This window comes from Trichomycterus rosablanca, chromosome 13, assembly GCF_030014385.1.
Source record: "Trichomycterus rosablanca isolate fTriRos1 chromosome 13, fTriRos1.hap1, whole genome shotgun sequence".
In the NCBI taxonomy this organism is placed as follows: Eukaryota; Metazoa; Chordata; class Actinopteri; order Siluriformes; family Trichomycteridae; genus Trichomycterus; species Trichomycterus rosablanca.
In genome coordinates, this window is record NC_086000.1 from 2,469,711 (window position 1) to 2,613,889 (window position 144,179).

General features: G+C 41.8%; 5 protein-coding genes across 11 annotated transcripts in view; 1 reads left to right on the forward strand and 4 right to left on the reverse strand.

The window, feature by feature from the left end:
• Positions 1–1,159: 1,159 nt before the first annotated feature.
• On the reverse strand, positions 1,160–31,386 carry ugp2b (UDP-glucose pyrophosphorylase 2b). Of its 3 annotated transcripts, none has more exons than XM_063007145.1 (10): positions 31,260–31,386; positions 19,139–19,266; positions 15,573–15,680; positions 12,091–12,276; positions 8,843–8,976; positions 6,268–6,565; positions 5,404–5,601; positions 3,983–4,225; positions 3,501–3,605; positions 1,160–1,665 (listed from the first exon to the last, which is right to left on the reverse strand). In XM_063007145.1, the coding sequence occupies exons 2-10, from the start codon at positions 19,235–19,237 to the stop codon at positions 1,558–1,560; spliced, it is 1,479 nt and encodes a 492-aa protein (XP_062863215.1). In that variant the 5' UTR covers positions 19,238–19,266; positions 31,260–31,386; the 3' UTR covers positions 1,160–1,557. The 3 variants fall into 3 exon arrangements, with proteins under 3 accessions (XP_062863215.1, XP_062863214.1, XP_062863213.1); XM_063007144.1 differs by lacking the exon at positions 31,260–31,386 and adding an exon at positions 29,586–29,937; XM_063007143.1 differs by lacking the exon at positions 31,260–31,386 and adding an exon at positions 26,780–26,818.
• A 3,613-nt stretch (positions 31,387–34,999) lies between these two features.
• Positions 35,000–44,083, reverse strand: mdh1ab (malate dehydrogenase 1Ab, NAD (soluble)). Its single transcript, XM_063007326.1, has 9 exons — positions 44,000–44,083; positions 42,134–42,232; positions 41,584–41,680; positions 41,280–41,455; positions 40,700–40,822; positions 39,677–39,853; positions 39,473–39,586; positions 36,769–36,858; positions 35,000–35,718 (listed from the first exon to the last, which is right to left on the reverse strand). The coding sequence occupies exons 1-9, from the start codon at positions 44,000–44,002 to the stop codon at positions 35,596–35,598; spliced, it is 1,002 nt and encodes a 333-aa protein (XP_062863396.1). The 5' UTR covers positions 44,003–44,083; the 3' UTR covers positions 35,000–35,595.
• Positions 44,084–45,779: 1,696 nt separating this feature from the next.
• On the forward strand, positions 45,780–91,909 carry wdpcp (WD repeat containing planar cell polarity effector). 3 transcript variants are annotated; one of them, XR_010014268.1, is made up of 20 exons: positions 45,780–46,019; positions 55,271–55,347; positions 55,519–55,563; positions 56,758–56,808; positions 59,437–59,507; positions 62,566–62,625; positions 63,266–63,380; positions 65,265–65,404; positions 69,711–69,905; positions 73,854–74,441; positions 74,811–74,892; positions 77,413–77,601; positions 77,759–77,882; positions 78,920–78,983; positions 82,907–83,027; positions 84,405–84,498; positions 85,661–85,749; positions 89,202–89,224; positions 91,602–91,709; positions 91,807–91,909. XR_010014268.1 is itself a non-coding variant. In XM_063007333.1 (19 exons), the coding sequence occupies exons 2-19, from the start codon at positions 55,287–55,289 to the stop codon at positions 91,650–91,652; spliced, it is 2,163 nt and encodes a 720-aa protein (XP_062863403.1). In that variant the 5' UTR covers positions 45,780–46,019; positions 55,271–55,286; the 3' UTR covers positions 91,653–91,909. The 3 variants fall into 3 exon arrangements, 2 of the variants coding, with proteins under 2 accessions (XP_062863403.1, XP_062863404.1); XM_063007333.1 differs by having other exon boundaries at positions 91,602–91,909; XM_063007334.1 differs by lacking the exons at positions 78,920–78,983; positions 82,907–83,027; positions 84,405–84,498; ... (2 more) ...; positions 91,602–91,709; positions 91,807–91,909 and adding an exon at positions 78,306–78,481.
• Positions 91,910–102,182: 10,273 nt separating this feature from the next.
• Positions 102,183–108,271, reverse strand: otx1 (orthodenticle homeobox 1). Of its 2 annotated transcripts, none has more exons than XM_063007421.1 (3): positions 108,175–108,271; positions 105,647–105,798; positions 102,183–102,917 (listed from the first exon to the last, which is right to left on the reverse strand). In XM_063007421.1, the coding sequence occupies exons 1-3, from the start codon at positions 108,269–108,271 to the stop codon at positions 102,183–102,185; spliced, it is 984 nt and encodes a 327-aa protein (XP_062863491.1). The 2 variants fall into 2 exon arrangements, with proteins under 2 accessions (XP_062863491.1, XP_062863490.1); XM_063007420.1 differs by having other exon boundaries at positions 105,647–105,812; positions 108,159–108,271.
• A 6,259-nt stretch (positions 108,272–114,530) lies between these two features.
• ehbp1 (EH domain binding protein 1) overlaps positions 114,531–144,179 on the reverse strand; it is a 129,821-nt gene continuing 100,172 nt past the window's right edge. For both annotated transcript variants that reach the window (XM_063006795.1, XM_063006794.1), the window contains 4 exons: positions 128,574–128,673; positions 127,336–127,409; positions 115,905–116,019; positions 114,531–115,644 (listed from right to left, as the gene is read on the reverse strand). In XM_063006795.1, coding sequence (XP_062862865.1) covers positions 115,554–115,644; positions 115,905–116,019; positions 127,336–127,409; positions 128,574–128,673 — 380 coding nt within the window. In that variant the 3' untranslated portion in view covers positions 114,531–115,553. The remainder of the gene's footprint in view (positions 115,645–115,904; positions 116,020–127,335; positions 127,410–128,573; positions 128,674–144,179) is intronic.

Genomic DNA, 144,179 nt, shown 5'->3' on the forward strand with positions numbered 1-144,179 from the left:
TCTCGTCTTCTTTTTGGAAGCAGCCTTTGCCAATTAGTCCATAAGAATCATTTCATTAACATCTGCACACGCTGATCAAACCTGATCCTGGATCAGCACTGAAGCCCTTTACAACCGTAGCCAAGGCCGGAGGAAACCTCTCTGACGTGAAGCTCATGTCCGTGTATTCTTGTTCGTCTGTGGATCTCTCCCTGTTCTCTCTGTAGTGAGAAACTATTTAAGGGCTTTTCTTTTCCCGTCCTTTGTTCTTGTTTTGTCTCGTTTGTTAGTTTTTTGTGTGCATGGTGCTCGTCTTTGACAGCATCGTTTTTCTTCTGAGAATCTCTAATCTGTGCTTTACACCGGGAGCCGACGAGGTTTCTGATCTGATGAGTTTTATACCAAGTTTAAACAATAAAACGTGAAAACATAATTGTTATTTATTTTGCTTTGTTTGTACTTATTAAAAGCATCATCGAAACCAGTCAAACCTTGGTGCGAGTGGTACACTAGCTTGCTTTTGGATATTCATTTAATTTCATCTTTTATTGACGAAATCTTAGGTGTGTTTTAGCAGAGCCGAATAGAGGTGGGTTACATAAAAAAAATGAAAACAGGTGTGTTTTATTAGAGCCGAATTGAGGTGGGCTATTTAGCTCTGTTTTATCAGAGCTGAATAGAGGTGGGTTACATATAAAAACTGAAAACACGTGTTTCATCAGTGCCAAATTGAGGTGTGTTTTATCAGAACCGAAAAGAGGTGGGTTACATAAAAAAAACTAAAAACAGGTGTTTCATCAGTGCCAAATTGAGGTGGGCTACGTAAAAAACCTGAACACAGGTGTGATTTATTAGAGCCAAATAGAGGTGGGTTGCATAAAAACTGAAAACAGGTGTGTTTTATCAGTGCCGAATTGAGGTGGGTTACATAAAAAACTCAAAACAGGTGTGTTTTAACAGAGCAGAATTGAGGTGGGTTACATAAAAAAAAAACCTGAACACAGGTGTTTTATTAGAACTAAATAGAGGTGGGCTATAGATCCTTTATGTGCAGCTGTGGTTTAATCAAGCTTGACATATATTTCTTATTGTAAGATGTGTGTGTGTGTTGAGTGTGTGTGTTGAGTGTGTGTGTTGTGTGTGTGTGTGTGTGTGAGACAACACACAGAGACGGGTCCTGGATTGTTCCATATTGCACTTTATTTAGTCCCGAAGTGGCTTCTAGAACCCAACAGTCGGAACCGTTTAACCGCGGCAGCAAACTTATTGCTTTTCTCCTTCACGTTTTACACCAGTCAGTCGATACTTGGGCAGCCGGCAGCGATCACTGTAATCACACTTCAACAGAAAATACTGAACTCTGGGAGTAAAAAAAAAAAAGGAAACTGCGGTGTAACTGTACCTGTTCCGATACTGACCGAGAAAATGGGAAGAAAAAAACTGACAAACGACGAATAAAAGGCAGAATGACGAGGCGGGAATAATAAAGAGTCTGTATGAGGCGATGGTCGTGGTCTCTCGGTGAGTCCGTGAGGCAGACGGACATCATAGCCACTCGTCTGATCTCGTCTCCGGGTATCAGTGGTCCAGGATCCGCAGGTTTCCCGAGACGATTTTATTCTCCAGCATGGAGCCGGCTGGGATGTCGATCCGGTCCCCGTGGTTGGCTATGATGATCACCGTTCCCTGCGGGACGAAGGTTGGAAGACGGCTGGTGAATAATTCAGTCCAGCGGGACACTAACATTCATTATTCAGCGCTGCACGAGGTCTGATCGGCTTCCAGACCGAACAGCTTATAAAGATTTCATAAGGGGTGACGGTGTGTTGGTGAGGGGGGTCTGTTAGCACAGACACAAGGGCGGAGGAACCGGAACCTTGCTCGCCAGCGTCTGTATATCCGGCTCCTATAGAAGTGAGACGTAATGCGAAACGTGTCGCCCCAGATGAACAGGAAGGATGCGCTCTGTGGGATGTGCGTCCGCTTGGTCTGTGTTTTCAGTTTCTATGTTATTAAAGTTCAGGGCTCCAGCAAAGACTAATGATCTTCTAAATTAGGATCCAAAACCCATTTGTACAGATTCTACAGACTAATTTTCGGCTGGATAAAAGTGGACAGAGGGTTCGATTCCCAGTTGGAACAGCTAAGGTCCTTTCTGTGTGGAGTTTGCATGTTCTCCCCGTGTATGTGTGGGTTTCCTCCGGGAGCTCCGGTTTCCTCCCACAGTACAAAGACGTGCAAGTGACGTGAACTCACTCGCTTTCTTATCCGCTTACCCAATTAGGGTCGCGGGGGGTGTGGTGCTGGAACCTATCCCAGCTTTTCAATGGGCGCAAGGTACACAGTAACTCCCTGGACGGGGCGCCAGTCCATCGCAGGGCAGACACACACACACACACACCCATTCACCTATAGGGCAATTCAGTGTTTTTGGACTGTGGGAGGAAACCCACGCAGACACGAGGAGAACATGCAAACTCCGCACAGAAAGGACCCGGACCGCCCCACCTGGGGATCGAACCCAGGACCTTCTTGCTGTGAGGCGACAGTGATACCCACTGAGCCACCGTGCCGCCCCCTTAGTTCAAAATTGAACTTGAACTGATCTGATGAATCATGGGTAATCTGTAACTACCTGTCCTGTCATGAATCTGTAATGGTTTCATATTCCTCTGAAGTTCAGGGAATCGAGGAACATGTGGCGCCGTCGCGCTCTGTCGAATCTAATTGTGCGTTCGAGCCAGATGGACGAACAGACTCTGCCCAGACTAGACTAGAGTTCGATATTTTTGCCTTGTCCTGTTTTATTAGAGCCGAATTGAGGTGGGCTATTTAGCTCTTGTGTTTTATCAGAGATGAATAGAGGTGGGTTACATAAAAAAAACTGAAAACACGTGTTTCATCAGTGCCAAATTGAGGTGGGTTACAGAACAACTGAAAACAAGTGTGTTATATTGGAGCCAAATAGAGGTGGGTTACATAAAAAACTGAAACACGTGTTTTATCAAAACTGAAAAGAGGTGGGTTACATAAAAAACTGAAAACAGGTGTGATTTATTAGAGCCAAATAGAGGTGGGTTACATAAAAAACAAACGCGTGTTTTATCAAATCTGAAAAGAGGTGGGTTACATAAAAAACCTTAACTCAGGTGTGATTTATTAGAGCCAAATAGAGGTGGGTTACAGAACAACTGAAAACAAGTGTGTTATATTAGAGCCAAATTGAGGTGGGTTACATAAAAAACTGAAACACGTGTTTTATCAGAACTGAAAAAAGGTGGGTTACATAAAAAACCTGAACACAGGTGTGATTTATTAGAGCCAAATAGAGGTGGGTTACATAAAAAAAAAAACTGAAAACAGGTGTGTTTTATTAGAGCCAGATTGAGGTGGGTTACATGAAAAACTGAAAACAGGTGTGATTTATCAGAGCCAAATAGACTAGACGGACGAACAGACTCTGCCCAGACTAGACCAGAGTTCGATATTCTTGCCTTGTCCTCATATTTCTCTGTTCTTACCTTCAGTGAGACGTTCTTCCCGAACGTCACGTCCCCGGAGACGGTCAGGTGATCCAGCTCCAGCATGTCTGGAATGCTCTCGAAGCGCATCAGATACTCCTGAACCTGCAGAACGTACAGAAGGATTGTGATTTGGCCGTAGGAGGATCACAATACACACCGACCAGGTATAACATTATGACCACTGACAGGTGAAGTGAACAGCACTGATTATCTCTTCATCACGGCACCTGTTGGGGGGGGGGGGGGGGCACCTGTTAGTGTAGCTCAGACTGCTGAAGAAGTTCATGCTGGTTCTGATAGAAAGGTGTCAGAATACACGGCGCATCACAGTTGCAGGGCTGTTTTGACACAATATTAGGAAGGTGGTCATAATGTTATGCCTCATCGGTGTATATTGTATTGTTTTACACACGTGTTCTGTGTTGCACCCCGCCGTTTCGTTTCAGTATGTACCTGTACAGAGCTGAAGTGAGCGTTACCTTGGTAAACGAGCTGCCCAGTTTGACGTGGGGCGTGGTGGGGAACTCCCTCTTCTCGCTCATGGTGAGGGATCCGGCCTCCAGGCTGTACAGGTTGGACATGACCAGCAGGAGGTCGGAGGTGGTTTTGACGGGCAGGAAGCGGCTCCGCGGCACGTTGATGCCCAGGGCGTTGTCGAAGCACTTGATGGCAGCGCCCACCGCCGTCTCCAGCTGGATCACGTTCAGCCCACCGTTCAGAGTCTGGAGAGGAAAAGAACCCATTTGTACAGATTTTACAGTCCATTTTTAGGCCGGATAAAAGTGGACAGAGGGCGACAAGGTGGCTGGGTGGGTAGTACTAATAATAATAATAATACATTTTATTTATATAGCGCTTTTCAAGATACTCAAAGACGCTTTACATAAGACAAATAATCAAAACAAATACATACACCATACAAATCATAGTACAAAATCAAAATAGTACATCAACATCAAGAATAATTAAGATAAAAACAAAGACAGCAGCATAAGACAGTTCATTAAAAATTAGCTAAATTATGAAAGAGAACAACAAATATAGAACAATTTCTTAAAATTAGACAGAAGCAGGACAGATTCACATGCAATCAGGAAACTGAAAACTACAAGTTTTAGGATCTAGGACTTCACATTTCTGTCGTGATCTAAGTATAAAAACTATTAAAAAGAATAGTAAAAATAAAAGCATTTATTTCGTGTAGTACTGTCGCCCCACAGCAAGAAGGTTAACTTCCTATTTTGAGGATACAAGGGCGGAGGAACCTGAACCTTGCTCGCCAGCGTCTGTATAAAAGTCCTATAAAAGTGAGACGTAATACAATCGTGTCGCCCCAGATTAACTAAAAGGGTGCGGTCTATGGGATGTACGTCCGCTTGGTCTGTGTTTTTAGTTTGTTATTATGGTCCAGGATCCACAACCCATTTGTACAGATTTTACAGACCATTTTTAAGCTGAATAACAGTGGACAGAGGGCGGCACAGTCCAACTCCCACGTGGAACGGCTAAGGTCCTTTCTGTGTGGAGTTTGCATGTTCCCCCCGTGTCTGTGTGGGTTTCCTCCAGACGCTCCGGTTTCCTTTCCACAGTACGAAGACGTGCAAGTGAGGTGAACTCACTCGCTTTTTTGGCCATGATGGTTTTTGACACCTGATGAATCATGGGTAACCAGTAACTACCTGCCCTGTCGTTAATGGAACCAAAGTGAGTAAAACATGACGTTAAAATCCTAATAAATAAATAAGATCATTACTGTCTGAATCAGTTCATTATTCAGGATAAAGGTCTGGTTCAGGAATTCCAGCGGCTGGAACACGACTAAACACCCACTTTATAAGGTCCTGGGTTCGAATTTCTTTCTTTCACTTTCGTTGAATGAACTGACTTGAGTTTTTCTGACCTTGGGATTGACGATGATCTCCATGTCCATGGCGTTCTGCTCCTGCAGCCTCTTGATGGCGGCCAGCGAGATCCACAGGTTGTTGGTGTTGAAGATCTTGAACTTGGAGACGGATTTGAACTCGTCCACGTGGGCCTTGGGCACCTGGGCGATCTCCAGTAGCCTCAGCTTGCCCTCGTACTGAATGAGCGTGCCTCCCTGCAGGACGTGGAGGGGAACAGAGACGTGTAGTCACTTAACATTAGGTGTCTGTGATGCACAGTTTAATGTTCTATGTTAACACAAATAAATAAATAAACCGGTTTGGGCAGAACAAGCCACGTCTTGTGATCAGTAAAGCTGAGCTGTCCTAAGATCTAATAATGACAATCACCTTTAGGGCTCTATCTAATTCAAACACGCCGTGTAATGTTTGTATTTAGTGTCTTAACATCACGTTTTATGGTTAATCTGCGCTATGAGGCGTCCTAGCAGTCCTACGGCAATTTAGTCAGTAAAAACACGACTCGGGTAACTGAGTCTGTAAAACTAACCAATTCTGTGGACACAGCTAGTGTTTGGAAGCTATTGTGCAGTCGTGGACCACTTCTTTTTACCTGCCAGAAGTGGAGTCTCTCAGGGTGATCATGACTGAATACAATTGATGGTGATGGTGGGGCTTGAACCAGCAAGCTGATGATTACTAGTCCAGGACCGCTGAGCTACCACTGCCACATGCACTTCTGTGAGCTCTCCACCCCTCGTTTACAGCAGTGAGCATGAACCCTGTTGACCTCCCACCCTCAGGCACAGCCAGTCGTGCCTGTCAGACACCCAGCCTCCAAAATAGAAAAGTATACACCGTGTGAGTGTGTGTGTGTTTACCTTGACGTCGGCCCGGGTCTTGTCGGTCACCTCCATGATGAACTCGCAGCGTTTGCCGTTGGGCTGGCTCACCAGGTGGTTGAGGATGTGCAGGTCCACGGTGGCGCCCAGGTTGTCGATGTTGGAGACGAAGATGTACTCCTTCCCCTCGGCGATCAGCCGCTCCAGCAGGCCCGAGTTGAAGAAGCTGGCGTAGATGTCCCCGTGCCCGGGCGGGTACCAGCCCTCGGCGCCCTCTCCCACCATGCTCACGTCCTTCGACACGGGCAGCAGGGACTCCTTATTGATCCTCGGATACCTGCAGAGGGACGCAGAGGCACAAAAAAATCACGGAACTGAAGCCGTCACTGCACTCTAGCGTCCTGCCATCTTGTAAAGGATAAACACAGCAGCGCAAGGGAGTCTGGGAAATGTAGTCAGTATTACATTGCAGTGGCTGTTAGCACTGCAGAATTTCTAAAACATGTAAGTTGAACACAAATATATTTTAGCTCGCTTGCCAGTTAACGACTAATTAATGGTTGAATAATGGCGTCTAAACAATCTAAACAGAGCGCCAATCCATCACAGGCCTTCAGCCATCCCCTCTTCCTCAGACGTAGCCAATCAGACACCCGGCCTGCCGATAGCATCGCTGAGATTCGATATAATTTTATAAACTATAACTACTTGTCTAGGGTGTGGTCTTTAATTATTCAGAAATGAAAGTTGTGCTGTTTTGTTTTAGTTCGTTTTGCTTAGTGCTGCATGCAGTAAAATAATGCGTTTAGCATTAGCACAACATTTGGGACACACATATGTAATGCTCAGGAATCTGAAGGCTCTGGTCTGTTGACATCTGTGCTAACCAGTTGGAAATGAATTAAAATGTCATCCTTAACCAACAGCGTTAAACAAACAATGGCTCAGTTATTGGTTAACTGGTTGATCATTAACACCCCTGTTTTATACATTTTTACTGGTCTGTAGTCAAATACCGGTGTGTGTTTAGGGATGAGGTCGGGATAATCCGCTAACACACCAGCGCAGAGATTCTGAGCTCGCGGGTTCGAATCTCGGCTCTGCTACCGGTCGACTGGGCGCCCTCTAACATTCTTACAAACAGCTCGATCACAATCACACCATGCCCCGTGTGTCCCGCCCCGTCAGATAGACAGACAGATAGATTATATACAGATAGAGAGATTGATAGACAGACAGAAGGACAGACAGACAAATTATATACAAATAGACAGATAGCCAGACAGACATATAGACAGACAGATAGATATTCAGACAGCTAGATTATATACATAGAGATTGATAGACAGACAGAAAGACAGACAGATCATATACAAATAGACAGATAGATAGACAGACAAATATACAGACAGACAGGTAGATATATAGACAGAGATTGATAGACAGACAGAAAGACAGACAGATCATATACAAATAGACAGATAGATAGACAGACAAATATACAGACAGACAGGTAGATATATAGACAGAGATTGATAGACAGACAGAAAGACAGACAGATCATATACAAATACAGATAGATAGACAGACAAATATACAGACAGACAGATAGATATATAGACAGAGATTGATAGACAGACAGAAAGACAGGCAGATAGATTATATACAAATAGACAGATAGACATATACAGACAGATAGATATACAGACAGACAGATAGATTATATACAGAGATTGATAGACAGACAGACAGACAGATTATATACAAATAAACAGAAAGACAGATAGATATACAGACAGACAGATTATATACAGATAGAGAGATTGATAGACAGACAGAAGGACAGACAGACAGACTATATACAAATAGACAGACATACAGACAGATATACAGACAGACAGATAGATTATATACAGATAGAGAGATTGATAGACAGACAGAACGACAGACAGACAGACAGATTATATACAAATAGACAGATAGACAGACAGACAGATTATATACAGACAGAGAGATACAGGCACAAACAGGCACAATTGGCAGTGCCTGCAGGAGACAAAACTAGCCTCCAGTCTACTGGGTGGGAAAGACTGGACTAGAGGTTGGGATTATCAAAGCTGTGCAAAAGAAAAGTGGACAGAAAGTGGAGGAGCGCAGAGATAAAGGCGTGGCTCTCCGTACGTGAAGTGTGGGTGAATAAGGAGGGATCGGTGGACTGCGCACACGTCGGATATACACCCCAGCAGCGGACTGGCTATGCTAAATTGGGATAAAAAGGGGGTAAAATGCATTAGTAAAAGGATGAGGTTGGGGGTGCAAGAGGAAACTGCAGGTAAAAAAAGGTTAAAGCCCCTGTGATAGAGCAGAACACACTATACATTACAATATCACACTGTGTGATTTAGTGGGCGCAGCATTTCGTCAGGGACTGGACGCGTGGTCTCGGCTCACTGTGGACTTTCATTCATCTCATTTTCATACCCACTTAACTTTCACTCAAAGGCGCAGGAGTGTTTGATGTCAAACAGGATCTAACACACTTAGCACTAGGATCAGCGAGCTTTAGGACCTTCCTGGGGGAGCACCGAGGGTGTGTGTGTGTGTGTGTGTGTACCTGCTCTGGTTGAAGGTGTGGATCTGGACGCGGTGGTGTGTGTACTTCTGCAGGATCTTCTTGGTGTCCTCGTCTGTGTTGAAGGAGTTCATCAGGACCAGCGGGACGTCTGTGTTGTAGGTCTTGTTCAGGTGCTAGTGGAGGTCAGACACAGGAATCAGGTTAAAGTGAGCGTGGTGACCCTGTGGTGCACTCTCCTATAATGGTGCCAGTCCTGATGGCTAGTTTTTAATGAGAATGAATGTTCATGTGTGTTCATGTAATTACGATGGCGTCTATGGAGGGTGTATATTCGCCAGGCGCCTACACAGCATTGATAACCCCGCCCCTTAGTCCGGTCTTTTCCCACACAGCAGACTGAAAGCCAATTGTGTCTGCCAGTGTCCCACCAGGCAGCGCCCAGCCGGCCGGTAGCAGAGCCAAGATTCGAACCCGGGAGCTCAGAATCTCAGCTCTGGTTTCTTACAAACAGCTCTATCACGATCACACCATGCCCCGTGTGTCCCGCCCCGTCAGATAGACAGACAGATAGATTATATACAGGTAGAGAGATTGATAGACATAGAGATATACAGACAGACAGATTATATACAGAGAGATTGATAGACAGAAAGACAGACAGATTATATACAAATAGACAGATAGACAGACAGACAGACAGATAGATTATATACAGAGAGATTGATACAGACAGAAAGACAGACAGATTATATACAAATAGACAGACAGACAGATAGATATACAGACAAATTGATATACAGACAAATAGATTATATACAGATAGAGAGATTGATATACAGACAGACAAATAGATTATATACAAATAGGCAGATACATAGATAGATAGATAGACAGACAGACAGACAGATAGATTATATACAGATAGAGAGATTGATACACAGACAGACAAATAGATTATATACAAATAGGCAGATACATAGATAGACAGACAGACAGACAGATTATATATAAATAGACAGAGATAGATTATATACAGATAGATAGATAGACAGACAGACTGACAGATAGATTATATATAAATAGACAGACAGATAGAATATATACAGATAGATAGACAGACAAACAGATAGATAGACATACGAATAGACAGACAGATTATATATAAATATACAGATAGACAGAAAGGTTATATACAGATGGATAGACAGGCAGACAGACAGATAGATTATATACAGATAGATAGATAGACAAACAGATAAATAGACATACAAATAGACAGACAGATTATAGATTATAGATAGATAGATAGATAGATAGATAGATAGATAGATAGATAGACAGACAGATCATATACAGATAGACAGATAGATAGACAAACAGATAGATAGACATACAAATAGACAGACAGATTATATATAAGTAGATAGATAGACAGACAGACAGACAGACAGACAGATTATATATAAATAGACAGATAGATAGATAGACAGACAGATCATATACAGATAGACAGATAGATAAACAGACAGAAAGACATATAGGTAGATTACAGTAGGGCCTGAACCAGCAACCTTCTGATTACTAGTCTTTTCCCTTGACTGCTGAGCTACCACTGTTCTAATCACCTCCGAGTGTTTCAGACCCGACTTCTACTACAGGACTTTTTTTCCACGTCTCACCTCACACACAGCCTGCTCTGTTACACACACTGCCCCTCTGTCCCGTACACGCCCCTCTGTCCCGTACACGCCCCTCTCTGTTACTCTCCCTCAGTCCTAGAGAGAAACCGCGCGAATACCTGGAGCCGACGAGCTGCTGTTGAGCTCTGGGTGAACAGTTTAAAACACACGTGTGCTGAATGCTTCAGTGTTCCAGAGTCCTCCATGTTTCTCCTTCCAGAATGAAAGAGTTTATTAAGCTCCGAGTCTCGGTGTGTAGAGATCTCGGATATAAAGCGGATTTCTTTGGCATATGAATAAGGTGGAAAGTGGAAGGTTTCATACATTTAGTCCATCAGTCTATAAAGACTGTATAGTCAAAACTATCTGGACACCTTTTTAGTATTATAAACTAAATGATCTTTTATTTAGACCCGTTTTTGAGTGTTAACAGTTTGGGAAAGGCCCTATATTGTTCCAGCCTGAACACGGCCCTGTAAACAAAGCACAGGCCTGAACAGTGCCCTGACTCCACTGTACACCTTCTGGGATGAATCGCAAGCCAGATCGTTCTTCCATCCAAACACCCTAAGGGTGCGTTCACATGAGAAGCGCTCTGCACTTCTGTGTGAATATGAGCTGAATCTGCATTTGTGTGGAATGAGCGTCACGTGTATCTGTGTTTATCTGGATTTTCCTCCCTGTTTCACTTCCTAACTTGTGTTACAGCTCGAGCTTCTGAGAAACTGTGAGAACCAGAATCAGCTTCTCCGAGTCGTTAAAATAAAGCTTAACGTGGTTTAATGTAGTGATTAGACGGTAAGAGTCGACGTTTCTCTTTCCAGAATGAAAGAGTTTATTAAGTTAAGAGTCTCAGTGTGTTGAGATCTCGGATATAATGTGGACTTAAATTCTTCCTAAAATGACGACTTTGGGGCATTCCTTAAAAAAAATAAAAAAATAAAAAACTCAATTTCTGTGACATAAATAAGGTGGAAAGTGTCTGGAAGGTTAATACATTTAGTTTACACTGAATCTGCATTAGTGTGGAATGAGAGTCACGTGTATCTGTGTTTATCTGGATTTTCCTGCTGTTTCACTTCCTAACTTGTGTTACAGCTCGAGCTTCTGAGAAACTGTGAGAACCAGATTCTGCGAGTCGTTAAAATAAAGCTTAACGTGAAAAGGAGACAGGAGCACTAAACTTCTCTTCATTATTACTGCTCATAAGTTCCTCCACTGATGAAATTCCTCACTCGCTCGTGGTTTTAGTACAATAAGTCACGTTAAGAGTCGTTCGTTCGGCCTGAGTCGCTTTTACCGGCTCATATCAAACAGTTCGTCTCATTAGAGGAGCTTTGAAAAGGTCGGCGGCAAACCGGGTTCAATCAGGTGAACTTTAAGTGCCCCGGCAAGTGAAAAATGTGAATGTGCCCTTGTGGCATGTGGCAATCTCCTAGAAAGGCCTCCCACAGATGTGCATGAGAGCACATAAGGAGTCAAATCCGAGGTTTTGAAATAGGATGTCAGTGTGTGTGTGTGTGTGTGTGTGTAGAAGTCCTAAAGTACTGATCACTATTCATGTTTTTCCTTTAATTTGTCACCCAGGCTGCTTCGTGCGGCCCCTACCTCGATCTGCTGAACCGTCAGGTCCAGGAAGGTGTTCTCGTTGCGGACGCTGATGAGACTTTTCGGACCCTTGCAGCCCATGCTGGTACCCAGACCTCCGTTCAGCTTCACCACCACCAGCTTGTTCAGGCAGTCCGCTACGCTCTCGGGCAAACCCTTCTCCTTGATTCTGTCGTACGGCTGGATCTGAAAGAAAAACACACACACACACACACACACACACGTTCTGAATGAGGCCTTTTTAAGGGTGGGTAATTACCATGTCCCAGATACAAAAAAAACAGTCCACCGTTGTTTCGAGAGTGAAATTTGAGAAGCGAGTCTCAGCTTTTGCCAGGTTTGTAAGTGAGATTTAACTTGCTGGAATAGATTTGGGAGACAAATACAGAGGAACTTCGATTTAATGGACTAAAAGGGGGGAGCACTGGTCTGTAACATGCGATTGTCCAAAACAGCAAGGGGTTTTTTCCAGGGGGAGGGAAATTTACAAAAACGCAGCACTAAGGTCCACAAAAGTGCTAAACATAAGAGGAGTGTTTGTTTTTGCTGTGATTGTATAGTGGGGACTCTGAAGCACTGCTGGTGGCTACTGGAGCAGCACTGGTACAGAACTAAGCACTAGAACTTGCAAAACGAAGCTTAAAACACTGTAAAAAAGGCGAGAACGAAGCGAGCCTCCTGACAAAATAAAGCCTATTGCTTGTGTAAACAGAGAGACGTGCGCCGCCTAGTGGGCGACTACTGAACTACTGGTCTTGGTTTGCTTCTCGGGAGAATTTTGAATAACCAAAGCGGACGTTCGGTCGTCCAGATCTTGTCCGTTAAATCCGAAGTACGTTAAATGGAGGTCCGTTTTATGGAGGGGTCAGAGCGCAGGGTCAGCCACTGTACGGCGCCCTTGGAGCAGAGAGGGTTAGGGGCCTTGCTCAAGGGCCCAACAGTGGCAGCACGGCAGAGCCAGAATTCTAACTCTCAACCTTTCGATTGATAGCCCAAAGCTCTACCCACTAGGCTACCACTGTCCAGTGTATTGCTTGCATTAGATGCAACAGACATCCAAACAAGTCCTCACAGGATCTTAATATGACAGTCCCATTATTAATAATAATTAGTAATTAGTAAATAATTATAAGATTATTATTATTATAGTATTGGAATGTGTTAACCAGTTTCCCCTTTTCTCTCTCACGCGCCTCTAGTTTCTGTTTCTGAGAAAGCTCTGGGCCCTGTGGTACATCAACGTGTTTTCCAGATTCGTCAAGCCTGAGTCAGAGTGGACGTAGGACACACGGCGTCCCACAAGACCGGGTGGAGGGCCGCTCTGGCGAATACTCTCACTCTGATGTCATGAAAATAAACAGCCAGCAGGAACGGATGGACGAGTCCAACACACAGAGAGATGAAGTAAAGAACCAGGGACGGACGCATGACAAAACAGGGAGTCGGAGGCTTTGGGTGAAGACCGGTCACTTATGGGAACGTAACGTCAGACCGTCTCAGGTCTCAGCATCAGTGTAACATAAACAGTGTGGGTGTAGGAATGAAGGGATTCGCCCTCTGTCTGACCGCTACGTACATATCTGGCAACCTACCAAGCACTGCGGAGAAACGGCCCCCACTGAGTGAACACACACACACACACAAACACACCCTGCACCAAATGCTGCAGGAAAAACTGCTAACACATCTGGATATAATGAGATGTGTAATTAACACACACACACACACACTCAGGAACCCTTGATATATCCTGGTGTCCATATGGACAGTGTTTCCCCAAAATATCCCATCATCCGTTTGGTCTTTAAGCCTGTCGCTGGCTGTCCTCGTCCTCCTTTACCTTCAACTCTTCCAGGAATCGTTTTTCTTTCTCATAATGTGTCCAAAATGAGAGAGCTAAGAGAGCTTCAGTTTGTTCACGTGGGCTTGGTCAAGGATCCAAAGATTCGATCAAGGATCCGACGGTAGGTGCGCCAGTAAAAATAAATACATGATATATCGAGTTACAGTACATACCACAGAAATGCTTACGATTCTCCAGTGATACTTAATAAGTGGCCTTCAAGTACGTCTGAACAAATGGTAAACGATATCCAAGAATTGTGTTTGCGTATTTAACCATTAACGTCTAAAGCAGGATCTGAACACACAGACTGAGTAAACGGAGCTGCATTTCCTCGCCCTTGTTTATTACCTCGACTTGTCACATCTAACAGCCGTCCCTCCGCTTCATAGCTCTGATCGTCTACACGCGGACGCTGAGAGCAAACTGTTTTGCGGAATACTGGTCCAGAAAGAAGCCTCGCAGTTTCCCGTTCCCTCCTTCGGTGGAGATTTATGGCAATTTTAAGCAACCTGAGCCGCTCAGGTGGCGCAGCGGTAAAAACACACGCTGGAACCAGAGCTGGATCTCAAATACATCGTATCGAATCTTGCCGGCTGAGGCTGAGCGGCCACATGAACAACGATTGGCCGGTTGTTCAGATGGGCGGGACTAAGCCGGATATGGGTCTCTCTCTGTCAGACTGGTGCAGTTACGACCTCTGCTGGCTGATTAGAGGCGCCTACACGGAGATGAGGAAGGCGTGCTCTTAGGGTGTGTCTCTCCGTACACAACGCTAGGTGGCACAACACTCGTCAATGTGTGGGTGATAAGATGCATGCGGCATGCTGCCCACGTGTCGGAGGGGGAGGCAATTGGACGCGCTAAAAGGGAGGAAAAGCAACCTGCATCTTTGCGACCCTGACAAAGACGCAGAAAACATGAAGAAAAAAAAGGCTAAACGCAATTGCTTTAGGGAGTGGATGTTGTTTTTCGTTCTTTATTCTTTTTTTCTGTTTTATTTCTCCCAGTTTATCGTAGTCAATCTGTCTTCCGCTGCTGGTGGATCCCTGTTTACAGTCGAGGTGGGTATATCGCTGCTCACACCTCCTCACAGCCCTTAGCAGAACACTTTTCCACCCATGCATTCTGCACAGGCGCCTCTCTATCTGCCGATCAGGGTCCTTACACAGCGTTTGAAGACCCCACCCACATAGTCCGGTCATTCCCTCCCTGCCCGCTAGACCGGTGGCAACGGCGAGTCTCGAACCGAGGAGTTCAGAATCTCGGCGCTGCTGTGCTAGTGGAATATCCTGCTGCGCCAATTTATTGTATTTTTATTGATTTTTAACCGTGTTTAATTGTATTTCAGTGTTTTTATATTATATTTGTGTTATTTTCAGTGTACAAGTGTCAGAACCAACCTCATTATTTTACATGAGCCTAAAATATATGCAGTTCCATGGAACGCATTAACAGGTTTCCCCAAACATCCTTATGGGGAAAAAAATACCTTAAACCTCAACGTCACCAGTCCCAGAACCGACTGACGTCGAGATTCCAGGTACCGCTGTAGTTTTATCTTGCATCAGCAAATCTAACCCCAGTGTGTCTAGACTCTTTAGAGTCTTTACGGTTAGAAATGCTGACATGATCTTACCGAGTCCTCTGGAGGTCTGTTGATCTTGGGCCACTCCACCGAAGGTCCCTTGACCTGCAGGAACCTGTGGAAGAGCTTCCGAAATCCCTCGAAGTCCTTCTTGGCGATCTGTACAAGAGGAGAGACGTTAAAGCTTAGAAATGTTTCTTTTCCATCGTGAGATTCAGAACCTCCCAGACGACATTCGAACTTCAGGTTTGTGTTTAGAGATTTAACGTTTGTCATTCGTGCAGCGTTTAAGTGCCTCACGTTTACTGGTTCATCTGCACTATGAGGCATCCTGGCGATCCTACAGCAATTCAGTCAGCAATCGCTTAGTCAAAACGTCCAAGATGTCGAAGTGAAGCAGCTAAAAACACGACTCGGGTAACTGAGTTTGGAGGTGGAATTAAGCACATTTTCCCGTGATTGTAGTAGAGCCCTTGTTCTATAATAGGTCCAGTGTGTTATCCTACCATACAGATTAACTTTTTGGGTATACATGTACTGACTGTAGCCCTGCTGTTGCTCTGCACACTATCACCTTCCTGTACTGCACTTTCGTGACCTTGTCTGAAATCGTTTGTATTTTAATCCGTTCTATCATGGGGATTTATTTTCTCTCTGGTTTGTTCAGAAGATAATAATCCCACAGAACTCGGTAATCCTCTCATCATTAAGAAGACGCTGAAAGCCGCTTTGGTTGATAATTATCCCAGCGCTGGAACAGGGTATCAGAACATCTGCCTACTGAGAAAACACTACATTCAGTACATGAGGGCTGAGTGGAGTTGGAGTCAGGTTTGTGTTTACTCAGAGCCGTGTGTGGGGTACGCAGGACTTTTCGACAGCCTGTGGTTAAGGTACTGGTCCGGTAATCAGACGGTTGTTGGTTTTAGCTGCACCACTGCAATGTTGTCACTGTTGGGCCCTTGAGCGAGGCCCTTAACCCTCAATTGTTTAGACTGTATACTGTCACAAATGTAAGTCGCTTTGAATAAAAGCGTCTGCTAAATGCTGAAAATGTAAATGTCTGTCTGTCCATCTATCTGTCCATCTATTTATCTATCCATCCATCCGTCCGTCTATCCGTCTGTCTGTCCAGTATACAGTGTATCACAAAAGTGAGTACACCCCTCACATTTCTGCAAATATTTCATTATATCTTTTCATGGGACAACACTATAGACATGAAACTTGGATATAACTTAGAGTAGTCAGTGTACAGCTTGTATAGCAGTGTAGATTTACTGTCTTCTGAAAATAACTCAACACACAGCCATTAATGTCTAAATGGCTGGCAACATAAGTGAGTACACCCCACAGTGAACATGTCCAAATTGTGCCCAAAGTGTCAATATTTTGTGTGACCACCATTATTATCCAGCACTGCCTTAACCCTCCTGGGCATGGAATTCACCAGAGCTGGACAGATTGCTACTGGAATCCTCTTCCACTCCTCCATGATGACATCACGGAGCTGGTGGATGTTAGACACCTTGAACCCCTCCACCTTCCACTTGAGGAAGCGCCACAGATGCTCAATTGGGTTTAGTCCATCACCTTTACCTTCAGCTTCCTCAGCAAGGCAGTTGTCATCTTGGAGGTTGTGTTTGGGGTCGTTATCCTGTTGGAAAACTGCCATGAGGCCCAGTTTTCGAAGGGAGGGGATCATGCTCTGTTTCAGAATGTCACAGTACATGTTGGAATTCATGTTTCCCTCAATGAACTGCAGCTCCCCAGTGCCAGCAACACTCATGCAGCCCAAGACCATGATGCTACCACCACCATGCTTGACTGTAGGCAAGATACAGTTGTCTTGGTACTTCTCACCAGGGCGCCGCCACACATGCTGGACACCATCTGAGCCAAACAAGTTTATCTTGGTCTCGTCAGACCACAGGGCATTCCAGTAATCCATGTTCTTGGACTGCTTGTTTTCAGCAAACTGTTTGCGGGCTTTCTTGTGCGTCAGCTTCCTTCTGGGATGACGACCATGCAGACCGAGTTGATGCAGTGTGCGGCGTATGGTCTGAGCACTGACAGGCTGACCTCCCACTTCTTCAACCTCTGCAGCAATGCTGGCAGCACTCATGTGTCTATTTTTTAAAGCCAACCTCTGGATATGACGCCGAACACGTGGACTCAACTTCTTTGGTCGACCCTGGCGAAGCCTGTTCCGAGTGGAACCTGTCCTGGAAAACCGCTGTATGACCTTGGCCACCATGCTGTAGCTCAGTTTCAGGGTGTTAGCAATCTTCTTATAGCCCAGGCCATCTTTGTGGAGAGCAACAATTCTATTTCTCACATCCTCAGAGAGTTATTTGCCATGAGGTGCCATGTTGAATATCCAGTGGCCAGTATGAGAGAATTGTACCCAAAACACCAAATTTAACAGCCCTGCTCCCCATTTACACCTGGGACCTTGACACATGACACCAGGGAGGAACAACGACAAATTTGGGCACAATTTGGACATGTTCACTGTGGGGTGTACTCACTTATGTTGCCAGCTATTTAGACATTAATGGCTGTGTGTTGAGTTATTTTCAGAAGACAGTAAATCTACACTGCTATACAAGCTGTACACTGACTACTCTAAGTTATATCCAAGTTTCATGTCTATAGTGTTGTCCCATGAAAAGATATAATGAAATATTTGCAGAAATGTGAGGGGTGTACTCACTTTTGTGATACACTGTATATATATCTATCTATCTGTCTGTATATCTGTCTGTCTGTCCATATATCTGTCATCTATCTTTCTGTCTGTATCTTTCTATTTATTTATCTATCCATCCATCCGTCTATCTGTCGGTCTGTCTGTCCATATATCTGTCTATCTATCTTTCTAGCTATCTGTCTGTCCGTTTGTCCATCCGTCTGTCCATATATCTATCTGTCTGTCTATCTATCTCTCTATCTGTCTGTCTGTCTATCCGTTTGTCCGTATATCTATTTATCTATCCGTCTGTCTGTCCATCTATATATATGTCTATCATCTGTCTGTCAGTGCATCTATCTATCTATCTATCTATCAGGACAGGTGTACCTAATAAATTGCTCTGTGATCTAGTATAACTCCTGGTATTTACACTGTGTACACACTGTCACTCGCTCTTAAACCCATGACGTACTGTACTGTCCTGTGTTTGGGTAAGCTGGGTGTGTCTGTCTTTCATGACATGAATGCGTGTGTGTGTGTGTGTGAACACGTGGGTGTGTATAATTAGGTGAAGAGTGTGAGGACTTCAGGCTCCCATGCTTGTTCGGTATGTGTCACCATGGTGTAGTTAATGTGATTCGGATGGTGAGGGTGACGTCTGAAGCCGCGCCCTTTCTCCACTTTACATCGGAACTGTCGGATAATCCTCGAAACGAACGACCTCGAGCAAACTCGGACCATCGAGTTCCAAAACGTACCCCTGATGTTCAGCACTGGGTTTCTGATGCCATGGTTACACTGTTTTATTTATGTATTTATTTATATTGTGTTTTTATTTTATAAACGTTATTCCAGCTGTTTGAGTATACAGAACACCGACCACCCCACACAAACCCACTAGCACAAAGAGCTTTTCTGTTACCTCGGCGTTCGCTCCTTTAGCCGTGCTCAACAGCTTCTCCAGCTCCGTGTGCATGGAGCTCTCCAGCTGCTGACGCATCACTTCCTGAAACTGAGCCATGGATTTATCCGGCTCGCCTTTGCTCACACCTGCAATCAGATCGACATCACCAGCCGTTATTCTCATCATCTGCTGCATAAACGCTTCATTATTATCTTACTTTCAAGCGATTCACATTTTTCCCGTGATTCTTACTGCGACCCAGGCAACACAAACGATGCATCAAAACAAAACACAAAAGAAAATATATTTAACTAATAAAAATAGTGGCAATCTGGTCCCACTGTGGTTTACATGGTGTAACGTAAAGTCTCCACAAGGGGGCGTTTGTGTACAAGTTCATTTTTTAAGTCTGTCGTTTATGCTCTTGTTAAAATTTGTATATTTAATTATTATTATTTTTGTCTGCGACCCATATTTTTTGGCTTGTGACCCCTGGTTCTGACACTGGGGTACAAGCGTTGCCAGTGTTACCTGAAGCCCCACCCCCACCCCACCCCCAGGTTGTACAGACAACCTTCCTACAGATCTGTTTACAGGTAATTACCCTTAGACAAACATTTACCTTTTATTTCATGAGTTTCACCGAGCAAATAGATGGACGTGTCTGACTGATATGCTGCTCTTCACACTTTGCCCAACCTACCCCACCCATCCATGGAAAAGGACCGTTTATTTAAGCAGTAGAGCATTCTAATGTAATGACACATCCTGTTCTTCTTTCTCTTGGTGTGACTTTGGGCTCAAACTTGTCCGATTTTCTGCCTGCCCAGATGCCGGTGTTCTTTATTCTTTATTATTCTTTTCTGTCCTCGGCTTGTACCAAGTTTCCCTTCCTTTTTTTCCCCAGACAGCTTGGTTGTTGCAGGCGCTCTGAGGAGCTTTATTATTATTATAATTATTATTATTAATGATTATTGTTATTATTATTATGCCAGATGCAAATTTTTTATATTTTTCATATTATTATGCCATTTTTGCATACCGTATATTGTATATATGAACATTGTACATTCGCTACACCTTACTTGTGTTAGTTTCTCTTCTTTTGCTTGTTTAACTACTGGATCTATCTATCTATCTATCTATCTATCTATCTATCTATCTATCTATCTATCTATCTATCTATCTATCTATCTATCCTGTCTGTCTGTCTGTCTTTCTTTCTATCTATCTATCTATCTATCTATCTATCTATCTATCTATCTATCTATCTATCTATCTACAGTGTATCACAAAAGTGAGTACACCCCTCACATTTCTGCAGATATTTAAGTATATCTTTTCATGGGACAACACTGACAAAATGACACTTTGACACAATGAAAAGTAGTCTGTGTGCAGCTTATATAATAGTGTAAATTTATTCTTCCCTTAAAATAACTCAATATACAGCCATTAATGTCTAAACCACCGGCAACAAAAGTGAGTACACCCCTTAGTGAAAGTTCCTGAAGTGTCAATATTTTGTGTGGCCACCATTATTTCCCAGAACTGCCTTAACTCTCCTGGGCATGGAGTTTACCAGAGCTTCACAGGTTGCCACTGGAATGCTTTTCCACTCCTCCATGACGACATCACGGAGCTGGCGGATATTCGAGACTTTGCGCTCCTCCACCTTCCGCTTGAGGATGCCCCAAAGATGTTCTATTAGGTTTAGGTCTGGAGACATGCTTGGCCAGTCCATCACCTTTACCCTCAGCCTCTTCAATAAAGCAGTGGTCATCTTAGAGGTGTGTTTGGGGTCATTATCATGCTGGAACACTGCCCTGCGACCCAGTTTCCGGAGGGAGGGAATCATGCTCTGCTTCAGTATTTCACAGTACATATTGGAGTTAATGTGTCCCTCAATGAAATGTAACTCCCCAACACCTGCTGCACTCATGCAGCCCCAGACCATGGCATTCCCACCACCATGCTTGACTGTAGGCATGACACACTTATCTTTGTACTCCTCACCTGATTGCCGCCACACATGCTTGAGACCATCTGAACCAAACAAATTAATCTTGGTCTCATCAGACCATAGGACATGGTTCCAGTAATCCATGTCCTTTGTTGACATGTCTTCAGCAAACTGTTTGCGGGCTTTCTTGTGTAGAGACTTCAGAAGAGGCTTCCTTCTGGGGTGACAGCCATGCAGACCAATTTGATGTAGTGTGCGGCGTATGGTCTGAGCACTGACAGGCTGACCCCCCACCTTTTCAATCTCTGCAGCAATGCTGACAGCACTCCTGCGCCTATCTTTCAAAGACAGCAGTTGGATGTGACGCTGAGCACGTGCACTCAGCTTCTTTGGACGACCAACGCGAGGTCTGTTCTGAGTGGACCCTGCTCTTTTAAAACGCTGGATGATCTTGGCCACTGTGCTTCAGCTCAGTTTCAGGGTGTTGGCAATCTTCTTGTAGCCTTGGCCATCTTCATGTAGCGCAACAATTCGTCTTTTAAGATCCTCAGAGAGTTCTTTGCCATGAGGTGCCATGTTGGAACTTTCAGTGACCAGTATGAGAGAGTGTGAGAGCTGTACTACTAAATTGAACACACCTGCTCCCTATGCACACCTGAGACCTAGTAACACTAACGAGTCACATGACATTTTGGAGGGAAAATGACAAGCAGTGCTCAATTTGGACATTTAGGGGTGTAGTCTCTTAGGGGTGTACTCACTTTTGTTGCTGGTGGTTTAGACATTAATGGCTGTATATTGAGTTATTTTGAGGGAAGAATAAATTTACACTGTTATATAAGCTGCACACAGACTACTTTTCATTGTGTCAAAGTGTCATTTTGTCAGTGTTGTCCCATGAAAAGATATACTTAAATATCTGCAGAAATGTGAGGGGTGTACTCACTTTTGTGATACACTGTATCTATCTATCTATCTATCTATCTATCTATCTATCTATCTATCTATCTATCTATCTATCTATCTAATCTGTCTGTCTGTCTGTCTGTCTGTCTGTCTGTCTGTCTATCTATCTATCTATCTATCTATCTATCTATCCTGTCTGTCTGTCTGTCTACCTGTCTGTCTGTCTGTCTGTCTATCTATCTATCTATCTATCTATCTATCTATCTATCTATCTATCTATCTGTCTGTCTGTCTGTCTGTCTGTCTGTCTGTCTGTCTGTCTGTCTGTCTGTCTGTCTATCCTGTCTGTATTTCTACCTGTCTGTCTACCTGTCTGTCTATCTATCTGTCTGTCTGTCTGTCTGTCTGTCTGTCTGTCTGTCTGTCTGTCTGTCTGTCTGTCTATCTATCTATCTATCTATCTATCTATCTATCTATCTATCTACCTGTCTGTCTACCTGTCTGTCTGTCTGTCTATCTATCTATCTATCTATCTATCTATCTATCTATCTATCTATCTATCTATCTATCTATCCTGTCTGTCTTTCTACCTGTCTGTCTTTCTACCTGTCTGTCTGTCTGTCTATCTATCTATCTATCTATCTATCTATCTATCTATCTACAGTGTATCACAAAAGTGAGTACACCCCTCACATTTCTGCAAATATTTTATTATATCTTTTCATGGGACGACACTATAGACATGAAACTTGGATATAATTTAGAGTAGTCAGTGTACAACTTGTATAGCAGTGTAGATTTACTGTCTTCTGAAAATAACTCAACACACAGCCATTAATGTCTAAATGGCTGGCAACATAAGTGAGTACACCCCACAGTGAACATGTCCAAATTGTGCCCAAAGTGTCAATATTTTGTGTGACCACCATTATTATCACTGCCTTAACCCTCCTGGGCATGGAATTCACCAGAGCTGCACAGGTTGCTACTGGAATCCTCTTCCACTCCTCCATGATGACATCACGGAGCTGGTGGATGTTAGACACCTTGAACTCCTCCACCTTCCACTTGAGGATGTGCCACAGGTGCTCAATTGGGTTTAGTCCATCACCTTTACCTTCAGCTTCCTCAGCAAGGCAGTTGTCATCTTGGAGGTTGTGTTTGGGGTCGTTATCCTGTTGGAAAACTGCCATGAGGCCCAGTTTTCGAAGGGAGGGGATCATGCTCTGTTTCAGAATGTCACAGTACATGTTGGAATTCATGTTTCCCTCAATGAACCGCAGCTCCCCAGGGCCAGCAACACTCATGCAGCCCAAGACCATGATGCTACCACCACCATGCTTGACTGTAGGCAAGATACAGTTGTCTTGGTACTTCTCACCAGGGCGCCGCCACACATGCTGGACACCATCTGAGCCAAACAAGTTTATCTTGGTCTCGTCAGACCACAGGGCATTCCAGTAATCCATGTTCTTGGACTGCTTGTCTTCAGCAAACTGTTTGCTGGCTTTCTTGTGCGTCAGCTTCCTTCTGGGATGACGACCATGCAGACCAAGTTGATGCAGTGTGCGGCGTATGGTCTGAGCACTGACAGGCTGACCTCCCACGTCTTCAACCTCTGCAGCAATGCTGGCAGCACTCATGTGTCTATTTTTTAAAGCCAACCTCTGGATATGACGCCGAACACGTGGACTCGACTTCTTTGGTCGACCCTGGCGAAGCCTGTTCCGAGTGGAACCTGTCCTGGAAAACTGCTGTATGACCTTGGCCACCATGCTGTAGCTCAGTTTCAGGGTGTTAGCAATCTTCTTAAAGCCCAGGCCATCTTTGTGGAGAGCAACAATTCTATTTCTCACATCCTCAGAGAGTTCTTAGCCATGAGGTGCCATGTTGAATATCCAGTGGCCAGTATGAGAGAATTGTACCCAAAACACCAAATTTAACAGCCCTGCTCCCCATTTACACCTGGGACCTTGACACATGACACCAGGGAGGGACAACGACACATTTGGGCACAATTTGGACATGTTCACTGTGGGGTGTACTCACTTATGTTGCCAGCCATTTAGACATTAATGGCTGTGTGTTGAGTTATTTTCAGAAGACAGTAAATCTACACTGCTATACAAGCTGTACACTGACTACTCTAAGTTATATCCAAGTTTCATGTCTATAGTGTTGTCCCATGAAAAGATATAATGAAATATTTGCAGAAATGTGAGGGGTGTACTCACTTTTGTGATACACTGTATCTATCTATCTATCTATCTATCTATCCTGTCTGTCTTTCTACCTGTCTGTCTGTCTGTCTGTCTGTCTGTCTGTCTGTCTGTCTGTCTATCTATCTATCTATCTATCCTGTCTGTCTTTCTATCTATCTATCTATCTATCTATCTATCTATCTATCTATCTATCTATCTATCCTGTCTGTCTGTCTGTCTGTCTGTCTGTCTGTCTGTCTGTCTGTCTGTCTGTCTATCTATCTATCTATCTATCTATCTATCTATCTATCTATCTATCTATCTATCTATCCACACCTGTCTGTCTATCTGTCTATCTATCTATCATTTGTTACATTTATATATTTATGTTATTTTGGCCGCCCTCTTTCTTTTCCCATCACCTGTTTAGTTTGTGGATTTTTCGCTACACTACACTTCTACAGCAGTAGAACGACGAGACCCGTCCGACAGGATAACTGCGTGTTTTACTGATCGTTCTTTAGTAGATCAGACTCATCCGAGCACCTCGGCTACTGCACCGAATTCCTGTTTGTCAGGCTCAACTTCAAACCTCGGCCTGCATTCCGCCACATATTTCTAAGTACAGATCACCTGACTGGATTGAGCTCATCCTGGGTCCCAAACAAAACTGAAATCTGTAAATCGGTTCAAAAATCAAAAATCCTTCCAAATGCAAAACATATTGGTACTACTACAACTAATAATAATAATAAGATACACAACAGACCCACAATCCTACAATTAGAAATCTAGCCCGATTAGTCCTGTATAATATTAAATAATATAAAAGTATTATATAGAGTTAAAACTGCTCGCTCTCTAAATATCTACCTGGTGCATGAGCACTGAGGGTGGGTGAGGGTGAGTCTCAGATCAGCAGTCTGACCATCAACTGAATAAATATAAAGGAATTTTTGGGCAACAGCAGTAATCGAACCCTGACCCCGTCAGTTATCGATAATAAACATTCCTAATATAATCAAGCTTCCTGATTACTACTAACTGGAAATTATATCTGCTCAGTCGACGTCTGTCTTATTTGTTTAATAAACCAGCCGAAGTCCTGATGGTGTAAAAAAGCAGAAGGATTTATTCATGCGTCCACTTTCTTATCTCATCTAAAGTACCTGAAATATTTAAACAGGGTTTATATGCACGCTGCAGCTTCCTGCACTGACGTGTTTTATCAGGAACACTATACAGCGTATACAGCCTGTACGAGCGTGCTCATCTCATCTGTCATATTACGGCTCGTTTGATCAGGTCACAAACACTGGCGGTGCCGTCATTCCTCACGTCCACGTTGGCTTCATTCACCCTTTCTCCACATTACATCAGAACTGTCGGATAATCCTCGAAACGAACGACCTCGAGCAAACACGGACGCCCGAGTTCCAAACTGAACACGGTCCCAGCAGAACCCCTGATGTTCAGCACTGGGTTTCTGATGCCAAGGTTACACTGTTTTATTTATGTACTTATTTATATTGTGTTTTTGTCCTACTGTCTGCTCTTGAAGCATCATGATCGAAGCCAGTGCGCCACTTTCATTCACTCCCGTACTGACACAGCTCAGACCAGCCGGTCCACCTTCTGCACGTTTTGGGAGAGGTGAGAAACCCAGACAAATGGCATGGAGAAAATTCGATACTATAATATCGTACAATTCCAGAATATCTTACAGACAGCGACCAGAGGTAAGGTTTGAACATAGGTTTCCAAGACACGTGTTGCTCTGCAGCACCCACACTACCTACTTCATCACGTATATACATAAACACTTATCTATTAGTTATCTGAGGCGCTATTGTAAAACTCCTCATGACAGCAGGCGGCCTGTTTTATTCCATCATAAACACTCAGAGCTTCAGCAAAGCGTTTAACTCTTTACTAACACCAGGATTTATCCCGGTCAGGGTTCTGGCGGGTCCCGTTCCACCGGGAAACAGTAGACGCTAGGCAGAAATACCCTGGACAGGGTGGCAATCCGTCCCAAGGCTTCGACTCAACAGAACAACACGCATTACCGTGTTATTACCGTGTAAGTATCGTTGTATTATAGGCGTATTTGACAACGTTCGTCTGACAATGAAAAACAACAGCTTACAGTTATGAATATGGTAGAAGAGACGGAATTGTCCATCTGTATTTTTGTAATTTTGTAATGAAATGCAAATCTAAATTGACATAAATAATGAACTGATGAGTTTCTAATGACATTTTAATTCATGTTAAATTCATTAATAAGTTCATTTGCATACCTAATGTAACACCATCACCTGCAGGTACATTGTGACCATCCTGTACTCACAGTAACTACTGTAACTAACATAATTATTATTATTATATATTATATACATAATTATTATATATTACATTATTAGATAAAATCTAGTTTGTACCATCTATTTCTCTTTAATTTTCCTCAATTCATTTGGACGTTAATTCAGCATAATAAGCAATCAACGCAAAACGAAATATCGCGATACTTCAAATATACTATAGGAATGTCTCCAAGTATCGCGATATTATAGTTCATCAACTTACCTTCCACATAAAGCCTCATCGCTCCTAATAAATTAAAACCTATTTTTAGCTCCAGCGGTGTTTGGTTAAATAATAACAAAGCTAAATTGACATAAATAATTAACTTATGAATTTGTAACGACGTTTTAATGAATGTTTAATTCATGAATTAGTTATTAGTTATTAAAAATTTGCATACCTAATCACCCATAAGTACACTGTGACTGTCCTGTATAGAATAGAATAGAATAGAATAGAATAGAATGCCTTTATTGTCATTGCACAGTGCACAACGAAATTTTAAGAGCATCTCCTTGACGGTACATGTACAGTGTATCACAAAAGTGAGTACACCCCTCACATTTCTGCAGATATTTAAGTATATCTTTTCATGGGACAACACTGACAAAATGACACTTTGACACAATGAAAAGTAGTCTGTGTGCAGCTTATATAACAGTGTAAATTTATTCTTCCCTCAAAATAACTCAATATACAGCCATTAATGTCTAAACCACCGGCAACAAAAGTGAGTACACCCCTAAGAGACTACACCCCTAAATGTCCAAATTGAGCACTGCTTGTCATTTTCCTTCCAAAATGTCATGTGATTTGTTAGTGTTACTAGGTCTCAGGTGTGCATAGGGAGCAGATGTGTTCAATTTAGTAGTACAGCTCTCACACTCTCTCATACTGGTCACTGAAAGTTCCAACATGGCACCTCATGGCAAAGAACTCTCTGAGGATCTTAAAAGACGAATTGTTGCGCTACATGAAGATGGCCAAGGCTACAAGAAGATTGCCAACACCCTGAAACTGAGCTGCAGCACAGTGGCCAAGATCATCCAGCGTTTTAAAAGAGCAGGGTCCACTCAGAACAGACCTCGCGTTGGTCGTCCAAAGAAGCTGAGTGCACGTGCTCAGCGTCACATCCAACTGCTGTCTTTGAAAGATAGGCGCAGGAGTGCTGTCAGCATTGCTGCAGAGATTGAAAAGGTGGGGGGTCAGCCTGTCAGTGCTCAGACCATACGCCGCACACTACATCAAATTGGTCTGCATGGCTGTCACCCCAGAAGGAAGCCTCTTCTGAAGTCTCTACACAAGAAAGCCCGCAAACAGTTTGCTGAAGACATGTCAACAAAGGACATGGATTACTGGAACCATGTCCTATGGTCTGATGAGACCAAGATTAATTTGTTTGGTTCAGATGGTCTCAAGCATGTGTGGCGGCAATCAGGTGAGGAGTACAAAGATAAGTGTGTCATGCCTACAGTCAAGCATGGTGGTGGGAATGCCATGGTGTGGGGCTGCATGAGTGCAGCAGGTGTTGGGGAGTTACATTTCATTGAGGGACACATGAACTCCAATATGTACTGTGAAATACTGAAGCAGAGCATGATCCCCTCCCTCCGGAAACTGGGTCGCAGGGCAGTGTTCCAGCATGATAATGACCCCAAACACACCTCTAAGACGACCACTGCTTTATTGAAGAGGCTGAGGGTAAAGGTGATGGACTGGCCAAGCATGTCTCCAGACCTAAACCCAATAGAACATCTTTGGGGCATCCTCAAGCGGAAGGTGGAGGAGCGCAAAGTCTCGAATATCCGCCAGCTCCGTGATGTCGTCATGGAGGAGTGGAAAAGCATTCCAGTGGCAACCTGTGAAGCTCTGGTAAACTCCATGCCCAGGAGAGTTAAGGAAGTTCTGGGAAATAATGGTGGCCACACAAAATATTGACACTTCAGGAACTTTCACTAAGGGGTGTACTCACTTTTGTTGCCGGTGGTTTAGACATTAATGGCTGTATATTGAGTTATTTTGAGGGAAGAATAAATTTACACTGTTATATAAGCTGCACACAGACTACTTTTTATTGTGTCAAAGTGTCATTTTGTCAGTGTTGTCCCATGAAAAGATATACTTAAATATCTGCAGAAATGTGAGGGGTGTACTCACTTTTGTGATACACTGTATATACACACATCTATTTACAAATAAACATATACACATCTAGATACAAAAATAAACATGTGGTTTTAAGAACTTTACAGGAGAAGGTTATTGCACAGTCCCTATAAATTGCACATTATTTCCTAGGATGTAAAGTTTGATAGTTTAATGTTTTTATGGCAGAGGGGAAAAAGCTTTTCAAAAGTCTGGAAGTACGGGCCTTGATACTTCTTGTACTCACAGTAACTACCATAATAATAATTATATATATATATATATATATATATATATATATATATATATATATATATAATATAAAATCTAGCTTGCACCACCTATTTGTCTCTAATTTTCCTCAATTAATTTGGAAATCAATTCAGCATAATAAGCAACCAACGCAAAACGAAATATCGCGATACTTCAAATATACTATAGGAATGTCTCCAAGTATCGCGATATTATAGTTCATCAACTTACCTTCCACATAAAGCCTATAAAGTATTTTTTTTTACTCCAGCGGTGTTTGGTTAATTAATAACAAAGCTAAACTGACTAAAATAATGAACTTATGAATTTCTAGCGACGTTTTAGTTCATGTTTAATTCATTAATTAGTTATTCAAAATTTGCATACCTAATCACCCATAAGTACACTGTCCTGTACACAGAGTAACTAACATATTATTATTATTATTATTATTAATATTATTATTATATTAAGTAAAATCTAGCTTGTACCATCTATTTGTCTCTAATTTTCCTCATTAATGAATCAATTCAGCATAATAAGCAACCAACGCAAAACGAAATATCGCGATACTTCAAATATACTATAGGAATGTCTCCAAGTATCGCGATATTATAGTTCATCAACTTACCTTCCACATAAAGCCTCATCGCTCCTAATAAATTAAAACCTATTTTCAGCTCCAGCGGTGTTCTGTTAATTAATAATAAAAATAAAATCCTTTATTTATCCTCCGGAGTGGAATTGGTTCGGTTTATCGTCAGGACGGACGGTTCATCCTATCGGTTCGGCTCGATTCATAACTTTGCTTGTACCTCGCACTGTAACTACGTGCTTTTTATTTCCCCTCCCACTGTAATAAAGAAGTTGCAGAACCTGTAGCGACCTTTAGTCGCACATTCATCGCTCCTGAGCGGCGGAGGAACGCGGAGCAGAGGCGGAGTTTTACAGCTGGATTCAAGCTGCACAGCCGCCAGTCCCCATTAACTCCAAGCAAACTCTCCTCCGTCCTGAAAACTACCCTTCATTTAAACAAGTGCACTAAGTAGGGTACGGAATTTACATCACTCATGTACTTCGGTTAGTGCACTAGATAGTGTATATGAAGCTTTTTGAAACAAACACCCTGTCAGATCATAACGGTCACTCGTTGGTCGGCTGTCACATTCTCATTAGATTAACCGCGCCCCTTTTCTTACATTATGCTTCCTTCATGTGCAACACGAATTCAAGACCATTTACGTTTCTGACTTAAAATATGAGCACAAACGTATTCTTGTGAGAGAGAGAAAAAATCACACCCCTGATCAAATTCTATGCCTGGCTGGTTTTGTAAGTGAAAACAGATCAACACATTATCTAGAGTACAAACTCTTGCACGTCTGAACGCACACTTACTGTTCATTTGATGAATTTAACATACTGGAGGAAGTGATTGCTGTATATTACATTTAGCAATAAATTAAATTGTGCTCACATTTTTGCAATAAATTGTTACATTTACGTTTGTTCCTTTTAAAAGATTTTAACCAGGGGTGTCACGACGTTTGCATACGACTTTCACATGACCTTCAGCTGATTCAACAAAAACAAAAATAAAGGAATTCAGGAATAATCGCATGAATGCCAGACAAAACATGCATGCTTTTAGAGGAGATAAAATTGCACATGCATGATCCAAAAAGCAGCAATAAATTGAAGGAAAAAAACTAATTTAAGACAAAAAACATAGAAGCATAGTTTCCAAATATAGCACACTAATATATTGTGATATTTCCTAGGACTAATAATCACCAACTGTGCCAGTAAACTTGATTATATCTTTAGATAAGGACTAGGAGGATAAAAAATAATCCAAGCTAGCTAACTAGTTACAGTTAGATGAACTTGAAATCAATCCTATTGCTTTTTATTTGGACAGGGAAAATCCAAGGAGCAAGTGAAGGAAGCATCATCCATTCACAGAACTGTCTAAAAGACACGTACACAATTCGACGTCAGATGCACATTATATATTTGTACAAATAAACGCTGCGATTTTTGATTGCAATTCTATTAAAGCATTTATCTGATCAAGGTCAGTGCACCACTGCTGTGCTAACGTCGCTAAACCGTAGGGGTCGAACGTTTTGACGAAAAAAGCAAACACAGTGCGCAAATATACCATACTTTACGGTAATGCGTCTTTACACAGTTTATAGGCGACCGTACAGCATATAATATTTGCGCAATGGCGTTTGTGCCCGCAGTAAATACAAGCCTCTGTATTGACGCGATAAAGTGAAAGTAACCAGCAGTTTCTTACTGATATAGGAAGGAGGAAAGTACTGATCCTAAAAACCCGGTCCTGAATTAAAGATTCAGCTCAGATTCCACCCAGCAACAGTCACGAAGGCAGCTCACATTCCGATCCGCTCCCCCCCAGTGATGCGCTCGCTGCACCGCGGAAGAACTGGCTCTGCCGGCCGTATCCCAAATCACCTAAACCCTAGCTAGTGCACTACAGGGGGGGGGGGAGTCACGTAGGGCCTCCATCTCTAACCAACTTAAGGTCATGAGATCATCTGCACAGACATGTCTGTATGTACAAAGCCCATGGAACAGTGGTCTCCTTGCCAAGGTCAGAAAGGAGATCCATCTGTGATTTTACACAACACAGCCCAACTATAAATGCTTTGCGTTTGTGCATTTTACTACATATTGTTTATGCTCTTTAACTATTATTACGTAATGCCAACAAAATCCTTATTTTAAACTGTTAATGGCGGCAGTTAGCAACTGGAAAACACCCATTTAAGAACAGCAACACTATTCTTAAAGCCTTTATCATAATTATATTCTTTTTAACTCTGTTCTTTCTATAAATGACATCATAATCACACCCTCAGTCAATGTCCGCAATCTTGGTGTTCTGTTCGATCCCCTTCTGTGTTTCAAACCGCACATAAAATCTCTATCCAGGTCTGCATTCTTCCATCTCCGCAACATCGCTCGCATCCGCCCTTTACTGTCCTCTACGGCAGCTGAGACGCTGGTCCATGCTTTTGTGACCTCTTGGCTGGACTATTGCAATTCTCTGCTCCATGGGCTTCCCTCCAAATCACTACGTCCCTCGCAAATAGTCCAGAATTCTGCTGCACGGATCTTAACCCATACTTAGAAGTCTGATCACATCACCCCAGTCCTGGAGCAGCTTCACTGGCTGCCCATTACCATGCGCATACAGTACAAAATCTTACTTCTCACCTATAAGGCACTCCATGGTTTGGGTCCTGTTTATCTTTCAGACCTCCTAAAATTCTACAATACCTCCCGTAACCTAAGGTCATCAGATGCCGGTCTACTAGTGGTTCCCAGGTTCAGACTGAGCACCATGGGTGGCCGATCTTTCAGTGTTGCTGCCCCTTCGCTTTGGAACTCTCTTCCATCCTCGACGTTCTACTACCTCTCTATCTAAATTTAAAACTTTACTAAAAACCCATCTCTTTTCTCTGCACTTTTCCCCTTCCTCCCCTGCTAGTTCGGTGTGATTGTTATTTTTGTATGTAAAGCGACCTTGGGTTTTGTGAAAGGCGCTTTATACAGTGGTGTTCAAAATAATAGCAGTCCAACACCATTAACCTGATAAATCACTGTTTTTAGTAGAAATTATATTTCTACATAGCAAAAAATTTACTTGAAAGTGTAGTAGAGTAATGAAAACAAAACAAACCCAACAATTAGGACATGCATGCCGCTCATTCTGAGTAATCGAAGCATTGATCGAAAGGGGCTTGTTCAAAATAATAGCAGTGAGGAGTTCAATTGGTGAAGTCATTAATTCTGCAGAAGAACGGGTGTCAATTTTGGTCCTTATTTAAGGTAGGAGGGGGGCAAATGTTGCACAGGTTGGTCATAGCTCATTTCCTTTTGAAATACTGGGGAAAATGGGTTGTTCCAGACATTGTTCTGATGAACAGCGTACTTTGATTAAAAAGTTGATTGTAGAGAGAAAAAACATACAGAGAAGTGCAGCAAATTATAGCCTGCTCAGCTAAAATGATCTCAAATGCCTTGAAGTGACAACCAAAACCTGAAAGATACAGAAGGAAGCGTGGAACTACTGTTCAATTGGATCGAAGATTAGCCAAAATAGCAAATACTCAGTCAATGATCACCTCCAGAAAGATCAAGGAACATCTAAATTTACCAGTGAGTACAGAAGATGATTAAATGAAGCCGATTTACCAGCAAGAACTCCCTGCAAAGTCCCGTTGTTAAGATAAAGACATCCTGAATGGGTTAACATTTGCCAAGGAACACATTGACTGGTCCAAAGAGAAATGGCTCAACATTTTGTGGACTGGTGAAAGCAAAATTGTTCTATTTGGGTTTAGTGGCTGTAGACAGTATGTCAGACGACCCCGATCACTGAATTCAAGCCACAGTACACTGTGAAGACAGTAAAGCACGGTGGTACAAAATGATGATATGGGGATGTTTTTCATACCATGGTGTTACGCCTATTTGTCATAAAGAGTTTTTAAAGAAATATGCTGGCACTGCTATTATTTTGAACAGCCTAATATTCATTTTTCTTAATTTTCTGTAAAGGATGAACACAAACTGACTAAATTTAGTTAATGTTTTGATTTAGAATTGAAAGTGTAGTATTTTCAGTGCATTTGCATTTATGGAAATAAAAGTTCTTATAATGATTTTGTGCTTTATTCGCTTTTTTAAAATCACTGCTATTTTTTTGAACACCACTGTAAGTGTAACTTATTATTATTATTATTATTTTATGTGCATAAAACAATCTTGAACACATTTAATCTCTTATTATAGCATAACCACTGTTTTGTGTTTGCCACCTGACCTGAATTAACACTACTTTTCAAGGACGTTGCAAAACCTCATCCTGTATCATGCGAAATCCTGTAGTCCCCACTTTTCAGTGGTCAGCACTTTGTCGATATGCCACGGTCACTCCTGACATCCTCTTAATGCAATTCTGTAAGGATCTGGCCAGCATGTGCCTTGTTTAGACGTCAGTTTACATTTTTTTCTATTCGAACAGGGGCAATACAGTATGCTAAATGTTGTTGGTTGAAGATGTGGATTCCCCTGCTAGAAGAAACTATGTAATGTTGCTTAATCCTTTTTCTGTGTGATTTATTTGCACGTAGGACCTGATGTGGACCCCTAATTCATTTCGGTCAGTTGAACTGCACTTACACAGCTGGGAGAACTTAAATAAGAAGTTGTATGGAGTGCGGAACACTGACTGGCCTGTGACTACACAGCACCATACACGTATTGATGTTTCGGAGATACTTTAATCCAGTTATCTGACCATAATGCTTGTTTTGAGTGGTCGATGTGCAGGTCAGTGTGTATGTGTATACAACTCTCACTGGTACAAGAAGAAGGCGCAGAGCCTTTAGTACCCTATCAACTACACCGTAACATTAAAACCACCTCGTTTCTACACTCACTGTCCATTTTATTATCTCCACTTACCAAATACAAGCACTTTGTAGTTCTACAATTACTGACTGTAGTCCATCTGTTTCTCTACATGCTTTGTTAGCCCCCTTTCACCCTGTTCTTCAATGGTCAGGACCCCCACAGAGCAGGTATTATTTAGTTGTTGGATCATTCTCAGCACTGCAGTGACACTGACACGGTGGTGGTGTGTTAGTGTGTGTTGTGCTGGTATGAGTGGATCAGACACAGCAGTGCTGCTGGAGTTTTTAAATACCGTGTCCACTCACTGTCCACTTTTATTAGACACTCTTACCTAGTCGGTCCACCTTGTAGATGTAAAGTCAGAGACGATCGCTCATCTATTGCTGCTGTTTGGGTTGGTCATCTTCTAGACCTTCATCAGTGGTATCAGGCACTGACATCATCACATTAAAGCTTCAAGCGTCCATAAAGGTGGAAGTCAGACCGAGCTAAATCCGGACTATAAGCGTCTCTCAGACACGACCGCCCCGCCCTCACCACTTATAACCACAATATAAAAGTTTATATTATTTACACAAAGTTTCAGTCCAAGACGAGATTTAATATTGATTTATTGATGACAGTAATTTGGTACAGTAACGTGACAGCTAGTGCATCTTGGGAATTATGAAGAGATTACTTGATGTGAAACACTTACTAGCTTTGTAACAACTTAGATTTCCTTTCATAGGCTGAACGATGAGGGAAAAAAAACACATCCAGAGAGATTCTACTTCAGTTATATGACCTATTTCATTCGGGGGGGTACCGCCTCTCCTCGGCTCTGTCGCATTTCTGCATGATCTCACCCAGGACAGGAGGGTGCAGGCACGAGAAAGGAAGCAATCTAGAATCCTGTTCGAACTCTAGAACCCAGCGGCCACATTCCCCAAACACAAATTCTAGAATCCTACAGGAGTCCAAGTCTAAATTCTGGAAGCTGGAACCCGAATTCTAGAATCTTCAGGCCTTGGTTCACTAGAATTCTACAATCCGGTGGATCTCCAGACTCTTACGTTATGACCTACACATTTGGACTATGATATATCTAAATACTTTGATAAAGGTGTGGAAACGGGACAGCGGAGTGCTTTTGGGGCGTCTCACAGACGGGCGTCTGGGTGAAGGCGTGTTTTCGGTGCGTGATTTAGTCACACGCTCAGGAAGGCGGTGGCCATGTCTCGCTCCTCCACCAGCTCGGCGGCAGTGGCGTCCATCTTGGCCCGGGAGAAGTCGTTGACGGACAGGCCGCCCGCGATCTTCCAGGTTTTATCCTGTAACGGAACAATAAGGGAGTTTTATTACGAGATGCACCGCCCTAGCCTTACGATTTAGGGTCACAATCCGGGATTCCTATTAATTTGGGATAGAACCCCCTGTTTAGTATGAACCACCACCTTTAATAGCCATCATATCAGTTTTATGAAGTAAAATCAGCTCCACTTACCATATAGAAGCACTTTGTAGTTATACAATTACTGACAGTAGTTTCTCTACATACTTTTTTAACCTGCCTTTACCCTGTTCTTCAATGGTCAGGACCACCACAGAGCAGGTATTATTTAGGTGGTGGATCATTCTCAGCACTGCAGTGACACTGACATGGTGGTGGTGTGTTAGTGTGTGTTGTGCTGGTATGAGTGGATCAGACTCTGTGTCCACTCACTGTCCACTCTGTTAGACACTCCTACCTAGTCGGTCCACCTTGTAGATGTAAAGTGAGAGACGATCGCTCATCTATTGCTGCTGTTTGAGTCGGTCGTCTTCTAGACCTTCATCAGTGGGTACAGGACGCTGCACACGGGGCACTGTTGGCTGGATATTTTTGGTTGGTGGACTATTCTCAGTCCAGCAGTGCTGCTGTGTCTGATCCACTCATACCAGCACAACACACACTAACACACCACCACCATGTCAGTGTCACTGCAGTGCTGAGAATGATCCACCACCTAAATAATACCTGCTCTGTGGTGGTCCTGACCATTGAAGAACAGGGTGAAAGGGGCTAACAAAGCATGCAGAGAAACAGATGGACTACAGTCAGTAATTGTAGAACTACAAAGTGCTCCTATATGGTAAGTGGAGCTGATAAAATGGACAGTGAGTGTAGAAACAAGGAGGTGGTTTTAATGTTATGCCTGATCGGTGTATATTTTGGATTTAAAAACCCGTAGGTGGAAACTGACATCACAATTATTAATAGAAGTTTCCATGAGCAATCATGAAACTATTCGTTTGCTTTTGTAAGGATTAATACAGCACATCGTTCTCATACCTGTAAGAAACAGCTATTGTTACAACCACAATACATGGTTTAGACTCACCTTGATGTTGACGGGGAATGAGTAGATGAGGTCCTCGGGTACGCCGTACGAGTTTCCAGTCGAGTACACACCCATGGACACGAACTCGCCCTGCAAAATAAATAAATAAATAAATAAAACAATGAAATGCTCCGGGCTGTACGTGTGTGTAATCCTTAAAAACCCCCACAAAAGCCTCTTTAAATTTATTCTCCTGCAATCATTTCCCATCGTAGGTCAGATAAAGTTTCTCCTGGGCACCTTACACACGCCCATTTCTCTTTTTTTCTTTACTGTTATACATTCCTTGGTGTCAGTGTGACTGCATGACGCAACACAAACGGGTGAAACCAGCCGAAGCGCGTAAAGAAACGCCGACTATGATGCCAAAAATGCAGCGCGGAGGTGAACATGTCAAGACATCAAGGTGCAAAAGATCAGGTTTAAGTTTAGAACAGTGGATCAGGGTGGGCGTGATGAAGTGAGTAATGATGGGGCGGAGCAGATGTGCGAATGCAGCAAATTTCTCTGATCGTTTTTCCACGTTGAGCTCCTCCCTTTAGGTTTGAATTAATCTTCGCTACCCGCTTAACCTTCCGCCGGATCGGGAGAACATACCACCGCTTATACCAAGGGTGTTCACACATTCTGTCCGGTTTTTACACGTCCCAGTAGGGTTGCCAATTGTCATACCGTCTTCAGAAAATACTGCGGTATACGGTGTTACCGTGGGGGGGGTGTTAGGGTTAGTAAGGGGGGGGCCTTTCTCTGAACCCTGGTGTTCTGTAGAGAACCGACGCGCGTTTCCACCAGTTTTTGAGAACCAAGCAGCGTCATCATCGGTGGGCGTTACTTACTAAGAGTTAAGAGCAGTAATATCATGGCGGAGTGTGTGGATTATGTGCGAGCATTTGTGCTGCTGTTACAGATGTTTGTTTTTATGTAAAAAGCATCGATGTAACTATCGGTGATAAGAAGACGTGACGTGTTTGTATCAGTTGTTGTTTTCTTTAGTTTATTGACGTGAGAGGAGTTTTGCGCTTCGCTTTCACCGCGACTCTCGGCGCAAATAGCCGATTTGCTCAGCGCTCGACTCCATAGATAAAACATCATTAAAGTTCCACAACACGAACATTAATCAGTGTGAAATAACCATCAAATCCAGTCTATAATACCACGTGTATCTGTGTGTAACTGGATTTACTTCTCGTGGGTTTATGCAGCTCGGGGAGTTGAAAAAGCTTCATGCTTGATTTTTCACGTTAAGCGAGTTTCGTTCTGTCCGGGTCACTTTTATCCCGTAATATCACACGGTTCATCTTTTTAAAGGCGCTTTGAAAATATAAGCGGCAAACTGACTCAAAATGTAATCAGGTGAAGTTTAAAAGATAAAAATGCAGCATTAAGCTCCATACGAGACTCCAGCGGACGCCATTGTTGCTAACGCGCTATGCTGTACAACATGACACGCCCACTGACGGACGTCACGGTTCGGGCTGGAAAACCCAGTATTCTGTGGTGCCAGATCGGCCCGCTGGTTCATTGTCTGGAACCTCTTTTTTCCGGTGGAAACACGCGGAACCGGTTCAAAATCAAGTTCGGGAACCGGAACGGGCTCCGTGCGGTGGAAAAGGGGTATGGGAGCCGTTATATACCGTATATGTTTTCATTTTTGCGCCGTTCTTATCGGCTGTAATACACCCATTCTGCTTCACATCAGTACGGGGAATTAATCAGTCATAATAAAAGCTGTTTATTGTCGGAATTCAAATCCGAAACACTTTTAGTATCGCGAAGAGTGAGCGCGACACACACACACACACACACACACACACACACACACACACACACACACACACACACACACACACACACAGATAATATTAGATTGTATAAACTTGCACAAGTGTGTTTTTTTTTCGGGCTCGTCAGTGAATGTAACTGTATTCGGTACACGGAGACGTTACATTGACATGCTAGCGCGTTGTGCCACCCCATCCCATGGTTTTGAATGGCAAGATGCTAACTGTTAGCTTAGCAAGCAAAACTCGATGGAATCGCGTTCTTAAGTAGCGCGTTCGAATAACCTGCCTTATGATAAGTCATTGACTTACTAGAATCCTCTCTACTGAGGCAGCTGCCTATGTAGGCAGTAAGACAGCAAGGCAGCTCACTAGGTGTTTGAACACACCCTATGCAGAGCGCTCCCTAGCTTTTGTGTTATCACCTCAAACAGTGAGCACCCCCACAACCAATCAGTGAGCTCCAACCGCCTACAACTCCCGCCCTACAACTTAGTCTCCGTTTTCAAGGTGGACCTGAAGCAGAAATTTGGCGCTTCACATTTTTTAAATACCGTCACCATTTTTAAATACCGTGGTATACCGTAATACCGCCCAACCCTACGTCCCAGGCAACACAAGCAATGCATCTTACTCTCTCTGTGATTTACAAGATCTAACATAAAGCCTCCACAAGGGGGCGTTCACATTTAATGATTATTTTTCTACATTTTTCTCCCAGTTTAGCGTAGTCAATCTGTCAATCAAAATTATAATAAATAATTATAACAACATGATGTGACGTGCGAGTCTGGATCATTTGACCCGCCACCCCAGGCTGCAGTCTTGCCTATTTGTACATGTACTCGTTCTGCTTTCTACAACACAGCGCACGAGGGTTAACGCTAGCTCCTTATAGAAGGAGTTCACCCAAACGTAGCTACCTCGGCAGTGCCGGTCCAGATGTCCCTCATGTGGTCGCAGATGGCTTTGGCAGCGGACATGGCGCTGGAGAGCTTACGGGCCTTGATGACCGCTGCTCCACGCTGCTGCACCGTCTAAAACAAGCAGAGAGCCAAAAAAAAAACACGTCAATTTCAAAGCCCCACCTAAAGCGAGCCCTGTGCTATAATAGGTGAGTAACTGACAGAGATGAAGTCTCCTTTCAGCCAGGCGTCGTCCTTCACGGCGTCGTAGGCGGCCACTTCTTTCCCCCCCACGTTGACCTTGCAGTGGTGGACGTCGGGGTACTGGGTGGACGAGTGGTTGCCCCAGATGATCACGTTCTTCACGCTGTTGGCCGAGACGCCGCAGCGCATCGCCACCTGCAGGAAAACGCCGAGGTCAAGCAGACTTGTACTTAGTGTGAATTTTAGTCGACCGCTCTGCCACATTAGATGCACATTTATTTATTTTTAGGATTTTAACGTCATGTTTTACACACTTTAGTTACATCCATGACAGGAACGGTAGTTACTGCTTACACAAGATTCATCAGTTCAAGTTTAATATCAAACACAGTCGTGGACAATTTTTGAAGGAAACCAGAACTCCCGGAGGAAACCCACACAGACACGCCCCACCTGGGAATTAAACCCAGAACCTTTTTGCTGTGAGGCAACAGCGCTACCCACTAGATTGACAATAGTATTGGGACACCCCTTCAAATTATTGATATATTGTGTTTCGGCCACACCAGTTCCAAATAAGTGTAATTAATTCATTATAAAGGGGATTATATGTTTCCAACACACAAACAGTTTAGGGAGGGACCTTTTCTGTTCCAGCATGACTGTGCTGTGACAGGTTGTTTGTTCTTATAATGCTATGTTGTCACATTTATGATACTCACAACAGGAATTGATGTTTTATGCTAGTTTCATTGGTAAAGTAATATATATATTATAATAGTAATATATATATATATATATATATATCTCAGTCTTATTAAGGTATTTAAGGATTATTATGTATTATCTTGAGTGAGAGTTTCTATTAATGTACTGGACATGCGTAGTCTTGGTCTTTCATTGTTGTACTTCGGGCGTACGTCAGGATGTGCTTTATGGTGATACGTGAGGCTTTAGACATCAAATTTTTAAGCACATTATAGGCATAATTCCATGAACTGGAACTGGCCAATGGATAAAATCAAACGTTCGTGTTCTGACCTGAGAGCGGGCGCGGTTATGATCCAGGCGGGTCAAGCAGGAGAAGTTCTCCTTCGGAATGGAGGGTGCGGATTTAGCCGCAATCAGGCAGTTCGTGTTGGCCGGGTTGCCCACCACCAGAACCTGGAAAAGAAACAAAACAGGAGGAGGAAGGATTAACATCTGCAATCCAGACAACATGGACAAAATAGCAGATTTGCAAGCAATTAATGTGCATATGTTGGGAATTTCTGGATATTATTACAAGAGCTTCAAATATTGTATAAAAGTAAGTGTCACGTCGCTGGGAAAAGCAGTTCCCGAGTTCGGAGGGTTCGAATCCCAGGCTGGGCTCATAACTACAGAAGGCGGATGAGTGTCATGTGAACCTATCCATTGGTGGAAGGCATATCAGGTCCCAAGCCAGATAAATGGAAGTGTTGCTTCAGTAAGGGCATCTGGCATAAAACCACCGAGGCGCCACCCGAGTGCACACAGAGTTTACACATAAAAAAATGTTCTATAGGATCAAATCATACTAATATATACAATAACAAACATCCATATAAATCCAAAGTCTGGTGTAAATCAGCAGAATCACCTTGACGGTCTTCTTGGCGTATTTGTCCAGCGCCGCACCCTGAGACTTGAAGATGGCAACGTTGGCCTTGAGCAGGTCCTTCCTCTCCATTCCCTCCTTCCTGGGCATGGAGCCCACCAGGATGGCAGCGTCCAGGTCTTTAAATGCCACCTCCACCTTATCTGTGGGGATGACCTCTATACGACACACACGACAAGAGAAACTGTATTTACACAGCAGGTCCGTGTCAGTGCAGTAATGGAGCCAGACTGGGGAAACTGGCTAACACAAAGCCACAATGCATGTTCGAATCAGTGCAGCTCACCCTTCAGAAGTGGGAGGGCGCAATCCTGCAGCTCCATGACCACACCCTCCAGGACGGGCAACATGGGAGGGATGTCCAGCAGGATCAGAACGATAGTCTGTATAAGAGAACAAGAGAAGAATAATTGAGATGGCACACGCCACCCTTTTACCTCCCATAATGTGCAGAAGGTGGCCTGGATGCTCTCAATAGATCCCAAGACTGCTAAAATATCAAGCTCTTGAGTTTGAATCTCAGACAGGCACAACTGGATGTGACTGAGAGAGGGAGGGAGGCTGACTGGGCTTCAGTGTCACTTTAGATAGTCTCAACTCTCTCATCCACCACTGTGGGTGTACAAGCGGCAACAGGGGAACTGGCAATGGTTAAGTTGAGAGGCTTTGAACCCACAGTAAACTGGACAAAATGAAATAGCTACAGATGATGAATAAATATTTCTCATGATTGCGGTCACTTTATATTAGCCTTTGTCATTTTTAGTACCACGGCTCATATCCTACAGCTCAATAAGCTCTTAGACAATGTTGTGTAAACTTGAACCTGCATTTACCTGATCCTTGCCGAACACGTCTCCCTTGGCGATGCCGTACAGCAGAGAGTAAGCGATCTGCCCGGCAGCACCGGTCACCAGAACACGAATAGGCTCGGCCTGCAGGATTAAGAAAAAAAACACAACACGTCATGACAGTGTTTACATATTAACAGTAGCTCAGCAGTTAAGGTACTGGACTAGTGATTGGAAAGTCACTGGTTCAAGTCCCACTACTATTGGACCCATCAACTACATGCATTGTAACTGGTAGACTATGAGTCACTGTGACCAAAATACATCTGACAATTGCTATAAATATACCTGCTAATACTCAACAGTGGACAAAGATCTGGCCGTTACAGCAGGAAACCACACGTTTGATTGAACACCAGGCTGAGAATGATTAATCATGACTGATGGGGTGAAACTTTAAAAATAGAGCATGGCTGGTCAAGATCACCTTTCATCGGAGTGACCTACACAAACCTTCCATTCGGTCACTTTCATTTACAACTGCTCAACTTTTAGTTTGTCTAAGCCAGATACTATCGTCTATAAATACTAGAGGTTTATTAATGAGTACTAATGTTTATTGTTCAATATGAGGTTAGGACATGACGCATACTGCAAAATCAACATACATGCCGTGGCAATCTTAGGATTTTAATTGTATTTGCAACTGTTTTTTTCAGTGATTGATACATAATTTTTACTTCATATCTGCTGGTAGCTGGTAATTTGGTGATGCATACCCCAATGTTTTGCATTTTCTCCCTTTTCCTCCCTATCTGGTTGTATTTAATTTCTCTGTTGCAGACTCCAGCCCGAACCAAGAAGAGTTGCAGACTTTTACACACCCTATCCGTAAATCAACCACATCTTGTGCAGGTGCATCAAGCAGCCAGCAGGGGCCGCAACTGCAGCACCAATGAGCAACCTATTCAACCTCCCACCCCAATCATGTCTAGTGTGTGCGCCCGGCCAGTCGATAGCACAGCAGAGATTCAAACTCCAGAGCTCATCAGTGGTGCGCCACCCGATCTCTCTCCACAGCTGGTGACTTCTCTGTGCCCATAAAACTGTGACTAGCATAAAGGCTTAACTGCTGTGCAACTACAAACTTTTCTTAAGGTAGCAAGTCTGAAGCCAAAGCTTCTTTCTTGCTCGGCACCCCCCTTGCCCATGATGATGTGAAGCTCGCTTGACTGTGGACAGGGTCACTGCAACCCATTCCAGCACCCCCATTCTTTGGTGGTTGTTGAATTACATATTACCATTCAAAATAATGCAAATAAAGCACTCGTGTTAGTTTTCTCAGGGTGAAAAGCTGGTGTTTGGTAAATGTCATGAAATATGAAATAATATAAATATAATAAATCAAAAGATTAAACAGAAGTGGGTCGCAAAGCATCATTAGTTCACATCCCACTGTACAGACCGTCAGAAATGACCTCAAACTTGTAACACAAAGATGAACTGTTAAACGATCTGAAATGTAATGTATATTGTTTATTTTATCATCTATAAACATGTTATTTATAATTACTGAACGTTTTTTACTTAAAAATGCGTTTGATGGAGTTTGCGTCATTTGCTAACTAGCTAACTGTCCTCACTCGGGCTGAGTTCCAAACGACTACGAATAAAATACAAAGTCCCCTATAAATTGTTCTACAGCAATTAATTCGCTCACTGTGTAGTGCACTTATGTAGCGAGAAACAATCTATTTGGAATACAGCCTTTTGAACTCATTCGGTGCAGAAATGAAAAAATAATCTGACCAAGAATGAGCAGCGCTGATTGCAATCAGTGCACATTAACTATTTTAGTCCTAAATAAGCAATCTGTATTTATTAATCTATAACAAACATCTAATTACATACCATTTTGAAGTCTTCGTCCTGCAAAATGCACTCTGAAACTCGCCAAGCTGATCGGAGGTCACCTCTATTTCTTGTCACCAGGATCAGTCACAAGGCGGTGATGTTGCCGCAAAGCTTTCTGGATCTTGTAGTCCAAATGGCACGTTAACGCTTTGCTAAACCTTTCTAATAAACTACATTTCCCAAGTTAACCTATCAAACGCGTCAAACTTTTTTTTAGATTATCGCAGTCGATTTCTATATTAATGTTTGTTATAAACAAAGTATTATAGTTTAAATATTCTTAATAAAGCTTTATATTTTTTTAATTTAATTTTTATTTTATTTTAGGATAGTTAGGACATCGTAATAATACACTGCCACATAATCAACAACCTGTATACCCGTATTTCAATTTACCGTAATACTTCAAAAAGCGCATAAAAATCTCAAATTCTAAATAAAACATAAGAACATTACGGTAGTATCTTTTTAAATCAGTGTAGCTTACCGCTTTATTCAGGTAATGTTTACTTAAACTCTTACTCACAGTGATTTAGAATAACCAATCCACCTTCTGCATATTTGTGGAATTGCAGAGGTAATGACACTACTCAGAGAAAACCCAATTCGACACGAGGGAAAACATTCCAAACGTCTTACACATAAACCGGACCCACCATGTAGCCCAAAACAGCATATTCTCACAACACAGTGTTTAGCATGTTCTCCATTCAGTAGTTCAGTAGGGAAATTGGCTGAACTAGATAGCCATTTGGTGTATTGAGTGACTGAGTTTCGCCTTCCTCCTTCCTCTTTGGCACAGGATACACCCTGACCATGACCAGGAATAAATAACTAAAGGATGAGGATGATTTTATAGGGGGCGGCAGGTGGATCACAGCAAGAGCGTCCTGGGTTTGATTCCCAGGTGGAGCGGTCCGGGTCCTTTCTGTGTGGATTTGCATGTTCTCCCCGTGTCACTGTGGGTTTCCTCCGGGTGCTTTTTTTTTCTATATGATGGACTAGCGACCTGTCCGGATTGTTTCCTACCTGTCGCCTAGTGCACTGGACCCACAGTGACCCTGAATAGGATAAAAGCGGTGGTAAAACAGACAGTGAATAATTTTATAGAGTGGCACTGTAGCCTCACAACAAGAAGGTCCTGGGTTCGATTCCCAGGTGGAGCGGTCCGGGTCCTTTCTGTGTCGTTTGCGTGTTCTCCCCTTGTCTGCGTGGGTTTTCTTCCACAGGTCAAAGAAGTGCAGTCAGGTTAATTGGAGATACTAAGTTGCCCTAGGTGTGTGTGTGTGTGTTTGTGTGTGTGTGTGTTTTTCGTGTGATGGACCAGCGACCTGTCCGATGTCTGATTTCGCCCGGTGCATTGTACCCACCGCGACCCTGAATAGGATAAAAGCGGTGGTAAAACAGACAGTGAATAATTTTACAGAATGGCACTGTGGCCTTGCAGCCAGAAGGTTTGCATGTTCTCCCGTATCTGTGTGGGTTTCCTCCAACAGTCCAAAACTTGCAGCCCTAGGTGTGCGTGTGTTTTCCCTGTGATGGACTGGCGACCTGTCCCAGTGCATTGGACCCACCGCGACCCTGAACAGGATAAAAGCGGTGGTAAAACAGACTCTACAAGATTTTACATGGATGGTGGTGTTTTTTCGTTGCTGTTCTCCTCGCCAGACCAGCATGCGGCAGTAAAACACAGTAAAATTTACTGCCACCCCCCCAGTATACAGAAGGAGAGCAGCGGTTCAGTGCTGGGATGGATCAGTTGTGATCGGAGCGACTCGGTTGCCAAGAAACCGAACTGAACATTAAATAAACATTAAACCTGTTTATGGTCCATCAGTGTAACATCTGAGTTTAGGTCCAGATTTACACCACAAACAGCTCAAATCAATATAATGTTCCTGCAAACAATCCTGATCTGAGTTTAATCTGATGATCAACATCCAACCTGAACTGTTCACTTCACTTCACATCCAACACAGCAGCTCATCCATCCACACTGACCGCATCTGTAATACAGGTGAGTTTATTCATTTATTTATTAAAGGAAACACAATATACACTATATATAACAGTATACATCATATATACTAACATATTACCATAATAATAAGTAATAAACAGAATATATTTAACAACAAAATATAAACAAGTAAAGAAACAACACCAAAGGAATTGCAAATAATTCACAATTCACAGCAGTCAGCACTTTGTAGTCCCTACAATTACTGACTGTAGTCCATCTGTTTCTCTGCATGCTTTGTTAGCCCCCTTTCATGCTGTTCTTCAATGGTCAGGACCCCCACAGAGCAGGTATTATTTAGGTGGTGGATCATTCTCAGCTCTGCAGTGACACTGACATGGTGGTGGTGTGTTAGTGTGTGTTGTGCTGGTACGATGGAGTTTTTAAACACCTCACTGTCAACTGCTGGACTGAGAATAGTCCACCAACCAAAAATATCCAGCCAACAGCGTCCCATGGGCAGCGTCCTGTGACCACTGATGAAGGTCTAGAAGATGACCGACTCAAACAGCAGCAATAGATGAGCGATCGTCTCTGACTTTACATCTACAAGGTGGACCGACTAGGTAGGAGTGTCTGATAGAGTGAACAGTGAGTGGACACGGTATTTAAAAACTCCAGCAGCGCTGCTGTGTCTGATCCGCTCATACCAGCACAACACACACTAACACACCACCACCATGTCAGTGTCACTACAGTGCTGAGAATGATCCACCACCTAAATAATACCTGCTCTGTGGGGGTCCTGTGGGGGTCCTGACCATTAAAGAACAGCATGAAAGGAGCTAATAATGTATGTAGAGAAACAGATGGACTACAGTCAGTAATTGTAGAACTACAAAGTGCTTCTATATGGTAAGTGGAGCTGATAAAATGGACAGTGAGTGTAGAAACAAGAAGGTGGTTTTAATGTTATGGCTGATTGGTGTATGTGTGTAATAACAGCCTATTATAATACTATAATAAGGTAATAATAATGACATATATTAATAATAACAACCTTTTGAGACATTGCATGTGGACAGGGGGGTTTGATGTGTCAGGACCTGGACGACCTATTGAGAAAATGACGAACTTTAGTTTCTATTTAATAAAAAGTCTATAAACCATCTTCACCCTGTAAAATGCCCGTGTTGGGAGGGAAAGAGGAGAGGACGGTGGGCGAGGGGGAAGCTGATCTGTGTGTTGCATTTTGTATGAAGTCATTACAGCCTCATTACAAGCAGCAGCACAAAAGAGCAGCGGATCTCGTTTCGGTCGTTTTCCTGCCCTCGCTTAGAGACAAATATACAATAAGCACAAACTAAAAGTACGAGCCATTTCATTTTGCTTCCTGATGCTGCATTAAATTAGCTGTGTGATCATACAGCGTGTCACAATGAGAAACAACGTCTGTGCTGCACGTGCAGAAGGTGGTTTGGCATCGTGGAAAAGACAGCAGAACCCCAAAATGTAACATAAAGGATAAACCAGTTAATACACGCTTATAATACGGTAAAAATTCGGATGGTTCTTTTAGCTTTGGCAGCTTTTTGGCCTGGAGAACATGACGTCCATTATTTCTGAAAAGGATTTGAAAGATGGACTCTGTATATTATATATAGCTCAGATCAGCCAGAAGAAGTCGGTGGCATTTCTGGATGTTGTTGATTTACAGATCTGAACCTTCCAGGGTCTTTCGAAATATTATATTATTATATTATCTCTGTTTTAATGCAGCGTCGTCTGACAGAATAAAGGTCACAAGCACTGAGTGTGGGTTTTTGTTGTTGCCTTTCACTCACAGAGATTTCTCTAGTCCCAGAATCTTTTAATAATGTCATGGACTGTAGATGGTAAAAGCTATTTTTGTGCTTAGTTGTGCTTAGTCTTAGTTAAATACATTCCCTAATCTGTCTGTCTGTCTGTCTGTCTGTCTATCTATCTATCTACATGTCTGTCTGTCTGTCTGTCTATCCATCCATCCATCCATCTATGTCTGTCTGTCTGTCTATCTATGTCTGTCTGTCTGTCTATCTATCTATCTATCTATCTATCTATCTATCTATCTATCTATCTATCTATCTATCTATCTATCTATCTATCTATCTTTCTGTCTGTCTGTCTGTCTGTCTATCCATCCATCCATCCATCTATGTCTGTCTGTCTGTCTATCTATCTATCTATCTCTGTCTGTCTATGTCTGTCTGTCTGTCTGTCTGTCTGTCCGTCCGTCCATCCATGTCTGTCTGTCTATCTATCTATCTATCTATCTATCTATCTATCTATCTATCTATCTATCCATCCATCCATCCATCCATCCATCCATCCATCCATCCATCCATCCATCCATCCATCCATCTATGACATTTTACATCGTCAACAAGACAGTTTACATTCAGTTTTTATTTAGCTTTTATCTATGTGTCCCAACTTTTTAGAGGTGTATAATTTATTGGTTAAATAATGCAAAATAATAAATGTGTGTAATATAAAGGCAGTCAGAAATGGGGTGATTACTTTTTTCTCACAGCAGTGTGTGTATTCTGCACCATAAGAGCCACAGAGATGCTGATACTGTCAAATAATTGGCCTGTTTTTTTCTTGTAAATGATTTGATGATTTGAGTAAATGAATGTGTGTGAGTGCTGTCCTTTCCTGCACCCAGTGTTCCCACTGCGACCCTGTTCCCAGATGGAACGATCCTTTTTTAGCAGGGTTAATCACTGTTCTCGCCACACCACCAGTCAAACAAACCCTGCAGTACCAGCAGCCTGACACTAGAGGGCAGCGTGTATCAGGGTTTGATGGGATTCGAACTGAATTCAAGTGAACCTTTAATTCTCAGCCATTCCTGTTGTCAAAAAAAAAAAAGAAGAAGGACAGAAACAAAGCTGTAACCTCTGATATGTGACGGTCACCTTGTCGGGACACGTTCTGCTGTAGACTGATGGGACGTTATTTCACCGTGACCTTTCTCTCTTCGTGCTGTTTTCCTCAGCAAAGCCTGAAGACGTTGCTGTGCGGATGCTGGCAGGGTGTCAAAGACAATAAAATCCTACAAACAAAACCACCACACGGACGCGGTGACACTTCGGTCTGAGACTGAGACTGACTGACAGACCGTCAGACCTTTAAAGTTTAATGCTTCTGTACGATGTTCGTGATGACGGGTTTTGTTGCTTGTTCCTGCTCCAGTTTTATACTTATATTAGAAAGATTTCAGAACAAAGGGCCGGTCATCTAACATGTTTTTTTCTGAGTCAGACTCAAACAGTGACACACATTCCTCCTGTCTGAAAGCTATGACCCATGATGCTCTCTGTTTGGCTTTCTGCTCCATCTCTTTCCACAAATACTTTCTTAAAAGCCGTCCCTCGTCCGCTCTCTCTTTCTCTCACTTTGCCCCTTTTAATGACGTTTGCGGATGTGATTAGAGCTCCTTTGGTCACACAGTTTTCCAGAAAGCATTTTAGCTCAGTCTGTTAGCCATTTTTGATAAGTGAAGTGCCACACTGGGTGGTTCTTTGACCAAGGAATTTGGATGAAAGTGTAATGCCGGCCTTGCTCGTTTGCCTCTGGGTAAACGTGAGCTTGTTAAGAGGATATTTGTGTATTTGAACCAGAGCAGCAAATGAAGAAAAGGAAGAGAAGGATTATGTCGGACTAATGTTTCAATCTTTGCTGAAAACTACCAATGATGTAAAAGTAACCAGTGGACGTCCAAAAACGCTGCAAAATCCACCAGAAAATTAATTTATCATGATCATTTCTTCCTAATATAGAAAGGTAACCAGAGAAGGTCCAGAAGTGCTTCTAAATTTGCTGGAAAACCAGTTTAACTGGTTAGTTCAGCTTCCAAATATTTAAAAGTAACCAGCACATGTCCAGAAATACAAAAAATCCACCACAAAACCAATTTAGCTGCTTAATATAGCTTCCAACTATGTAAAAGTAACCAGTAAATGTCCAGAAACATTAAAACTCCACCAGAAAACAAATTTAGTGTGTTAATTTTGCTTCCAAATATGCAAAAGTAACCAGTAAAGGTCCAGAAAACCAATGTAGCTGGTTAATTTGGCTTCCAAATATGTAAAAGTAACCAGTAAACGTCCAGAAGTGCTTCTAAATTTATTTATTGTGATAATTTAGCTTCCAAAGATGTAAAAGTAACGAGGAAACGTCCAGAAACACCAAAAATCCACCAGAAAACCAATTTAGTTGCTTAATTTAGCTTCCAAAAATGTAAAAGTAACCAGTGGACGTCCAGAAACGCCAAGAATTCACCAGAAAATTAATTTATCATGATAATTTAGCTTCCAAATATGGAAAGGTAACCAGATAACGTCTTCCAAATTCACTAGAAAACCAATTTAGCTGCTTAATTTAGCTTCCAAATACATAACAGTAACCAGTAAACATCCAGAAGTGCTTCTAATTCACTAGAAAATCAATTTAGTGTGTTAATTTAGCTTCCAAAGATGTAAAAGTAACCAGTAAACATCCAGAAGTGCTTCTAAATTCACTAGAAAACTAATTTAGCATCTTGACTCTTATGTAGCTAATCACAAGCAATACAACACAACGTAAACACGCCACAAACCTGCTGTACGTCTATTACATCACGTTTATTTGTTACACCACACAATATGATCAATGGCAGCGCTTCATTAGTTTGTAGTTAATTTAGACAGCAAAAAGATGGCTGTTGATGGAAGTCGTTTATGTGATGGTGTTTCGAATGAGGGGGTTTAACCAAATGAAATTCTCTCGGCCGATATGACGTGATTATTGTGTAGGAAATACGGACAATGAAACAAATCTCTAATGTGTCACTGTAGTATAAAGATTTAGCTTCACTCCAACTAAAGGGTTCGAACGATCAAACTTGATGCAGGTTTGAGAGATTAGAATGTAGTAAAATTCACTTTACAGTCTGTTTGCTTTAGCTTTGTGTGAACTTTTCAACTTTTAAACTCCGCTCGGCCTCTTTTCTTTTCCCTCCTGACAGCTATCGGCAGGAACTCGTCCTCTTCTGCTCTGCTTAAACGTCTCTGTTTCTGTTTTCCTTTCACTGCCTGTCTGTCAGTCAGACGCAGACGCGCCCCCCGGTCCCGTCACTTTAACTACATAACCACCAACTTCATTTTCACCTTGATTGACATGTTACACACACACACACACACACACACACACACACTTGTGTTACTATGGGTGTGTTTGAAAACCTAGCTCTCTCTCTACATAGACGCATTTTACATCATGCAGTGTTTCCTCAGAGGAATTGTGTTACATATTTCTCATTCTTCTACACTTTTCTCTTGTTCACTGTATTTCACGTGTGTGTGTGTGTGTGTGTGTGAGTGTGTGTGTGTGTGTGTGTTTGCGTTCACTGGCGCCACTCAGTCCCCCGGCGTTTTTGAGAGTCCTGTCATGTCCCACATGACGTCTCTTCATGTATTGTTTGTATCACTTGACTCCATCTTTACCCGTCTGTACTGGGAGGGTTCAGGAGGAAATCTAACCCGGGGGAGGGGAGGTGGGGTTTGATCTTCTTCTTCTTTTTCATCTTCCCTCAACGTGTGAGTGACTGAAGGTGTGTTTAAATTCAGATGGTGACCGAACAAACCTGTATCCACCATAACTGTCTGCATTCAGAGACTCGGCCAGACTCAAAACCTACTGAAACTAGTGAGAGGTGACGGAAGAGAAGCTGGGAACAGAGTAAAATAATTACATAACATTAACAGAAGAAAGAAAATGGAGGAAGACAGAAGTGGAAGGAAGGAAGCAAGAAACTAAGGAATGGAAGGAAGACAGAAGGAAGGACTGATGGAAATTTAATCAAGATGGGAAAGGAAGAAATGGGAGGAAGAAAGACAGAAATTGGAGGAAGGAAGACAGAAATGGAAGGAAGGAAGAAAGAAACAGGAGGAAGAAAGAAATGAGAGATAGACAGAATTGAGAGGAACACAGAAATGGAATGAAGACGGGTGGGAGGAAGACAGAGTTGAGAGGAACACAGAAATGGAAGGAAGGAAGACAGAAGTGAGAGGAAGACAGAATTGAGAGGAACACAGAATTGAGAGGAAGACAGGGGTGGGAGGAAGACAGGGGTGGGAGGAAGACAGAAGTGAGAGGAACACAGAATTGAGAAGAAGACGGGTGGGAGGAAGACAGAAGTGAGAGGAAGACGGGTGGGAGGAAGACAAAAGTGAGAGGAAGACGGGTGGGAGGAAGACAAAAGTGAGAGGAAGACAGAAGTGAGAGGAAGACAGAAGTGAGAGGAAGACAGAAGTGAGAGGAACACAGAATTGAGAGGAAGACAGGGGTGGGAGGAAGACAGGGGTGGGAGGAAGACAGAAGTGAGAGGAACACAGAATTGAGAAGAAGACGGGTGGGAGGAAGACAAAAGTGAGAGGAAGACAGAAGTGAGAGGAAGACAGAAGTGAGAGGAAGACAGAAGTGAGAGGAACACAGAATTGAGAGGAAGACAGGGGTGGGAGGAAGACAGGGGTGAGAGGAAGACAGAAGTGAGAGGAACACAGAATTGAGAAGAAGACGGGTGGGAGGAAGACAGAAGTGAGAGGAAGACGGGTGGGAGGAAGACAAAAGTGAGAGGAAGACAGAAGTGAGGATAAGACAGGGGTGGGAGGAAGACAGAAGTGAGAGGAAGACAGAAGTGAGAGGAAGACAGAAGTGAGAGGAAGACAGGGGTGAGAGGAAGACGGGTGGGAGGAAGACAGGGGTGAGAGGAAGACAGGGGTGAGAGGAAGACAGGGGTGAGAGGAAGACAGGGGTGGGAGGAAGACAGGGGTGAGAGGAAGACAGGGGTGAGAGGAAGACAGGGGTGAGAGGAAGACAGGGGTGAGAGGAAGACAGGGGTGGGAGGAAGACAGGGGTGAGAGGAAGACAGGGGTGAGAGGAAGACAGGGGTGGGAGGAAGACAGGGGTGAGAGGAAGACAGGGGTGAGAGGAAGACAGGGGTGAGAGGAAGACGGGTGAGAGGAAGACAGGGGTGGGAGGAAGACAGGGGTGGGAGGAAGACAGGGGTGGGAGGAAGACAGGGGTGAGAGGAAGACAGGGGTGAGAGGAAGACAGGGGTGAGAGGAAGACAGGGGTGGGAGGAAGACAGGGGTGAGAGGAAGACAGGGGTGAGAGGAAGACAGGGGTGGGAGGAAGACAGGGGTGAGAGGAAGACAGAAGTGAGAGGAAGACAGGGGTGGGAGGAAGACAGGGGTGAGAGGAAGACAGGGGTGAGAGGAAGACAGGGGTGGGAGGAAGACAGGGGTGAGAGGAAGACAGGGGTGAGAGGAAGACAGGGGTGAGAGGAAGACAGGGGTGGGAGGAAGACAGGGGTGGGAGGAAGACAGAAGTGAGAGGAAGACAGGGGTGGGAGGAAGACAGGGGTGAGAGGAAGACAGGGGTGAGAGGAAGACAGGGGTGGGAGGAAGACAGGGGTGAGAGGAAGACAGGGGTGAGAGGAAGACAGGGGTGAGAGGAAGACAGGGGTGGGAGGACTGATTTTATTCCTGTATTTATTTCTTTGTGTTTGTGCACGTTTGCAGTGATTTGCTGAATTCTGTAGGAATAAAATGAACTGTGAGGTGTTAAGCTCGACCCGGCCGCTGCCCTGCGTCTGTCTTCAGCTTTTTTTTAGCTCCTTTAGCGTGACGGGCCAGTCGAGGACGCTAGCACAGTAGCGCTGCTGAGCATGCTAAGTCTTATCTCCGGCCGTGGCTCGACCGCCTGGCTGTCGCAATGAAGTCAGAGAAAAAAAACACACCCCCCCCCCCCCCGACTCTATACAAAAAATAAAATAACCCGCTGAAAACGGTCGAGCGAAAACGCTCGCAGCAGCACAAACTCGTAACACGTTTACTGACATAACAGGATCCTTTCATCTCTGTTTCCTCCTGAAGCTTTAAGGACGAGTCAGCGGTACCTCACATCCTCACTTCTAAACCTCAAATAAACCCAAATCTGACCCAAAACAAGGTGAGAAAAGATCCGTCTGGTGTCTCTGTTTCACAGAAGGAAGAAAATCATTTTACTTCAACCTTGATGCTCCTGTTTGACCTTCATGGTTTTGGGTAACGGACAAAACATGCCAATAAACACATAAAACAGAGGTACCAGCCCTCCTTTCTCTTTCTTTCAGTAAATGGTTTTTAAGGCTTATTTTTCTCATCTTATTTCTGCCACTTTACAAAATGTTTCCTTCATTAAAAGGTTCAACCAAACTAAATCAATCATTAAAAACAAGCAAAATTAGAACAAACATGAAGAAGCTGGTTTAGCGCCGACACGTCCAGTTCAGTACCATAGAATGATACAAAAAGATAAAATAGAGGAAAGAAATGAAAATTATAAAGAGAGCGGAAAAGAAAAGGAATGAAAGAAACAAGGAAGACAGAAATGGAAGGAAGGAAGACAGAAAAGGAAGGAAGACAGAAAAGAAAGGAAGACAAAAGGAAGGAAAGAAGACAGACAGAAAAGAAAGGAAGACAAAAGGAAGGAAAGAAGACAGACAGAAAAGGAAGGAAGGATGGAAGACAGACAGCAATGGAAGGAAGACGGAAATTGAAGGAAGGATTTTAATGCAGATGTTTCTGATCACCTGATGTGGTACCTAGGTGAGCTTTAATTACCACCAGTGCTACCTGCACCACGTTTCGAGTACCACCTCTGTTACTGTTTTGCCCTTCAGGGACCCTGACCTCAGGATTCTGCTCTTTATTCAGCGATTCTGACGTTAATGTAATAATTCAGCCTTTATCTTTGATTCCACCCACTTCTCTCCTTCTACATTAACATGCTGGTCAGGAAGTGCTGAGGAAATTGAGAGATCTTCTGCCCGCCCGGCTGCCCGGCCCCCGGTGAGACTTCCTCACTCTTAATGGGCACTTCTTTCCATTTATTTAATCAGACCCAGATTAAATTTATCGTCCACGTTCACCGGACTCACCTTCGTTTTTAATTGCCGTCTACCGCGTCCACTCGTCCGTTTATTCCGACTCAATCAGCTGCTGTCGGAGTTATTTAACACGGGGGGGCTCAAATTAAATAAAGTGAAGTGTGGGGTGGAAATTAAAAGGTCACTGTGGAGATTTCGTAAAGGAAATGAGGTGAACGTGTGCGACCCTGTTACCCCATCGATGAGTCGGAATAGTGAAGCTCTCTGAAGTGAAGTGATTGAACTTTACAGACCCTTGATGTCTAGCTTGTACATTGTTTTATTCATTTGAAGTTTTTTGGGTTTTGTTCAGGCTTTTGTGCCATCCGATGGCGTTCTGCCTGGCTGAGCTGAACCTGTGGTCCACCAGGAGCAGCCTGAACGTGCGAGGTAATTCACCAACACATTAGATCCACCTCTGAGTGGGTTTGTTTTTTCAACAGCATTGCATTGTGCTTTGTTTGTAATCCTAGCAGGCTGCTCACAACCTAAAACATATTACACAATCTGTGCTCTCTCTCTCTCTCTCTCTCTCTCTCTCTCTCTCTGTCACTGTTACAGATACAGATATCGGCACATTCCAGTATTATGAAAAAAGGGAACCAGGTATGTATATTTACTCACCTCCAGAATTATTGGCACCCTTGATAAATCTAGGATGAGAGAGAGAATTTTGATATATATATATATGAGTCCATCACAGGGCAGACACACACACACACACACACACACACACACACACACACACACACACATTCACCTATAGAGCAATTTAGTTAATCTCCAATTAACCTGACTGCATGTTTTTGGACTGCGGGAGGAAACCAACAAAGACACGGGGAGAACATGCTAACTCTGCACAGAAAGGACCCGGACCGGGGATCGAACCCAAGACCTTCTTGCTGTGAGGTGACAGTGCTACCCACCGAGCCACCATGCCACCCATTTTATATATATATATATATATTATTTAAAACCAGTTGAGGGTTAAGGGCCTTGCTCAAGGGCCCAACAGTGGCAACCTGGCAGTGGTGGGGCTTGAACCGGCGATCTTCTGCTTACTAGTCCAGTACCTTAATTGCTAGGCTACAACTGCCCGTGTGTGTGTGTGTGTGTGTGTGTGTGTGTGTGTGTGTGTGTGTGTGTGTGTGTGTGTGTGTGTGTGTGTGTGTGTGTGTGTGTGTGTGTGTGTGTGTGTGTGTGTGTGTGTGTGTGTGTGTGTGTGTGTGTGTGTGTGTGTGTGTGTGTGTGTGTGTGTGTGTGTGTGTGTGTTTCGGTCCTGCTTTGTTACCTCTTATCCACTAGAGGGTGCAGCAGGTCTACGATGAAGAAAGAAATGAAGTGGTTGTGAGGTGTGTGTGTGTGTGTGTCACTACACTCTAACTATAAATCAGAACTTTGTCTTTTTAGTGATATGTTTAGTGTTTTTTTTGTTACGCTGGTTTAATTTTGGTTTCCAAAACAGGTCGGTCCCTGTTGAAATAAAAACATGCTGCTCATACAAGACAGCCATTTTTTTTAATTTGCCAAACATTTGTGGGTAGTGCGATTCTGTCTTTTCTGTGTGGAGTTTGCATGTTCTCCTCCCACAGTCCAAAGACAGCAAAGCAGTCCAAAGCAGTCAGGCTAATTAGAGATACTAAAATCCCCTAAGTGTGATGGAGTAGTGACCTGTCCAGGGTGTTTCCTGCCTTTCGTCCGATGAATCTGACCCACCGCGACCCTGACCAAGATAAAGTGGTGGTAGAACAGACAGTGAATGAATGAATTAATTAATTTTTGTGTTTTTGTCGTTCTCAGTGTTTCCTGCAGATCTACAATATTACAGTGAAAAGCAAAACTACGTCGAGAGTGAGTCCAGATACCTTCTTATAACCTGTACCTCTCTATGTACTCTGTATGTCATCCATATGTACTTGTATACAGTATGTATACATTAAATTGTGTAAGAAACTAGGATGGAAAACAAAAAATTTTAACAGAAAAAGTAGCAGCAGTTTATCAGACTGAAATGCTGTTTTGGTACCACCTCACCACCCCGGAGAGCTCGTGGGTGCCCACACAGACACGTCCGGCTGTGTGTGAGGCAGGGAAACGTGGACCTTTGAGCGGGTTCCTCATTGCTGCTGCAATTGTGACCCCTGCTGGCTGGTTGAGGGTTGATTTGAGAATGGGGGGATGTTATAGTCTGAGGCTCTCCTTGTTTAGGGTTTAGGGTGGGGCTGTTCCGAAGAGGATAGTGGGAAATTGCAAAAAAGAAAAAAAACAAAAGAAACGCCCAGTTAAAAGCCCATATGTAGTATACTGACTCTGACCACATGTCCTTATATAATTTGCCACCTTTTCCCACAGGTGCTTTTATAACAGGCTCTCGAACTTTCTTCCCATATGTAGTATACTGGATCTGCCCTCAGGTAGGAAAACGTGGACCCTTGAGCGGGTTCCTCATTGCTGCTGCAGTTGTGGCCACTGCTGGCTGGTTGAGGGTTGATTCGAGAATAAGGAGGGCATGGTGTAGTCTGAGGCTCTCCTTGTTTAAGGTTTAGGGTGGGGCTCTTCCGAGGAGGATAGTGGGAAATTGGATACGACCAGATTGAATTGGGGGGCGCCCAGTAAAAAGCAGGTGAAAAATGACAGTAAATAAAAGTGTACAGAAAACTAAGCAACAGTTTGGGGAAGACGTGTTTGTTGTGCGCAGAGCATTAACCCCAACCCCATCGAACACTTGATGAATTTGAAAACAGCCCGACATCCGTGCCTGTCCTGGGTAATTCTTTAACGACTGAATAGGAGGGAATCCCAGCAGTCGTGTTCCAAAAGAAGATCTGAGTCAAACCAGTGAGCCCAGACGAATGGTCATGGATTTGGATGTGAGGTGTCCACAAACTTTTGGCGACGTAGTAAATGGGGAATAAATGTGTTACGGTGTCAGCACGAACGCCGCACCGTCCTGGTGTCTTCAAATAAAACGCAAATAATAAATAAATAAACGTTAGCCACCTCAAAGTGAAAAAAACAGCCTTATCAGGACAGACACACTCATCCTTAACACTGCGTTCATTAATATTCATGTATTTTTGCATTTCATCCCAAAAACGGGGCTCTATTTCTTAACAGCACACACACACACACACCGCACAAACGCATGACCACATAAATTCAATTAACTCGTGTGTGTGTGTGTGTGTGTGTGTGTGTGTGTGTTCTGTGTGGAGTGTGACGGCACACTTTTTAATATGTTACGATAACTTTTCCTTGTCCCCCCTCAGGCACCCACAGAACTATGAAACTCATCTTTTTTTACACCCCCGGTTGGTTATTAGCTAATAACGGTTTATTACGTTTCCAACATTTCACACTTCAGAGCCTGGTGAGTTTAATCGCTAATTCGCTTTGAAGTGCTTCAGTGTTTACGGGATGAAAGCAGAAGCTTCGACTTCTTACACCGGGTGTAAAAATAGCTCCGCCTGGCATTTTTGCCCGGATTTGAGGAAATCGGTCGTGCCAACCGAGAGCCCGAGTAAAGCGAATGGGAGATACTGGTATGCCACAATAGTTGGTAGATCAGGGGGTCAGAATAAAGGATTGTTTTAAGGCAAAAAAAAACCTTATATTTACCCAGAAGCACTCTTTTAACAGTTTCTAGAACTTTCATCTATTTTACAGTGTGCCTCTGATCCCGAGTGTTTGTAGTTTAATCCCTAGGTGTTTCTTATTGTAATGGTTTCATCCCAAGGTGCTCTTCTCACAGGTTCTAGAACTTTCTCACCATATGTACTGGATATGTCCATAGGTACTTATCTTATGGGTTCTAGAACTTATATAGTTTGCCACCTTTTCCCACAGCCGGTTTAATTACAGGTTCTAGAACTTTCCATATATATTTTGCCTTTTTTGTCCATAGGCACTCTTATTACAGGTTCTAGAACTTTCCTTATATGGTTTGTCACCTTAATATAGGTTCTAGAACTTTCCTTATATAGTTTGCCACCTTTGCCCACAGGTGCTTTTTTTTTTTACTGGTTCTTGAACTTTCTTCCCATATTTAGTATATTAGATCTGCCCTCAGGTACTTATCTTACAGGTTCTAGAACTTTCCTTACATAGTTTGCCACCTTGGCCCTCAGGCACTTTTAATTACAGGTTCTAGAACTTTCTTCGATAATACACTGTATATCCATAATTTACGTAGAGACCACTCCTAATTACTGAGCAAGGTGTTTTAGGCAACAGTTTGGAGAAGGCTCAAACTGCAGTGAGAATTTGGAGAAAAGGGGAGAAAATGCATAAATAAAATAGTAAAAAAAAAGAAAATTCACCTGCCGCTCATCAGCCTCCAGCTCAGGTTCATTTCAGGTGGCGACCTTTGGACCCTCAGGCTCTGGGGTCACCACAATCTACTTCCTCTCATAAGCGAAACACAAAAACACTTTCTGTGCTGATTTTTTTGGGTTTGTTTTGTGTCTCGTCCCCGCTCAGGTCGAGGTTACCCGTGGTTGGTGAGTAACCGCCGGCCGGAGAGGTTGAGGGATGCCCTGAAGGAACTGGAGGTATTTGTTTACGTTCCTCCTTCTCAATAACCACAAATTCATTAACAAAAAGCAGCATTCACTCTCTCCCGCTCGCTCTCGCACCGTGTCGCTCTCTCAGCACCCGGGTGTGGGTGTCTCTCTGTCATCGAGGGGAATATTTGAGGGGGATCAGTAGGACCTGGGGCAGGTGGGGCAGGTTTACACACACACACAGATGCAGCTTTGTTTCTGCAGCACTGTGGGTCACTTTGGCTTCCTCTCAAAATCTGAAACTAGAAACATCGATCCAGAGCCAAAAAAACTAAACCGTAAAACACGCAGGAAAACATGCCGCTGTTCTATATGATACTGTTTTTATATGACTAGATTATTCTATAAGAATATGTTATTCAATATGAATACATTATTCTCTATAATACATTATTTCCTATGTATACATTATTCTGTATGAACATGTTAATCAATATAAATACATACATTTTTATAAATATGTTCTATATGACAGTTCTTTTATATGAATACATTATTCCCTATAAATAAATTATTCTATATGCATACATTATTCTATATGAATACGTTATTCTCTGTCTATACATTATTCTGTATAAATACATTATTCCCTGTCTATATATTATATTGTATAAATACATTATTCCCTGTCTATACATTATTCTGTATAAATACATTATTCCCTGTCTATACATTATTCTGTATAAATACATTATTTTATATGAATACATTATTCTGTGTATATACATTATTCCCTGTCTATACATTATTCTGTATAAATACATTATTTTATATGAATACATTATTCTGTGTATATACATTATTCTATCTGAATATGTTATTCTATATGTATACATTATTCTATCTGAATATGTTATTCTATGTGACACATTATTCTATATTAATGTCATATATGAATATGATATTCTATATATACTGTATATACGTATATACAGTGTATCACAAAAGTGAGTACACCCCTCACATTTCTGCAGATATTTAAGTATATCTTTTCATGGGACAACACTGACAAAATGACACTTTGACACAATGAAAAGTAGTCTGTGTGCAGCTTATATAACAGTGTAAATTTATTCTTCCCTCAAAATAACTCAATATACAGCCATTAATGTCTAAACCACCGGCAACAAAAGTGAGTACACCCCTAAGAGACTACACCCCTAAATGTCCAAATTGAGCACTGCTTGTCATTTTCCCTCCAAAATGTCATGTGATTTGTTAGTGTTACTAGGTCTCAGGTGTGCATAGGGAGCAGGTGTGTTCAATTTAGTAGTACAGCTCTCACACTCTCTCATACTGGTCACTGAAAGTTCCAACACTGCACCTCATGGCAAAGAACTCTCTGAGGATCTTAAAAGACGAATTGTTGCGCTACATGAAGATGGCCAAGGCTACAAGAAGATTGCCAACACCCTGAAACTGAGCTGCAGCACAGTGGCCAAGATCATCCAGCGTTTTAAAAGAGCAGGGTCCACTCAGAACAGACCTCGCGTTGGTCGTCCAAAGAAGCTGAGTGCACGTGCTCAGCGTCACATCCAACTGCTGTCTTTGAAAGATAGGCGCAGGAGTGCTGTCAGCATTGCTGCAGAGATTGAAAAGGTGGGGGGTCAGCCTGTCAGTGCTCAGACCATACGCCGCACACTACATCAAATTGGTCTGCATGGCTGTCACCCCAGAAGGAAGCCTCTTCTGAAGTCTCTACACAAGAAAGCCCGCAAACAGTTTGCTGAAGACATGTCAACAAAGGACATGGATTACTGGAACCATGTCCTATGGTCTGATGAGACCAAGATTAATTTGTTTGGTTCAGATGGTCTCAAGCATGTGTGGCGGCAATCAGGTGAGGAGTACAAAGATAAGTGTGTCATGCCTACAGTCAAGCATGGTGGTGGGAATGCCATGGTCTGGGGCTGCATGAGTGCAGCAGGTGTTGGGGAGTTACATTTCATTGAGGGACACATGAACTCCAATATGTACTGTGAAATACTGAAGCAGAGCATGATCCCCTCCCTCCGGAAACTGGGTCGCAGGGCAGTGTTCCAGCATGATAATGACCCCAAACACACCTTTAAGACGACCACTGCTTTATTGAAGAGGCTGAGGGTAAAGGTGATGGACTGGCCAAGCATGTCTCCAGACCTAAACCCAATAGAACATCTTTGGGGCATCCTCAAGCGGAAGGTGGAGGAGCGCAAAGTCTCGAATATCCGCCAGCTCCGTGATGTCGTCATGGAGGAGTGGAAAAGCATTCCAGTGGCAACCTGTGAAGCTCTGGTAAACTCCATGCCCAGGAGAGTTAAGGCAGTTCTGGGAAATAATGGTGGCCACACAAAATATTGACACTTCAGGAACTTTCACTAAGGTGTGTACTCACTTTTGTTGCTGGTGGTTTAGACATTAATGGCTGTATATTGAGTTATTTTGAGGGAAGAATAAATTTACACTGTTATATAAGCTGCACACAGACTACTTTTCATTGTGTCAAAGTGTCATTTTGTCAGTGTTGTCCCATGAAAAGATATACTTAAATATCTGCAGAAATGTGAGGGGTGTACTCACTTTTGTGATACACTGTATATATGTTATTTTATATGAATATTCTATATGAATACATTTTTATGTATATATGCTTTATTTTATATGAATGCGTTACTCTATATGGGTGCATAATTTTATATTACAACGTTATTCTATATAAATATGTAATTTAAATAAATATGTTTATATGAACATGTTATTCTATTTTAAATATGTTATTCTATATAAACACATTATTTTATATGAATACATTACTCTAAAAACAGAAAGTGTGAATTCCCTAAATACAGGAGCAGCTGAAAGAAATAATTAAATGAAAAGAAAATGATATTTTATATATGTATATTTATATTATATAACTATGGGAAAGTTTTACAGATTTTTCTTTCCCTGTGTGGAAGGATTGATACATATTTTATTTGAAGTATTCTTAAATAATATGATTATAATTTTATATTATTTTATGTTTTGGTTTGTAAGTGATGTTTGTTCTGTGTGTTTTTGTCAGGAGTTGCTGCAGTCGAGCTCTTGTGTTTGTACTAAATGGAGAACGAAGCAGTGCTGTCAGGTACAGCCACACGTAACAGATTTTATATTTACATTATATACCAGCTCATCTAAAAAACTATAGGCTGTTTGCCATTTTATTTTTATCTAAATGCGTTTGTCTTAAAATATCATGATTTGAACGTTATTATTAATTTAAAATCATAATTTAAATACACTGTAAAATGAATTAGGGTAGAACACGCTCGTCCACTACTGCTATCGACCAGCCGTGCACCTATGCGGACATTGACTGTCTTGTATGGTCTGAGGGTGGGAGTGTCGGAGGGATTCCTCATAACTTCTGCAATTACAACCCCTGCAGGCTAAACACAAAGACGGGGGATAATGGAGATCAGTGCGTGACTCTCTGTGCACGATACGGATCTCCATGTGAACCCGAGTGGTGCAGGTGAACGGAAGCGGTCGGCTACTGCACGTGTGTTAGTTACGGAGTGGAGGTGTGCAGCAGGAGAGGAGAAAAACAATTGGGTAATTGGATACGACTGAATTGGGAGGGGAAATGCTTAAAAATTCTATTTTCTTTCTTTACATTTTAGAAATGGCGGAACTTGAGATCCACAGTGATTCAAACTATGTAGTCAGCTGTGTGTGTGTGTGTGTGTGTGTGTGTGTGTGTGTGTGTGTGTGTGTGTGTGTAGATGCTGTTGAGCTCAGGTGTTTTGGTAACTCTTACTCTAAGTGCAGCTCAGCTAGAGCGAGTCTCCATCGACAAAACACTGGTGGGACGACTACCTGCTGACACCATCAGTCACGGTAAGTCCTACACACACACACACATATATACAGTATATAGACGTCTGAGGAAAACAAGCGCTACTCTTAGCTATTACTCAAACTGCCCATTTTCCCTGCGTGCACTTGGGCGGGTAGGTCACCGGTCCTCCTGTACTCCTTCAGGAAGACGAAAACACTCACACACACACACACACACACTCACTGTGGGGACTGCAGCATTATTATCGCTGGTGGAATTGGACACTGTCCCAAATCTGCTAATTATTTTCTCATATAACTTATTGTCTATCGCTCTGCCGTCTCTAGATACCCGACGAGTCTCTCATCCTCCCTCTCTGTCGTCCCTTTGCCACCCCATAGAGCCCCATTCAGCTCCTCAGAGGCCCTAATTACCACACTAATGTGTGTGTGTGTGTGTGTGTGTGTGTGTGGTTGGGGGGGAGTCCTCACATCTGTCACATGTTTCATTAGTTTCACACACCCAGTCAATTAGTCAAAACCCTTTCACCATCACAAAGTGGCTCCAGCCTTTAATTCTTTTATTACTAATTAATGAGGCTTTATTGGACCTTAATGAAGCAGCTATAACAGATTAATCAGCGATGGGTAATTATTAATTAAGCCATACAGCCCTTCTGTGGGTACGCGCCACCAGAGAAAGCCAAAATTAACCCCATATACGCCACATAATACCCCATATAAGAGCACTTATCCCACCTACCTAATATTATATAAGTGCACATATCCCACTTACCTAATATTATGTAAGTGCACATATTCCACCTACCTCATCCTATACCTCATATAAGAGCACATAACCCACCTACCTCATTCTATACTTCATATAAGAGCACATATCCCACCTACCTCATCCTATACCTCATGTAAGAGCACATAACCCACCTACCTCATTCTATACCTCATATGAGAGTACATATCCCACCTACCTCATTCTATACCTCATATAAGAGCACATAACTCACCTACCTCATTCTATACCTCATATAAGAGCACATAACCCACCTACCTCATCCTATACCTCATATAAGAGCACATAACCCACCCACCCCGACTGTACTGTTTGTTTAAATAGAAGAATCATGGACTTCATTGTTAGCTGAAACGTCAGCCCATAAATCTAATCGGAACCGCATACGACTAACCCGTTTCCTCCCTGTGGGTTCTCTCTTAAATACCATCATGAACAGCGCGGTGTTGACGTGTGACTCAACAGTGTGAAGCGTTAAGTGATTTCTCGTCGCATTCTGTGTTTGTCGTCGCATCGAATGCAGCTCCGTTAAGCTCTTTAGGCCTCAGTGTCTACATTTAAAACCAGGAGGACGTAAAGTGGATGGCTTATTCTGTTCGACTGTTTGCTAACGCACATCGCTGATGCTTTCGCTTTATACGTGAGCCAAACTGAGCCACACACACACACACACACACACACACATATAGATACACACGCTTAAACAAATACATGAGGACCATGCAGACGGATTGGAATCAAATCCTTTATGTTTTGATGGCGTTTTGGAGACATTACATATGCTCATGATCCAGCTGTGTTTTTAAGCAATGTGAAAAAAGCAAAATGGGCAAAGTGGGTGGAATACACCAAGAGAACTGCACTGGACTGAATGCTAGAACTCTACACTTAGAGTTTGTTGAATGGTCACTACGAACGTATAGAAGATACTCAGACTGATCACCTGATTAGTATGATGTGACACTCTCATCCACAAGGAAAAAGGGTTTTACTAGAAGTTTAATAAGTGTAAAAACAATATGAATCAAACACCAGCGCATTCACAGTCACCACTAGCAATCCAACAAAAAAATACCAGTGTCGCATTTGTTGCCGAAGTGTTACACAACGCTCCTTTCGTCTGTCCCCCTCAGCGGTGATCGGCGAGCGCTTCCTGCTGCTCTCGTTGGTGGAGAAGAGTCAGGTGTGTCAGGTGTCCCTCGGGAGGCGGAGCCAGGGCTCGCCCGAGCTGTCGGCGCGGCGTCTGGAGAAACTCTCACCCGCCGAGATCAAGGTAACGCTCGCAGCCGCAGGTACTTTTTAGCGCTCACGGGGAATACATTTGGCAGCTGTCCATTACCAACCAGCCCTAATGTCTGAACTGTAGAGGTAATTACTAGCACTTACAACCTTCCGATTTTACCTCGGGGACTCGAGAGCATCTGCACTTCCAAATACACACAGTCACACTCACACAGCTTAATGAAAAAAGGATATCTGGTGTAATTCTGCCTAAATAATGGGTGCTTTTTGATTGTATTACAATATATAATATGTTTTATTGTGTTATAGTTTTATAGTATATATATATATATATATATATATATATATGAAGCTGGGGAATCTAACCCAGGCCCATCTTGCTTTGAGAGTTTGTAGATTGACTAGATACTGCGCCACCCTTTATTAAATCATGGATTGAGATGCTGGTGGATTGAGTAGCTGGTGAATAGAGAAGCTGGTGGATTGAGTAGCTGGTGGATTGAGTAGCTGGTGGATTGAGTAGCTGGTGTATTGAGTAACTAGTGGATTGAGTAGCTGGTGGATTGAGATGCTGGCGGATTGAGTATCTGGTGGATTGAGTATCTGGTGGATTGAGATGCTGGTGGATCGAGTAGCTTGTGAATAGAGTAGCTAGTGGATTGAGATGCTAGTGGATTGAGTATCTGGTGGATTGAGTATCTGGTGGATTGAGATGCTGGCGGATTGAGTAGCTGGTGGATTGAGAAGCTTTTGGATTGAGTAGCTGGTGGATTGAGTAGCCAATAAGATTATTTCTTATTTTATTTCTTATTTATTTTCATCATTTAGCAGACGCTTTTATCCAAAGCAACTTTATACAGTCTTAAGGGCTCAACAGTGGCAACCTGGCAGTGTTGGGTCTTTTATACAAGTTCAACTGCACATGTATGTTTTTACTCAGTGTTTGTCTCTTAAAAATGTTAATGTGTTAATGTTGAAGATTTATTAAGTAAAAATCCTGTTGCGTGGCTTAAAATTGTGATTCTTACGATGTTTTCTACAAAGGAAAATAAACAGGTTTGGCGTAAAAGCCTCACAATTGGCCTCGCTGGCTTCCCGATGATGTGAATACATCTGAACACGCAGCCATTGAGACGGTTGGCTAGGTTAAAGGTGAAGGTGAAGGTTCTCTCTCTCTCTTCTGTTTTATTCTCTCACGCCTGCGTCTAAAATTCACGCCGAAATAAAAGTCCTTTTTGTCGGCGGCATTAACCCCGTTTTAAAGACTGGAGCCAGGGTGCGGCGTGGATCGCGCACGGCCGGCGTCTGATTGGGAAAGCGAGGACAATGCGGGAGTGCGGCGTGACTCCTTAACTCGCGTCTTGCACTCGCGCATTTATCGCATTAGCGATGCGCTTTGTGGCGGCGGCGCGAGTATGAAAGCAATCTCTCCTGCCATGAGTCTGGCTCCAGCAGCATGGCTCTGATAAGAAAGACCCCCTAATCACCCCCCCAACTACCCCCGTCCTCCCCCGAACACCATATTACCCCCACACGCCCCCTGCGTGCCCTTATAGGAGGCCCCGGACGCTGCCCGCTTCACTGGCCTAAGCCCAGAGCCTAATCCTTTGGAAAGTGGGTTCGATTATTGCTGACCGACAAACCTGGTGTGTTTCTGGGTGAAAAAAAAAAGAGAAATGGGGGAAGACGGGGGGAGAGATTAAAAATGTTTCACTTCGCCGGCTGTTGTTTATCTAATACTTATTTTCTGACCTTGATGTTGATCACTACTTATTTTTATTTAACCCTGTAGAGCAAGCTGCTTTTTTTTTTGCTGACCAGCAAATACAGGTTTTTCCCCTCCCAACACACACACACACACACACACACACACACGGCATGAATTTCTTTTTCTTTTTTTCCCTGTAGAAACTTGTGGTTATAGTATTCCTGTAGAAACTTTAAGGTGACTGTCTGACCTTGTTGGTAAGGTGGGTGAGACTTCTAATCTCTAAGGATGGCTGAAATCTAAACTGGTTGTGTTCAGTTCGCTAAATTGGCTGGCCAATAAAACTGGTGGATTGAGTAGCTGGTGAATTGAGTAGTTGGTGTATTGAGAAGCTGGTGAATAGAGTAGCTGGTGAATTGAGTAGCTGGTGGATTAAGTAGCTGGTGGATTGAGTAGCTGGTGAATTGAGTAGCTGGTGGATTGAGTAGCTGTGAATAGAGAAGCTGGTGGATTGAGTAGCTGGTGAATTGAGTAGCTGGTTGATTGAGAAGCCTATTTTAGATATTTTCGGCATTTAGCAGATGCTTTTATCCAAAGCGACTTACAGTATACGGTCTAAGCAATTGAGGGTTAAGGGCCTTGCTCAAGGGCTATATAGTGGTTACCTGGCAGTGAGTGGTTTGGCTTGAACCAGCAGATTACAAGTCCAGTACCTTTCATATAATTTTGCTCATTGAATAAATAAAATTTAGTCTTAAATGTGTGTTACCCAAATTCTGCTGCACAGTTTATTGTTTTTATTTAAGGTTCTGTTCAATAAACTTGACTTTTCTTTCCAAGAAATCCCCGTTTGCTCAGGGTTCTTCACTAGATGTTGATTTATTTCAGTGTTCCTGTTTCCCCCATTGTACCAGCTGCCAGTAACGGGCACTCCAGCCAAGATTCTTTGTTAATAGAAATGTCATTGCTAAGCAGATCATTGTGAGTCTAAATGAAGGCATATTGCAGGAGCTCGGCTGCTCCACCGAACCCCAGATACAGTCACAGAGAGGTGGCTCTGAGGTTTGAGACTCTTTTGTGCTGGGAAGGGAACAGATAAGTCTTTTATAATGCTCTGTGTGGAGATAGCTGTTGCTGGAGAGGCTGAATGGAAGACTTGATCACAGCGACCGGACAATGTGGATGGAAATTCATAACATGATTTTCTGAACACCGAGGTGTTGCCGGTTTTATTTTATTCAGTGTCTTTGTTGTCAATCCCTCGCTTTTGTAGATGAATGACTCAGGAATGACTGCTCGGTAAAGTGATGCAAATAAAAATTAACTGCTTAATTTATTGGTAGCAACTTAACGCTTTAGCTAGAGTTTGGATGGAAGTATAGATGGAGAATTAATTAGGTCATCACAACACCAGCTTCTCCAGGTTTGGAGATAAGCTGGATAATTATTGAAACGAGTCCAGCAACAGCTTTTACAGACTGGGAGACGAGCTCGACAACTTTTTCAGACTGGGAATAAAGCTGGACAGCTTATCCACACTGGGAATATATAGCTGGACAGTTAGCTAGACCAGCCCAGTACCAGCTTTTCCAGACTGGGAAAAGAGCTGGGCAACATTTATTAGACTGAGAAAAAAGCTGGAAAAAAACTAGACTAGCCCAGTACCAGCTTTTCCAGACTGGGAGATGAGCTGGAAAGTAACTAGACCAGCCCAGTATCAGCTTTTCCAGTATAGGAGACGAGTTGGACAGTTAGCAAGACACCTGCTCCTTGCTTCTCATTAAAATGTTAGTTGATGATTTTGGTGGATATTCTGTGTGGTTATCTGTTTAATGAATCTTTTATGCTGTTAAAATATAAAATTGACAAACATCTTGATATATAAGAGAATATACTGTACGTTCCTTTGCCTTCTATCTTTAAACATGAGACTGATTTTGAATCCAGGCTGTAGGCCGCGAGTTTGAATTTAGCCATGCGTTAGCACCAGGAGATCTCATTAAGACTTTACCCCGAGGAGCACATACCCACAAACCATTAGTCTGAACACCAAGAAATCGTGCATGCACCGAAATTAAAATTAATAATGGAACAAAATCAAAATTAGCTTGAAGTAAAAACAGTAACCAGTACAGAAGACCCAGAGTAAACACCAGAATCTGACATTCCTTAACCCCAAAATTGACTGGGCGGGCAGGAATTATGCTCTGTATCTGTACCCCAGGAAGTGTGGTTTACAACGTTTACAACAAATGGTGGAGAATGCGGGCATATCAAAGTCAATCAAACTTGACTATCTACAGGAAGTAAAAACCGAACAGGTGCTTTCTTTGTGAACGAGCATTAAAGAATGATTCTTCTCCTGGTCAGGGTCCATCACATCTGACACTGGTGACAAGTGTGCATCGGTTAAGTTCTTTATATGAGCTAAAGATACAGAAATACATCATGGCTTTTGAGTGAACTTAACAACTGGTACATACAGAGCTGTACATACTTTCTTGTTGCTATTTTAATAATGCAGAACCCATTTGACCTCCCACCCTCATGCATGCTACTTTGAGAGCATGGCTGAGATTGAAACTCATATCTTGATGCCTGATTAGTCATGAATTTGTTTCTGTTCCAGGTTTCTTCAGTGGATCTGGCTGGTGGAGGCGGGCGCCGCGTCAGCCGCCGTGTGGCACTGAACCGCTCACAGGACGTGGGTGTATGCTGGTGGCAGAGCCAGCACGAAGAGGTGTGGCCTTGGTCACCAGTGCCCAGTGCCGTAGAACGGGCCAACCTGGTACTGCTGGGGTTCTCGGAAAGCCCAGGGCTAATGGTAAATACACACACATACACACATACATGTACAACCTGGCAGTGGTGGGATGTGAACCAGAAACCTTCTGATTACTAGTCCAGTATCTTCACCGCTAGGCAACATCTGTGCAGGGTTTTTTTTTTAGGACTACACATGTGCAAACCTGCCATGTCAAGTGAAGATCCAAAGCAAAGCATTAATCAGGGCAGTTGTAGCCTAGGGGTTAAGAAAGTAATCAAAAGGTTGCCGCTGTTGGACCCTTAAGCAAGGCCCTTAACCCTCAATTGCTTAGACAATCTACTGTTTGGATAAAAAGCATCTGCTAAATGTCGAAAATGTAATCAATCGCAAACAAACAGCAAGAAAAACACACTTTAAATTTATCTCCATCATTTCAACTAGCTCGATTTTTCCCTCTTCTCTTTAGTTTACCAACACAACACCCCCCCTCGCTTCCCCTTTTGCGTCCTTACCCTGTTTAAAAAAAAAACATTAAAGCATTTCTGGTCTGCATCATTTCTAATTAAAGTGTTTGTTGTCATTCTCAGATCCGCGGTGTGAAATCAAGCTAGCAGTTTAACACGGGGAGCCGAGCGGCAAATCAAACGCCGGCGCATGCACGCACGCGCACTTCAATCACTTCAAGCTCATATATATGTGGCTTTTGTTAACTCCGCTATCTGCATGCTAAGCCAATTTTCTACTTAGTCTCCGGCGTTTCGACGGGCGCTTTCTTTCCCTTATGTGGTCTTAATTCCTAGCGCTGGAAGATAAGCCGTGCCGGGAGACGCGCGAGAAAAAACACACATACTTATTTATGCAAACATTTAAAATTTTTTTAATCGTTTTCCTCCCGTCACGAAATTTGCTAATTTAAATGGAAACAAATTTGATGTGGTTTTTTTAACGAAGCGTAAGATGTTCATGTCGCACTATTATTTTAGGTGGTTATCTTGCAGAAACCGAATCTCCCGTCTTTTCTTTGATCTCCGTTTCTGCAGTGTTTAACATGTATTTTTACTAGCTACGACATGTTTTAAATCACAGGCGGCACCATATAACCACAACCGTTACCAAAAGCTCCTTAAAAAAACGGAATTGCTGGAATTCAAAGCAGATTTCAAGGTTTTCATTTGACATTACAGATCTGTGCTAACGTTTGCAGCATTTGTCAAAACAAATCATGCAGTAAGTCAGTCTTATTAATGCAGAACCTGCCTTCGGACTCGCAGGAATATTTAATAAACCCCAGAGGAGTCGATCTCACAGAAGGGAATGGCAGGGAGCGACTGGGTTTCATGCCATGGCGCTTGGACAAGTGACTGTGCACTCGCGCTACAGTCCAGCCCGAAGAACCTTCCATTATTCTGCTCCCGTCATCATCTCCCTCCTTCACACACTCTCTGTCTGCTCCCTGAACTGGAAAATTGGCTCAAAAAGGGCCGCTGCTGTGAACAAGGGCCGACGCTCAGCCGGACTCCGCCGGGGTTTATCTACCGAGGCACAAAAAAAAAGTGCGAGAAAGACAAGCGAACAGTTTTGACCAGTCACCGAAACCAATAACTAGTGACCTCTTTTCTTTTGTCTGGAGTTATCCTGTCCTGCTCTCTTTCTCTCTCTCCCCCCCCCCATCCCCTCTTGAGGATGCCGTTTATCTTTGTGAAATTGAATCTGTCATTGTTTCAGCGGCAGCTGTGGGATTTGCTGACTGCAAGTCTTAAGCAGGATCACCCCGTGAAGACGTTAAAGCTCTTTACCGAAGGCTCTCAGAACGCTCCCTCTCATTGTCGACTCCGCTTTCTTGTTTGTTTGCTTTAGCATCGCCACGGCAAAAGGCCTTTAGATGGCGTCTCTTTTTACCTTGTTGTTTCAACCTCCTCCGTTTCTGTGTGCCAGTAAAAGATGTCTGAGTTCTTAGCTGGGGAAACAAAATGAGCGACTGTATGGTGACAGGAGAAAGCGATAGGATGGCTTTGGGATTTCGGCTATAGCTATAGAACTCCTAGCACTGTGAAGAGAAGAGAGTCAGGGTGATTCCAATTCTTCCCAATAGACGAAAAGCCCAAGCAGAACCTTTAATAAAATAGTCCCAAGGGTAACGTCTAAATAAGTGTCTGTGCTTTGACTAAATGTACTCTGGAACTTCACACTGTCTAGTATGTCTGTTTGGGGTTCTAACCTGTTCTAACCTCACTGAACCTGAGAAGACTTCACACTTATTGACAGTGGGTTGTTAGCACCATAGCAGTGTTGGTTATGGAAGTGGGCTTTGGTGTTGACCTAGTCTAGAAGTCGTTGCCTTAATTGCAGTCACAATTAAGTCTGGGTTAAGCAATTAGGGTTAAGTATTGGGATGTTAGTCATGGGGTTGGTCTTTTTCTAGTCTGTGAGTTGCTGGTATCAAATTAGTTTTGGTTGTCAGGCGTTGTCCTGGTCAATGAGTTGCTAGTCTTTAGGCATTGTTATTAAACAGTGGCTTGTTTGCATTAGGGAATCAATCACTGATGTATAGACAGTAAATCTAAGATCTATTGGGTATAGAAGTGCTCTCCTAGACTGTGGTTTGGGCAGTACCTAGTCAACTTCAGCTCTGTTCTAGTTTGTGGGTCTTGCAAGGTCTGCTGGTCTGTGTTGTTAGAATTGTCCCAGTTAGTGAGTCTTTGTTAACATAAGGACAGTGTTGGTTTTGGGTCTCATCCTTTTCTGGGCACTGGGTGTGGAGTTGTAAAGCAGTGTCGCAGTAATAAGCTCTTATTACCACACTGTGCTTTAAGTATAAACATCATCCTATTTAGTGGGTTGTGGTTACGTTATTAAGCTTCAGAGTCAAAATTCTCAACCTCAGGGACATAACAGTTGAGCAACAACATGATCCCGGTCTGTGGGATGTTGGCACTTCCAGAATTGTTGGGTAGGGAATTGGGTGTCCTAGTTGTTTTGGTTAGTGTGTTGTGATCAGATGTGGTCTGATGTTAGCTGTGTGGCAGAGGTCTGCGTTCAGGGGCAGGTGCGCCTCAGCAGGCCTCGTCTCTGTGGCACTCTGGCTCAGTTCCGGACCCCTCCGTGCTGTCAGCGCTACCACCCCACCCCCTCATTCTCCCGACAGCCTTCCCAAACCCTTTTTCCTGGCCTCCCCGTGGTGCAGCGGGAGGCGGCCCGGGGGATTAGGGCTAAGAAGGAACGGAAAAAAAATGGAGGCCTCATCCTCTGCTTTCACACAGCCACTGTGGGCAACCTGCTTAATGCTGTTACCGCTGCTGGCGCTGCCAACTACGCCGCTGCCCGTGCCAAACCACATCTATCGCTCTCTTTCTAGCTCTGTCCCATTCTGAATCTCTCGGTTTGTCTCTCGCTTTTCGCTCTAGCTCAGTTTTACGGTCTTATAATTTGCTGTCTTTCCTTCTTGCTTTGTCTGCATACAGAATGGACTACATGTGCCTCACTAGGATCAAACCGACCCCCTGAACACCTTTGTGGTGAGACAGGGGTTCTCAAGTTTCTCCGTTTTTAGGCCAGTGGCCCCATTTATTTATAGGTCAGAGCATGGGGTCAGTTATTGTATGGCACCCCTGGAGCCGAGAGGGTTAAGAGCTTTGCTCATAGGTCCAACAGTGGCTACATGGCATAGCTGGGATTCAAACTCTCAACCATTCAGTTGACAGCCCAAAGATCTACCCACATATTAGCTAGCCAAAAGCAGTATATACCTTTAGGATCAGAACTTCTGAAGTATACTAGCCTAGTGGGTAGAGCTTTGGGCTCTGCTATGCAGCCACTGTTGGACCCTTGAGCAAGGATAACTAATCCTGCGCTCTGACACTCAGAGACACAATAGAAAAATATAAGCACAGCTTGTCGTTTATGGAAATTAGTAAAAAATATTGACTCACGTCACTATATACGCGTTTTAATAATAGCTTTTTTAAAATGAATTGAAACCTGATTTATTTTTTTTCATACGTGTAGGTTCTGAGCTCAATACGTACAGATGGCGACCCTTTAGACTGCCGCTTCAGCCTGACTCAACCCTATCAGATCCTCACGTTGGAGCTGCACCAGGGGGCACGCGGCCGCACAGAGGAGCAGCGCAAAGATGCCCGTCTTTCCACCGCGGAGCTGCTCGAGGAGGCCCACGTCGCTCAAACCTGCGTGTACGAGTGCGCCCGTGCACGTCTGCAGTGCCTCTCGGCCGCACCTTTGCCTCTCTCCTCGGCCCCCGTGTCACTGTGCCGGGACCCGACGGAGCGCTGGCTCCTTCTCGGCCTCCGGGATTCCTCCGTGGTGCTGTTTCACATCGACACGGGCATCCAGGCGCGCTCCACCTGCCCCATGGTGCCCTCCGTACTCACCTGGCACCCCGATGGAGGTCTGATCGTAGCCGCCGGCGGACAGGGTGAGCTGCAGTGCTTCGATTTGGGACTGACCCCGCTCCGCCTGCAGCTCGTTTCAGAAGAGGTCACAGGGACGGGCGGCAAGAGTCTGCAGCTGGCAAAGCATGTGAAGGTGCCTGGAGGGTTGGAGGGGGTGGAATGGGTGCACACAGCGACATCGCAGGTGAGCATGTGTTGAATTTTTATTACAAATCGTAGTACTGTAGTACTGAGTTTCACCTGGCCCAAAGGTTTATGGTCTGGTTTATCCCACCAAGAGTCTCAGCGGTGCCAGATTAGAAATATAAAGCAAATTGGAAATCACCCTCTTTATTCAGCAACTCCTACTGTCTGGTTAAGGCCCTGGCAGGAGTGGTGGACATGTGGGCATAGCGCAACTCTCTTTACATCTTAAAGTAAGAATTTAGCACTGGTCAGTGAGAAGATGAAGCGGCGGCTTTACACGTGTTAGGCCAGTTTTTTTGTGTATTCGATATTTATAGTGAAATGTACAAATGACGATTACTGATTTTCTTTAAAACGTTGCTCTCAGGGTTTGGAGGGGCTGGAGGTTCACGATCTGCTCTTGCTCCGGTTCCATGGCGGACCACTGGCTGCTCTGAAACTACGACTGGGTGAGTGTGCGAGTGACTGAGCTTTTTCTGGACTGAATTTTAATTTTAAATCTGTTTTAGTTCCACCATTCACAGTTACAAATAACTACAGTTCCACCTTTCCAGAGTTCCAAAACGGAAGTCTTAGAGTTTAACAGTTCCGAGGTTGTACAGCGGGTTTCAGGGTTCAGGGTTCTATAACTCGAGTTCTAAAGTTTTATTGTTTCACAATTCCAGACTGTTATAACTGTTGTTCTAGAACCTTGTCAGGTTTTGGAAAAGTCATATCACTTTACTGTTCACTGATCTCAGATCCAGAGTTCCTTTAGTCCAGAGTTCCTCTATGGTTGCACATTTTTTATTCTAGAATTTAGTGATTGTAGAGTTCTGGTTGTTCCAGGCATGTCTAGCAGTCCAGAATCAAAAAGGTCAAGAATTTAGGATCCTATAATTCATTGCTTCTGGAGTTTTACAGTTCTAGATTTCAAGAATTACAATTGTAGATTTGTAGAACTTCAAGTTCTACAGTTTTATGGTTGAGAGTTCTGGATCTGGAGTTTTACAGAACCGGTCTCAGCGACTTAGCCATCCTAGACACTTATCACTGAATACAATTAGAGCAATTTAGGGTTAAGGGCCTTTTTAGGGGTGGTAAGTTGGTGATGGTGGGGCTTGAATCAGCAAGCTGAACTATCATTCTCCAAGCAAACAGGCAAACACAGGAACTAAGAACGCAGGTCAATGGGTTCATATATAGATCATTTATGGGAGATGAACTTCTAAGAGTGCTGTCGTTGAAGTTTAGGACAAAAAAAAAACTAGAGCATCTTTTGCAGCTGATTTGGAGATGATTCGGAGGACAGTCGTTCACCCTCTTCGTTTGCCCACGTTCTTCATTCCCGTTTTGCTTGTTTGCCGCGAGGTTTGACGTTCTCATCTGGCTCTGGCGGTTGTTTATGGATATAATTCATTAAGACGCTTCACGACAGAGGGAGAGAAACGCAAGCGGTGGAGAAGAAAGCCACGGCAGAGCGGCGGTATTCCAGAGGAAGACTTATTTTTCTTCTGTTTGAGTTATCTATCGTGGGCATGTGCCCATCGCTTCCATTGTGCCAGGCTGCCTTGCGCAGACGACAAAACGAGAGGAAGAAAAAGCTTCATTTACAAGAACCTTCGGAAATCTGTCGTTAGGGTTGCATCATATAGGATGCTTAGACTTATTTGTACACGTTTTTTGAACGGCTTCAGAGCGGATGTGCTGGATGAAAAAACAACAATAAATTCATAACGTTTTATGCATTTTAAAATGTTAAAATATTTACATTTTTTTTAGTTTTTTCTGGATTAAAAGGTTGCGAATTATTCAAAATTCATCCAGATCAAAATAACTTCCATTCAGCATTGAGTCGTTTTTAGTTTGCAGTACATTTATAAATAAATAAATAAATAAAATATTAAATACATTTGATAAATAAATAGATTTAGGCAGTTTATCCCATTAGTCACGCTCTCAAACTTGGATGGCAAGCGCTTGTAATCTGCCAACTTCAGGTCTCTCATGTTCAGTAGGGTTTGACTAGGCAAAAGCCACTCCAGTGTTGTTTTAGCTGTATGCTTTAGGTCACTGTCTGGTTGTAAAGTGAACCGTTGCCCCAGTCACCCCTCAAGTTTCTGAGGTCCTGGAAACACTCGATTGGATTTTGTTTCATATCCCTGTGCCTTGATTGCAGATAGCAGATCAGATATTCACCTCACATAACCCTGGAACTGAAGTGAGTGTATCATACCTGGTGTGTGTGTGCTCCACAGGAGTGTTAGTTTTATACCCGGTGGGGGTTCCACTCGTATGCTGTACCTGGTGTGTTTGTTCTACATGTGTAAGACATCCAGCTAATGTGAGGTTCCTCTGTTGACTGACGGCGCCCCTGAGCTGTGTGAGTTATCGGTGTAATTGAGGTGTGTTTCAGTAATTCAGTGGACGAATATTTTCCCCTTGTTTGTGCTAAAAATAGGTCTTTTTCCTCTTCCAATTTAGTCATTTTCAATTCCCAGACTGCTTAGACCACCCTGTCCTAAATGAGGAGAGCCACAGACTATCACACACACACACCCAGACATACGTGTACCTGCCAGGCACTTATTTTCACCCATCAGAGAGACACTCTATGCTGCTTTGTAATTTCACTGAGCCAGCAGAGGTCGCTCTTGCAGGAGCAGAGTGGAACCCAGTCCACCTCCCCCCTCTCAGACACAGCCAATTGTTGCAACACACACTCAACAGTTTAAGATCTCAGTTAGTGCAGTAGAATGCTTCTTAGAGCACCCCAAATGTGGTAGCTCAGTGGTTACGGTACGGGACTAATAATCAGATGGTTGCCAGTTCAAGCCCCATCACTGCCAAGTTGCCACTGTTGGCACTCTCAAGTGCTCAAACTGTATTCAGTCGTAATTGTAAGTCGCTTTGGATACAAGCGTCTCTAAATGCCGAAAATGAAAATGTAAAGACGTGTGTGTATTTTGATGTGTGTGTGTTTGGTGTAGGGGTGTTAAACGGGGCTCGTCTGAGTGCGGGTGAGCTCCTGCAGCATCGCCTGCATTGTGGAGAGGTGGACGCTGCACTGGGCATTCTGAGTAACATGGACTGGTGCATGATGGGAGCAGACTGCTATCGGAGTCTCATCTCGGTGACCGATCACCTTCTGAGAAGAAAACTGGACGAGCAAACGGAGGGTAAATACACGGAATGTTTAAATATTTGTTGTTGAAATTATAATCATTATTTCTTTTATTGGTTCATTCGGTCTTCTGTCATTCTGTCTTATGTAAAGTCGTGTAGATGTGTGGGATCTTACTCTGTGTGTGTGTGTGTGTGTGTGTGTGTGTGTAGCTCAGTTAGAAGCAACTTTGGGGATGTTCTACTCCCCCTCCAGATCTTTAACTGACACAGTGATACTGGAGTATCGAGATCCCATCAGCCTCTACGCCCGCAGGTTTTTCCATCACCTGCTCAGGTACGTAGGGTGAATTATCAACCCCCATTTAAACTTAAATCTCAAATTAATTATAGTTACTTTATTACTGGGGCGGCACGGTGGCTAAGTGGGTAGCACTGTCGCCTCACAGCAAGAAGGTCCTGGGTTCGATCCCCAGGTGGGGCAGTCCGGGTCCTTTCTGTGTGGAGTTTGCATGTTCTCCCCGTGTCTGCGTGGGTTTCCTCCGGGTGCTCCGGTTTCCTGCCACAGTCCAAAAACATGCAAGTGAGGTGAATTGGAGACACTAAATTGTCCATGACTGTGTTTGATAGAACCTCGTGAACTGAAGAACCTTGTGTATCGATTAACTACTGTTCCTGTCATGAATGTAACCACAGTGTAAAACATGACGTTACCTAATAAACAAACAAACAAACAAACTTTATTACTGTTACTTTATAGCTGGGCCGGGTACTCAACAGGTACAAGCAGGCGAGTCTGAGGTAGGGAAGATTGAACAGGGTTTCTGGTTGAGGATACACACGGGGCATAGCATGACTCTGTAAGAATCCACTGCTGGCTGGTGTAAAGAAGAGTGCAGCGACTTCAGAGTCGTGACCCCAAGGCTGAATTCCCTTAGTCAATCATCGACATGGTGAAGGTTAGAGAATACACAAATAAAATAAACAATAAAGTGAATATCCACTGTTGGAGTAATAATTGAGAAGTTTAGGCCTGTGAGTAAACCTGCCTGAAAAGGAACACAAATGTATTTCTCCTCTATGCTCGTGAGGAGGATGGCTAGAGAGTTAATAGAGATATTTATACACAAATGGTAGCATTTTCGGGTCTTGAAAATTAGACACAATCTCCATGTCCACCAGCAGGCTGGAGTTCTCTATATGCGGCTGGAATTTAGACAGATCAGGTTCTGTAGTTTCTTGAGTAAGGTCAAGACTCCAAGTCATGATGGATAATTCGGCTGCTTTTGTGCACTAGAATTCAAAAAAGGTGATTATTTTTAATGAACTTTCTGAACCTTGTTGCTTTATTATCATTTTTTGTCTTTATTTTAGGCACCAGCGCTTTGAGAAGGCGTTTCTCCTTGCTTTAGACATCGGAGCTCGAGACCTGTTCATGGTAAGGAAGCATAATAATGTTTTATATGATAGTTTTGATTACAGCACCTGTAATACTATATAATACCCTATATAATACCTAAAGTATGTAGACACCTGTTCTAAGTATTAGTTCAGGAGTTGGGGAAGCCCTTAAGTGCCTGTTCACAAAGCAAGGAACTTGGTTTACTGGGTTTGAGCCTCTCACACAAACCAAATACTCTTGGGATGATTTGAAACGTTGATTGTGAGGCAACCTGTGAGGCGAATGTGGAAAATTCCCACAGACACTTGTGGAAAGCCGCAAATGGTCAGGTCAGGTGCACCCATCATAATTTAAAGAATCCGAGGTGTTAAAAATCGGTCCTCTCAGCATGACAGGCCATGAGCAACAGTTGCCCGAAATGGGGGGTGTTGGGGGTGCGCTGGTCTTTTTCTTCCCTCTTTTTCTCCATGTCTTCCATGTGTGAACCCCCTCCACTCCACGCTCAAGTGACGTCCTCTCTATTAGCCCTCGCATTCACCCACTCACCCTCCGTCTCCCTCACTCTCTCATTCCTCCTTTCACGCCGGTCACTCGCGTTTCAATCCATTCACCGCTAAGTGCCGGAGCCTCGGCTCCCGAATGAAGAAGGTGGAGCCGAACCTGTGGAGCTTGAAAGAGAAAGAGCGAGAGAAAGTGAGAGAGCGAGGCAGTGCCCAGACGGAGAGAGAGAGAGGGCCGGCGAAAAAAAGGTACCTTGAAGCCATCATTGTTAGGGCGTACGAGGCGACATTAGTGCATACGAGTCCAGAGAGAAAGAGAAAGCCAGAGGACAAAAAAGGTGCAAATTATTAACGCTTGGTGAATGCCACTTTCTGGAAATCAACAAAGAGAGCAGTGAGCGAGGGGGCCTTTGTGCCAGCGGCGGCATTTCAACCCTGTAGCCGCTGGCACATGTTAATTAGCCCAAGTTAAATTAACCTCCCGGCAGGAGAGAGGGAAAGAAAGAAAGAAAGCGAGAGGGAAATAGAGAGAGAGAACGAGCGGGGGTCCTTGTTCTATCTGATCTCGTCCACTCGGTGTCGCGGGGGTCGCCGGCTCTTTTGTCTCCCGGCCGGGGAAAGAATTCCTCTCTCGGCTCCTTTTGTGAGGGGCCCACTTCTGGCGCGGAGGGGTCGAGAGTCACGGGGAGGGAACGGAAGAAGGTGGTGCCCGGGTACTCATTTTTTGAGACCATTACTGAGGTGTTTTGAACTGAACGTACTGGTTTGCACGGTATAAAGTTTGCCTATGTGCAAAGGGGTGCAACTGAAGCCATGTGACCATGGCAGGACCATGGCATGCGTGAGATGTGGCTGGGAGTCTAATGTACAGAGATTAGCAACTAACTGTTATTAAGGTGTCATTAAGATGTCGTAACTAGATAGGAAACCACACTTAGCACAGAATGGAGGTTCCAAAGTCCAGCACCCGTTGTGTAGTCTAAAGAGACGGCTGTAGTATCTGTTCCGGCTTCTTCAGCTTGTTCATAATTTCTTCCTGGTGTAAATGATGTCTGGGTGGTGCAGTGGTTTGTTGTGCTACCCTAGTTTGGAGGCTTTGCTTGTAGAGTGGTGGAGGAATACAGAGACCACAGCATGTTGTATTCATGTTGGGCATGTTTGGCTGCATCTTTTGGCGGTAACATGTGCTAGCCTGCATGGAAGGTCATCATTGCGATTAGATAGCTCAGTGGTTAAGGTACTGGACTAGTAATCAGAAGACTGCCACTGTTGGGCCCCTGAGCAAGGCCCTTAATCCTCAATTGCTCAAAATTGTGTTCAGTCATAATTGTAAGTCGCTTTGGATAAAAGCGTCCGCTAAATGCCGAAAATATGAACGTAAATCTTTTATTAAGGGCAGTTGTAGCCTAGCGGTTAAGGTACTGGACTAGTAATCAGAAGGTCGCTGGTTCAGCCCCAACACTGCCAGGTTGCCACTGTTAGGTCCTTGATTGCTTGGACAATATGCTTTCACGGTACTCGGAGAAAAAGATACATCCTTTTTAAATGGTATATATTAGCCACAGTTGTTTTGCTGGGAGCGGTTGCCAGGTCCATGTTTTTTTAATCCAGTTATTTATTGAAATATAAACTAGCAGCCATGAAATGTGGTATAAATTCACCCTTTTCCATTATTCTAATGACCAGTCACTACATTTATTTATTTATTTATTTATTTATTTATTTATTTACTTTGGTTACATTCATGACAGGACAGGTAGTTACTGGTTCAAGGTTAATGTCTAACACAGTCATGGACAATTTTGTATCTCCAAGTATTTCTTTGGACTGTGGGAGGAAACCGGAGCACCCGGAGGAAACCCACACAGACACAGGGAAAACATGCAAACTCTACACAGAAAGTACCCAGGACCTTCTTGCTGTGCGGTGACAGTGCTACCCACCAATCGTAACAATATTATTATAATAATATGTATAAAAATGGACATTTCTGGCTGCAGATGCTGCAGATGCTGCAGGAGTTGCAGGTGCGCGACGCAGCGCCCGGTCGTCTCCCCGTACAAAAATCCCTCCAGGCTTCGCCGGGCTGGTTCGCTCGAAACGCTAAACTCTTCCCTGAATATCTGCCATCAGCGTTGTCATCATTACCAGCACTCGACTGGCTTTGTGTAATCTCACAGCGGTCCAACACGCGGCTAAACAGCCAGATATCAGCCAGGAAAGCTTTTAAATAAATAAGATTAGCTCACGTTCTGTGTGCCGTCGGAGCCGCTCACAATAGCGGCTGTAATATCTGATGGTTTATGCACAGAATTACTGTTATCCCTTCTAAGTCGGCTGGATTCTCTGCTGAGCTTATTTTCTGTCTCTATCTGCTTCCAGTTACTTAGAACGTCTTTTACATCCTGTTGCTTTTAGTATTTTAACTTTTATGGACCAATGAGTTAAAATTTATAGTCTTTGGAGAACAAGCATCCGGCTAAAGGCAAATATCAATATCGTATTTCATAGCAAGAACGTTATTCTGACAGTCCTGATCAGCTTGTCGTTATTGGTGGAAGATTGAAGGTCGTATTCTGACGTCCTGACCTGCCATGCTCAGCTTGGCCTGTCTGGTGGAGAAGGTGCAGTTGGATAGAAAACTGCACTTTAAAGTATCGCCTGTACCTCATCAAACATACCTGATACACCTGGGAGCACGTCTGTAAAAGCATTTTTTTCCCAATTTAGCGTAGCCAATCCACTGCTGGTGACCCCGACGGCCTCCAAGGAGGGCGCAGTCCTTTCAAATATGAAAGTCCTCAAATTAAATGATATTTTAAAATAAAATGTGACGTGTTTTATATACAATATACAATAACAAAGTGGATCAAAACGAGGTGATTACTTTCACAGCGCCTTTATATGCAAACAGCATCTCTGTTGGATGGCAGGATCAACGTGCAGGACGTTTCCTCCTCATCATTTTGCTCGTCAATCATATTTGTTTCTCACATGTTCACCCTCCAGCAGGTCTCCACTCTGACACCTGAATATGAAGTGACATTTGAAAGCCCGTCAGGAGGCCGATAAGAAAGCTCCATTCCATTCCGACAGCATATTTATTTTTCCTGCGTCCACCTGCTCGTAATGAGCCCGGCTAAACTCCTATTTCCGACATGAAGAGCATCGCTTTCACTTTCTAAAAGGTGACACCTCCGTCTCGCTGGGCGTCTCCTCTTTCCGGCTTCTGAAACCGACCAGATAAGATCCGTCAGAAAGAACGGAGGAGAGCGATAAAGAGAACAAACAGGACCTGTTTGAAAGTTCGATACTCATTTCGGATGCGGTTCTTTTTCCGGCTTCAAACGTTCCGCTCGCGTCTTTTCTCCCGGCGAGAGAAGAAACGCTGAGATGTTGTGAGATGACGAGTGGAGATTCGTCTCTGATTGAACTCTGCTGTATTATCTTCTTTAAAAGGACCTCCATTACGTGGCACAGGACGGCGGCGAGCCCGTGTTGGCCAGCGTGGCCCTGCGGAAGGCGCGGGAGCTGGAGGCCGATCGGTCGACCTCTGACCCGGGTGAGAATGCTGTTACAGGTGAGGAAAATGATTTGCTTAACTGGTCTTTATGTGACTGAATGAGCCCAAAAGCACCTACAGTGAGCGTGCAGGGTTTGGAACTGGACATTGGGCCAATGAAAGAAGGTTGACTGGTAGATAGATAGATGGATGGACGGACGGACAGACAGACAGATACACAGATACGTAGATACACAGATAGACAAACAAATAGATAGATAGACAAGCAGACAGATAGATAGACAGATAGACAGACAGATAGATAGACAGACAGACAGGTAGATACATAGATACATAGATACATAGATAGACAGAAAAATAGATAGATATACAGGCCGACAGACAGACAGATAGACAGACAGACAGACAGATAGATAGATTAGCTAGACAGACAGATAGACAAGCAGACAGATAGATAGATAGATAGATAGATAGATAGATAGATAGATAGATAGACAGACAGACAGACAGACAGACAGATAGATAGATAGATAGATAGACAGACAGATAGATAGACAGGCAGACAGATAGATAGACAGATAGACAAACTTTCAACCTAGTGTGGGCGTCTGTCTGCTACCATCCTGCCAAGTGTCCTCTTTCTTAAAAACCAAAATGCGGTCGCCCTACTGGCGTCTCGATGGGTCAGCAGCGCTGTCTGGACAGTGTGTTAGGCGGGTGGTTCTAATGTTTTGACTCGACAGACGAAATCCGAACAGGTTAAACGCTGTACGAGACCGACGAGACTCGGGAGGCGTTTAACTCAGGTCACTACCTCGGGCTGTACGTGTGTGTTCGTGCCCCCACACACACACTTATAAGCCTCTTAATTATGTCCTTGATGATTTGCTTGCTCCCTGAAGCAGACCAGAAGTGCTTAAGAGCATCAGAAAGCGAGAGAGAGAGACAGACTGAGAGAGCGAGATATAAACGGCGGTGAGAAAACTGAATGTGTAACACGTGGAGCCCTTGATAAGTGTTAATAGTTACATTTCTGATTCGCCTGAACATCTAAATTATCCTTTAGTACTCGAAGCTTCCGTCGTTAAAATGCCTTGTTATTATCTAGGTGGAGAGAAGAGCTCACGATACAGATGATAGTTTAGCTCAGCGGGTAAAGTACTGGACTAGTAATTAAAAGGTCACTGTTGGACCCCTGAGCAATATCTGTCTGTCTGTCTGTCTGTCTGTCTCTATCTATCTATCTATCTATCTATCTATCTATCTATCTATCTATCTATCTATCTATCTATCTATCTATCTATCTATCTATCTATCTATCTGTTTGTCTATTTATTTATTTATTTATCTGTCTGTCTGGCTACCTACCTATCTACCTATTACAAGCACACAAAACTCATGTAACTACATATACATTTCGTCATCTTGTTTCAGACGAGCCGAACCCTGCACCCGGAGCGCAGAATGGAACGGACACGCCCAGAGAATGGAGTAATCATGGCCAGACGCACAGGAAAGCCATGACGAGGTTGGTCTGTGTGAAGGTGTGGGGTGGGTGTGTGAGGTGCTTCTAGCTGTCGTCACAAATACATTCTATATAAATGTTGGTATCCAAAATATGTAAACATGAGTCATATGAAGGAAGCTGTCCATTTTATTATTAAGATGTTATAAACCGCGGGGTTCAAATCCCCTGTGGTGCTGTCAGCCAGTCGGGCGTCTACCTACAGACACAGACATGATTGTTGATGATGTTTGTTAATACTATTAGGTTTTAAAAATGTCAAACTTTTCACCCCAAATTCTAAGTCACGGGGTAAGAGACTGACGTTCTGTGATGAACTGGAACACGTGACACCGACTGTTTGAGGGTAGGACCCTTATCAGGATGGTGGTTACATGTATTCTACACTGTTCATATGCATTGGCTCTTTTGGTTTATGCAATGCTCTGTGTGTGTGTGTGTGTGTGTGTGTGTGTGTGTGTGTGTGTGTGTGTGTGTGTGTGTGTGTGTTAATCTTATCACCAAGCTTCCTCCTCAGCTCTCTCTGCCCTGTAAGCACCTCATCCCTCTACAAGCATGAACCCAAAACCTTCGTCTCATACATTTACCATTACTGGTAGTACACACACACACACACACACACACACACAGATATGCTTTAAAATGCTTTGCAGACATCAGCACACTTTCCTCATGCTGCTGCGGCTGCTGCTGCTGCTTGTTTGGTGTGTGTGTGTGTGTGTGTGTGTGTGTGTGTGTGTGTGAATGACTGAATGTGAATTGGTTCCAAATGTTGGCACTACGGTAGCTAAGCAGTTAAGGTACAGGACCAGTAATCAGAAGGTCGCCGGTTTAAGGCCCACCACCACCACCACCAAGTTGCCCCTGTTGGGCTTCTGAGCAAGGCCCCTAATCCTCTATTGCTGTAATTAGTTGCTTTGAATAAAGTTGCTTTATTCTTGGGCTTTTCTTGGGCATGCTGGTTTCTTTCCATGATTGGATTGGCCACTTTAGATTGACACTGTTAATTAGCAAAATGAATTCTAGTTCAGTTATTGACTTTACGCCTGGATGAATTTTTAATGTAGGGTCCTGCACAGAGTTCATCTCTTCTCCGGGCCCTTGTCCTGGGGCCCTAAACTAGTTTAACGGGCCTGTCTGTCTGAGTCTCTGTCTCTGTTTGTAGAGTTGATTCCTCGAAGAAGACGATCAGAGAGACAAAAGAAGACGTCACTGAGACTCTAAACCCTGCCTTCTGGGCCTCGGCTCGAACGGGTGTGTATGTTTACGTTCACATGCTGTAATGTTGTGTGTATACAGGGGGTGGACAAAATATTAGGAACTGACCTAATTAGACTTATACATATACATATATATATATATACACACCGATCAGCCATAACATTAAAACCACAACCTTGTTTCTACACTCACTGTCCATTTTATCAGCTCCACTTACCATATAGAAGCACTTTGTCGTTCTACAATTACTGACTGTAGTCCATCTGTTTCTCTGCATGCTTTGTTAGCCCCCTTTCATGCTGTTCTTCAATGGTCAGGACCCCCACAGGACCACCACAGAGCAGGTATTATTTGGGTTGTGGGTCATTCTCAGCACTGCAGTGACACTGACATGGTGGTGGTGTGTTAGTGTGTGTTGTGCTGGTATGAGTGGATCAGACACACCAATGCTGCTGGAGTTTTTAAATACCGTGTCCACTCACTGTCCACTCTATTATCTATTAGACACTCCTACCTAGTTGGTCCACCTTGTAGATGTAAAGTCAGAGACGGTCGCTCATCTATTGCTGCTGTTTGTGTCGGTCATCTTCTAGACCCTCATCAGTGGTCACAGGACGCTGCCCACTGGGTGCTGTATTATTGGTTGGTGGACGATTCTCAGTCCAGTAGTGACAGTGAGGTGTTTAAAAACTCCATCAGCGCTGCTGTGTCTGATCCACTCATACCAGCACAACACACACTAACACACCACCACCATGTCAGTGTCACTGCAGTGCTGACCATTGAAGAACAGCATGAAAGATGGCTAACAAAGCATGCAGAGAAACAGATGGACTACAGTCAGTAATTGTAGAACTACAAAGTGCTATATGGTATGTGTGTGTATATTATATATATGTAAGTGTGTGTATTACATATATATATATATATATATACATATATACAGTGTATCACAAAAGTGAGTACACCCCTCACATTTCTGCAGATATTTAAGTATATCTTTTCATGGGACAACACTGATAAAATGACACTTTGACACAATGAAAAGTACTCTGTGTGCAGCTTATATAACAGTGTAAATTTATTCTTCCCTCAAAATAACTCAATATACAGCCATTAATGTCTAAACCACCGGCAACAAAAGTGAGTACACCCCTAAGAGACTACACCCCTAAATGTCCAAATTGAGCACTGCTTGTCATTTTCCCTCCAAAATGTCATGTGATTTGTTAGTGTTACTAGGTCTCAGGTGTGCATAGGGAGCAGGTGTGTTCAATTTAGTAGTACAGCTCTCACACTCTCTCATACTGGTCACTGAAAGTTCCAACATGGCACCTCATGGCAAAGAACTCTCTGAGAATCTTAAAAGACGAATTGTTGCGCTACATGAAGATGGCCAAGGCTACAAGAAGATTGCCAACACCCTGAAACTGAGCTGCAGCACAGTGGCCAAGATCATCCAGCATTTTAAAAGAGCAGGGTCCACTCAGAACAGACCTCGCATTGGTCGTCCAAAGAAGCTGAGTGCACGTGCTCAGCGTCACATCCAACTGCTGTCTTTGAAAGATAGGCGCAGGAGTGCTGTCAGCATTGCTGCAGAGATTGAAAAGGTGGGGGGTCAGCCTGTCAGTGCTCAGACCATACGCCGCACACTACATCAAATTGGTCTGCATGGCTGTCACCCCAGAAGGAAGCCTCTTCTGAAGTCTCTACACAAGAAAGCCCGCAAACAGTTTGCTGAAGACATGTCAACAAAGGACATGGATTACTGGAACCATGTCCTATGGTCTGATGAGACCAAGATTAATTTGTTTGGTTCAGATGGTCTCAAGCATGTGTGGCGGCAATCAGGTGAGGAGTACAAAGATAAGTGTGTCATGCCTACAGTCAAGCATGGTGGTGGGAATGCCATGGCATGAGTGCAGCAGGTGTTGGGGAGTTACATTTCATTGAGGGACACATGAACTCCAATATGCACTGTGAAATACTGAAGCAGAGCATGATCCCCTCCCTCTGGAAACTGGGTCGCAGGGCAGTGTTCCAGCATGATAATGACCCCAAACACACCTCTAACACGACCACTGCTTTATTGAAGAGGCTGAGGGTAAAGGTGATGGACTGGCCAAGCATGTCTCCAGACCTAAACCCAATAGAACATCTTTGGGGCATCCTCAAGCGGAAGGTGGAGGAGCGCAAAGTCTCGAATATCCGCCAGCTCCGTGATGTCGTCATGGAGGAGTGGAAAAGCATTCCAGTGGCAACCTGTGAAGCTCTGGTAAACTCCATGCCCAGGAGAGTTAAGGCAGTTCTGGGAAATAATGGTGGCCACACAAAATATTGACACTTCAGGAACTTTCACTAAGGGGTGTACTCACTTTTGTTGCCGGTGGTTTAGACATTAATGGCTGTATATTGAGTTATTTTGAGGGAAGAATAAATTTACACTGTTATATAAGCTGCACACAGACTACTTTTCATTGTGTCAAAGTGTCATTTTGTTTGTGTTGTCCCATGAAAAGATATACTTAAATATCTGCAGAAATGTGAGGGGTGTACTCACTTTTGTGATACACTGTATATGTATATATATGTGCAGGCGTGCTTGCTGCCTAATATATCCCCCCCACTAACAGGTGCCGTGATGAAGAGATAATCAGTGTTATTCACTTCACCTGTCAGTGGTCATAATGTTATGCCTGATTGGTATATATGGCTTCTGTTGTTTTGTGTGTGTGTGAGCTACAGTCTTATTCTTGGGGCCCGGTGTTGTACTCTGTATACTGATACACTTCCATTACAGCTGCTAATCACCTCCCTGAATGCTCTGAATATGAATTTAGCTCCTCTGTTTTTCCCCCTCTATCCGCTCCGCTTTTCTTTCAAATGTGTTTAACTCGGCGGCTTTTCTCAAGTTCGATTGTGCTTAACTAGTCATCCCAGAACGACGATGTTTTATTCTTTTTAAATCCGCGCGATAATTAAACATTTTCCCTCCCAAATACATATTTATTGGATAGTGCTGACTTCAGGCTATTACCAGCGTTTGCATTAGCATTCTAATACGAGCGTAGTGTTGAATGTTAATGACTGAGCTGAACAATACTGTATATCACACACACACAGTGTTTATGGTCTAGCATTATGTCTCAGCGCTGTGTATGCACTGTATGGCCAAAAGCAAGTAGACGCCTAATTACTGAGCTCAGGTGTTTGAGCCACACCCAGTAAAGCAACATGTACAGTACTTCCCATCATCCTTAACTAAACACCAACTCAAACACCAATGGAAAATCATTTGGTCATGTGGCAGCTCGTGATGGCCCGGCATACGATGTTTGTCAGCTGACTGAGGCTACTTAACTAGTTAACGTCCTACTACAGCGCAGCAGCAAAGTACTGACTGACAGTTTGCTCACATATTACACGACTTTACACAACAACAACAGTGCACGTTTGTCTGACTATTGTTTTTCTCTCTTCTGCAGAAATCAGCCTTGACAACAACCAGGTAAAATATTTGTATATGTATATATATGCGCAGAACCCTTATTTACCCATGCCTCTGCACAAGCGACTCTCTATCTGCCAATCAGGGTCCTTACATAGCATCTGAAGACATAGTCCCATATAGTCCGGTCATCCCGCCCTAGCAGAGACGTGTCTGCTGCAGGCACTGCCCATTTTGCCCGCCAGATGGCGCCCAGACGACCAGTGGCAACGTCGAGGAGTTCAGAATCTAGTAAAACATCCCGCCCCATTCACTTTTAATCATTTAAAAAAATAAAAAATTAATAGGTTGATCTACTGTACTTATGCATGCATGCCCAAAAGTATTCAGATGCCTACCACTGCTGAGATGCAATCACACTCACGCGCACAAACTTTTCTTCAGGAAATGCACCGCTCTAGTTTATATTAGTAGGATTGTGCTGTTTATTTGAATATATCACCCAGGTCTGCTAGCTTAGTAGTTTTACTTTCAGAGTGTATATCTTAAATGTATATAATACAGCAGCATATTACAATATTATATTATGGACAAATTGGAATTATATATGGAATCATCCCTCTTGGTATAATGTGAGTGTATGAGGGAAGGTATTTCCGCCATGCGTCCAGTGTTTTCTGGTGGAAGACCACCCCGCCTTAACCCTGACCCGTATAATGAGGCTGTGTGTGTATTCTAAATGTTATATATATATATATATATATATATATATATATATATATATATATATATACAGTGTATCACGAAAGTGAGTACACCCCTCACATTTCTGCAAATATTTCATTATATCTTTTCATGGGACAACACTATAGACATGAAACTTGGATATAACTTAGAGTAGTCAGTGGACAGCTTGTATAGCAGTGTAGATTTACTGTCTTCTGAAAATAACTCAACACACAGCCATTAATGTCTAAATAGCTGGCAACATAAGTGAGTACACCCCACAGTGAACATGTCCAAATTGTGCCCAAATGTGTCGTTGTCCCTCCCTGGTGCCATGTGTCAAGGTCCCAGGTGTAAATGGGGAGCAGGGCTGTTAAATTTGGTGTTTTGGGTACAATTCTCTCATACTGGCCACTGGATATTCAACATGGCACCTCATGGCAAAGAACTCTCTGAGGATGTGAGAAATATAATTGTTGCTCTCCACAAAGATGGCCTGGGCTATAAGAAGATTGCTAACACCCTGAAACTGAGCTACAGCATGGTGGCCAAGGTCATACAGCGGTTTTCCAGGACAGGTTCCACTCGGAACAGGCTTCGCCAGGGTCGACCAAAGAAGTTGAGTCCACGTGTTCGGCGTCATATCCAGAGGTTGGCTTTAAAAAATAGACACATGAGTGCTGCCAGCATTGCTGCAGAGGTTGAAGACGTGGGAGGTCAGCCTGTCAGTGCTCAGACCATACGCCGCACACTGCATCAACTCGGTCTGCATGGTCGTCATCCCAGAAGGAAGCTGACGCACAAGAAAGCCAGCAAACAGTTTGCTGAAGACAAGCAGTCCAAGAACATGGATTACTGGAATGCCCTGTGGTCTGACGAGACCAAGATAAACTTGTTTGGCTCAGATGGTGTCCAGCATGTGTGGCGGCGCCCTGGTGAGAAGTACCAAGACAACTGTATCTTGCCTACAGTCAAGCATGGTGGTGGTAGCATCATGGTCTTGGGCTGCATGAGTGTTGCTGGCACTGGGGAGCTGCAGTTCATTGAGGGAAACATGAATTCCAACATGTACTGTGACATTCTGAAACAGAGCATGATCCCCTCCCTTCGAAAACTGGGCCTCATGGCAGTTTTCCAACAGGATAACGACCCCAAACACAACCTCCAAGATGACAACTGCCTTGCTGAGGAAGCTGAAGGTAAAGGTGATGGACTAAACCCAATTGAGCACCTGTGGCGCATCCTCAAGTGGAAGGTGGAGGAGTTTAAGGTGTCTAACATCCACCAGCTCCGTGATGTCATCACGGAGGAGTGGAAGAGGATTCCAGTAGCAACCTGTGCAGCTCTGGTGAATTCCATGCCCAGGAGAGTTAAGGCAGTGATAATAATGGTGGTCACACAAAATATTGACACTTTAGGCACAATTTGGACATGTTCACTGTGGGGTGTACTCACTTATGTTGCCAGCTATTTAGACATTAATGGCTGTGTGTTGAGTTATTTTCAGAAGACAGTAAATCTACACTGCTATACAAGTTGTACACTGACTACTCTTAGTTATATCCAAGTTTCATGTCTATAGTGTTGTCCCATGAAAAGATATAATGAAATATTTGCAGAAATGTGAGGGGTGTACTCACTTTCGTGATACACTGTATATATATATAAATAAATGATATTTACAATGAATGTTTCCTTATTTATTTTTTAGGAGTCTGAAGATCCTGGAAAACTCAAAGTCATTCATTTTGGCCTTGTATGAAGATGTAGTTTTATTATTTAAATCTGTCTCTCAGGGATCATTTTATTTCAGTGTTAGGTTTGTTAAGCAAGATTTATATATATTTTTTACATCTACACATTATTATACATTTTTACACTCTAGCGATCTGCTAATTTTGTTTTATATTTTGTAGAACTTAAAGCCACAAGCTCAAAGAGGGCGGATTTTTTACATACTTGTAACACATTACACTAAACTTCATGGTTGTTTTGTTTTTGCTTTAATAAAAGTGTTTTTAACCAGCTGTGTTAAGACTTTTCTTGTTAAAAAAACACACATGAAGCAAAACATTATGACCACTCACCTAAAATACTGTTAAAACCATTGTGACTCGCTAAGTCACCCAATCCAAAAGACCTCTGAAGGTGTTGTGTGGTATCTGGTACCTGGAGGTCACCGGCAAACTCTTCAACCAACCCTACAGTACATTGTATGTCCAGTTCACCTAACCCGGAGGAAACCCAGACCTGAGGAGAACATGCAAACTCCACACAGAAAGGACCTGGGAATCAAACCCAGGAGGTTTGATTTTATTTTTGTCCTGTTTGCTGTATGTATGTGAGAGGTACAGACCAAACACCCCCCCCCCACACACACACACCCCAAACATTCTCAGCTCCAAAGTTAATCTGACGGCACCCAGCCACCCATAATCCCTCACTGTATCGTAATCAGTTTACTCCACGTCCTAAGAGGATTTCCCTGTTTTTATAAACGAAAAATACGCGAGAACTGATGCTGGAAACAGATGCCAAAAGGGAGCGATGGACCCCTTTTTTTTGGGTGGCACCGCTCCAGTTTTGTGTGAATGGAAATCGGTTTGTTACGTTCATATATGCATACATAAATGTGTGTCTGATACATAACCATGTACTTTTTGGCCATGTGTTTTGATATATAATGCAACTTAATGTAGATTCTGTTAGAATTTGTTAGCATACAGCCAACCATAGGTTTATTATGGCCATAAAATCATGTTTAAATATAATAAATAAAGTATAACCAACCACATTTACCATAAATAATGTTGCTATACACTATTTGTATATGGGACTGATGTAAACAATGTATTATAAGTGTATATGGTGCAATCAGGTGTTACAAACTGCTTCTTATCTTGCAAGCAACTGGAAATGCTGATCTTATTTAAAGGAATTTAAATATATTTACGATATATACATTAAAAAAAAAAAAAAAAAAAGACTCCTTGGCATGATAGCCAATAAAAAGTGTACAGAGCTCCACTAGCTATGCTTTATATACTATAGTCTAGAACTCCTACTCACCAGAACTTTTACTGCTCCTACGTCTGTCCTTCAGAAAGTCAACACCAGCACTTCTACTCTATTCAGGGTCTCAGTTCCGTCCAGATGCTGATCTGTCTCCTCTCGGCTGTACGTGTATACCTGTGTGGGTAAGCAGAGGGTTAACACAGAGCCCCGGGACAACCCAGCACCAATGCTTTACCACAACATAGATGGGAAATGGCATGACACAACACAAGTCCAAGAGCTAAGAGTGAAAGCCCTCCAGGTTCACTTTCACAACAAAAGATGGGACGTCTTCTGATCTAATCTGACCACTACCTGTCTCCCCATGACACGCAACACTGCAAGGTTTGGTCTTCTGTTTGGATAAACATTCCAAGCATTTGTCCCATGTTAGACATGTAACTCTGTGGTAAACCTCTTTATTTTCCCGTTTTCACACACACACACACACACACACACACACCCTCTTTCACACCCTAATGCTATACACCCCATTCCATGTCAATCAAGGATTTATCTGACTGTCTGTCATAAACACAGTTAAACCATAACTTTCCAAATCACTAATAATACAGGTGTAGTTTGCATTTACTTCTGTTTGACATTAAGCGTTTAAAGAAGCACAAATTTATATGTTAATGTTGTTGAATGAATGCAAAAGTTAGAGTTAAATTTAAGGGTCTTACAGAAACCAGTGAGGTTTAAAATTGTCTTCCTAATGTGTGTGTGTACTGACAATAAGATATTCAATAAAAAAGATCATAAAAGATCTTTAGGTAACGCATTGTTCTGTATCAAAATAATTAATGTACTTTTTTAATTGCTATTTAGTTCAATATTTAACAATGTAAACAATGTAATTTAACAATTTAAACAATGTGTCATTAATGTAATATTTTACATGTGCACATTTTCAGTATGGTCAGGTCATCTTGTAGCTAGATGATGTAGATGATTGAGGGATTTCAGCTTGTAGGTTTTGGCACTGGTTTTCCAAAGAATCCTCTGGCACCAAACCAGCTGTACCTACTAACTGGCATTGGCAGCTGCTCAGCCACCAGGGGACACTATGACCATTGTTGGGTTATGACACACTTTCATTTGATTCCAAGTGACATTTTACACGTTTTTTTTTGTAGGTGGTGCAAGCATAGATGCTTTTCTTTCAGTAGATGATTCTTGAATTCTAGAATCAGCTTGGATCATCAGCTTCAGTGGCTGATTGTTTTTAAGGCGTAGGCTGATCTAGGCAGCGTGGCAGTAGCATATTTTCTTCTCCACTCGTATCAAGGGCTTAACTGAGCTCTGATGTTTGTTAAGCATTTTATTCTTCTCAAGTTTCTTTTGTGTGCTTGTTTTAAGTGCTTCGCCAGTCTTGTTTTGATTGGGTTATCCAGACAGGCTTTACAACATACTGTAGATAGGCTTTGTAGGAAGGTTGTGGAATTATTGTGTTGCTACTGAATACAGCCGATCAACAAAGTTACTGATGATCAACAAAATGTGAGACCAAATGTAGTCAATTATATATGAGGCATTATTAATTACTGCTGTTTTCCATTTAAATTAATGTGAAATGTAGAAAGGCTTTGGACACAATAATGATTAAACTCATCCAGACTAATCTGGTGGTTGTGAGAGGCAAAACAGATCTAGTAACACTAATAAACTTGCTTCAAAACGGACCCAACATATGAGTTTAAATAAATATTTTAGTCTTTGTGGATTGATTCACGATAGAATTAAAACCCTAACAGCTTTACCTGTGAATTCTGTTTTTGTTTTTAAACAATGTGTGATTGGGTCCCTGAATTGGCAGTCTGGTAAACACAACATTGTCTCACATCATCTCAGGACCTTGATTAAATCAGCAATCAAAATGTCTCGTTGTTCTCTGTGTGATTTAGGAGGAAGCATGGCACTTCTCCAGCCGGGTCGGTAGAAACCAGTTCTATCAAGGCCTCGCAGGTCAAAAGTTTAGCCTGCCATCACGCACCTGACAAACCGTTCAGGTACAGAGGTGTGGCATGGTGTCCGGTCACCTTAGCCAACAAGAATAAATGCACAGAACTGTTCAGGCATCTGTAATTAGGGTTGTTAAGTGCTATTATGACAGTCCTGGGATCGGGTTGCACTGTTGTCGAGGAAGAATGCTGAAGTTGAAGTTCCTTTTTGAACCCTGAAGTAGTAGACACAATTATGCAGCAAACAAACTGCTTCTCAGACTGCAATTGCTTTGGTTGTAAAACGGTAAATAAAGCATACAATGCTTAGATAAACATTTAACATGTACACAAAATGTGGAAATGACAAATAGTTCTTTGTGTGTCATATGTCTGGGAAAAAGCAATAACTGCATTTCATAGTATGAACATTAGTCAAACAGACACAGTGTTCAGCAAGACCTGAACAAAAATAAAGGAAATGTAGTTTAGTTCCCACTTTCAATAATAAAACCTTCGGGTATATATAGCTTAATATAGCTTTATATTGTTCATTTATATGAACATGCCAAATGTTTAAAGTTAAGTTTAGGTGGTGTTTTTAACATAGCACAGGCAGGTTGACATATACTGTACAGTAGCCCCATATACGTACATCAATACACGAGTTTATACCCAAAAGACATCACGTATCGTCTACAGGGAACAAACAAATGCACATTTTCTACATTTTATTATTACTACTACTTTTTTTTAATGGACGAATGTAGTTAGGTAAAAAAAAAACACTAATTGAGGTAGAACATCATCTGGTTATCATGTACAAACAAGAGTAACAATCAAGATAATATAGCTGGCGTTTCTCATACTTTAAATTCAGAAAATAAATGTTTAAAATTGGACATTAAAATACGCAAATACTATTTTTAAATTAGTTTTTTAAGAATAATGTGTACATTTTAAGAAGTATCTTAAATAATCTTAAGTCTTGTATAAGACATTTTGTGAGTTTCCCGTTTGTGACCCAAAATGTAAAACTGTTCCAACCAACCAGGTAACTGTAAATACATTTCTTAAATACTTTAAAAATGTTCAGAAAACAAACAGCTGTACTATATGGACATAAAATGCATTAAATTTGTGTTTTGTTTGTTTTTTAAGAATAATCATCGTTTGTGTGCTGGATAAAAACACCAAATGTGATCATATTACAGTCCACGTTGTGTCTGTCTGGATTTAAACACGTTTAGACATTATTGCTATAAATCCTTGTCCATTTTCCTTCCTCAGCAGTTCGGTTAAGACCAGGAAAACTGGAATCAGCAGTAGGACAAGGGTGTCGGGAATCTCCTCAACTAACTCAGCTAAATCTTCACTCATCACCACACAAGATATTTAACCTCAATGTTTTTTTTGGTTTTTTTTAAATATAATCTCTTCACCATTTTTAGATTGTGTGGCTGGTGGACTGCTATACAGTTGTCACTGATTTATATTCCTGATTTAAAAACTCTACAATGCTACCTGTTTATTAGTGTGAACAACTATTTTGGTTGTTTTTGTGGATACGTGGTAGACATAATCTTTTAGTACTAATTCAGGGCTATTTTATTTAGTTATTGTAGATTTTAAACAGTTGGATAAGAAGATTTTGCTTGTATGAAACTTAATACTGTAATATCAAAATTGTAATATATACAAAAATTACTGAATACCAATAAAAAATACTGCTGTTGTACAAAATCTTACAAATCAGTCAGATTCTTATTTAGATGGAATGGGGCGCATTAAAGATGGAACTTACCTCAAATAGCCTATACATAGCCTACAAAACTAAGCATTAAAAACAACAAATGTCCACTTATTTAAATAAAATAAAACCCTGTCCCCGCCAGCAGAAAATCATACATTTATAATAGATCGAATGTTTAGATAAAGGCAGTGTGGATTGTCTTTTTGTAGTAAAGTCAGGGGTGGAATGAAGGGAGGTGCGTGTATTCATAAACATTATATAATATAAATCTGTTCATAAAGTTATTATGTATGACTCGCGAACCCTGTGCACAGTTTCTATTTGTGCTATTTTAATACGGAGATGTGATATGGCCAGCTAGACATGCTTTACTGTTGTGTTGTGTAGTGTACATTAAAAACATGACACCACCATTTTGTGCCATTAAAACACAATGTAATTGTTAACACTGTACAACTGTTTTTGTTGGGTTGTTTTTCCATTTACCTGGTCCACCAGGCTCAAACCCTGCATACAAGTGACAAAAGGATTTTTAGCTTATTAAAAATGCACCATGTGGAAAAGCATGTGTTCAAGTTAAATCTGAAAGATCAACACGACACTCTTAATGGCAATGCTAATATTTTCAATCCCTTTAAAACCACTTTACTTTATTATATTAGAAACCAGTTATAAGGCAAAACTAACCAACCAACAGGAGTCTTGCTGATACCCACGCAGCAAACACACAACATCCAAACAACACATAAGGGTGATTATTCAACTGAGGGCTCTTTTAACTACTTTAACTTTTGAAAAATAAAATTAGTTAAATGTTTTTTTTATATTATGTATTAAGAAAATACTTAATGATGCATACAGCTAAGCTTACATAATTTAGAATTTAAATATTTTATATTTATTTGCCAAACAAGAAAAGCAGATAACAAGCAAATTATTTTAACTCACTTTTGTGGTAAACATTGTTTACCATAAAATATAACATTTCTAGGTTTTTAAAGTCTAAACATTGGGGATTTTAAAACTAATTTAACAAATAACTTGGCTGTTTCAGTTTAATGTTGTTATTTATTTGTTTCACTTGTTTATGTTGAATGGAGCTTTTAGCTTAAACCAAAAAGTTACATTTATTTGATTGATTCTGTACTTGATTGTATTTCTGTCTCTTTCAGAATGTTGAAAACCATCACTGTTTGACAAACCGTGGTGGTGGTGTGGCACCACTAAGTGGCACCAATAAACGTTTTTACAGCTAGCTACCAAGAAAACTGATAAACTACTACTATCTGGGAGTCGTTGTTTTTATTTGATGCCACTTTAATTGTTATTATTCTGCCCAGAACGTTTTGTTTACATTTTGACTGTTGGTGACAGTTTAGCTGTTTTCTTAAAATCTTCTGGTTCCAGGTGGGTCAGCAGCAATAATAATGGCTTCAACAAATGTAAAACTTAGTACACATAACATTTTAAACATTATAATTATGTTAGCCAACACCTGACTAAAAATTAGCGTGTTAATATTTTATTTCAGTTCACATTTCGGTCTGTTCAGCAGGTGATAGCTGAGTTAGCTTCATGTGGGCTAGTGCTAACATGCATTGTTTAACTTCGTTAGCTTTACCCAAGTACCTTTTTAATTAAAGTGTACTTTGGTGTGCGGGTGTGTTGCTTTATTATTTTATTTAGTATTTTATTGACAGCACACCTACCTCGAACAAACGTTAAATGGCAAGTTCATGAGCTGGGGCTTATACCTGCCACGTAGTTGCACTTTGTTGGGTATACAATCACTGACAGGCTGTTTGTATCTGTTCTGTTCTGTATCTGTTGATCACTGGACCCCATTGGACCCCCATGACAAGCACTGGAGTAACACTAACCATGGCAGTGGTACGGTAGTATTTGTTGGAGTAGTAAGTGTTAATTCAACTACTTTTGTTGTTAGCTAATGTACTCTTGTAGATTGACCTATTCTAAATGTGCACACAAGGTCTATACATTTTAACAGAAGTGATCCTATCCTGTGAAATGTATCCTGTTCCCAAGCATAAACACAGATATCTTTCAAAAGTAAAAGTATACTATCCTAAAATACATAATGTAACGCATGTAGTGACTAAAATTGTAAAACAAAGATCAATCCCATTGGTACAGGTGGACGGTGTGATGCAGTGTGAACGCTTCCTTGGGTAAATTATACAAATCCTTTCTTGTTTATGGAAGAATTCTCTGTCTGAGCCCCGCTGAAACTCATTCCAAACAGCAGAATAAACAAGTCTAACGTTGCTCTAAGCTCACTGTTTATTCAGCTGCTACATTATTCATCATTAACATACAAAACCAGCACAGACTCCTGATAAGTCACATGATGTTTGACTTATTAAGAATAAACGCATCTTGTTGGGATGACTGAACAAAGGAATCACACTTTGCAAAACTGTGTAGCTTACTTCTGTGTTTAGGAAGAATTTTCTAAAAGTCTCTAAATATGACAAAAACATTCATTTATACTTTGCATGTTTTGCTTAATAATTAGACTATAATAGAGTAGAATGCATAGTGGGCTGAGGAGTTTGGCATGTTTTCCTTGGGTGTCCTTCCTCTTTCCAAAATCATGCAAAATGAACACTGGCTGATAATAATTGCCACTAAGTGTGTGTGTGTGGTTTGACCCTGCGTTTGACTGGCACCCTTGGTGATTTTTTGCTCTACGCCTAGTGTTTCAAGGAGCCACTGGAAGAATTTCTCAATACATATAATTATTTTATACACCTTAAATAATTGTAAATTTGGTTTAATCCTATTTTTGTTCCTTTTTTCGATATGCACTGTTCATATTCTTGGTGCTACTTGAATAAAAACACACTTCTCTCCATTGATCCAAACACTTACAGTCTTTATTCATCTTTATTATTTGGACAGTTGTCCCAGCTAAGTATTTAATAATGGAAGAGCCATTCATATAGGCCACAGCATTTGTGCATTCCTCAAGCATTTAGAAACCACAGTAGCTAAAGGCAGATCCACCCTGTCCTGACACGTTTCTCTACACTGGTAAATTGTTTCCCCCCCGACAGCCAGTTTCCTCTCCAGTTTTAACCCATTAACCCTAAACCCTCCCACATAATTACCCAATCAGAGGGGCGAATCCGCCTCGGGCTGTTTGGGGGGACGCTCTGGATACGCAGGGAACCAATTACCACGCTTTTACCCTTGCACATTCAATTACACCTAGTGTATGATCAAAAAGCTTAAACCAATGTTTAAATTAGTTCTCCACTGGCTCGGTTCGTTTGCTCAGCGAGATGGTAACGTGTTTGTTCTTCTGTCCACGTCTTTTAAATAAATGTATAGAAGCAACATACAGTATTTTACTGTAAAATAGAATAATTGTCCTTATGTAAATCGAATATGCATTTAAAATACATTTCCAGAAAGGTATATGTTTAGATAACTTTGATGCTTTAACTGAATAAGCGATTTATACCTAAAACTACTCGCGTTAATAAAACAAAACTTGGCTTAAACAAAATGCCAAGTTAAAAGCAGCATGCACTGATGTTCTTTATTAACATTTTTTATCGGCTTCTATCGTTAAGAAAGTAAATTTGTGACACACATAAACTTGAATTAAAAGTGATATTTGATAGTTCCTTTCTGGGGTAACAAAAATATATTAATATATTTTGATTGAATGGGATTGGAAGAACCATGCACCAATTAGTACTTAAAATTTTAATTAATTTATAAATCTTTCAACAATGGTTAGAATTATTAAAATGGAAATGGAAAATACAGTTTTGTTGCTATAAAAAGAGGAAACATGCACTGAAATGTTTTAACAAAACTGAAAGGAAAATAATTGGCTCAGTAAGAAATCGTCTTAAACCTTCAACTTCGCTAAAGTATCATGCAGTAAATCATTCTTCATTAAACCCTTAATTTTCCATTTTCTTGACCGATTTACCTATACCATTAGTATCATTTATTTTATTTGTTTATTAGGATTTTAACGTCATGTTTTACACACTTTAGTTACATTCATGACAGGACAGACAGTTAATCGTTATACAAGATTCATCAGTTCAATTCTTCAATGTCTCACAGTCATGGAAATTTTTTCTCTTCAAATTACCTCACTTGCATTTTAATAAGTGGAAATAATTAGTCAAATGTGGCATCAAAATTGTTAAATCTTAAAGAAAACACATTTATTCAGAGGAAAATTTAGTTCTTTGTTAAACATGCACTGAAAGTTTGCCTGTTGGAACATTCGATTAAGTGCTTTCGTTAATCTGTTGGGACAACCAAGAACAAACCATTTACCTACTGTATATAAATGTTTGTGAAGGTTTATTAGAAATTGGTATTGAAATAACAATGGCACCAAAAATTGGTAATCAAATTGGTGCTCTAACATCCTTCCATAACTTGTTACTTGAAGTTGTTTTCTTTTTTCATCCTTTTTGTAAGACATGCTTATTTGCAAATGAATGAGACAGTGTAAAGAAGTTGGTAACTGTTCTTTATTATTAACATTATTATTATGGACAGGAATGTAATGGGCTGAGCCTGAAATACATTCAACAATTCACTGGCATTTTGGGAAATGTTCATCGAGTCCACATTTTCTCTTGAGAAGGGGGGAGGACTTAGGTTATAAAGTCTGTCAAGTGCTTACAAAATGTGTCCAACATCAGTAAAGATTTTTTTTTTCTTTGTACAGGTTCTGCTGCTGAATTTAAGAAATACCAAAAGATCTGCTCATATCCACCTACGCTATAGAGTTCTTAGTTTTTTTTTGTTTGTTTGTTTTGTTTCACAAAAAATGAAAGAAAATCATGTAGCTTTGCCCCTCCTGGACAGGAATGCCAGGTCAGATTTCAGGCCTCCTCAGAGCCGAGGTGCCTCTTAATCCAGATGATTTTCATTTTTCCTGAACATTTTTCTTCATCCATGTGCATTCATCACATTTTTTATCTCTTTATATAGCATCCCTGCTCCGGGAAAACAAAACCAATAAGCGTATCAAATATTCTTGATCTTTGGAATATTTGGGTGAGGGCTGGGACGTGACAAGTATCAAACCCTCTCACTTCTGGTAACACCAGCTAAAATGTGGTCACTGAAACAGACCTAAATAAGTATGTACAAGATTTAGCTCAGTTTAAGCTGAATAAAAACAAACAAAAATGTCTTGCAGCCTAAAAATAACTTTTGAAAAAGAAACAGCTGTACAGATGCTGCATTTATAGTCTGGTGTAAATCTAAATCTAGAGCTGGGGTGAATCGATAAATTCAGTTTGGTTAAAGCACTTTAAAACCATCGATGTTAAAAATATTTTTAAATAAAAAAACCTTGATTCTTATCCGTGGTCACATTCTGAGTATGGAGATTCAGGGCCTCTTCTCTTTTACTGAACATCTAACTATTTAGTCTGTATAACTTTTTATGATAGATATTTATAATCAGCCCACTTTTCAAATGAAAGAAAGTCTCATTTGGTAGAAAATGAGAGGATTGAAAACCACCGCCACTAGATCACAAGACTTGGAATCTCCAGGATGCCTGGTCTTTGTAGTCCAAACAGTCTGCTGTGTTGAAGTTGAGCTTCCAGGAGGATGCCGCCTGCTCCTTGTAATCTAGGCAGTCAGAGGAGTTGAAGGTCAAACCTGTGCTGCTGTAGGCCTGGTGGTGATGGTGGTGGTGATGACCTGAAGACTGGCTGATGTGATGGTGAGGGTGCGCAGGCATGGACGACGCGGTCATTGGGCTCAGCTGGTGAGGGTGGTGAGAGTGCATGGGCGTCAAATAGGAGCTGCAGTCCACTCCACCGAAGTAGGACCCGGAGGGTGTTGGGTAGCTTTGGCCGTAAGCGGCAGTTTGATTGTAGGACATGGGGTAGGAGGAGGAGGTTGAGGAAGAGGCTGAAGCAGAGATCGAGCGCTGCATGCAGGACGCGGTGGGGGGCGGTACAGGGTCCGAGAGCGACGAGGATGGAGGCGCCGAACCTGGAGACATAGCTGGGCTCCAAATGGATGAGACTGTGCCAATTGAGGTAGACATGCTGTTGTTAGTAGCTGAGGAGGATGAGGAAGAGGACGAGGAGGAAGAGCCAGCGCTGGAGACTGCCGGTGGAGTGAACTGACCACTGCTCTCTGAGCCTGTGCTTTCTCTGGTTGGAGAGGATTTTTTCTTCACTGGACGAGCTTTTGGGTTGCTGCTGCCACTCTGCTGCTGTTGACGACATTTTGCCCGACGGTTCTTAAACCAAACCTGGGGAAGCAAAACACGCTGATGTTAAAGCTGGAAACTGCAAGATTACAACAAGGTTACATACATATGGACAAGTGACAAAGTATGGAGACCTAAAATAAATGGCGTTAATCTATAGGTCAACAAAAAGAAAGAAAAAGTAGTATGGTCTGATCTTGAGCATCTTTCACCAGATTCTCGGAATTGATGTGTACATTTGTGGAGAACAAGAGTGGTCTGAATGCTTGACCTCTACAGTAGACAGGTCAGATGATTTTCTAATACTTCTAACTGCAAATTAATATTAAGTAAAAGATACATTTCTATCCTGATTGAGGTTCCACTTCCAAAATAATAATTTCCTTACCCAGATCAGCGAGGCAAAATACCAATTACAGAAATGGCTATTAAACTAATGATCTTTTATCCCTCCAGTACAGTTCCAGGGACATTTAGAATGTAAGTCAAGATACAATTCAGCTCAAGCTGCCCAAAATCTTAATAGGACGTGAAGTTGGTTTTCTTTTAATTTGTCACCTGTCTGCATCACAGAGATGTATAAAAGCATTTGAAACACAATCACCCCCCAGAGCCCCATTAAATGATTAAAGAGACCTTTCGTGCAATGCCTGAAGGGCATTGTACAGTAGCTGTGTGGAGAACCTCATTACTGGACATTAGATGCATTCATTTGCATGAAGCCTTTTCTGTTCAGGTTCATGTATCTCCTTACAGGACCACTGGAAGGTGGCAGTAAGACAGTATATGCTATAGTGTTTCTCACCACAAACGGTAACTCGGTAGTGTAGGGAAGGTCTTTCCGGCTTGTATTTCACACATGCACGACAAGCAAAGGAAATATTCCGAATTTATCAGAAATGCTGATACAAATGCGAAGAATTTCTTTCTAAATGAGTTTGATCATGCTCGCTTCTCATCCCACGTTTGCGCTTTTTAAAGTAACACCAAAGCACAGTCAAGCCTTTGATCATCACAGCCCACCTAATGAAACATCTATTTCATCCACAGCGCAAATTTAAATACCTTCTGAAACATGTGCAATTCAGCCCTCCTCTAAAAATAAAACACACTAGTTACGTGGTAGAAATATAATAGAATACGAATGATCAGTATTAATATAAAGTTTTAATATTTAAAGAGTAGGGAATGATGCCAGACAGGAATGAATTCCTTACCAGTTAGACAACTCATTCCAAAATCATGGATCTTAATATATTGTTTGTTTATTGGGATTTTAAAGTCATGTTTTACACTTTGGTTCCATTCATGACAGGAACAGTAGTTACTCATTACACAAGGTTCATCAGTTCACAAGTTTAACTCGAACACAGTGTTGTACAATTTTGTATCTCCAATTCACCTCACTTGCACGTCTTTGGACTGTGGGAGGAAATCGAATCACCCGGAGGAAACCCACGCGGACACGGGGAGAACATGTTTGTCCCTCATAAACTCGTACATCCCACCCACCTTACGAAACCACTTAAACACTAAAGTTTGGCATGATGAATTTAGACAAAATTTACAACATGCCCACCTTCCCCAAAATACGACTAAATTAAACTTTATTTGAATTTAAGCATTTTTTTTAATAGTTAGTTTGACACCTCTAAATATAAGGAGTGTCATCATGCTGGTATTAAACGTCTTAGTAGTAAACAAAAATGATGCAGTAAAAAGTAAAGCAACAGTACGTGTTATTTATTAAATATAAATATTAAAATGTAAATATAAATTGAGCTGGAATACAAGTTTAAGATTTAATCTGGTGTGTGGGATTAGTTTTCCTTTACTCGCAGCCATTCATCATGGATTAATCCATCACCATAATCCGCCGGACTCGACATTTCTGCGAGGAAACATTTCAGGATGCTCATGGGACGCACTTATATTCCTACAGAGAGCTTAAAAATATATATAGAAGACTTGAAAATTCAGAAAATACAATTTAAAGGGTGAATTTGGCTGCACTGTTTAGATGAGTTAAGCAAAACTTTAGCAAACTTAAATATCGTTTCCTCAGATGATTTTCTTTTCTAGTTACGCCAAATAATAATATATTAAAGTTTCAGCTTAGTTTGAAACGATCTCAGTAGATAGATAGATATCAGTAACATATATTTATGATTAATATGAATATAAAGTTATAACTATAGCTATTTACATATATGGAATTATATCTATGTACATAGTACTATATACATAATAGCAATAATAACAATAAGCATATGAATAAAAATGGGTATGTATTATAATAATAACAGTAATAATAATAAAAATGAGTTAGGTATACATTATAATAATAAAAGTAATAATAATAAAGATTAGTTAGTATTAAAATAATAGATTTGTAATAATGAGTCGCACATGTTCTGTCCTGGTCACTTGTTTGTCATTGCTGTAATAAATAACCATGTTTTTTCGTACCAGTACAAATTAAACCAAATATTGCTAGATTTGGGTGATTTGTTAACAAAACCTCAAATCAAAGTATAATTTACATTTTGCTTCCGGACAGAATAATGCATTATGCCACCTTGCCTCTGAGAGTTTTCCATTTTCCTTAATCCCCCTTTCTGGGGTCATGAACACCCCCGTTCCCCCAGTGACACCCCAGCTTTAGAGGAGGAAAAAACCTTAAACGAATGTAACACACAATTCAGACTCTTAGTCAATGAGGTAAAATAAATAAATGGTGTCAGAATCACTCCTCACACCTCAACACTGACCTGAACTCTGGATTCGGGTAAATTGATTTTCAGCGCCACTTCTTCACGCATAAAAATGTCCGGGTAGCGCGTTTTGGCGAACAGAGCTTCCAGAATATCGAGCTGAGAGCGGGTGAAAGTGGTTCTCTCTCTCCGCTGCTTCCGTGGAGTTGCTGCCGGGGTAAAATAAATAAAAGAAAAGAAAATTAAAGTAATTCTGAAATATATATTTATTTACCAATCACTGTAACTTTGAATTACTTTTACTTAGTTCGTATTAGATTTTGTTTAACATTTAAGATGTTTTTCAAGAATACGACAAAGATAAATGACCAAGTTAAAAAATTTGTTCCACAGTTGGTGTGTTCGGTGTTTGGTAAGAATTTGCCCTCCCAACCAGCATTTTGGTTTGAACTCATATTCGACTAAACTTTTAGGATTTTTTTGCCTTATTCTGTCATGCATTTTAGACGAATAAATGAGGTTAAAATTAAAACAATACCCTGCTCGATTCTTAAATAAAATCTTTAATATTCTTGATTGTTTTTCCAGCCGTTTTGCTCCCAGCTGACGCGCCCACTGGGAACAGACCAGTTATTTATTTACACACTTGATTGTGTTATTTATGGCACGATCGGTGTTATGTTTATCATTTTTTCTTTGTTTCTATTTGCCCATTTATATTTTTGTTTTCATTTTTGTTTCTACCTGGGCGTTTAGAAGTTTATTAAGATTGCTCTTGTGTTTTCTTGGTTAAGGGTTCCAGGTATGTGTATCTGTTGTCTCTGTTTCTGGTGTATTTGGGGGATTCGATCAAAATATGTTTTATTGTGAGCCGTGTTTCAGACCAGATTAAGTGGACACAATTCAGCGCAGAGCCAAAGTTACTAAGAACATTTCCATTCCCGGTGTTATCGGAAACATTATGTCCAAGTTTACATGCGACGCGTTGACAAATGAGAATTAAATTTTTGTGGAAAAACGTAAACACCCCCCAAAAACAAACATTTTAAAGTGTTAAAATGTAGTAATTAAAAATAGTGTAAAATCTAAAGCTAAATGCAGTCGCAATGCCAAACAAATGGTGCGTAATAGGTATAATAAAGTACCAACCGTTCCTAGAGCTTTGTAATTTTCTGCTTGATATAACAGTGCATGATTATTCATTTCAAATATAAAAAAAAATCACAAAAACATAATTAAAAAGAACCGTTTTATTTTCTTAAATTTCACTCGACTTTTTATAGTAAGTGTATTAATGTGGTACTGATGTGCTCAGCTGTATTAAATAAAGTAAATTAATATAATGAGTATTTTCACTTCTTTAAAACAAATTAAGCAAGTCAAGCTTAAATTAATCTGTACAGATACACTGGATAGGTTTGCAAGCACAAATGCATTACAGAAACACACACACACCAAATGTAACCTCAGATTATACAACACGTCTTTTAGATAACATCTTTTAAAGTAGAAGATTTAACACCACATTTATTTACCTATTTACCTCACATCCCACATTCAAGCAAAAATGATAAGTCTTTATAAAACTCAACACAGAAATAAGTGACCCGTGTTGTACAGACCAGGTAACCATCGACATTTTACCTGCACTCATTTCATTTCAAATTCTAAAACACTGGACGTAAATTCATCAGTTCAATAACCAGCTCTTAAAGCTTCTGTGTTAAGTGTTTAGACCAGACTCGGAGTAAAAGCTGATTCAAGCTTAATGCTAATCCTCAGGATCAACTGGGAATCAGATGGTGAAAGATTCCCCCCCCTTATAAAGCCCTAAACAATGTTGCAAAGAAAACAAGGAATGCAAGCTCTTTTGTTTTTAAATCCAGATTAAAAGCATGCCTGTTTAGACCCGACTCTGGGTTTTAGTTGCATGTGGGTCATTGATAGAAAACTGCTTTAAAAGTTTGGTTCAAATTGAGAGTTGAATTGGACCGAACATTTGTGATATTATTATTATGTTTGGTTTAAAAAAACAGCTTCACCCCCTAGAACTTTTTGAATGATGCTACCACCGATTAATAATAAATGTGTGTGTTAAAGGTATTTACAACTAATGATTATTAAAAGTAATAAAAATAGACTAATCACCTTTTTAGCCACCTGCTTCATTTGACTTTTTGCTCTTTAGAATGCACAAACGCTTAAAAGATTTATGTATTAAAGTGTTTTTATTATTATTATTAATATTATTATGAAATGAATCATTTTTAAAATGTGATCAAATGTATAAGAAATATAATAAACCAATATAAACAGTACTGGGTATAAAATGCATTCAGTCGCAGTTATTAAAATTTACCATAGTCTCGTTAACTTGTGTTTTAATTGTTAGAGGTAAATTTTGTTCATTACTTTAAATGTATTTTTTATGTTTAACACTTAAACCCAATATTTAAAGATGTGATGCCCTCATCTTCCAATACAGTTCGTGTGGAACAGTAATGTGGGTTCTGTGGTTCTCCTGGTCAGAGATGTTTGTAATAAGCTGTACAGTTAACGGAGTGTAAAAGTGTAAGGTTTTTTACCTGGATAGCCGACGGAGGGGTGCAGCAGGTCCATGGCAGTTCCACTCAGCCCCAGGCCGTTCATGGCGTAGGGGGTCTGTTTGAGGTAAGACATCATGCTAGAGGCAGGCGCGGGTCGCCCCGGATCAGCCCAGCTCGAGCGAGACTCGCCCCGGTAATGCAGTTTGACTGCGTACGGACCTCCAAAAATTAAGGTCCTGAAATGCAAAAAATATTATATTAATTTTCAGCTAAATTGTGATGTTTGTGGTGTGCCCCCCCCCAACCATCCACTAGTTTACAGAGCTGGGTTTGTGACACCAATTTCTCCACAGTTATTCCGAGTAATTTGTTTGTTTGTTTGAGTTGCATCTTAAGTCCATTTTAAAACAAATTATAACATGTTTTAGATTTAAATGTGTCAAAAAGTTCAGTATTCTCCCTGGTAATGTGATGTGTTCTGTGTTTAGTGCTGGTCAGTCCGTCAATGTGTTTGATTGTTAGTGTAGCTTTAAAGTAATTCGTTTAAAAAAACGACAAACATTATACAAGTTATATTAAACACAAAGTCCAAAGTCCAGTCAAGCTTTTTCTTTTTCTTAATTTGACTACGAGTGTATCAACTGATACGTAAACAAAGGTTCAATTTATTTCCACCAAAGTAGTTTCTTATGGTACCTTATTTAGGAAAGATCAATCATATACATACTACTCTTTAAAAAGCAATCCCAAATCTTAAGATAAAAGTGTAAATTATAAGAGGTTTTGTTTAATGCAAAACACGCGGCGAACCAACGTTTCTAAAGTGTAAATGTTAATAAAACAAAATTTATAGATGTATAGATTATTATTAGGCCTCTTGATAAATGCATTATGCTCCTGTAGCTATATACGAGTGTCTTAATTTGATCCATGCTCTCAATTTAATATTTTAACTTTTTGATTTTCCATTGTGGTGTCTATATTACTCGGACTGAAAAGTTAAACAGTTAGTAGGTAAATTTTTGTTCAGGCTTCCCATCTCAGATAATCCAAACCAACAACAATTACTTTAGAATATCTTGGTTTTTTAGTTCACTTAACGATGCATCGTCCCAAAAGCCTGTTATTTTATAAAGAGTAAAAACAATGTGGTGGCCACAAACACAGAAATCAGCTTTTCAAACAGCTGTTTTGTATAATTTTTTTTTGTTTTAATTAGCAAACAATAAAAAAAAACAAGCAAGCATTAAAATCTATTTAAAAATGTATTTTCAGGTAAACAAATTATGCAATTTAAAACAAAAACATTTATTAAACTGAATTCGCTCATACAAAATAAATACACATTAAATTAAACTAAACACCTTGACTTTACACCAAAGCCATAGTTAAGTGTAAACAGTTGGGTTTACAGTGTCCCAGGTGGTTGTGTATTCGGACCCCTTTCATTAACAAATTCTGAACTAATAATGTGAAAATGGGCAAAAGAAAGGCGAGATCTTGTGTGCAAATGAAAGCAATTGCTTGACATAGATTAGAGCTCCGGGGTGCGCAGTTAAGCAGCGGCCTTATCACCAAACCAAATTACCCAAAACACGCCTCTCCAATTAGGCTCAAGAAGCCCAGAATGATCAACCCAAACCCAGAACTGTTCGCTCTGCATGCGTAAAATTAAACCAGACAAGCATTACATTTCTGTTAGTTTCCCCCTATTAATAAAGTTAGTTTAAATATCAGCCTATTTAGCAGGAAAAGTTTTAACTAGTACATGTGTTAACTAATAAATTATTTAATAATTATTTATATTTAAAGTATTTATACGCGTCAAAGGTTCCACATGTGGTGGATAAAATGTTCTTACCTTTAATTAAAAGCACTCCTTAATTTCCCTTGAATATTTTTGCTCTGACACGTCTCAACTATTAAATATCCAACCAATGGCAGATACCAGGAAGGTGAACCGGAGCAACTTAAAAACCCCAATATGATCTTTCAAACTCTTCCTAATATGCGGGAACTCTTGTGTTTCAGTCGCAAACCCTGGAACGGTTCATTAAAAGCGCATTTCAGCGAAAAGAAGCAAGCTTTGTGCGGCCGGTCGGCGTTAAAGGTGATTGCTAATGTAGACGGATGGAGATTGATCACCTTCTCCTAAGCTTGCCTCTCTATGAGCTCAGGACACCTGCAGCTCCGACCAGCGCCAGCCAATCAGCGCCCTCTCCGAACCCAACTGACGTTCAGCGCAGCCAATCAGCTGCTTCAGAGATTCAGTGAGGATCCACTCAGTCCACCATTCATCCTCCCTCCATGAGCCAACACAACAAACCTGCACCGACTGAAACACTTCAAAATTTGCAAAAATCCCTAAAAACTGGCGGTGCACTTATTCCAAATGTACAAGCATTAATCAGGCATTTCAGAATTTTTTAATTCATTACAAATCTACTAAGATAGAATTTATGTTTAAGAAACATTTATAACAATGCCTTCACCAAGGTCACTTAAAAAAGGTAAAACAAAATGTAAATATAATTAATGTAAAATAAACGCTCTTAAAATGGATGTTAAAATTTCAAAGCAAGCAGAATTACAAAGCATGTTTCAATAAACAAAACAGCGCAAAGATAAAAATAAAGTTCATTTTAAAACCAAAAGATTCAAATCGCCAAAATAGACAAAATACAACTTTGTTTATTTCATGTAAGATGAAAATGAGGCAATTTCTGTTATTTTATCCACTTTATAAAATAAACCTTTTATTCCAGTTTAGTTCAAATTTTATTCTGAGCTCATCATGTCCGACTAATCCCCACTTAGAATTACAATTTGAATCAAGCTGCATTAAGTTTAACATGCGTTGCCATTTTGAGGCAAATAAAGCAGAAATAAAGACAAAGATAACAAATCAACAACAAAAATATAAAGAAGTAAAAAAGCTAATAAAATAGTTTAAGTTTCACTAAAAGCCGCAATAAAGTCATTAGTCGATAGAACATGGCTGAGATTGAATTCTGAAGACTTTCTCAGAGTCAGTAAGGCTCGTTTATTTTCATGTTAAGAGCTTCACTTCGGCCCCTTTGTCGGCGTCGCCAAAATAAACGGGGTGTAATTGAGGCCCGGGTCTGAAAGCGAGCTGATGTTCAAAGTAAGTGACCGCCGTGAAGAACCAAATTACATTTTTTTGTTAGCCTGACTGGATGGGCCATCCGAATCAAAGGGCGGCTTTAGAGAGATCCGAACGTCTATAAAGTCATGAAGAGAAAAACAAGTGGCCTGGAATGGAAATGAGACCTCGCAAAGGGTAAAAAACAATGGGGAAAAGTTAGTGGGATGATGCAGTGGCTTGTGGAGAAATAGTTTGCTTATTTGCTTATTCTTTCTTTTTGTTCAAGGTTTAAAACTTAAATATATATCAATATATGTAATATAATAAATATAATATAATATTAATATAATATAATATAATGAAGGTCTGAGGAATGGTGATTTTGTTTCTGCAATTCACAAAACTGCAGCATTATTGAGCATTAATTCCAGTCAAGCTCTGGTTGGTGTGTTTTCAGATATAAATCCCCCCAATAAAAGTATCACATTCTCCAGTTGTACTTCGTCTTTTTGTACTAAAAGCATTTTTGTCTAATCCCAAATTGCAGGCGTTTTTTTTCTGAACACCGAGCTGGTAAATCTTGGGATTAGAGGAGGCGAATAGAGGAGGTGTAGGAGGAGGAGGACGACGGAAAGGGGGAATCAAAAAAAGTTTTGTGTCTTTAGCCGGCAGAACTGGAGCTGCTCGCTGGATTGTTGTATCGGTGCTTATTAAAAACGACGAGGCATAAAATTGCCACATATTTGGGGAAAGAGGACCGAGTCTTCTGGGCTGTTCAGGCCTTGAGTTCTTTTTCAGACGGGTGTGGAGGTGAGGAACACCTGCAGAAACCTGAAGGACCTGGTATCATAGGACAGGGCTTCATTTACTGAGCCTAAATATACTTTTAGTGTTCATTTATGTTTTGAAGGTTCAGATCGGCTTGGGCAGAATCTCTGGTTGAGGTAAGAGTTTACATCAATATATTTACCTTTGTAAGATTTTTACTGTTTGTAAAGAAAATTCAAAAACGATCCGTATAATAAAATACAATTAATAAAAGTAAAACAAAAAACGTGTCATTTTATTAAGGTAAAATAATTATTAATTATGTTACTACCAAAACAAACAAAAAACTAGTACCAGTCAAAACTGTTCGACTGAGACGTTTCTATTAATGCAGGCGTGCAAATCAACACGGCTGCAGAAGTGTTCTCCAAAAATAAAAAAATATTATTTAGGTTATTCTATTTCAGTTTAAACTAATTAATTTATTTTAACAAAGCGCTGTGACTAAGTATTTTATGTATAGAAATTAATTAGGATTTTGCGCTTAAATATTCAGATCATTTTACAAATGTTTTATCTGCCCATGATCTTATAAACAACATTAACCCTTTAATGGTCTGCTCAGCCATTTGGTTGATTTTACTTTGTGTATAAATACTTGGGTAAAAATAAGCTGTATTTACTCCTTGGTTGACGTTTGTTAAACTAAAAATATTGCTAGATGACACTGTGGTTTTATGAAAAATAAATGTCAACCTAAAGCTAGAAGCTGAATAATTATCCATCATCTCAACTGTTTGGTATAGAGGCTCAATAAAAATACTGTGTGCACTAGTAAATAAATATTAATGGTTTGTTGTTGGTATAATATCAAGAATCTGAACATTATTTTTTTGGTGAGACCATTAAAGGGATAAATAAAATGTAAATATGACATGTGACATGCATTCATGTAAAAGTGTGGACAGCCTAAATATGATTAAATATACACATTTATTAAATATACATATAAATATAAAATACATGTGTTTATTTACATTATTTCAGTGTTTGGACTCCCACTAGAAAGTCACCTGTGATTCAGTAAACACTTAATTCGCTCCTTCAGTCTTTTCAGTCATGGACAATGTCAAACGTCAGGTACAATTACTGTCGGGCACATTAAGAGGAAAATGAATGTCCTGTCTTAATTAATCAGATAATGGTGGCTTTTCCTGAATGGTTTGATGTGGTAATTTTATTAGGTAAAACCCAGCACGGCTTCTTTTCTACACAGATCACACAGAGGAAAAAATGATGCTCATCATCCTCACAAAGCAAAACAGTTCTAAGTGATGAAGCGACTCCATTCACACCATCATCCAGGACTGTACAAACTAACAGCGTCTCTGTGGCTCAGAAATATCACAGGAGAGTTCAGCTGTTAGCTCGTTTTACTTCAGAACTCCAGAAAATGATCAATTTTCACTCATAAATGGAATATTTGACCCCCTAAAAGGATGGAAAGCTTTATTGTGAGGGAAAGCAGATGCTCAGCATGAAGTGGTTTCGCCCTTAAATCTCCCTCCGAGGCATCGACCTCAAATATAAACAAACATGCTAATGCTAATCATGAGGAAATCACCACAAAGCAGCGGGGAATTCAGAGCATACTCACTAAACGTCCCAAACTGGCCCATTTATAGATATTTCTTACAAAGACTACTTTAAAAGTTTAAGTTTACAGTTATAAATAAAGTTTAAAAAACGTAGTTTCTTTTCGTACTTTCTGACAAGCTAAGCCTCCTTAATGATACACCAGTAAACAGTACAGCTTAATTTTCATCATTTTTAAAGTGTACCAGTCAAAATTCTTACATAATGTTCATGAGAACAAATAATCAGTGTAAAACATGACACAAACACAACACATTTACTTCAAATGTCTACTTAATTTTCACATTATTAAAGTTTATTGCATATAACTATTAGCAAGAGCTAAAAAAAACCCAGCTAGTCACTAACAAAATACTTATATTTATGTGGAAATTTTGTCTAACTTACTAATAAATCATCTTTAAACTATACTTTTTATATAAAATGCACCAAACTGGAAGACTTGATATGACAAAAATTAAATATTATCTCTTCAACTGGGATTAAATTTTTACTTTAAACTTTGAAAGTTGTTCTAGTAAATTTTAAGTTAACTGTTTTATGGATTCACACAGAATTAAACACTTTTTAATTGATTTGCTCGTGTTAATACACAAAACATTTGTGTAATATATATTTTTAGTTGTATTATTTATATTGGGATTCACAGTCATGTGGCCCAGGTTACCCAACAGCCAGAAAAAGTAACAACCAAATTTAATTTAATTTAAAGAATGATTGCAATATAAAGTTTAAAATGTTTTAAGGCAGCCGTCTTCAATCGGTACTCAAATGCATGTTGAATTTGATGAAGATATTGTGGAAATTTCAAAAACAGTTCCCTGCCTAAACACAACTTTTAAGGACAAGACAAAATTTCACTATGTAAACGTCTCAAAATAGTTTAATACTTTACAATAAAATGCTGCACAAGTAAACACTGGGACTGGTTTCAAGAGTATGAAAGAGTTTCAGATTTTATTGACGTGTCATTTTATGAATAAATAAAAAAATGATAAATTTCACACAATAAGAGCAGCACAGCCGGTGATCCAGAGATGCATATCGAAGCATTTTGTAAGTACACAATAAATATTAACAAGGTCCTTGAGTAAATGCACATGGCTGCCAAGATGGTTAGTTGAACATCTCAAAGGACGAGCAGTAATAAATTAATTCTGATCTCAAACTGCTCTTTGAAATGAGAATTGTTTAAGAGTTGAATGAAATGTACAGCTTGAACATTCAGTCACCACAAAGTACTTAAAAGTACTGAGTTCTCACTAAGAGGTTTGGTAAACCATTCTAAAACAATGATAAAAATGATAAAACAAACACAACCGTAAGTGTTCTTTTTTTTTTAAATGCAACATTCCCATCTGTAGATTTCCTATACAATTTAAAAGTATTGAATTAAAAGATATACAATAACTAACAAACACTGAAATGAAATGTGGAGATATGTGAACTTGTGAGTTGAAATGATTGAACATTTTTTTTCTAAAAAAAGGCAAAAATTAATATGATACATCCTCACATTCCCTATAAAACAATGTTGGTTGTACCTAGAAATTCAGTCCTAATCCCCACTGAACACACAGCGACTTGAGTTTGGTTCCTTGCGTTTGAAATATCAGCCAGAGTCGGTTAGTTACACAGCTTAATACAGAGAACTTTCAATTAAAAAGTTAAAAGTACCGTCTAACACAAAACCTATTAGTGTTGCTGAAATGTAATCTTAGTATAAACAAAACCAAAGACATTAGTGAACTCATACGCACCAGCCTCGGCTGAAAGTGGAAAAAGCATTAAATACACAATGCTCAGTATAATCATAATACATTTCTTAAAATTGTAGTAAACATGTTTTTAAAATCTGTTTTAGTTTGTTTGTGGTGTTCCTTTGGAATCACTGAAGGACACACTTTTCTTCTTTCTTAGCCATCTTTCCTTTGTTCTGTTCCAGAGTTCGTTCAAGGTGCTCGTCCTCCTCCTCTGCCCTGCAACACAAACAACACCAGGTTAAAGGTTCGAGACGTGGACTCAGTGAACAGCGGGACAACCGTTCAGCCTGGTCCTTCACCTCTACATCTTCTAACTAATATTCCACCCGTCCTGTTGGAGCCCTCTCTGACCAGCAATTAATGAAGCTAAATAAGCAATTGTAAATTAAAAAATAATAAAATCATGCATGATCTTTTGATTCGGACCTTGTCCTGGCTGGGTTATCTCGGAGGCTTTATCAGAGAGCTGGACTTACTCTTTTTCCTGCGCATCCAGATCTCGGACCAGAGCATCCCGTTTGTTGACCAGTATGACCAGCTCATCCAGAAGCAGCTGCTCTCTGTGCTTCTGGGCTTCAGTCTTCTGCCAGTCTGAAGAAGCGAGAAGAAACACAAAGATGAACATATAGATAGAGCTCACACTGAGTATACGGGGCTACTCGGTTCCAAACCGTGCTCCTGTTCATAAATGCACTTTATCTAGGAATTTACCAGGTCGACAGAAACCAGAGCTGAATACTTATCAAAATACCAGGGACAGGACCGAGTTCTGTATTATTGGGATTTCTTGCCTGAACAAAGTTCAGTATAACTGAGGCGCTTATTACTCCACTGGTTTAGATTCACCTGTTTTCTGAAACCTGTTTGCTTCCCACATCTGATCACCTCACGTGTGGATAACTGTAAAGCTTTTCCTTACGGCCTTCGAGCTGATCCCTGCCAGACCATAACATGTCCAACACATCTGACTCAGTATAATCACTCCATCACTTCAATCCTGGCTACTCCTGGATCCAATACAGAATATTAATCCTCACTTTTAAAGATCATTATGGTCTGGCGACAAAATATCTGACCAGACTCCATCATTACAACCCTGTCTGTACACCTGGGTTAACCCAGCTATCATTTTCCCGGTTTAGACTCCAGCGTTGGCAGGTCATTCAGAGTTGTTCCTAACATCACATCCATCAAAGCATTTAAAACATAAATAAACTCTGAAAACAGCTCTTTACCCAGTGCTTTCTCCTCTATAACCTTAATATACGTCTGTTCATATTTTGTATATTTGTATCATGAGCTGTGCATCGATTTCTGTCCATGTCTGATCACTGTGAATCGAGCATGATTCAAAGAAATTGACTATACATTAAATGTATAATTACTGTACTGTAATGTATCATTATTATTATATTAACCAGGCAGCTTCTGATGCAATTTAAAATATAAGCACAGCGTAGAAACAAAATCAACAAATAAATATATAAATGTATTTCTTAACAACCTCATTCTGATTAAATCACAACAAAACTGTTTTATACAGACAAACCTTACATCAGTGTAAAAGGCACTGGTTTCTCCTTCCATCCAAACTAAACAAGAACTTCAGTTTTTAGACTTGAAAGCGTTTTGTTTGATTTGGAATATTGTCTAGCTTTTATTTATTTTAGCTTCTATTTAATTTTATTTTCATGCTTTAATAAGAAGTGACCAGGAACTCGTGCCAAAGCAGCAGAAACAGAACGAGGTTTTCAAGTCTCTCTTGTTTAGATCCTTCTAGAACAAAACGTAACCTAATTATTATGCACTCTAAGTTTAGTTGCACTGGGGAAGTGTGTAAAATGTGTTACTGTGTGTGTGCCTGGGTGTGTGTGTGTGTGTGTGGTGGGTGTTGCTGACCTGGCCAGGTAGGCCGCACTACTGGTATGAAATATCAGCCTGGCTAACAGGATCAGCCGTTCCTGATACGAGCTGAGATTAGGGCCTCGCTCACAGCCAACAGTTCATCATGTTAGCAGGTCTGTTCTTTAACCTGGTGTAAGAACACACTGTGCTGGAGTGTGTGTGTGCGTGTGTGTGTGTGTGTACGCTGCTTTCACACACTTTTACACAAACAAACAAGAAAAAAACACCTCGCACCAACGAGTAACGCAGCAACTTTTAACCACGATTGATTCCTGTAGAAAAGAGTGCAGGAGATAAAACGGGCGCCGCTCCCGGGAAAATGTCAATCCCTAAAATAAGTGGACTTTATTAAAAATAAATATTTCTTCTGTGCGGCGGGTGAAATTGCGGCAGCGGGGCGGTACGTGCGTCACGCTGGGAGCCGAGGTGGGTCCTGAAAAGGTCTCCTCCGCCGCCTCATTTGGCCTTTGAAGTGGAGCACAGAGGCAAAACGGACACAGTTCCAATATTTGGCGAGTTATTCGGCTCTCCAGCGCCGGCAGAGACGAGTCGGCTCCTCTGTATTTAGCCTAATCTAATGAGCGAGTGCTCGGCAAATACGTTCACACATTCTGGCATTCCAAAACTGTTTTCTTAAGCTCTGTATGAGTGAACGAACGTGGTGAAGAACGAAATCTTCATTTTTTATTCATTTTACAATAAAAAGAGCAGGACTGTCTTTTGGTATATGCAGTAGGTTGGGGGCACTTGTGCCGCCCCAGAAAAACAGTGTAATGCTGGACCTTGTATAAGATGTAGACATACAAAGAATTTGACCAGGGGTGCACAAACTTTTGCACAAGCCTGAACTTCTGTGGTGGCTCTCAGTGAGCCGAACATACTGGTGATAAACTCAATAACTCACTAATTTAAACTATATGGGCAAGCTGTAGCCTAGTGGTTAAGGTACTGGGCTAGTAATCAGAAGGTGGCTGGTTCGAGTCCACCACTGCCAGGTTGCTGCTGTTGGGCTCTTGACTAAGGCCCTTAACCATCAATTGCTCAGACTGTATACCGTAACTGTAATGTAAGTCGCTTCGGATAAAAGCGTCTGCTAAATGCCGAAAATATAAATGTATATGGCCAAAACTTTGTGGACACCCCTATTTTGTGGAAGCCCCTTTGTCGATACAGCATGACTGTGTCCCTGTCCCTAGTGGTTAAGCTACTGAACCAGTAATCGAAAGGCTGCTGGTTCATGCCCCACCACTGCCAGGTTGCCACTGTTGGGCCCTTGAGCAAGGCCCTTAACCTTTAACTGCTTAGACAATCTAGTATACTGTCACAGTACTGTAAGTCGCTTTGGATAAAGGCGTCTGCTAAATACTGAAAATGTAAACGTAATGCATAAGGCGAGGTCCATAGAGATACGTTTTGATGAATTTGGCTTCTCATCTAAAACTTAATGGACACAAATCCCTATAGACACACTTCAAAATCTACAGAAAAGCCGGTTTGGTCTATAAATAGGAGCCATGGGTTTGTAAAGGTGTTCAACAAGCTTATGGTCTGGTGTCCATATCAAGTCATGACTGAGACACTGTCTCAAAGCAACTTTACTGACCAGAACCGACAGACCAAAGACCCCCTGTTGAGTAAGGTGACAGTGGCGAGGAAAAACTCCCTTAAAAATACAGGAAGGAACCTTGAGAGGAACCAGACTCTTTTGGTCATATAGTGTAACCTTGCAAGTGAACATGAACGGTTTACTGTATTTATACTATTTTGTACATAGGATGTGATTTGGGACACAGCCAGGAAATCACAGTAATTAGTGCACTTGGTATGGACAGTGGTGGCTCAGCAGTTAAGGTAGTGGACTAGTAATCCTAGGGCTGCCAGGTCAAACCCCACCACCACCAAGTTGCCACTGTTGGACCCCTGAGCAAGACCCTTAACCCTCAATTGCTCAAACTGCATTCAATCATAAGTGTAAGTCGTATGTAAATGTGCACTTGTGAAGTCAAATTTGTTGTTACTGTGGCTGAAGGATGTTGTGACCCAAAGGGGCCCCCAAATATGATAACGATCAGGGCCCCAAATTGCTCGAAAACTGTTTCACAAAATGTTGTAACAAAACGTATTAATTCCTTCCCAACACAGCACATTTTACACCACAAGTTTCCTTCTCAACCACACACACACACACACACACACACACACACACACACACACACACACACACACACACACACACACACACACACACAAAACATTAAAAAATGAAAATGTTCAGATTAAAGTGCGAGAAGGCCACAGACAAAACAAATACAGAGAGGAAGAGAGAGCAAACTCAGTCCCACCTCCATTTCCCCCCTTGTCACTCTCGGGCCAAAAAGCCAACGATGCTCCCCAGCGGTGGGACCGAGGCAGCATGCAGCTGTCAATCATGCCCGGAGCGTCCCGCCCCCCTCATTAGGAAGGTAAACAATAAAGTGGGGCGATGAGAGACGTGGCCGAGCGAACGGAGAGCCCTCCTCGTTCCGTCCCACCTCCACACTGACGGAAGCTTCTAAAAAGAAGCCCAGAAAAGAAGCAGGAGGATGAAGAGGGGGTGTCCAGTGCACCCCTTTTTTGGGATTACTCATCCCTCTCTCTCTCTCTCTGCCCTGGGCAATCACGTCAAAACTCACACGCTCGCTGCTCATTCAGATAAACCCTAACAAAGCACGCCGACGGTAACCATGTGAGCCCTCAGCAGCTACACAAGAATGCGCTGGCTCAAATCCCCATCACCCTCCTCCAAAGCCAAATTTATTCCGACTGCTCGACGGCTCTCCGAGTCTCTCCGCTTTTAATATTTTACAACCAGGATGCAACTTCTGCATTTCCTCTCAAAAACACTCAGGAATGTCCGGAATAAACTGTTTCAATACAAGAAAAGCTCGGAGGAATCCGGTGAGAAATATGTGATGTTATTACACGGGATCTGCTGAGCTGCGTACGGCTCTGAGAGGCAAAGTAAGATGGCGTTGGATCGAGGCCAAGTGGGACTCCAGACAAAGACTAACATGGCGCCTCGTATGGAGAAGTTGACAAATAATATTCAGTAGAATGGTCCTTCTGTTATTCCTAAACTACACTTACCCCTATCCTACAGAAACACTCACGTCGGTGCTACTGCTTTATCTGACTTCATTACACACTTCTAAATTCACACAGGCTCGTTACAAACAAAATCTATTAAAAATAATCCTAAATCAATTTATATATGAACAAACCATTCTTACAAGTCACACGAGCTTAAATCTGCAAGTGACCACGTGTTTAAAAAATATAAATATACAACCAACTGTTAAAGACACATACACCTTACCGACCCCCTATATTTACATCTGATGATCAATCTGATCCACACCTAAAAAAAAACCATAAAAATCTGCTCTCGTCCACAAAATGACGTCCCACCGAGGAAAAAAAAACAACCACATAAATAAAACTGTAATAAACTGTAATTAATGCAGATGGTCAAACTAAATTTCCTTCATGATTGCTGCACTACAAACCAAATAGATTAAACAGAGAGGCTTATAATCTGACCTAGAATTTCCATAAAATGGTGCAAAAACCAAAAACATCCAGTGAGCGGCAATTCTGCAAGTGAGAACACCTTGTGATCAGAGAGATGTGCGACATGTAAAACCCTGAGACAGAAGAGTTACAAAGGCCGAAGGTTTTAACAACCTGCCGCGAGATTCCGACCCTTAAATCTGCATGTCGGAGCAGAAATCTCTGACCTGACAAATAATATTATTATTTTTATAGTTTTCAGCTGCTGAGTTTTAGTGAGCCTGTGCTGTGTAATTATAATAAAATATTAATGATAATAATAAACTACTACTACTACTAAAAATAATAAATAAACTAATACTTCCACTATTACTACTACTAATAAAAATAGTAATAATAATTATAAATAAACTAATACTGCTAATAATAAAATAATAAAAATAATAAATTAATATAAAAAATAATATTAAAAGAAAATACAAATATCAATAATAAAAATAATAATAATAAAAGTAATAATAATAGTATAATAAAATAATACTAATAAACTATAACAATAATAACAAATAAACTAATACTACTACTAATAAAATAATAATAAATTAAAAAATAATATTACAAATAGCAATAATAAAAATATTAATACTAAAAATAATAGTATAAATAAAGAATAATAATAAACTATAATAATAATAAATAAACTAATACTACTACTAATAAAATAATAATATAAATAAAACATAATATTACAAATAACAGTAATAAAAAATAATAAACTATAATAATAATAATAAATAAACAAAAAATGCTAATAATAAAATAATAAAAAAATATTAAAAATAACAATAATCAAAATAATGATAATAAAAATAACAGTATAATAAAATAATAATAATAAACTATAATAATAATAAAAAATAAACTAATACTACTACTAATAAAATAATGATACAAATAAAGAATAATATTACAAATAATAATAATAATACTAATACTACTACTAATAATATTAAAAATAACAATAATCAAAAAAATAATAAACAATAATAATAATAAATAAACTAATACCACTACTAATGAAATAATAAAATAAATAAAAATAAACAATAATAAATAATAATAATAATACTAACATAAAATTCATAATAATAATAATAAAACAGCACAACAACAACAACAACAATACTAATAGTATAATTACAACAGTAATAGTATAATAATATTATCACTACTACTAATAATAAAAAGTGTAATGGGCCGGTACACAGATGTTTTTGTTGGCATGTATAAAACTTTCCAATATAAAAGTTCATGCCCAAACATTTACAAGCGCCCCTGAAATCTACACCGAAATAAAATAAATAGATTTTCTCTCATGAATCGTGTTAAAAAAAGGGGGCGAATTGTCACCCAGCCTTATCTGCAGTTCCAGTCAACTAGCAATCTTAAAAGAGTTCGCAACATCATCAAAGGCCGCCGTCTGACAGAATCCTGGCACTGCACCTAATCAATCTGAGGAATACGCCGGCCCGGCCGGGTAACAAAGCTCAAATAGATTTACAAATGGGGTTGTCGGCGAGGAGGAGGGGGGGATAAGCTCCTGCACGGGATTACATATTGATTTTAAACATCTGAAAAAAAAGCTTATCATATAAAACCGTAACAACAAGAAGAAGAAAAAATAGGGGACCTATGCAGAAATCCTTTTAGGAGAGGCGCGTCCACTTTCAAATAACACGGGCCGGAGCGCACCGGGTCTGAACCCACCACGAGACGAGGGACGGGAGACGAGGGGGGGGTGGGGTGGCGAGAGGAGCGCTCGTGAGAGGGAGCCGGAGAGCCTGTGCACGGCGGCCTGATAAAAAAAGGGCCAAAAGGGATCAATTTGGAGGCAGAAAAATAAGAAGCATGGCGTATTGTAGAGGGGCGCATTCAATCCTGCGCCCTTCTCTTCATGCACTCCATAATGCTGCCCGCAAATCCACACCACCAAAGAGCGGGTTATCGTCACGATGACATTAACACTCGGCGCGGGACCTGCGCATGAATCTTTTCCACCTTGTCAAATGGGCTTTGTGGGCACCTGAGAGGTGAACGTGTGCCCCCCTTTAACACCTCACCCAAGAGAGAGAAAGGGAAACCATATTTAAAATGAATGTTTAGGACTTCCCTCTTAACTCCAACCTGATAATAATAATAAACTATAACAATAATAATAAAAAAAGTATAATAGAAAAATAATAATAAACTATAATAATAATATTTTTTTTTTTACTAATACTACTACTAATAAGATAATAATAAAAATAAAAAAATACTACAAATAATAATAATAAAAAAATAAAATAAAAATAATAATAGTATAATATTAATAAAAATAAACTAATACTACTACTAATAAAATAATAATAAAAATAAAGAATATTACAAATAACAATAATAATAAAAAATAGTATAATAAAAGAATAATAATAAATTATAATAAAATAAATAAATAAACTAATACTACTACTAATACAAATAATAATAAAAAATATTACAAATAACAATAATCAAAATAATAATAATAATAATAGTAATAATAATCATAATAGTATAATAATAATAAAAAATAAACTAATACTACTACTAATAAAATAATAAAAATAAAGAATAATATTACAAATAACAGTAAATAAACAGTAAATAAATAGTATAATAAAAGAATAACAATAAACTATAATAATAATAAAAAATAAACAAATACTACTACTAATACAATAACAGTAAAAATAAAAAAAATTATATTACAAATAACAATAATAATAATATAATAATAAAAATAATTGTGCTTTAACAGGACGATCAGATCCAGCACTGAGTGGAAACTACTGGAACATGGATCGACAATGTTCACAGTCGAGCAAGCTTTACATCGACATTTATCCTGAAGTGGAACCGAATCCCTTCTACATTCACATTCACATTCGGCATTTAGCGGACGCTTTTATCTAAATCGACTTACAGTACTGTGACAGCATACTGTCTAAGCAATTGAGGGTTAAGGGCCTTGCTTAAGGGCCCAACAGTGGCAACCTGGCGGTGGTGAGGCTTGAACCATCGACCTTTTGATTACTAGTCCAGCACCTTAACGAATTTACAAATAAGCTCCACTTGTGCACCTTTATACAGATTAAAAATCAACGATAATTTATTTACATTTGATAGGAACTCCGTTAGTTGCTCTGCATTTATTTGTGCGCCATGTTTGTAGTTCTTTGTGAGAAAAGTCATGCCACACTGAATGCTGGGATGACCTTCAGCGCTGAGGAAGTGTCGGACGCTCCCTCGTTATTCAGTCAGATTATCACTCAGAATTAAGGCGCCTCAGCAGGAGCATTTTAAGGAATCTAAGGATTTAGACACGCCCTCTTCTCAGGGGTGTAGGATGTCGAAAAGTGCGTCTATGTAGAGAGATCACTAGGTTTTCACACAGACCCCGTGTGTACCGACTTTCGAGCATCTGCTGATGAAGTGTCTATATATTTTTTGCTCTAGAGTGTGTGTGTGTGTGTGTGCGTCTACACACCTCACTGGTCTCTATTACTACTGTCGTCAGCCGGCCAAGCAAATCAGAAATGACCCGTCCGCGCTGGCTGCTCGTGAAAGGACCTGTTGGAGCACCAAATAAGAAAGCGATGCGCCCGCTTCCCTCGCCAGCAGGTCAGAACTATCGCGAGCAAGAAAAGAGGTGCCGCCGAATGTTAAGTGCCGAAGCTTTGAGAGCGAGCGAGCGAGAGAGAGAGAGAGAGAGAGAGAGACCCGGGAGTGATAAAACGCAACAGGTTTCATGTTTGTAGGCTGATACGGGCGACACGGGTCTGATAGCCTGGAAGAAATCGGCTCCTTTAACTTATTTAAACTGGTTTAAAAGGGGAACCGAGGCGCTCGGGTGGAAACCAGTACGTGCACGGCCTGCCTGATCAGTGAGGTCAGATGTTTCGGGCGTGTACATTTAAAATATTTAATACGATTTAAAACATACCAAGCACATACACCGATCAGGCATAGCATTATGACCACCTTCCTAATATTGTATTGGTCCCCCTTTTGCTCCCTGTGTATTCTGACACCTTTCTATCAGAACCAGCATGAACTTCTTCAGCAGGTTGAGCTACAGTAGCTCGTCTGTTGGATCGGACCACACGTGCATCAGTGAGCCTTGGCCGCCACTGACCCTGTCGCCGGTTTAACACTGTTCCTGATAGATACTGACCACTGCAGAGCGGGAACACCCCACAAGTCAAAGTCTGACCCAGTCAGATCCTCACGCTCGCCCATTTTTCCTGCTTCTAACATCAACTTTGAGGATAAAATGTCACTTGCTGCTTAATATATCCCCCCCACTAACAGGTGCCGTGATGAAGAGATAATCAGTGTTATTCACTTCACCCGTCAGTGGTCATAATGTTATGCCTTGTAGTTGTAAGTTTTTAGTGAAAATTTGGGGCGGGAACATCAACCGTGAGCCGGGCCTTCTTGTCCAACATAAGTGCCAGACCTCTTTAAAGAGCGGAGGCTGTTATAGCTGCAAGGAAACCCAATGCCCAACAATCTTCAAATCCGGGTGTCCACATACTTTAGGCCATAAGGGAACGTAGAACGAGATTTCTAAGAAGGAAGGAGAAACCAGATCCGATGAGGTCATGGTATCTGTTTCATGCTCACAACAGGGAGGAAACCGGAGCTCCCGGAGGAAACCCACACAGACACGGGGAGAACATGCAAACTCCACACAGAAAGGACCCGGACCGCCCCACCTGACAATCGAACCCAGGACCTTCTTGCTGTGAGGCGACGACGCTACCCACTGAGCCACCGTGCCGCCCCAATTGAGGATCGAGCCCTGTGGTTAAGGTACTGGACTAGTAATCAGAGGGTCACTGGTTCAAGCCCCACCACTGCGAGGTTGCTGCTGTTGGGCCCTGAATACTGGATAAAGGCGTCTGTTAAATGCCAAAAATGTAAATGCTCAGGGGTCCAACAGTGGCAGCTTGGTGGTGGCAGGACCTGAACCAGTCACTCAGTGTCTCCAATTAACCTGACCACATGTCTCTGTTTTGTGGGAGGAAACCCACACAGACACAGGGAGAACATGCCAACTACATACATTAAGGACCCGGACCGCCCCACCTGGGGATCGAACCCAGGATCAGTTGAATCTGTCGAATCAGTCGAAGCTTGTTTCAACACCAGTGTTTACATTTAAATTATTTTTGTAGCCGAGTGGTTAAGGTACTGTACTAGTAATCAGAAGGTCGCTGGTTCAAGCCCCACCCGGTTGCTGCTGTTGGGCTCTTGAGCAAGTCCCTTAACGCTCAACTGCTTAGACAATATACTGTCACAGTACTGCAAGTCCAAAGCAATTGAGGGTTAAGGGCCTCGCTCAAGGGCGCAACGGTGGCAACCTGGCAGATGTGGGGCTTGAACCAGCGACCTTCTGATTACTAGTTCAGTACCTTAACCTCTGAGCTACCACTGCTTGTTGCTCTGAACTCATTTTACTCCTGAGAACAGAACAGCCGCCAATGCAAACACACACACACACACACACACACACACACACACACACACACACACACACACACACACACACACACACACACACACACACACACACCATCCATGTACATTTACTGCATTTAGCGCACGCTTTTATCCAAAGCGACTTGAGGGTCAACAGTGGCAACCTGTCAGTGGTGGGGCTTAAACCAGCGACCTTTTGATTACTAGTCCAGTACCTTAACCACTAGGCTACAGCTGCCCGTAGGAGGAATAAATAATAACCACGTAAAATAAAAAAATGAACCCGCCTGCCTGCTCTCCGCTCGGCTCTGCACGTCAGCCGTCGTCGCCCCTCAGACTAATTAGAATTGATCCGCGATGGATCAGGTAGCTTATCGGGCGCAGGACGGAATTACCCAGGGGCGCGAGGCGAGGGAGGGGGGGGGGGGGGGGGGGGGTTAGGGGTCGCCATCGAATGGCCGAATCAATTTGCATCGATTGCGAGAGGTTCATTTTTTGCCGAAGACGGGACGCAGTCAAAAGGGATTAAAGTTAACCGGGGAACTTTGATACGGCACGACGGGCTGGTGCGCGGATAACATGCACTCAAAAAAAAAAAAACACATAAATAATATAACGATTATAAATGTATACGATATACGACGACGCCTCGGGGAGCATCGCACGGACGTGGTATCGATGCTGACGTGACAGGTGCACTTAACCATAATAATAGTGGACACATTCTGTTCTCTGTTTAATATTAGCTGAAAGAAACAGCAAGTCATGCTGGGAAAATGTGCCCGTGCTTCACTCATTCCCAGTATTAACACCCCACCACCACACACACACACACACACACACACACACACACACACACACACACACACACACTCCTCTCAGACTTACCTTCGATGGCCAGCATTGCTCTTAACTCGCGGTTCAGCAGCTCGAAGCGTCTCTCCAGATCGTGCTCCCTCTCCCTGGGCGAGTTGTAAAAGTTCATCAATATGTTAATTACCGAATCATTAAACACTTACAGAGACCTTTAATAAAGATTGATCCCGGCACTCGCCGACACCTCGCCGCGACACATTAATCTACTGCGCTACGAGCGATACCCGGGCGCCGCGGCCGGGGGAGCCTGTCGGGGCTGATAGCAAAGAGGGGCGAATTCGTGAGCTTTTTAATAGAATTCGGCAGAATGGAAGGAGGAATAATAATAATAATAATCGAGGTTTTTTTAATTGACCACTTAGAACTGGGGGGTTCTATTATTTCCCAGCGATAAAACACGATTAAAACACGTCAGTCTGACATTCAGGAGGACCCGGAACTCTCCAGAATAATGATGAACCATTCTATTGTTGAATTTAGACTAAAGCATTTTCACTTTGATTTCAATCGTTTCTATCAGCGTAAAAGGTTGAGAGTTTGAACCCCAGCTCTGCTATATTGGGCCCTTAAACAAGGCCCTTAACCCTCTCAGCTCCAGGGGTGCCGTGCAAGGGCGATTTTGTATCTCTAATTCACCTCGGTTGCACGTCTCTGGACTGTGGGAGGAGAACATGCAAACTCCACACAGAAAGGACCTGGACCGCTCCACCTGGGAATCGAACCCAGGACCTTCTTGCCATCCACCTAGCCAAGGCGTTCACCATCACGGCAAGTCTTTGGACTGTGGGAGGAAACCCACGCAGACACGGGGAGAACATGCAAACTCCACACAGAAAGGACCAGGACCGTTCCACCTGGTAATCGGACCCAGGACCTTCTGGCCGTGAGGTGGCAGTGCTACCCACCGAGCCGAGGCGTTCACCATCACGGCACGGCTCGGAAATTTTCCCTATAACTTCTTCTGACTTCTCTGTGCCAATATAACTAGGGTTCATTTGACGAGACCCATCACACAGTCTGACAGGGTGCAGAAATTCGGAACGGGACTTTTTAAAGTACGTGGAACAGTGGTCTGTATGCCAAGGCGAAAGGAAAACCCAAAGGCTGTGCCCTTCACTGGTCAACCACGGTCCTGCACCCTAACTCTGGGGTCGACGGTTTTGTGTAGGTGACACAAAGAGAAAGGAACATGGGGGGTGTGGGGGGGAGGGGGTTGAAGAGAAGCCAAAAAAAGGTAAGCAGGGACTCACAGCAGAGAGAGCTGGTTCTGGCGTCGGATCAGAGCGTTCTTCTTATTCACCAGCGTGAACCATTCCTGCATCATGGTCTCCTCCTCGTCCTTATTCTTTCCTACAGCACGCACACACGCGCACACGCGCACGCACACACACACACACGCACACACACGCACACACACACACACACACTGTGAGCGGGCGAATAATGTGCATACAGGTATATTGTGATATACATATTTACACTGGATGTAAATCAAATAACCAAAACAGAATCTAAACACTTGTTTCCCCGCACAGGTGATTCCAGCCCTATACACGCCGCCGCCGTCGTCCATGAGACAGAGACAGCGTTGGATCAGGAGGTCGGATTACGGCCGCCGTGTTTCGTTACGCTACGTTGGGATTAACGCCGACACTCTGTGCTGCTTCGGAAACCTCCGGCATCTCCGAGCTCCAAACCGGAAGGTTGAAAGTACGAGTCTGGTCTGATCCGGACTGAGTTATGAAGTGAACGGACTACAGAGCAAAACACAAAAATCTAAACCAAGTTCTTTTGGTAGCTCAAATCTTATGCGCCTTCGTGTAGGCAACATAATGGAGCATACTCGATGAGGGTCAGAGGGGTGTATGGGGTTGGGGGTATCAAACTTTTTGACTGCAGTCAAGGACCCCATCATCAAAAAAACTCCCCCAAAATCAGAAAAAAATCCAAAATATTTGTTAATTTACTTAATAATTTTTTTTTCTTGATGCTTTTTATTACCTAAATAGTTTAACTTTTGAAATGAGATACACCTCATAGACTGACAGACTCACTCACTCTCTCACACACACTCTCACTCACTCACGTTTAGCAGGTAGAACTTTCTCCACATGGTATTATTGTGCTTTGCATCAGCAGTGTACTACTGGTTTAATTTTTTTGATTCAACATGCATTAATGGTAATGCACATCAAACACACTAAGAAATAAAACTGCCCCCCTCCCTCGCCTTCCCAAAGGGCGTAACAGACCCCCAAGGATCTCCAGCTTTGAAAAGTGTCGCTTTGATCTCATCTTAGTTTTGGCCTTGTTTGGTGACAGTGATGGTCAAGGATGCCAGCCCTGCTTTCGGCATGTTTACTTTATCCAAAGCGACTTACAGTACTGTGACAGTATATTATCTAAGCAATTGAGTGTTAAGGCTTGAACCAGAAACCTAGTCCAGTACCTTAACCACTAGACTACAACAATTTTCTGCACTTTTATATTGTGGTTATAAGTGGTGAGGGTGGGAGGAGCAGTAATCGATCGTGTCTAAAAGTCTGAGAGACACTTATAGTCCGGATTTAGCTCCATCTGATCTCCACCTTGGTGGACGCTCAAAGAAGATTTAAGGGGTAGAAGATTTTCATGTGATGATGATGTGAAAGCAGCAGCGCATCAGTGCCTACACGCTCAACCAAAAACATTAGTTAACTAACCAAGGTGAAGGCAAAGTTCTTTGATGGACGAGATGAAAGATCCGTTAAGCCCGTGTAATTGCCCCCGCTACTCATTAGCGCTCTGATATTGTACGCAACTGACAGCATCAACAACAGAATCAACACCCCCCCCCCCCCCCCCTTTATTAATTTCACAGCTTTGAGAGGAATCAGAGAACGATTTACGATTTGCATTCAGTGCATAAACTAAGAGTGTCAAAGTCAAACAGAGGTCACTGTCACTCAATCACCTCAAGGGCTCCGTTTAGGGCAGCTGTAGCCTAGTGGTTAAGGTACTGGACTAGTAAGCAAAAGGTCGCTGGTTCAAACCCCACCTCTGCCAGGTTGCCACTGCTGGGCCCTTGAGCAAGCCCCTTAACCCTTAATTGCTTAGACAGTGTACTGTGGTTGGACTGGGAATACTGGAATTTGCACATCTTTCGAAGAGATGTTCTCTGAGCCTGGTCACATGACGGCGCAAAACCCAGGGGACAACAAGGCTCGAGCTTGTCCATCATTTAAAAAAAAGGAAAGAAATAAAAACGACAACAGCGAGGACAAGACGCACCTCGGCCAATCACGTCCACCGGAGTCTGAGAGTCTGAGACGCTCGGCTTTTATTTAAGATTGGGTTTGACGGCAGAGATACGGAGGCCGAAGGGAGGCGGTGGCGGCTCGGAGGGGATAAACGCCCGGTGACGGGCTATCGTGACGCCAAACGAAACAAGCGAATAATAAACGGTGGTATTAAGCTTGTGTGACATTGGAAAGAAACGGCGGATTAGGAGGTGCGCTTTACAGAGGCCGTCGCCTCAGCGGGGGCGTGTACGTGTGTGTGTGTGTGTGCTTGTTCACACGCCAAACAAGCTATTAGAGCAGAACCGTCCTCACTGTCACACTCACACATACATCTGGTGAGGTTCAAACCTCATTCCTCGAGGTTGCAACAGTCATGGGCTTAAAAATGAAAATAATTATATTAATATTATATTATAATAATAATAGGAAGCTCAAGAGTGGCACTGGTCTGTTACTCTTGCCCACCGCTGCATGGATATTTTTTCACTACCGCTTTACCCTGGTCAGGGTCACAATGGGTCCAGCCTCCTCTGAATCACTGGGCGTGATGCCCTGGACAGGGCACCAAGCCACTGCCCACCTGAGAGTCCGCCATCACTTAGATCCACATTAATAAAAAGTAAAAACAGACATTCATTCACTCTGTGTTACCACCACTTTACCCTGGTCAGGGTCGCAGTGGGCCTGATTCATTAGCCGAAAGGCCCAGGTCGCCAGTCCATCACATGGCAGACACACACACACACACTCACAATAACACATATTCACACTTTCTCTCAGACACACTTCCAGTAGTGTCACACACACACACACACACACACACAATTACACACACAATTACACACACACACAAACACACTCTCTCTCACACACACACACACACACACACACTCAGTCACACACAATTACACAGATACACACTTTCTCTCTCACACATACACAAACACACACACACACACTCCCAGTACTGTTATTCACAGCATGTTGTTCACAGATGAATGTTAATTAAATCACACACACACACTCTTACTCTAACACACAATCACACTCTCTTACACACACAAACTTTCACACACTTACTCTCTCTCTCTCTTTCTCACACACACACACACACACACACACACACACACACACACACACACACACACACACACACACACACACACACACACACACACACACACACACTCAGCTGCCTAGCTCTGCACAGAGCCCCAACTTGAACCCCTACTGAACCCCACTGAGTTGAACTGGAACACAGACTATGAATCGTGCCACCTTAGCATTAAATATCAGTGCCAACATGCAAAATCTCAACATCTGAACTTCTCTTCTGATTGAATGTGCACTGACTCCCACAGACACACTTCAAACTCTGCAGAAAAGCCTTCCCAGAAGTATGTGTGTGTGTGTGTGTGTGTGTATTACTGCATATGGTTTTGTCCAACAAGCTGGTGGTCAGGCGTCCACATACTTTATTATTCTGTCGACTATCTCTCGTAATCTCGCAAATAAAATGACCTTCCTGCACCAAAGCTTTTATCAGATCTGATCACAGACGCAAATAAGAAATTAACGCTCGGAGATGAGAACTCACTGCGATGAAATAACGACAAAAACAAGGAAAACAAAAGCGTCAGACACACTGAAACATGACGACACCTCCACCCATAAGACGGGGATTGTTTCTGCCGTCGTTCTGCTTTAATTACAGAATTTCACCTCATTTGATTTCGATTTAATCTTTCGATGGCGTTAAGAAACGAGAACAATTACAAATTAATCCTGATGTGGTGAGCCGACTTTCTCTGCTTTGGAAAAAAAGAAGAAGGAGAAGGAGGGGAAGCAGTGGGAGGAAAAGCAGAGAGAAATAAAGAACGAGATGAAATCCTGTGATCACAGTGAAGCTGCTCTCATTTCTGATCCCACCGTTTCCCTCTTTAATCCAACACGTTCTAATCCAATTTGTCTATCTGAGGATCGGAGTTCGGAGGATCGGATCTTAACGTCCATGCAGACGAGACGAGTCACTTTTTCAAGTGATGGTTCATTTTAAAAGGGTGGATCTCATTTCTGGAACTTTCCTGTGGGGTAACTGGTAACAGCACTGCCTGAGTTCTGGGGGTTCGAATCTAAGGCTGGGCTCGCTGTGGGGGAACATTAGTGCACCCTAAGTGCTGGTCCCAAGTCTGGAAAAATAGGAGGACTGCATTAGGAAGGGCATCCAACAAAAAAAAGAGTCAAAGCAAGAGTGAAAGAACAAGCGAGAATGAGAAAAAGAGCTAGAGAACAAGAGAGCCTAAGATAGAGAGAAGAGAGATTAAGAGAGAAAGTAAGAGAACAAGAGCAAAAAAGAGAGAGGACGAGAGATTGAGAAAGAAAGAGTGAAGGAAAGAGAATGAGAGAAAAAGTGAGAACAAGAGACAGAGTAAGAGCAAGAGCGAGAGAAAGCTCTTTGCATTAAACTGAATTGAGAGAGTGAGAGCAAGCAAGAGGAGAAAAAGTAAGAACAAGAGTGAAAGAATGAGAGAGAGCAAAAAAGAGAGAGAGAACAAGAGGTAGCGAGACAGAGCAAAAGAGAGAACGAGAACGAGTCAGAAGGAGAAAGAGAGAACAAACAAGAGAGAGCAAGAGAAATCAAGAAAGAGAACGAGAGAGAAAGCAAGAAACAGAGAGAGCAAAAGATAGAGAGAGCAAAAGAGAAAGCGAGAGAAAACAAGAGAGAGAAACAGAACGAGAGGGAAAACGAGAGCGAGAGAGCAAAAGGGAGAATGAGAGTGAGAGAGAGAGAGCTAAAGAGAGAACAAGAGAGAGAGAAAAAACAAGAGCGAGGGCAAAATAGAGAAAACAAGAGAGAGTGAGAAAAAGAGAATAAGCGAGAGAGAACAAGAGAGAGCGAACAAGAGAGCGAGAGCTACAAAAGGATTGATTTAATTAGTTGGAGTGCGGCTGCAGCATGGTCGAGCTCTTGTTAGCGTGAAATGAAAGAGCCTCTCTCGCACCGCTCGCCTCTCTCACCTCTCTCGCCCTGTAGGTAACAGAGTTTGGCTTTGGGCACAGAACCTAACGTGAGGATGAAGCTGGGAGCATCGTGACCCTCGAGACCCGGCGGAAGCTTCAGAGCGACGCGACACGTTTCTCTCTCGGTTGGACCGGACTGGTTCAGATCCAGCCTGGTTCTCCTCAGAGCTTCTGAGAGCGAGAAGCAACGAGCCGCGTCATGAGCTTCAAATAAATACATCTACACCAGTTTCATCTTCTGTTACCATAAAACTCAGAGGGGGGTAAAAATAATAAACTATAATAATAATAATAATAATAAAGTACCGGTGTAAAATCACGTTAATACTGCAGAACACACGGAGGCGGTGCGGAGGGGAAATCAACATGATGTTCTGAAGTAAATAAATAATGTAATTAAGTAACGAATGTATTTAATACACTGATTTAATATATTATTGTTTGGTTTAATAAAATGAGTATTTTGATCGATTTTGGACGGGAAGACATGGAGGGAAAAACATGAGGCGTCGGGACGTCCAGAACCTGAAACGTTATGAGTGTCTTATCAATTAAAGATACACTGAGACGGATTACTAATAAAATAATAATAATAATAAAAACAATAATAAATAAAATAAATACAATTTATTTAAAATAAAATAAAAAAATAATAAAAACAATAATATATAAAATAAATACAATTTATTTAAAAAAACAATAATAAATAAAATAAATAATAAAATAAAAAAATACAATTTATTTAATATAAAAAATTAAATAATAAACAATAATAAATAAAATATATAATGAAATAAAAATAAATAAAAACAATAATAAATAAAATAAATAATAAAATAAAACAAGTACAATTTATTTAGAATTTAAATATAAAATAAATAAATAAAATAATAATAAAAATAATAAATATAATAGCAGAAGCATTTTGCAGAATGTAGAATAACAAATTAAAATAATTCCTCTTTTTTCTAGTTGGAATATTCCTGTATGTATTATTACTTGTACTGTTTTAACATAATAATTAATGTTGGTTTATTAAAATGAGTATTTTGCACAATTTAAGCCTTATTTATTTATTGCCAGTGCCAGTTGTATTATTATTATTATTCAATCAGGGTGCTCAAGTGGCTTGTCCACTAGTACGCTAGATGTCCACTAGTGCTGGCATTCAGGGCTCAAATCCTCTGAGGTGCTATCGGTCGGTCGGGTGTCTACATACAGACTTGATTGGCTATGTCTGAGGGTGGGGTGGCCCAGTAATCAACAGGACTTATTACAACCCTGACCACTATAAATCATTTGTAAGACATGAATATGAAATAAAACAATGAATCATTATGAATTATTAATATTTGTATTCCATTATTAGTGTAGATTTAAAATAAATTTAAATAGTGTGATGCTAACGTCGTCGTAGCGTATAGTGGAGTAATATTAATTATTATTATTGTGATTTTTACTGTAATTAAGCTGCTCGATCATCAGTTAGCTGTTTGAGTAGCTTTATTATTAATATAAATACATTTGTAATATATTAGCATTACCATTAGCATACCGTTACTCCTGATCTCGGCTAATAACTTTAGGGCCGCGATTAAATCCCGAGTAAAAACTCCGATCCTCCACCCACACGCCCCGGATCTCAATTATCCAGCGGTATCGCCGAGCCTCCGCTGCTTGCTCTGCGGCTTAAGAGAAAGAATTCATAACCATAAACGCTCCTAAACCGCGGGGTGAGAAGCTAGCGGGACGAGCAAAGTCGCTTTTAATGAGAGGAGAGTCTGCGGCTATACATACAGCGTTATCGACCACGTGGGCGAAACTGTTTGAAGATCGGGGTTTTCCTCTAATGTGTCACAGTCGTCTGTGCCCTCAGAGCCGAGAGCGCAAACACCCCTTCTGCAAACAGCCTGGAACCCCGAGCTGAGACGCCGAGCACTCCGGGGGTAAAACAAACACCGCCGTGATGTACTAGAGGTTTTTCTCTCAGCACTAAAACGTTCATTAATGTTACAGGTTTATAAACATCTCAGTCTGTGTGGAATAATTCAGACTCTCAGGACGGACTGCAGAGGTGACGTGATCATTTTATGTATTTATTTTCCTCTGGTCCCGACTGTCAACCTCTACAGATGTGAAATATCTGCCCCCGACCCCCCACTCTATTAAACTGCAGCGATTTTTTTTAAATCAATAAACATTATCACGGGCCGGCAGACGATCGGCCGACCGACCGGGGCTGCATCTTCTCCGTCCTTAATCCCTGGCCGTGAGATATCTGGCGGCCTGGACAGACAGTCGGCGTTACAAAACGACTATTACGCTGCTTGTCACTCCTCGTAGGAATATTAAAGTGATGCAGAGTGACGGACGGGAAGACGTGGAGGGAAAAACATGAGGCGTCGGGACGTCCGGAAGGTGAAACGGTACGAGTGGCTTATCAATTACAGATACACTGAGACGGAATACTAATAAAATATTATTAATAATAATAATAATAAAAACAATAATAAATAAAACAAATAAAATGTAAATAATAATAAAAAAATAATAAAAACAATAATAAATAAAATTATTATTAAAATAAATAAATGTATTTAAAATTATTTAAAATGTAAATTAAAATAAATAAATAAAATAATTATAGTAAAAACAATGATAAATAAAAAACATTTTTTATGTAAATCAAAAGGAGTAAATACAATAATAAAAACAATAATAAATAAAATAAATAATAAAATAAATAAAATGTATTTAGAATAATTGAAAATGTACATAAAAATAAAATAAATAAATAAATATTATTAAAAACAATAATAAATAAAATAAAAAATAAAATAAATACAATAAAAATAAATTAAAAATAATAAAAACAATATTATATAAAACAAATAAAAATACAATTTATTTAAAATGTACATGAACTAAAATAAAAACATAAAATAATATAAAAAACAATAGTAAATAAAATAAATAATAAAACAAATGCATTTTAAATAAAAAATTAGAATAAATAATGAAATAATAATAATACTAATAATAATAAACAATAATAGCGGCAGCATTTGCAGAAAACAGGGTAATTTACATTTGAATAGAACTCTGTTAGTTGCTCCGCATTTATTCATCCGCCACATTTGTCATTTTTCTGTGAGAAAAGTCGTGCCGCACTGAATGCTGGGATCGCCCTCAGCGCTGAGGAAGAGTCGGACGCTCCCTTGTTATTCAGTCAGATTATCACTCAGAATTAAGGCGCCTCAGTAGGAGCATCTAAGAATTTAGACATGCCCTCGTCTCGGGAGTGTATGTAGAGATATCGTTAGGTTTTCACACAGACCCGATATAACTCGTATATTCCACCTAATACCGAGTCCTTACAGAAGTGATATGAGACCCCCGGGGTTGGACGGGGGTAGCGGAGGGGTAAACAGCGCTCCTGTTCTCACACTCTCCTTATTTTGACAATATCAGTCACTTCATTTTCCCTCCACTTCGACGCTCAAGGGCCTCGGTACAAAAAAAAAGAAAAGCCGAACCCTTCAGGTAATTAATATTACACGAGTGGCGGATGAGAGCGCCGCGCGAGAAAGATCACCTGGTGCAGCCCTCGGAAAGAAAAGGTGTTCCATTAAAGGGTCTCGGACAATACGGGGCCGGGAACAATGCGCTCGGACACTCGTGCTCAACAGGCTCTCCAGGTCGCTGCCGGGACGAGAGCGGCGGCCGTCCTGGGTTAATAATCTCATAACAAAAGCTAAAAGACATCATCCTATTAACTAGTGATCTCCAGAGCTAATGCGCGCTACTTCCCAATGACTGCTGTTCAAGAAGGAATTCATCACGCCCGACTCCCCCACCTCCTGCCCGGCCGGGGGAGCGGGACCTTCTCCCAGGCTTTATCTGCTGCCCTTGTTTGGGACCTTTCAAGTGGATGCTGTGAGGTGTCAGTGATATTATTAAGCTCTTACACACAAAAGTTGCCTGATATTTAAAAAATATGCTTTTTTTCTTTCGTTTCTCAGGTCTCAATATTTGCGTTTCGTTCTAATCTTGGTAATCTCTGGAGAGGAAATTCGGTGACACCAGAACCCCCCCCCCCCCTTCCCGTTCCTTTCCGTACCTTATTTCCCTCTTTTTTCTCTCCTTTCATTTTTTCCTCCGCCGGCTGAAAGGCCCGGAACACAAAAAGTGTGAACGATTTCTCATTTGGTTTGTCTTTATTTAGCGAGCGCCATGCGGTCCTTGAAGACGCGGAAAACACGGGAGGCGGAGGAGAGATCAGAGCCGGCTCATTAGCATGGGGACAGGACTGGAGAGGCCGGTGTGTGTGTGTGTGTATGGCGGCTCGGCTCCAGGGCTCGGGCGCTAGCGGTCGGTGGTAAGCTCGGCGTTTCATTGTGCTTTTGTCTTTTCTCTGGGTTAACGCGCAGCGGGGAGCGACGCTAGCCCCGGGTTATACAAGAAAATGATGATTTTCTCTTTATTCACACCTCACACGAGTGGGGAGGGATTTCATCAGGTGATCGTTTTACAGTGCCGTCGAAAGTGTTCCATCCAGAGTCGTGATTTTATTTATTATGTATTATTATTATTTATCTAACAAATTCGGAACTTAACTATTAATATCCGGGCCACTCATTTTCACCGCTGACTGGGCGACAGCCTTTCAATCCAACCTTTCTGTACTCTGCACTATTTTCCCCAGTCGATCCTGATCAGATTGTCAGTCCCTGCTTCTAAAAAGCATTCACATGACAATGCTACCACCACCATATTTTACAGAGGAAACGTGTTCTACTCTTCCTCGAAAGTTGTCTAGTGTAACACCGTTGATATGGATTATATTTGTGCACCTCTATCAAAGTGACACACAGTGTCCCAGTCGCAATAGCATTGGCTTTTAAAAGGTGGCCTGATCTATGCAGCGTGGTTGTAGCTTCATACGTCTCCCTGGGTTTTTTAGTATGATAAACAGAATTGATTAATTTCCTGGCACATTTCCTCTAAGCATAAGGGTGACACTTTGAGTTTTCCGATTTCCAAATCACCAATAGGCCCCCACTACTGACCCCCAATAGACATTATATGGACAAAAGTGTTGGGACGCCCTTTTCTAATGTTTTAATCCATGTGTTTCAGCCATAACCGCTGCTAACAGGTGTAATAAATCAATACTATTAGGGAAATTATACGGTTCCAACTTTGCAGCAACAGTTTAGGGAAGGGCCTTTCCTGTTCCAGCATGAGTGTACGTACCTCTGTGTATAAAGCAAACTCTATAAAGCTCAGTTTGAAGCTCTGGAATGAATTGGAACATTAACTAAGGCTTTCTCGACTAACATGAGTGACCGAATGGGCACAAATTCCCACAGACGTACTTCAAAGCCCTGTGAGAAGCCATCAGAAGAGTGGCTGTTGGTATAGCTGAAAAGATCAGGTGGTCAGATGTCCAAACATGTTCTGCCATATAGGGTATAAAACCCAAACACTGGTCGACATCAGTGGCCGGACATACCATGACTGAAGGGCACAAATTCCCACAGATGTACTTCAAAGCCTCACTCATTAGAGTGGCTGCTGTTAATATAGATATATATATATATATACTATAGCTGAAAACATCACATTGAGGCCACTGTTTTAATACAATTTAAAGCTTGTGCTTAGGTGTCCAAATACTTTCGGCTACATAGGGTATAAAACCCAAACACTGGCCAACATCAGTGCCCAGACATACCATGACTGAAGGGCACAAATTCCCACAGACGTACTTCAAAGCCCTGTGAGAAGCCATCTCATTAGAGTGGCTGTTGGTATAGCTGAAAAGTTCAGGTGGTCAGGTGTCCAGATACTTTTGGCCATATAGTGTACAGCATATAGAGAAGAACAAATTGTTTAAAAGTTCTTAAAATTCAGGACGTTTCTGATGATCCATGAGAATCTCCTGATGTTCCTGGATGCTCAGCTTCCATAAACGCTGGACGTGGTTCAGGTCATGTGACCGAGACTCTGTGTTTCGGTGGTCGTACAGGTTTGAGGTTTGAGATCGGCGATCTGGGACTTTTGGGGAAATCAGGTCAGTAATCATGTACAGAGTCGGTGTAAAGGTGGCACGAACCCAGCCTTCCGAGGTGCGCAGCACTACGTTATCAAAGCCATCGAGGATCTGAGCGGCGAGGAAGAAAGCAGAATAATTTAATACCCGCTTCCTCCGGCTTTGATGGAATTAACCGCGCTAAACGTTTATTCTTCCTCTTTCTTTCGCCTCCTTCTCCGTCTCGCCCCCCTTGTGTTTTTGTATTTTTTGACGAGTGAGGCCACCCAGCAGAAAGCGAGCGATGCGAAACCCCCGAGTAATCCCGCGTTTATCTCTCCGCCGTGGTTAGTCGCGACACAGTGGCCATTATCTTCCGGATTTGGGCGAACTTTCATTTATTCCCCGGCCTTGGGTATTCTCTCTCTCGCTCTGGACTCCGGAGCCGCGGGTTTAGGATCCCCTCCCGAATACACACCTCCTCCCTCCCTGCCTCCCTCCCTCGGGTCGCTCCATTTCAATGTAAATAGATCTGCACAGGGCTACAATGCTTCCATCGGAGGCGCTGATTAGCTGATGGAGGAGAGGCACGGTGTTGGCATGGTGGGTGAAGGGGTGCGTGTAGACGAGCCTCCGGGACGGAAGCAGAATGGAAGCGTTTCAGCTGGACTCTTCTACACGCCCGGTGCTGCGGGACCCGATGGGGCGACGCTTCTTTGTTCTTATGAAGCAAAAATCACACATTTTTATTCCTGATCCACTTTTTTTTTAAGTATTTAAGAGCATCCCGATGATAAATGAACCTAAAACTTGATACTTGAACTACTGGACTCTTACATGAGCGACTAGATGTGAAAGAGGTTTTATTTATTTATTTATTTATTTATTTCAGCTTGACCACGTGTTTAGGGGTCGCCACGGTGGATATGGAATTATTTAGGTGTTGGATCATTCTCAGCACTGCAGTGACACTGACATGGTGGTGGTGTGTTAGTGTGTGTTGTGCTGGTATGAGTGGATCAGACACAGCAGTGCTGTCACTGCTGGACTGAGTATAGTCCACCAACCAAAAATCATCCAACAGCGCCCCGTGGGCAGCGTCCTGTGACCACTGATGAAGGTCTAGAAGATGAGCGACTCAAACAGCAGCAATAGATGAGCGATCGTCTCTGACTTTACATCTACAAGGTGGACCAACTAGGTAGGAGCGTCTGATAGAGTGGACAGTGAATGGACACTCATACCAGCACAACACACACTAACACACCACCACCATGTCAGTGTCACTGCAGTGCTGAGAATGATCCACCACCTAAATAATACCTGCTCTGTGGTGGTCCTGTGAGGGTCCTGACTATTGAAAAACAGCATGCAGAGAAACAGATGGACTACAGTCAGTAATTGTGGAACTACAAAGTGCTTCTATATGGTAAGTGGAGCTGATAAAATGTGCAGTGAGTGTAGAAACAAGGAGGTGGTTTTAATGTTAAGCCTGATCGGTGTATATATAAACAGTTTTTATTCTCACGTCGGCGAGGTTAAGTAGCGAGCCGCCCGAGCGCCGGTGTGTATCGTCACTCCCTGCGGTTCCCATTTGATAATTTGCACCTCCCCCTGCATAAGGGTCCCCCCTCCGCCCCTCCCGGCCCGGGGCGATGTGTTAGAACAAATTTGAGTGGTGTCATATTGCGCGCATTTCCCGCCCTGTTCGCTTAATGAATTAGAGCCGGCGAGTAATGGATGTGCTAACGCTATTTAGCCGTCTCTGCCTTGTGGATTCTGCCGTTTCTTCACCCCGAACACCCTAAACACGCCCCCCTCCCTTTTACCCACCCCTCTAAGAGCACAGCTTCTTCTCTTTTAGGTTTGCTTAAGGACAAATTGATAATGAGCCCCCCCCCCTCCCCTACTGTAAGTACAGGACTCAAACCTCACCCCCCCTGGTTATCTCTCCATCTCTGCTTAACGGCGGGACAATGGCGTTTAAACTGTCGTTTCCATTAGCCGGAATGAGCTAAGCCGGGCCGGTTCCTTTCGGATGCGAGCTCCAGGAATGCGCATACCGGGACCCGTTAGCACATGAAAACCCTAATTACGGTCCTCATCCCCCTCCAGTGTCATTACACTTAATTGTGAAGCGCGTCTCGATCGGTTAGCGTATGAAAAGCTGCGTTAATGGAGCGCGCGGCCGAGATTCAATTATGTCGTCGGCGGACAATTTGTTAAGCAAATAATGATCGATTATGCTAATGGGGCGGCGCGCACCCAAACCGGTTCGGTAGGGAGTTCATGCGGTCAGGGTGAGCCTCCGCGGAGGAAGCGTTCTAATTTTTGGCTCTATAAAGTATTCAAAAAATCTAAAGAAATACTAACAGTGAAAAAAGCTTTCGATTTCTCTTTGTGTGGTCTATCAGTGCAGTAGATGCTGTCCACAGAGCAAACAAAACTAATAACAAAATAAAAAAATAAAAAAAAGACACATAGAGAAGCAAGACACTTTACAGCCCTGTTTAGTCCAACATAAAGATATAGGGGAAAAAACATGAAGCTACCACCATCGTATTTCACGGCAAAGATACTCCACACATTTACACCTTGAATTCGGAGCCAAGCTATCATGAATTTATTTATTTATTATGTTCTAAGTTTTGTCTCTGACTTGCTCTATAAAGTATTTAAAAAATCAAAAGAATAATAATAGTAAAAAATAGTATCAGCTGCTTTTGATTTGTCTTTGTAAGGTCTATCCATGTGGTAGATGCTGTCCACAAAAAAAAAAAAAAAAAAAAAAAAAAAAAAAAAAAAAAAAAAAGACACATAGTCCAACAAAGATATAGGGGGAAAAATATGAAGCTACAACCCGACTGCCTAAATTAGGCCATGTCTCTAAACTGAGCAAACCAGGACGGCGCTCGTATCCATAACGCAATGCTACCACCATCGTATTTCACAGCAGAGACTCTCCACACATTAATGTGCAGAGTATCCCTGCTGTGAAATACGATGGTGGTACAGCACACAGAGATAAAACCCTGAGACCCCACGATGGATTGGCGTCCTGTCCGGGTGCCGTACTAAATTGTTAACGCTGTGAAATATGATGGTGGCAGTATCTCGCTGATGAACCCGTGACGGATCGGCGTCCGGTCCGGGGTGCTAAAAAATTAAAATAAATGAAGAAATTAAAATTAATAAAGAAATGTAAATGAATTCTGCCAGTTATAACAAGTAAACAAATAATGTTAATGTATGAAGTATCCCTGCTGTGAAATATGATGGTGGTAGCGTTATGGATATGATTTAGCAGCACAGATTAAATGTTGCACAGTATGTGGAGATAAATTCCGAGAACCCGCCTGGAGTGCCCTACTGAATTATACCCAGTATCCTGGGAAACCAGACCCACCGCGACCCTGACCAGGATAAATCGGTGCTAAAAATGGAAATGTACCCGAAATCTAACAGTTATAATGTGTGGAGTATCACATTATTATACCTGTGAAATATGATGGTGGTAGTATCACATTATGGATATGATTTAGCAGCTCAGACTAAATGTTGCACAGTGCGCAGAGATGGATCAACATCCTGTCTGGGGTGCCCTACCAAATTGCGCCCGGTATCCTGGGAAACCAGACCCATAAGTCGCACATTGACTATAAATGTTAACGTGTGGGGTATCCCCGCTGTGAAATATGATGGTGGTAGTATCACACTGATGAACCTGTAATGGATTGGCGTCCTGTCCGGGGTGCCCGGGGGAACCAGACCCACCGCGACCCCGTGCTAAAAAATTCAAATGAATGATGAAATGTAACCGAATTCTATCAGTTATAACCAGTCACAAAAAAAACTCTCCCCGCTGTGAAATATGATGGTGGTAGTATCACGTTATAGATACGATTTAGCAGCTCATGAGTTCGCTTTTGTTTTTTGGCTGCTTTTCGTTGTCTGAGCAGCTTTTACGGGTCCGAACACTCGAAGCCGAGCCCGAGTGCCGGCGGGACGATGAAAAGGCCTCCGAGATGCTTCAATAAAAGAGAGATTAGAATAAGCGGCGCCTTTTGAAAATGCTAATCGGGCCCATCGTGAGCCGCCGCGCACCGAGCAGCGTTTGACTTCGGTGAAACAGAGGCGGGTCATCGTTCCTGTACCATTAAAACATGAGGAGGAAAAATAACAACAATCAAAACCTCATTTTTACATCTATTACCAAGCAACTACCACCCCCCCCCCACACACACACACACTCACACACACACACTCACACACACACACACAGTGGCTCCATCCAGCGCGCGTGTTTTATCTTAAGATTTTCAGACAATGCCTGGAGGATCCCGTCCCCTAATCTTCCTAAAAATCCTCTTTCATCCGACTGTTAAAGAATGTTTGAAAGCTCGACACCAGAGCGGAGAGAGAGGAGAGAGAAAAGTCGTCCTCACGTGGGGGGGAGCCGGGGATGGTGTGGGAATTTTGGGGGGTGCAGGAGTGCAAAGTCAGAGCGACTTAACTCGACC

Excerpts from the sequence above, each read along its gene's own strand:
- ugp2b (XM_063007144.1), bottom strand. Across the intron at positions 6,566-8,842 it reads CACACCTTCAACCAGAGCAG|GTATCCGAGGATCAATAAGG; the intron begins GTACACACACAC and ends GTCCCTCTGCAG. Across the intron at positions 1,666-3,500 it reads GGAAGAACGTCTCACTGAAG|GGAACGGTGATCATCATAGC; the intron begins GTAAGAACAGAG and ends TTCGTCCCGCAG.
- mdh1ab (XM_063007326.1), bottom strand. Across the intron at positions 41,681-42,133 it reads ACGTGTTCGGCAAGGATCAG|ACTATCGTTCTGATCCTGCT; the intron begins GTAAATGCAGGT and ends TCTCTTATACAG. Across the intron at positions 40,823-41,279 it reads ACGCCAAGAAGACCGTCAAG|GTTCTGGTGGTGGGCAACCC; the intron begins GTGATTCTGCTG and ends TTTCTTTTCCAG.
- wdpcp (XM_063007333.1), top strand. The coding sequence starts at position 55,287 with ATGGCGTTCTGCCTGGCTGAGCTGAACCTGTGGTCCACCAGGAGCAGC. Across the intron at positions 78,984-82,906 it reads GAGCTCGAGACCTGTTCATG|GACCTCCATTACGTGGCACA; the intron begins GTAAGGAAGCAT and ends CTTCTTTAAAAG. Across the intron at positions 85,750-89,201 it reads CTGGGCCTCGGCTCGAACGG|AAATCAGCCTTGACAACAAC; the intron begins GTGTGTATGTTT and ends TCTCTTCTGCAG.
- otx1 (XM_063007420.1), bottom strand. The coding sequence starts at position 108,271 with ATGATGTCTTACCTCAAACAGACCCCCTACGCCATGAACGGCCTGGGG. Across the intron at positions 105,813-108,158 it reads CCAGGTAAAAAACCTTACAC|TTTTACCCCGGCAGCAACTC; the intron begins TTTTACACTCCG and ends TTCTTTTATTTA. Across the intron at positions 102,918-105,646 it reads TACCCGAATCCAGAGTTCAG|GTTTGGTTTAAGAACCGTCG; the intron begins GTCAGTGTTGAG and ends TTGCTTCCCCAG.